At 42.7% G+C, this 144,179-nt stretch overlaps 1 protein-coding gene and 1 long non-coding RNA gene across 4 annotated transcripts; one reads left to right on the forward strand and one right to left on the reverse strand.

Moving 5' to 3' along the window:
- The first annotated feature begins 3,006 nt into the window (after window positions 1-3,006).
- Window positions 3,007-110,429, forward strand: LOC148026679 (uncharacterized). Of its 3 annotated transcripts, XM_087691147.1 has the most exons (17): window positions 3,007-3,951; window positions 4,288-4,378; window positions 4,507-4,640; window positions 4,770-4,974; window positions 38,411-38,554; window positions 38,701-38,814; window positions 38,899-39,102; window positions 39,252-39,722; window positions 89,235-89,453; window positions 89,596-89,770; window positions 90,073-90,275; window positions 90,400-90,527; window positions 90,624-90,729; window positions 100,712-100,792; window positions 109,239-109,349; window positions 109,440-109,580; window positions 110,185-110,429. In XM_087691147.1, exons 1-17 carry the CDS (start codon window positions 3,683-3,685, stop codon window positions 110,272-110,274), a joined length of 2,886 nt encoding a protein of 961 aa, XP_087547273.1. In that variant the 5' UTR covers window positions 3,007-3,682; the 3' UTR covers window positions 110,275-110,429. The 3 variants fall into 3 exon arrangements, 2 of the variants coding, with proteins under 2 accessions (XP_087547273.1, XP_087547274.1); XM_087691148.1 differs by lacking the exon at window positions 3,007-3,951 and having other exon boundaries at window positions 4,311-4,378; window positions 4,479-4,640; XR_015692866.1 differs by lacking the exons at window positions 90,624-90,729; window positions 109,440-109,580; window positions 110,185-110,429 and having other exon boundaries at window positions 109,239-109,265.
- LOC148026680 (uncharacterized) lies at window positions 108,802-110,505 on the reverse strand. Its single transcript, XR_015692867.1, has 3 exons — window positions 110,396-110,505; window positions 110,128-110,280; window positions 108,802-109,792 (listed from the first exon to the last, which is right to left on the reverse strand). It is a non-coding gene; the product is annotated as an uncharacterized LOC148026680 (long non-coding RNA).
- Between the last annotated feature and the right edge of the window lie 33,674 nt (window positions 110,506-144,179).

Consider the following 144,179-nt stretch of genomic DNA (forward strand, 5'->3'; position numbering starts at 1 on the left):
CATGAGTATGGTAGTTTCCCTTTTGAAAATGAAGAGGAGAATCTTTCTTAAGAGTTCTTGGGCTTGCAGAGGCTAGAATTTGGAAGAAAAGAGAAGATCTCTACTAGTTTCGCTATGGAAGCTGTGTAAAAGTTTGAAAGAAGGAAAATAAAAACCTTGACTTTCAAAAGTAGTAACAACTTATAGCTCTATTAACCCCAATTAGCAATCTTTTCACCAAAAAGCTTGTAAAAATGGTTGAAAATTAGTTCATGGCTTGTTATTTTGGCCATGATGATGTCAAACTTTCCAAGACTCATGTGAGGGCCTTCAATGATAGTCATTGCTACATCTAGAAGGCCTACAAGTCTTTGCCATGTGTATGATGTACCTCGTGCCTTCGATTTTTTGAGATGAAATATGAAAAGTAGATATGGAGAAATGAAGAAAATTAAAAGCCTAAGCTCTAATACCACTTGTAATGAAGGGAATACAGAAGATAGAAAAGTTTAAAGAAGAAGAGAGAAATACTAGAAATATAAAGAGAAAAGCAAGAAGAAGAGAAAGAAAGAGGAAGAAGCCAGGGAAGTGGAAGATGAAGGTAGGATATGAAAAAAATTATTAGTACTCAATGAATGATAGAAAAAAAATAATCCTCTTACATCTTATATACTCATGCTAGTGTGGCTAGAGTATTTCTTGCTTATTCTCTTTAAAATATTAGTGTCTTTTCCACTTCATTATAGAAAAAGAGCATCATTTAGTTTAAATTAGCAATTTCTTCTTTTGCATTTGTGTTTATTTTTTTCTTTTTTATTGAAAAATAATAGTAGTAAGTATCCATTTATTAATTTTAGACTAAGCTTAATTGATTTATGTATTCTGTAAATTATTCTCAATCGTACTCTCTTCATAATACAATTTTAAAAATTGTGGCTTCAAGTACTTTTACTATTTCATTTAATAAAAGGTAATTAATTAGCATATATTTTACGTTTGCTTTTATAGATCACTTATCTATTTATTTTAATATTTTTAAAAGAGTATAATTAATCAAAATATCTCAAAAATAAAATTTATAATTATAATTTAAATGATTTTACCTTATTATATACAAAGTTAAGTATTTGTTATAGTCATCATATGGTATTCAAATGTGGATATTAACAATGTATTTTGTAGCCATGAAAGACTATATATATTTAAACGTTTCTATATGCATGAGTTGTAGATTCTATTGTCTTTCATGTGTGCATTTTGCAATATTTTGGCCTCTCATAATTGTTATATTTGCACATTTGTGAAGATATTTCATAGAAAATTTGAAAAAAACTTATAATAATTTGAACCCTCATTTTATAATGTTCTTAGATTCCTTTCTTGCTATTTTGACATATTTTTTTCAAATTATTTACAGTTAGTTACTCTTCAAAGTTTCCTTACAATATGCTTTTGTTTTCTTTTCTCTATGAATACTAGACTTTGAATTTATCAACTCATGCAAGAGCTTTATTCTACATTTTTGTTCACACATACAACATAGTAATTGTGAACAATTGCTATTGTTGAGGAACTACACCTTAGACTAATAGGCAAATAGGCAAATGCACAAATTGAAATTGACATTAAAGAAATAAAGAAACAAATGTAAGAAGAGAAAGCACTACAGTACTAATTGGGTACAATCTTCCCCTGTACATTGAGAGGGCTCTTCTCAATGTATGTATCTATTGATTTTATTGTTCTTGTGCCCAAGAATATGAGATTAAATCCACACATTTTCCTCCATTTTTGGGCTAATTTAAATGAATATGCTCAATGTTAAAACTATGAAATAGAGATATACATAATCTAAATGTCTTGCACGTTAAGCATACAATTAATACATGTCAAAACATAAAAAATGTGATTTGCGTTCCACATAGTGCTTCCTTGGTGAACTATAAAATTTATAATCTCACCAGATTCTCCAATCTAATAATTTCCTTGCGAAAAATAGAAAACACATTAATTCCTTTTATCAATTTGGTACTATGTGACCAGTGCTACATGTTCAAACATGTCACAAGCCACGATTATATAACGAATAACCAGAAAGTAAAAAAAATCCAAATAATTCAAACAACTAAATCTATAATCATAACAACTATGCTTAATAGTGAATGTGAAACTTTTGAAGATATGGATGTCATGTATTAAACAACATAAGGAATAAACTTGAATGCTTGTGGTGACTTATTGAGCTTCATATCTAAGAATTGCGAGGATATTTGAGAATTGTGTTCTTGGTGCTATTTTGATTTATGGTGGCAAGGTCAAGTAAGTGGAGCAGTTAAGAGGAGGTGGATAACAAGATAAGGTGAAAGGCAACTCGCAAGCGCCTTTTGAGGTGAATCCATGAAAGTGCAAGGGGAAAAAAAGTACTAATTTAGTGACAATTTTACACAAAAGATGTATCTTTTTTAGCCACATGAAGCTGTGACACGAATTCCTATGTAGTACATGTAAGTTTACTGTGAGCCAAAGCATTTAGCGATATAAACTTTTCTTCAATATTAGATTGTGCAAGGCTAATAACTGTGATCCAAGTTGTGACTAGCACCTACTAGGTGGGTCATAAAAGGCTTGATAAGAGACTTGTCATATGTGAGAGCTTGAGATCTAACTAGCACTAAACCGGTGTGTTGTAAATATTTACTCATGTTAAAAAAATCCCTTTGATTATTGTTATTTTTTAAATTTAAAAATAGTAACATTGAGTGCTTGTTTTTTTGAAAGCGAATATATATTATGTTATTGGGGATGCGGAGCACAGGATTTAAATTGACACATCCCTCAAACTCAACCTAGAATCAAATCCCTCGGCCGCGGTGCCATAATCCATTGGCACATTGAGTGCATTTTCTTGTAAATTAGGAAAGCCAAATGTTTCACATTGTTACAAGAAGGTGACAGAGAATTGCAAGGCTATACCAACCTACATATGTAATAGGAAGTTGGCGAACTTCTCACGTTGCCAATCAATACTCGTGATGAAACACGTTATTGTGCGACACGGCCATGGTGCAACATCTTCCCGCACACACAAACCAAAGAAACTAGAAACACAAGACATATATGGCTCTGATCTGATCTGACACCGCGCGTGGCCAGCAGGCAAGGGAAATCTCGGCCGCGCAGGGCACTCTCATCTCGGATGTCGAAAAATCAATTGTCCGTATCATCCAAGGCTTGATTCCATCCATCCATGGCTGGCATCAACCTGAAGATAACAGTTCCGTTCATTTGATCATCAAAGGCTAGAAACAGCCAGAAGACGTCCGTTTGTTTAGGTTGCATCCCTTGATTCATTCCATCCAAGGCTCGTATCAACTCGAAGATGGCAGGTTATTTAGGTTTAATCCAGGAAGCAACGATGGAATCGACCAGATGATTGGCAGTTTATTCAGATTTGATTCCTTGCTATCATTGAAAACTGGAATTAATCAAAGAATCTAGGCTGGAATCAACCAGAAGAGGCAGTTCATTTAGGTTTAATTAGGGAATCAAAGCTGGACTCAACCAGATGATTGGCAGTTTGTTCAGGTTGGATCCCTCGATTTCATCGGAAACTGGAATCAGCCAGAAAGGTTTCATCCCCTTGATTCCATCCAAGGCTGTGATCGACCGGGAAATGACAATCTAAACTGACCAGCGAATCATCATGATGAGAATGGAGAACGAAGGTGACATGAAGATGCCTCCTGCTTCCTGGATGAGGGAGGGCTCCAGGATGTCTATGATGAAGCAACCCTCTGTGCGTCCTTCCATGATGGGCCTCCCTCTTCCCCTGGGCTCTGCAAACCCTTTCAACTTGGCCAAGGCAAGGGCTGATGCTGTAGCCGCTTCTGCCATGGGCAGCAGGGCTTCCTCTTATCGATCTCGAAGGCACTCAGTCGGCTCACAAATGTCTCACATGTCCTATTCTTCCAAGTTAGAACTCAGAACCGCCGCTTTCATTAATGTAACATAGTTTTTTCCTTTTGGCCTCACTAAGTCTTTAGGTTACATCGATAGCCTGATCTGAATGTAATCATAATGAGCATTCTGGCTAATAAAGCACAGCATGTTTTGATTCGACCCTTTCAGTCAGTGTTGTGTAGCATTTGCATCTAGCATGAAAATCACATAGCACTGTTTTCTGGCTTGAAGATGTCTTTGAATGAATGGCATTATGTGAAGACAGATGAATTTATGCATATAAGTTTTGGGCTACGTCAAGCAGAACATGTGAACCATGTCCTAGAGAAGTTTCTGATGATTGTGCAGGCGGAGCATGAGGAGTGGGAAATCTGGACGCTACGGTCGAGTTGGAAAAAGTTTCAAAGCAGTGGAGATTGTGGAACCCGATATGATACAGGTTTTTCAAGCTATGCCAATAAAGTCTTTGAAAGGGAGTACGATATACCTGCTTTCAGCTTGGGATCCTTAAACAGAAACAGTATTGATGGTTGGTACAGGTGCTGGAATAACATGTGTGTCCAACAGGTGTTTGATGAACATGGGAAGGATGTTACACCAAAGCCTCTGGTTTCTTTAAGGCCAACTGCATTGCATGAAAGACTTTTGCAAGTTCCAACAGACAGATTAACCCCGGAGTCAGAACGGCCCTCTGTTTATAGGTAATCGATGAATTTATCCTAAACACAGATATGACCTTTCAAGCTTTTTCCTTTTATTTTGAAGGCTTTTGATTTACTTCTTCAAACCCCCAATGTCCTTTCCCTTTTTTTGTTTGTGCTTTCATGCAGTCGATATTCAATGGCCAGCAGTATTGGCAGCTTTACCCCAGATACTATCGATGAAGAAGGGCTTGAGAGAGATGAAGGTGATGTAAGTGCAATCAAGAGAAGTGGAGGTGCTGGATTGTCTAAAGATTTAATCACCCACCATTCTGAGAATCAGAGGCGAGTTCATCTCATACACTCAAGGAGCTCAGTGCCCACATCAGAACAGGTTATCCAGTTTCTGATTCTAAATTTGAATGTGCCAAGGTTATCCCTGCACTTAAGATACTTTTTGCTCCACGTTGTGCACTGAGGCCTTGGTGGATGAATTATTCCAACACATTCTCTCTAACAGTTATGATACTTGTTCTTGCGAATCATGAACATGATTCATTGCCACATGATGCATAGTGGTCCAGAGTCTTTGTACTATTGAGTTTGATCAGTTATTCCATACTTGCCAAGCAACAGCATTTATGAACGGATTTAGCAGACAAATTGGATGTTTTATAAACCTGTTCCTTCTCATGAAGGCTTCTCAACAATCGTTGAGACTCTTGTATGTACAGTCCAGATCATCAATTGATCTTAGCACATGGTGTGTCAGCCTCTTGCTCTTTAGTCTCTTACTCTTCTCTCTAAGTCTTTTGCCACAGTGTGCTCATTTTAGCACGTGCTCCATCGAGTCTTTTTGCAGATTAACATGACCCCTACCATGTGCAGCAAGATAGTTTGACCAGAACAAAATTTCTGCATCACAATAGTAACACAAAAGATTTGGGAGAGCTCAGATATCTCTTGGGGATTAAAGTTATTGACAATCTAGATGGTATTTGACCTCTACAAAGATATCATGCATTGAAGATAGTGGAGAAAGATGGCGTAACTGGACACAACCAGTGGATACACCTTTGGATCAAAATGCCAAGCTCCATGATTATGGGTATTCCACTGAGGATTGACTATGCATGGGAAGATGGTTGGAAGCTTGACGTACTTGATAATCACGAGACTGGACATGAGGTATACAGTTGGGATGATAAGCAGATTCAGTAGAAGCCGTGCAAAAGTCATTTGTATGAAATTAGTCTTCATGATTTGGAGATTGAGGTTGATGGAAGATTGATGTATTTGTGACGACGTAAGTAGCATTATGTTTACCAAGAACCCAATTTTGTGAGTGCGCAGTATGGAAGCAGAAAAACACAGTGAGAGAGAAAACAGCACAGATGATGATGCAGGGACAAAACTCTGATCTGATCTGAATGCAAAGAAGGTTTAATACAAGCCCCTGCTTGTGTGGTTGTTGCCAGCTTGGTGAGGGCGCCAGATTGCAAAGCAAGAGAGAGAAGAGCTGACTGCAGAGAGAGGAAAGAGAAGATGAGAAGATTGCTTGCAGCAGACTGACCATGACCACCAACACCAGCAAAAGGAGAAGAGGGCTGATGAAAATGTGAGGATGAAGCAGGAAGGGGAGCCTATACATAGGGAATGTCAGTCTGACATGTCTGATCAGCATTAAATTCTGGTAAATGCTGGAAAACAGTCAATCTGTGAGTCAATGGTAACTTTTGTGTGGGAAAATGTGCTGCCTGCATGAAATGCTGCGAACCTGGCCTGAAAATGATGTCTGCCCTGGTCTATAAATGTACCATCTCCCACCTGCATGAAATTCTGTTGACGTGGCCTGAAAATGATGTCTGCCAGCAAGATATACAAGTGAACGTCCATGTTATACGCTGCATAGGGAGTGGGCAGGTCTGGACAGACGTGTAAGATCTAGAAAGTCATTTGATGTGCTTGGGAGGGATGCTATTATAGCACACAAATGATTGATGGAAAAAGATGATGCGAGAGCTCCAAACGTCCTTGCTAGACTCTGCAAGAGGCTCACAACTAGGAGATGGACACAAATGTAAAGATGTCTACTTACATTCCCTCTTAGGTCCTGGGTGTGGCTGAAGGCCAAAGAAGCAGAGAATGTGGAACACCAGAGGGGATAGCTCATTGAAGAGGAAACTCCAGCATGCAAGAAACCTTCAAAGAAAGCTCCAAGGGTCTGCAATGGGTCCAAAAGTAGCAAAAGATCCGATGGAAGATCAAGAAGTGTCGATGTAAATATTGTTCATCGAAGGAGAAATCCATCTAAGTAGCTCAGAGAAGAGGAAAAATAGCCACCGTATGATGAAAAGGCCCTACGAAAACAGAAAACCCTAAAATAGGTTCTCATGATCCTTGGAATCCCTTGTGAAACTGAAGGGAGTGTTGGCAGTTCTGTGTTGTGTTTGGTCATCTCCTGCCTATGAGCCTTATTTTGAGTTAAACAAGGATATTTGGAGCTTTGACACTATGTGTGTTTGTCATTTTGCCAATCCTAGACATTTTAGGTGGAGGTCACCTTGGTGCATTTCACTTTTTGCACAATGGAAAATTTATTGGTGGGCGGGTTGATCTAGGCACCATATTTTGGACCCCGATAGTTAGTGTGCCAATTGTGGCATCAGTTTGGTTATTTATAGCTTGCCCCCCCTCACTATACTCATTTATCTCTCATTTAGCCAGCCCTTTTTCTCATCCTCTTGCCTCTGTTCAGCACCCACACTGGCGCTCAAAGCTGCATGTTGGGATTGACTGTTGCAGCCTTGTATCATTCAATCTTTTTTTAGGTTGTCCCTTCTTACTCCTATGTTTCTCTCAGTCTCCTTTATTCACTCCATGTTCACTTTCCTTTTTGCTATGTACTCTCACATGTTATCATTCACCTTGGTGGGAGCTGGAGCTGACTGAAGAAGAGCATCTATCAGAGAAAAAGCAAGATGGGTGCCATCTTTTAGTGTTGTAGATCTGTGTTTGTGTTTCGTTGTGTAGGGCAGCCTGTTTCTCTGCTAGAATAGCTTCGTTTCCAATCTGGACACCCTTTCTTGCTGTGTTTTCAGCAGACACTGCACTTCTAGTGCTGGGCAGCATTTTTTTGTTGCTAGTAGGTGACCTTATTTTGCAGCTCCAGAGGCCCTCAACATCTGCATTTTCAGCAAGGTGGCCCTGTTTCAGAACAGTTGATTAGCTTTAGGTTGTATGCAGCCTGCATTTTCTGCCCTAGTCACACCTGCATTTTGCAGATTAGCATCCTTACTGTGTCTTGATCTTCCCACCTTGGATACTCCTTGTTCTTCACTGCTGATATCATCAGACCCACTGTAAGCAGACATATGGGCTCCAAATGGGCTGAAGTCATCATCATCTTTCAAGTTGCTTTCTCCATCAGCAGTACTATTTTTGTGTTATTTGCAGGATTCTTAAGGATATAGATGGCAGAGTAGTATGATTGGGAGGATCGAGGGGATTGGGACCGTGAGGACTGTTGAAGTGATGACTAAGACTGAGAAGACTAGTGTTCACATAGTCGTGACTGTGAAGATTGTTGTGATGGCAACTGAGATCGAAACAATGATTGTGACATGGATCGAAGGACAGACCAGGCTCCTTGGTGACCACCATCATATCATTGTATCCCTGTTCCATCTTCTATGGCCACCTGTCCACGATTGACCATTTGCCATCCCCTGTGCAAGTGCCCGTCTTATCCTCTCTTCTCGCCTTTGAAAGGATGGATGGGATGAACTACTTTTTATGGTCATGCATAGTTGAGTGCATTCTTGACACCTTTGATATATGGGATTTTGTTAAAGTCCCTGCCCTGGCCTACCGTGGATTCCCATGTTAGAGCAATTGTGCACTTGGCAGCTATCGAGCGATACATATTCTTTGCTTGTGCATGCAGCAGATGTTTGGACTAGATTGACATCTCTTTACCAAGTCCAAACATCCACACTGCAGTAGATGTTTGGACTAGATTGACATCTCTTTACCAAGTCTAGATATTCAAGCAGTGCATGACTCTCAAGTTCAAGCTTTGACATCTCTCTGTCGCATAGAGGACCATATCAATAAGATAGAGGAAGATTCGGGATGAGCTTGTGGGAGATGTAGTTGTGGGTTCCCTAGCCCTTTGTGTTTTAGAGGGGGGTTTAAGATCATGAGGAACTTCTTTACTGATTGCACTACTCTATGGGCCTTTCCTTCATGCGGTGGCCTCTTGTTAATCATGTATGGCAATTATGTATTGCTAAGGTTTGTCACGAGGATATGGAATTTTAAGCTGCTTTAATATTGCCGATAACATTTGATTCAATTATTAATCAAAAGTGAAACGCTGTTTAGTACATGTGATGCACATGGCAATTATTTCATAGTAACAGGCCAAGGATCCCAAGGATGTAGTGGGTGTCAAAGGTAAAAGTTGTGACAAGTTATGCCAGCTTGGTTTTGGTGGACAGTTGGTGTCAATTTTGACCCTAGGATAGTTGTTTGGCCAATAAGTGTCAGTGGTGACACTAGGGACTAGCATTAATTAATTAATTAATGCTAGTCTAAGGGTCAACACACGTTGGGGACCACTCCAGGTTGCAAATGGCTTAGCCAATTTAATTATGGATAGGCACATTTAATTTTGGGAAGGGTTAGAAGGGATGAATTAATTTTCAGAATTATTTAATTTGAAAATTAATTTAATGACTGAATAATACTGAAAAATGAGTTTAGAAGGCTGCCACTTGGCAAAAATGCACATACAAATTGAAAAAATGTTTTTTTAGGTTGGATCTCAGCCATTCAGTTAGTTTGGAGGTTGTGGGAGAGAGAGAGGAAGCTGCTGGTCTGATTTTTTTGCTCTAGAGACATTTAGGAGGCTGCCAACTGCTGCAGGAGACCTTGGAGATGTAGGTGATAGCATTTATGATCCCTATAAATGTAGGTGACAGCAGTTGGGCAGTTCCCCAGGTAGTAGGTGACAGTAGTTTGGGCTGATCAGAGCAGGCAATAGTCAATTTCAGCCATTTCCTGCATGGAAATCAAGAATTTCTTTCTTCTTTGGCATTCTCTCACCTTCATCAATCAATTGTCAAAAGCTCTCAGCATTTCTTAGCTATTTGGAGCAAATTGCAGCTATGTTTGGTGGATAGTAGAGGGAATTTTGCTGTAAACCCTAAATTTTTGCAAAAATTAGGGTTTAGCCACCTCGGGACCTGTGCCATCAGAAGAAGGCATCGTACACTGAAATCAGCTTTTGCAATTTGTTGTATTATCAGGGATTTCAAATGCCTAGCCATCCATTGTAAATTTGGGGCAGCATTCGGTCAGTTGGGGTCCAATTAGAGCAAGTCCTAGGTGAAAATCAAGAGAAAAATTACCTAATTTGTTTGCTGATTGTTGGACCAGCAAGAAGCTTTTGGATTAGCTAGGGAAGTTGTGGAATATTGGCTTGTAATCAATCCATTGGTAATTGAAGTTAAAGAAGTACTAATAGGGGCGCCAGTTTTGGGGCCAACAGGGTGTCCAATGTCTAAGATTACTAAGGTAAATTGTGCATTTCAATTTATGTTTATTTGCTGATTACTGTAATTAAGTGCTTGATCAAGGAATCACCACCCGCTCAAAGAGGAAAGGTTGATTTTGTGAAGAAAACTGCTAGGGTTTGCACTAAGGAAACACAGAGTGTACGACCACGACAGAAACACAAAGAGATAGACATAGACACAAACAGAAAAACTCAAACCCTAAATGCAAAACTCATAACTCAAACACAAACAAAAGAAGGGGGAGAGAGAACACAACTCTAAAGTGAATGAATGCTGTAAATGAATGTAAGAGTGTACAGTGTGCTCAAGGGCAGAGCAATGTCGGAGTGTGACGTCCACCGGAGACGGATCCCAAGTCTGTGATCACCAGTTGGAATGTGAAGAGAGAGGAAAATGCAAAACACTGACACCAGGGGCTACCAGAGACAGAGGCGATAGCTGCAGAAGGGAGAGATGATGCCATGTGGCTCTAGAAGGATGCAAAGGCAAGTTGTAGGATATTGCCTGATGTTGGAGATATTGGCGATGGCAGCCGGAGGCCAAACGCAGCCTGGGAGATGGCGCCAGATAGTGGGTGACAGTTGGAAGAAGGCGCTAGGGCATTTCGAGGTTAGAGGGAAAGGTGGTAGCAGTTGCGAAGGCTGGACAGCCATGTGTCAGAAGTGGTGCAGCAATGGAAGCGTAAACATAAGTTGTAATAAACTGCTGAAACACAAGACAAAAGAGAAAGGGAAAGAAAGAACACAATACAAATGAGAACTTAGATGTATGCTCGGGAAATGGAATCCATATACTAAGATATGAGACTGTACAGAAGCAATGTGAGTCATCGGTTGTGGAGGCACCGACACATGCTCCCTCTTTCCAAGTATGAATGTGGAGGAGGGAGCTTGACAATATATAGGCCAAATAAATGCCAAAAATATGACTAGTCGGACAACATTAAATGTTGACCGACTGGCTGCAAATAATTCCAAAACACAATAAATGCTAGCAAATAAAGCCCCAAAAATTAGGGTTTTTGAGAGACCACTGAAAATCTCTCGGACCGCTCCCCTTTTTAAGGTTTTTCATTAATTAAGTGTGTTTTGGGGCTCTTTAAGAATGCTAATTAGTTAAAAAGCATATTTTAGCTCAACATCCCCTCTTAGGCCCAAAATTGAGCCGAAAGGTTAGGCCAGCCATGGTGATGTTTATTTACCCCAAGGCATCCCACCCCAAAGCAGCCAGGGCATTGGACAAAGGGTGCACATCGGTTGCCCAGTGGCCTACCAAGACTACAGAGGCGATGATTATCTTACCAAGGGAATCCAATTAGTCACCCCAAAGAGGACAGGGCATCAGACTAAGGGTGCATGTTGGCTGCCCAGTGGCCTACCAAGCCCTACAAAGGCCCGATGGAACCACATTGAACTTTTTTAAAAAATTAAAATAAGTGAGGTGAATTTTATGGGATGCGGCCGATTGAGTAATAGTGACCGAGAAAACAGGAGTAGGGAGGGTACACCCAACACATCACAAAACGGTACAAGCTTACCCATCCACTCAAGGGTGTCGATGACGAGGAAAAACAGTTGATGAGGTATCCATGTGATGAAGGAGGATGGTGGTGTGATAACAATAGCCGCCGGTGGAAACAACTTAGGATTTGCTTAAGTGGTGCTCTGGACAATGAGATGCAAAGTATGCTACATGCTGAAGAATGCTCATACAGCACGTGCCACTTGGACAGTGTCCCTCATGGAAAATTGTTCACTTGCCCAAGCGCCCTAGTACAAGGATGATGAAATCATGCAATGCAAAGGGTAAGGTACAACAGAGGGAAGAAACCGATGTCAAAGATAAAGTGCGGAAGCTTGTAGAATACCAAGAAGGGTAGGAACCCCCTCTCAACCTGGATGTAGATGCCGAAGAAGAAAGAGGACTTGATGTCGGTCTTCATATGGTGCCGAGAACCATAAGAAATGAAAGAAGATGGAGTGGATGAATTGGATGAAGCACCTCGTTGGAAGAGCAAGATAGAAGTCACTGCCATGATAGCATTGAGAGAGATGCTACACGATCTGCCTTGGGAGGAAAAACTGCCATGCTAGAAGAAGAGCAAGCACTCCTAGGATGATGAAACCATGAAAGGGATGGTGCGCACTCCCATGTCTCTAGCCTAGGTACGACCAAAGCAATCTGCAAGTTTGCCCTACACTGAAAGACAAAACCCTGCAAAAGAGATGAGAATTTGCAAACATAGAGGTCAGTGGTGAGATGCTCCAAAGCAAAGCATAACAGAAAGAAAAGCTAACTGAAAATAAATGCAATGAATATATGCACCGGAAGACAAAAGAATGGAAAAGCTAAGGATAATGAATCCTATGGGCCCGACTCTAAAAGTGCAATGAATGCTAGAATGACCTAGGTTATCCGAAAGGACCTACAGATATGCTAGTCTAAGAAGGTGGCTACCATTGTGTACGTCCAGTAGCAGGGCTCTATCAAGGGAACGCCTCACGAGGTGGAGAGGAAGGTGAGATGGATGCATGAAGTGCAATGGGATCAGAATCTGCAGATCAATCAACTAGTCCCTCAGGGGTAGTGAAAGAGATGGGCTGCTGAGGCTGTACTCGAGCCATATGTCCAGCAGCAACAATGGGTGTTGAAGGAGCAGATGAAGCAGGAGCAGAAGGCGTAGCCCCACTGTGACTGTGCAATCGCAGCGGTCTGCTAAGGCTTTTTAGGCAGAAGACTTTGGGCCTTGGAGCAATACTCCTCGTCCACATGGCCCGCTCTCTGGCAGTGTGTGCAAAACCAGTTTTTCTTAGGGAGTTGCTACCAAATAGGTCTAGATTCTTTGGTTCCATCTGAGGAAGAGGTGTCACCCTTTGATTGGCTTGCCTTTGCATCTTGTGAGTTCTTGCCACTGGTGGTTTTCCCTCCCGAAGAAGAGGCAAACAACCCCTCTGCTCTGAATAAGGTTGGGATGAGGATTTCTTGTGGACTTGATCATGTAGCCTTGTGTAACGCAAGAACTGACACTCAAACTCGTAGAAGTTTGGCAATCGGGTTTGGGAGATGACGTGTTGAATGAAATTGAAGTACTTTTCAGGCAACTTATTCAATAAGAATGTAACTTGATCATCATTTGACTTTGGAGAGCCAGTACTGGCAAACTCGGCAAGTAACCGTTTGTATTCAGCCAGCTTGACTTTCAAATCATCCCCTTTCTTAATAGAAAACTCTTGAAGCTCAAAGTCGAGATTGATGCGCGGAGTACAATCTCGAGCTGCATAGCGGTCGAGAAGGTGACTCCAACGCTCTGACGTGAGCGGAAAGTGCTGCAATTGAGAGTGAAACTCAGGAAGCAATCCCTGCATCAGCTCAACATTGGTTGTGGCAATGCGGGCTCTCCATTGAGGGATGTAGTCAGGGTGAGCTAGTTGAGGGTCTGGCATAGGCTCTAGACCAATGATGAGGTCCCAAAGACCTTGAGACCAATGATGAGGTCCCAAAGACCTTGAGACTCAAACACTTGTTGCATGAAATTCAACCAAGTGGTGAAATTTGAGCCATTAAAACGTGTCTTACCCGGGAAGGCATTCTTGGCCATTGCAACAAGAGTGGTAGTGCTCGGAGATGGATAGTGTAAAAAAGTGTAGTGTGGGTAGGATGGCAGAGTGGAGTACACTTGGGAATGGGCCCCAGAGTGCCCACCAGGCATGCAGGTAGTGTGCAAGGTGGATCCATAGGTAGGGATGGGCTGACTAGGCATGGGCATGGTAACCACATGAGTTACCCAAGGAGGTGGGATGGGAATACGAGGAGCAGAAGATGGGGATCCCTGCGTAGCTGTAACCCAAGGAGAGTGTGAAGAAGCACCATAAGCTGAGGATGGAAACCCCTGCGTTAGAGTGGTCATGTGAGATGGGAAGCTGGGGATAGTGAGGGGGATGCCCATCATAGTGGTGTCAAGTGCTATGGGTGTGCTCATTTGTTGAAAGGTTAGAGGCACTGTGTTAAAGGGTGGCATTCCCCCTAATGAAGTACCATGGTGCAAAGAGGTAGAGAATGAGATAGAGAAGGAGAAGGTGCTAGGAGCGACGGAAGATCCAACCCCTAGGGTGTGTGATACAGATGTGGAGTGTAATCCAAGGTTTTGGAAAGATGATGAGAGGTGATCAAGGTGTGATATAGAAGAGGGTGGGATGGGAGGCAAGTGAGAAGTGTGTGACATGCTCAAATGAAACAGAAGCTGTAGATGTACTTGAATTCTGTTTGCTTCATGAGCCCCCTCTATTAAAGTTCACATACACAAAGTCATTTGGATCTTGTATCTCAAAAGAAGAAACAGGCGAGGGTTTTGATTCATGCAACTCAAAAGGATTGTACCAACCTGACATTGGACCTGGCTAAGATGATGAAGATGGATCACCAGACGTTCCGGATGCCGTATGTCCTCCATGATTGGAGAGATGGCCAGCCTCACCAACCGGTCTAAATGTGATAGCAAAGCTTGTAGCAGAGGTGTAAACATCACCGTACTTGTTGCGATAGTACTTCTCAATGTCCTCCTCTGTCATGTTAGTGAAATCTGGAATAGGAGTAGAAAAAGAAGGTGAGGGTAAAAGTGGAGTGTTGTCCTCCTCACTGATTCCATTATGTCGTCTCAGGGCCTCCAATGATGGAGAAGCCTGATAGGACATCATAGGAGCTAGAGAAGAAGGTGGCTGGGACATTGTGATTCGGTTATGACTCGTATTGTGTGCCTCTCACAAATACTAGCTCTCCACAATATCCACAGGATACTCTTTACAAGAGTATCGGCTCTGATACCATGTGAAGAAAACTGTTAGGGTTTGCATTGAGGAAACACAGAGTGTACCACCACGACAGAAACACAAAGAGACAGACACAGATACAGAGAGCAAAACTCAAACCCTAAACGCAAAGCTCAAAACTCAAACACAAACAAAAGAAGGGAGAGAGAGAACAAAAATCTGAAGTGAATGAATGCTACAAGTGAATGTAAGAGTGTATAGTGTGCTCAAGGGCAGAGCAATATCGGAGTGTGATGTCCACCGGAGACAGATCCTAAGTCTGTGGCCACCAGTCGGAATGTGAAGAGAGAGGAAACTGCAAAATGCTGACACCAGGGGCTACCAAAGACAGAGGCGATAGTTGCAGAAGGGAGAGATGATGCCAGGCGGCTCCAGAAGGATGCAAACATAGGCTCTAGGATGTCACTTGATGTTGGAGATGGCAGCTGGAGGCCAAACGCAGCCTGGGAGATGGTGCCAGCAGACAGTGGGCGACAGCTGGAAGAAGGCGCCAGGGCACTGCGAGGCTGGAGGGAAAGGTGGCAGTAGTTGCAAAGGCTGGACAACCACGTGGAGGTAGAGTGATGGCTGCAATCTGCACTGGAGAAATGTGAAACCTGCATAGATGGAATAAGGCTGAGCGTCCCAAAAATTAGGGTTTTTGGGAGACCACTGAAACTCTCTCGGACCGCTTCCCTTTTTAGGGTTTTTCATTAATTAAGTGTGTTTTGGGGCTGTTTGAGAATGCTAATAAGTTGAAAAGCATGTTTTAGCTCAACAGGTTTCACCAAAACCGTCTCAAGATACTCCCAATATTCTCAATGAGCTAAAACAAGTAGTGCCCGTGGGGCAAGACACTCAAATGCAAGGCCATCTTGGGAGTGCCATTCCAATGGATGTTGGACATTTAACAAGGCATGCATGCAAACATGGGGTAGTTGGGGTACTTTACCTTTGTTGAGCACCACTTATGCATAGGTGTGGCTACTCTAGAAATTGCCCTGATAAGCACCACCCTGCAGCAGCTCCTTCACCATTGAGCTATCACAAGAAATGCCATTAATCAGCTGTCTCAATGCCACCCTACAAAATCTTCAACCTAGGGTTCTATCACCACAACCCTACTGAAGAATGGTACGTAGGCAATATTGCCTCTCCCGCTCATGCTGCCTGCCCTGTTTTACATGGCCCTTCAATTAAGTTGCCACTCAGCTGTCCCACCCTGTTAAACTGTTGGTGCTTTGCTCTTTGAAACTAGTCTCGCCGCAATGTCAATTTGCTGCTGCCCTAGTGTCCATCACCCTCAAAACCTCTCCTTGCCCTGCCAGTTGACAACCAATTCTGCTGCCCACTCATTGCGCATATAAGGCTGAAATTTGAAGAATTTCTACTCTATAAACATTGGGGTTTTTCACAGAGCTCAAGTGGACAACAAGCTATTAGCGTGGGTATTACTTGCTGATTGTCTGCCATGGCTAGCAGCAATAATGAATCAGGGCATGAAATCAGTGGATGTCGTGAGTACATTGCCTTAGAAAAGAAGAATGAGTCTGTGTGGTCTTGCTATCACCAATGAGATTGATAACTTTACAAGATTATGGATATACTTTCTTCATTCCATGTTAGTATAATCTTACTATTCATGATAAGTGTTTTTTGCCTCAGATGTTGCTTCTACTTGGTACTTTGATAGTGGTGCTTCTGAACACATCACATCTTGCAAAGAATTATTCAACTTCATCTCTTATGTACCTAAGGAGGGGCACAATTATGTGTGCCAAAAATGCTTCATACGCTGTCAAAGGCATTGGACATGAATAGTTTACGACAGTTTTTGGCATTCCTAGAATGTTGTAGGATGTTTTCTATGTGCCAAGAATCTATAAGAATCTTGTATCTATATTAGCCATTGCTACTTCCAACTTTTAAGTTGTCTTCAATGACCTTGTGTGTGGTATATGATATTAATATTTCTTCTTCCATCGTATTGAGGCCTTCAATTTGCCATCATTCATTGGTTCTTCATTGATGCTCTTTGTCCCTCGGTTTGGACCTCCTAGCTAGCCTAAACTGTCACTTAGGACAATAAGGACACTCAAGATACCTAGTACGTTTAGGGATAGGATTGCTTAGTATGGTTAAGAGATTTAGTACTAGGATCTTATATATAAACTCGTTTTGTGCATTTTAGCACATAAGTGTGGCCATTTGATCATTCTACTTTAATTCACTAATACATTCATTTCCATTGGCGATTGAGTATCATTGTGCTATAATTCTTTCTTTTACCCCTGTGAAGTCCTGAATTTTGTTGAGATGATCCTGCATAGAATCACCCTCATTCATCTTTAGAGTCTCTAGCTCTTTCTTCAAGAAAGAGATGCGAGTCTCATTCTTTCCTGCAAACATCTGCTCCAATGTCAACCAAGCTTCTTGTGAAGAAGCTGCTGAACGAATATGAGGAATGATAGAACGCTGAACTGCCAATGCAATCAGCGACATAGCCTGTGCATCCCGTGTATCCCAAGCTTTCTGAGCTGCAGTTCTTGGGGGAAGTGGCTGAGCGGGCTGAGGTGGAGGGGGCTGAGGTTGCCCTCTTGCACGTCCTCCTGGAGGAGGAGTAGCGGGAGCCACAACTCCCGGTCGTGCTTCCTCTCCACTGACATAATCCCACAAATTTTTGGCCACTAATACATTCTTCATCATGAAAGACCAAAGGGAATAATTGTTCCCATCCAATCGGTCTTCCTTGGACACATAGGTGAATACATCTCCTCCCTGATTTGCCATTATTTCCCAAAAGGCAATAGAGCAATGTCAATGCAGTACGGGCTGGAAATCTGCAAATTTCCAGAAATTGCAGCAAACACAAGTCTGCAATTAATGTGCAAAGGGCACTCTGTCAAAAAAAAAACTGTCACTGATGCACGCTTCCCAAGGTGCAATTAGTGCTCAGCAGCACTAAAACATCAAAAGCCCCAAAATTTTCTGCCCAAAATTTCTGTCACAAATGTCTGTTACAAAAGCCCCAAAATGTGCATTCAATGTGTCACAGACTGACACAGCACGTTTCCCAATGCTGAAAACTGAACCTGCTGTTCAGCACGTTTCCCAATGCTGAACCTGAACCTGTTGCACGAACTCCTGTGTAAAAGAAAAGTGCAGAATGTTACCTCTGCGTGTTGACAACGGGCACGATTCCCGAGGTAATGACTGCTGGGTACAGTTGGACTGACGCACAGGTACAGGGTACAGGATGGCGCGTCAGGACACAGGCGGCACGTCAGGGCACTGGTGGCGTGTCAGGAGACAGGTGGCGGGACAGGGTACCAGTGGCGGGACAGGGCGTCAGATGGCGGGACAGGGCGTCAGCTGGCAAGGACGTGACAGGGCGGCGTCAGGAGGCGGCGTCAGGTGGCGCGTTAGGTGGCGACGGCGTCTGCAAGTACAGGAGGCGCGTCAGGTGGAGCTTCTCGCAGACAGGGCGGCGCTGGTCACGAACTGGCACACGCAGGAGCAGGGCTCGTGACAGACAAGGCGGCTTCAGCTCCAGGTCCAGGCGGCGCAGGCAGCTGGTGGCGCTGTCTGACGAGCTGGCGCTAGGGCACAGAGGCGCCAATCTGGCGGGGCTCCTGGCGGCGCTGCTACAGGAAGGAGATGGGCTGACTGACGAGTCTACACAGGGCAGACAGATGCAGGCCCAAACCTGAGCTGACTAGCGACGGCGGCTGAGTCCTCGGGAGCTGTGCAGAATCCTCGGGAGTTGTGCAGAGCTGCTGACCAGCTCTGATACCAAATGTCAGATGGGAGAGGATCGAGGTGCAGCTGAAGTGCAGTAGACAGTGTGAGAGTGAGAGACAGAGTTGAGCACGATACCCAATGCAATAGTACTGAATAGAGTGTTAGCTGAAAGTACAAATGATAACCCTTATACCTTAGGGTTATAAGGGGCTGTTCACACCCGAACACAGTAAGTGCCCGTAAGTGTGCACCACAAGCACATACAAAATAGTACACATAATCTGGGGGAAAAAACCTCTCCTACCGAGAGTAAAAAGTGCCCCAGTGTCCTAGTGATCACCCGCACACTCCCATATGAGCGTAGGCGTAAGTAAGGCGTGTGAGATACCCAACAGATACCTAGGACATCTCAGATATAGTCAATAGCACCATTGGGGTGAAACAAGGCTGCCCACTTTCACTGACACTATTTGGGCTGTACATAGATGAAATTTCAGAATATGTGGATAGAACTGGTGGGGCCAGAGCTAGCCTAGCTAGAGTGCTGATACCATACTGCTTCATGCAGATGATATTGTACTTGTATCTGACTCACCTGAGGGACTAAATAGACACTTGGATGCATTATCAGCTTTTTGCAAGGATAGAGACCTTAACCACCTTGGGAAAACTAAAGTTATGGTATTTAACACTTTAGCTAGCTTGAGTGACAAGAGCTGAGCACCAATTTACTTTTGATGGAGAGCTAGTGGAGATGGTTAGGTAGTATGTTTATTTGGGGATCACATTGGTGGGACCATAGCTCTCTTGGAGAGAGACATCAGAGTCTGGTTTGGGAAAAGCATATGCAACCTTAGGTACACTGGAGAGGCAATGTGCTCACATATAGTTTCATGAACCGTGCACCAAACTATGGCTTTTTGACACCCTAGTTACACCCACACTCCTATATCGGGCAGCTATTTGGGATTCGAGTCTCTTCCACATGAGGAGATAGCCTTTGGTAGACCAGGATGGACTAGAGAGGGAATACTGTGACGGGTGGGAGCATATGGAAAAACCACTCATCATGAAAATCTCATATATGGTACGAGCGAAGAGCTTGACCCCACATGAGATCATCAGAGTTGAGTTGGGAGCATAACCCATGATGGTTGAGGCCTTGGTCCAAGCAGTGACTTTCATACATAGACTATGGGAGCTCCCCCAAGATAGATACCCATGGCTAGCCCTAGCCTCTTCTAGACAGCTAGTAGTAGATGGTGATAGACATTGTTTGTATGCTCAAATGAGTACATGGATGAATTTAGGGCTGTAGATTGACAGACTACCCCCCTTTGACTATAGCTGGGACTACACTATAGCATGGACCACACTTGACCTAAGCCATTTAGAGTAAGCTGAACTATGTGATCAGAGCATACATATTGAGGTTAGATATGGAGAAGACTTGGATCCGACCCCCCTCCCCTCATGGCACAAGGATGGCACACTACTAGATCGACTTCCTTCCAGTATTCGAGGATGGTTTCATCAGTTGACCTAGTTACATGGATACATAGTTGCCTCATGGATCGTGCACAGTTATTGGTCAGATCCGCACCTCATCCCACCACCTAAGGATTAAGACAAGTAGATGGGAGGGCATACACACGGAGGAATGCATATGCCCACTATGCGACAGAGAGCCAGAGATAGAGGAACATTACATTTGCTGATGCACAGTATATTATGATATATGAGGCAAATACCACTACTTGTTTCGAGAGGGTTTTGGACCCTTGAGACGAATCTTGCAGTTTGAAGATTAAAGGTGCTTGGGTTTCTTTCTCTTGAAGCTAGAGAGGCATAGAGTAGCTATTCTACAGAATAGGAGGCCCCCCACAGCTCGGCTCACATAGATAGAGAGCAATCACTGACTTTTTCATTGCTATAGGACAGAGTATGGTACATACCACTACTATTGTCACACAGCCTGTAGGAGTACATCATTGGACCTCATCTTCTGTAGGTGTCTCTTTAGATAGAGCAGTGGCACTCAACTAGTCTAGGCGCCCACGTCCACCCAGACGAAGGCCTAGACATTGACACCATAGACAAATTAGAGTCATTATTGAGCGCCACAGGAGATAGCTGCTGAGATGCCTCAGCCATGTAGAGATACACCTCCCTAGAGAACAGACATCTCATTGATGGAGAGTTTCCTTTTTCTACTTTTACTTTTAGATCATTGACATGTTTTCTTTTTATAGGATACTATTTCACTTTTCAGTCTTATAGGCATGTTTTTCATATTTTCTCGCTCTAGATGAGAAACACACCATCATTATATGTATTGCTTTGGTCTCATAGGCCACATTGGCCTTTTAGAGACGTTAATATACCCTTTCTTTCTTTCTCTTGTGAAGGTAATTGTATTAATTACCAAAACACAAAATTCAAAAGTACAACATGACTACAAGTCTCTCACATGCGCGCATGTGCGCTCGCGCACACACACACACACACTCTCTCTCTCTCTCTCTTTCTCATAATGAGTAATTTATATTATATCAAATGAGGACAAGAGTACCAAATAACTAAAGTACAGAAAATTAGATGACTAAAAGAGTACAAAAGTCACGGTAAAGAAGCATCAAAGATGGTGTTGTATGCCAAGGGACCAAGTCCTTCCTGGAAAGAAGCTGAATAAAGTCCAGCTGCCAATGTAGGAGACTTTTGAACTTAGCAAGTCGTCCCTACACCCCAAATGTGGAATAAAAAACAAAAGCATTCCGAGATGTTCAATTATGCCAACCACCCTAAAAATGGAGGAAAGGAAATGAATCTTCATATGTGGTGGTGCTAGAGAAGGGTAAGGGCCGGAGCAAAGACCCAATCAAAGGGGCAAAATGACGTGCTAACTAGAACCCTCAAAATAGCAAATAATAGGGCCTAGATTTTCTGTGTTAAAGGGCACAAAAGAAAATGATGGAAGATTCTGCATCGGTGAGACAAAAAAAATAGTAGCCATTGGAAATGCTGTGTTTTGCAATCGCCGTGGCAAGAGGTAGACCACCAACCATGACATGCCAAAGAAAGACTTTATATTTGTACCTAGTCTTATTCAACCCACCCTCCATAAAAATCATTTTTCCCCTATCGCGAGTTCTATGCAAGCCCCAAACAATATTGGCCTTAGTGACTAGCCAGTGGCGGCCATTAAACATAAGGTGATATACTTGATTAGTTGATGCCTTTTCTAGATGGAGTTGACCTGCAAGGTCCCAATCTTGCCAGGGATGATCAGAATCGAGTGCTGGGAAGGGCTCTTTAGGCTGCAATGACTTCAAAAGCTGGTCCCACAAGTCCATATAACCTTGAGGGATCTAAAAAAGCCTCCTTTTTTTAAAAGAGAAAAGTGAAAATTCTATTAACACACCTCAGAACAAAGTGTCCCAAGGCAAAAAGCCCCGATTATGAAGCAGTCTTGTAACCAAGTCGCGTAAGAGGTTTCACAATCATCAACATGATGAATGTAGCTGTCATCAAGTTCGAGCTTGATAATAGCTTGAGCCTTATTATCATTTTTATCCCATAAAACTAAAAGTGCAGCTTCCCTTGGTTTCTTCTCTTGACCACTTGTGATTGACCACAAGCCTTTCTTCATTAGGATCAGTTTGATTCCAATTTGCCATGTATGGAATCTAATTCCATTGAATCGGGATGTCCGTGAATCCTTGCCCATTTTGAGATTGCAAGATCAACAGCAAATCAGCTCCAAACAATTCAAATTTCAGTTGAGCACAAGTGCTAAGAAGCACTAGGTGATTAGTACCAAGTGATGCTAGATGATTTGGTGACTATAATGCCCTTGAAGTTGGAATCTTCAAGATCTCGTAAATCTGAGTCTTCACCTACTTGATTTGATGCTAGAGTTGCAAAAAAAATCAGTTTTGATCAAAGGCAAAGCTGATTATGTTAAATGGCATAAGTGCTAAAAGCACTAGATGGGTGTCAATGGACACTGTTGCTTGAAATGCTTGAGAATCTTATCAAGATATCCCCTCCTTGCTGGTAAATAACTTGAATGCTTGTTGCTGAAGACTGAGTATTGGAGCAGATTAGAGAGTCAGTGACATGATTTGAGCCAGAGAAGTGAGAGAAGGAAATGAAGCAAGAGCTTGAAGCTTGATAGCTATGGTTGCCCTCTTTAGGGTTTTGACAGGCGACTGTTTTTTTTCTTATTGCAGCACATAGACTTAGTCACTTTGCAAACCCTCTGAGCTGGAGATAGAGTGGTTGTGTGGCTTCAATTGTTCTATGGTCGTGGGTAGCATTGATGCGTGTGCAGGTAGAATCGAACGTACGAACAACAGATGGAGCAAAAATAGCAGTGACTGAGTGATGGTGCAATGCTGGAGCGTGGAGCCAGCAATGTTGAGGTTTGATGTGATGAGCAGGAGCGTCCCGAGTCAGGGAGTATTTCCCTAGAAAAAACCACGAGCTGAAATTGCTTGGATTGGGAGCTTCAAGTCCTCCATTGAAGGTGGGTAGCATTAGTGCTCTACTTTGACTATGTGAGTCAATAATCCCCAAACTTGTCAGAAGTGGATGTGGTGATGGAAGCGTGTGGAAAATTGTTGTAATAAACTGTTGAACACAAGAGACAAAGAAAAGAGAAAGAGAAATATTGCAAAAGAAAAGAACATTGCACAAGGAACTTAGAAGCAAAGAGATACTCGGGAAATGGAATCCATATACCAAGATATGAGACAATATAGAACCAATGTGAATCACCAGCTGTGAAGGCACTGTCACTTGCTCCTCTCCCTCCTCCAGAACCAGTCAGGTGATGAATGATCAATGAATGTGAAGGAGAAGCCTGAATAAATAGGCAAAAATAATGCCATAATTCATGTCAAGTCGGCCAGCAATAAATGCTAAAATGACCATCATAAAATGCCAAGAAAAATGCCTAAATAATCAGGACAGTATCTTGGTGCCCTAGTCCATTGACATGCACAAACTCAACTATAAACTGACATATCTGCTAACACCCTCTCTCAGATTATGGGTGATATGATACAATATATAATGATAATGTCCCATCATAGTAAATATAATAAGGAACACTAGAGTAGAATAATGGATACCTAAGCAGTGGGTGCGCAAGCCACCACCAAGGTGCCTCGGAGAGAACCTAATGTCGAGGTCGATCGTACAAGCTCCTGAAAATAGAGAAGAATCATAGCAATTGAAACCGGCCTTCCTTCCGTGGATGGGTGGTAATTCCCTAAGTACAAGTTAGTTACAATAGTAACCTTTATTGCAAAACTGAGAAATGTAAACTAACTTACAATCTTGGACAATGGACACCTTGTTGGCCCCAAAATTGGTGCCTCTTTTGATATTTATTTAACTTAATTGAGGAAGAAGTTGAGGTACAATGAGATTCTCCCAATCCCTTTCGGTATTCCAACTCCCCTCGCTGTCCAAAATGACCAGCAAGTCTTCAATCTGATTTGTCCCTTGATTCAAGCAGTTAATTGGCCTTCACTCGCTTTGATGGAGATGGAAAATGCCCTAAATTCATTGATTTGCTGGTCTCCCCACTTGAATTTGACTAAAAAAAGCTTCAGTTTTGTTAAATCTAAGTCTTGCAGCTCCCAATTTTTGGCACGCTTCTTGAGGCTGTTGCTAAACCCTAATTTCTGTTGCTGCAAATTAGGGTTTACAGTAGAGAAATCTGAAATTTCTTAGCTTTTGGTGATTTGAATGTTATAATCTTTGGAGCAAGGCTATAGAAAGGTTGGGAGATGAGAGAGAATGCCGAGGAGAGAGAAAATTCAAACTTTCTTCTCGCGAAGAACTGAAGGAAATCTGTCATTTATTGTTATTGCCCTGTCTTAGTAGCTTGTAAATGCAAATAACTGAAGAACATTAGTCATTTACTACTGTTACCCTGTCTGAGCAGCCTGTAGATGCTATCACCTACTGTTGATTGGTCTTCTTCTACCCTTGGCTGCTTTAGAAGGTTCTCCAATGGCTGCAAATCAAACTAGCAGCATCTCCTTTCTCTCTCTCTTGTAGGTTGAATATACTAAAATACCTCTCTAGCCTCTAAAGATTTTTTCCAATCTTGCATGGGCATTTTTGATAGGTGGCAGCCTTCCCAAATGTTTTTCTAGTATTATCCATAATTAATATTAAATTTCAGTCTTTAAATACTGAAAATTAATCTAATAATTAATTTGGTACCTTGAAAAATAATTTGACCAGCCAATAATTAGATTGGCTAGGCAACTTCCATTCTACACTATCTCTGCACCATCTTTGACCATCAAATTGGCATTAGGTACCATTAAATGCTACTTTTGTAGTGTCACCAATTGACACTTATCGCCAAATGAATGACCTAGGCCAACAACTAGCACTAGATACCACCAAGTACCTGTGCGGCATAACTTATAACAACTTTTTCCTTTGACATCTGGTGATTTACTCAGGTCCCGGGCTCGTAAATTTACTCTATCCCTAGTTACATCTCACATGTGCAAGATTTACTTAACCATGTGATTAAAAATTAATCCACATATTAAGTGAGGTTTTAAAAGTACATGTCCTCATGACAGCCCTCCCCCTTAAAATCTTTACAAATTTTCTCGATTGCACTGCAAGATGCATCGAAAGCAAAATAGTGGATTGGAATCTCCACAAGGTATCATAGTTAACACAACATTGCACACTATTGCTCAACCATTCCATATGTCCAACACATGTTGAAAATTACCAGCCAATCATAACATAAGATAAGACTCGCAAAGAATCTTTAAAACATTACCGGATTATCATGTCACATGTCTATTTCTCATGAGCTCAACTCATCTAGCAAAACCAAACCATAGCATAGCATAACCAAGCATAAACCATGGCGAAAATATCAATGACATCATAACATATGTTGTTGTCCATGGAATGAGATGTAAACCATTGAAAACTGAGCATAATCTGATCATAAACTGATCACTTGCTGATCTAAGAACTGATCACAAATTGCTACAAATGTGACCATAAACTCATTGCAAAAACTGATGCAAAACTGATCCCAAAAGTGACCATGAACGGTTTCAAGTTGATTAAAAACTGAGCTGAAATTGATCAGAATTTTTATCTCAAAATTGAGGCAAAATTCATGCCAAATTGATCATAAGCTGATGCAGAAGTATAGTTCTAGTGCTCGGGTGAAACTCATACTCATCTGCATACATCTCACAGTGACCAATACACTAAGTAGTGACCTCACTGCAAACATATTGTTAGTGTAGTACCTTGGATGCATGCTGAATACATCCGAGATCCACTACATACGAGAGCTCTCCATGAGTGGAGGAGTGGAAGTGCTACCTCCCCCTTGAGCATCAGGCAATACTTTGGACCCTTGCTCTGTTGAACGTGATGGAGCCGGAACTAAATTCAGCTCTAACTAAAAGGCATCTAGATAAAGCTGCAACAACTGAGGATGGTCTGCCACGTCCTTCTCTTCTATCCATTTGGCATCCATTGGTGAATAATTGTGAAATTTCACCAATTATCTCAGGCAATACTGCAGACCCTTGCTCTGTTGAACTTGATGGAGCCCGAATTAAAGTCAGCTCTAACTAAAAGGCATCTAGGTAAAGTTGCAACAACTGAGAATGGTCTGCCAAGTCCTCCTCTTCTATCCATTTGGCATCCATTGGTAAATAATTGTGAAATTTCACCAATTATCTCTTGAAAACTTTACCTTTGATCTTTCTTTCCTTGTGTGCCAAAATTTGCTTGGGTACCAAAATCTCATCCAGCTCCTCAACCTCAAGCTGAATTTCAACAAACATATCCTCTGGCACATCACCATGAAAAGACCTTAACAAACTGATATGGAAGGCATTGTGTATCTGCCAATGTGGAGGTAATTTCAGTCGATATGCCACATCACTGATCTTCTTGAACACCTAGAAGGGCCCATAGTATCTCCTACTCAACTTTGGATACAATCTTTCTCTTCCTTTCATATTTTTCAGTGTTGCCTTTTCAAAATGCAACAATACATAATCACCTTTTACAAACTGTAGAGCACTTTTGTGGCGATCAGCTACCCTCTTTACTTTTCTTGCGATCTTTGAAGTGCATATTTTATCTTTGCATAGGTTACATCTAAGTTTTCCACATAACAATTAGCCTCAAAGATCTTATACTTGTAAAATGCATGGTATCTTCTTGTCACCCTCAACTACCTTAAATGAAGCTTTGCCCGTAGCACCTCAAAAGATCTAACACTGTGGAATTTGCTTCCTCAGATTGACCATTTGTCTGTGGATGGAAAGATGATAAGAATTTCAGCGTGGTAGCCATATTCTCAATTAACCCCTTCCAAAATAAATCGATCATCGAGGTCTTAATCACTAATTATCGACTCTGGCGTACCATGATACTTAAAAGATGTGCTATAAAAACAATTGTGCTACATGATCAGCCTTTATTTTCTTCCTCACCGAAATGAAATGGGCTTGTTTACTAAACCTGCAAAAAATGATAGTCCATATCCCATCATTTCTCGTAGGTGTCTTAGAAAGCTAAAAAATAAAGTTCATTGCAATGCTCTGCCAAGGCCTATCTAGAATAGGCAAGGGCTACAACAAACCCAGAATCTTTTGTCTACCATGCTTTACCTCCTGGCATATGATGCATGTCTTAACAAATTGTTCTACATCATCTCTCAAAGCTGGCCAATAAAAGAAATGTTCCACTACCTTGACCATGGCATCAATACCTTTGTGTCCTGCATATGGAGGAGCATGACTTTCAGTGATAACTCTAGGTCTTAACTGCTTTGTGACACAGTCATCCATGCATAATTAGAAATCCATCTCTTAGCACAAAGTGTTTATGCCTTTGGCCATTGCAAAGCTAATCATAAACATTAGCAAAGTTCGAATCAACAAAATATTGCTCTTTCATGGCATTCAATTCAATGTGATAAACCATGCTAATGGCTGAAATTTGTGGCTTACGTGATAGTGTATTATCCACAACATTCTTTTTACTATCAATATGTATAATCTGAAAACGAAACATAGAGAGAAAATTTGCCCATCTCATATCCTTCTCTGACTACTTTGTCTTTGTCAGAAAGTACCTCAAAGTTTGATGGTCTGTTTGCACTGTAAAATCAGCCCTCAACAAATAATGTTTCCACGTAAACAGTGCATGGATTATAGCCAAGAGCTCTTTCTCATAGACCTACAAATTCTTTTCTGCACTGAGGAAAATTTGTCTGTCATAAGCCACAACTTGGCCATCCTACATAAGAACAGCCCTAATGCTATTACCACATGCATCAATTGAACTATGAATGACTTCCTTAGATCAGACAACACAAGCACAGGATCTAAAGTCATCTTTTCCGTCAACTTTTCAAATGCTAAAATGGTAAAGGAGGTAAGAGTGCAGAGACAGCCAGGACTACTGATGTCCATCTAAATGGCACATCCTTCTTCTACAAGGCATGCAATGGAGATGCAATTTCAGCAAACCCATGTACATACTTCCGATAGTAAGAACATAAACCCAAGAAGTTGTGGATCTCATGTACATTCCTCAAAGGTGGCCATGATCATGTTGCCTCAACCTTTGCAGGGTCCATGCGAATACCATTAGCCGATACAATATGCCCCAAAAAGTGGATTTCATGCAAGAAGAATTTATTTTTCTTGTCATTGATAACCAGCCTATGCTCACGTAGTTCATTGAACATAATGTCCAGTGTTTTCTATGCTTTGCCTCGTTCTTTGAATAGACAATCATGTCATTAAAGAAAGTGCCCACAAATCCTCTATGTGGCATGAAGATATGATCCATCATCCGATTAAAAGTGGCAGGTGCATTTGTAAGTCCAAAAGGCATAACAAGAAACTTATACAATCCAAAAGATATCCTAAAAGCTGTCTTAGGCATATCTTCCAGTCTAATGCGTATCTGATGATACCCACTTTTCAAATCTATACGGCTAAATATGGTTGTCCCTTGTAATCTATCCATAACATCATCAATCCGAGGAATCGGAAAGCGATTCTTTATTGTAATCTTATTCAAAGCACGATAATCAATGCACATATGCCATGAACCATCTTTTTTCTACACCAAAAGCCTTGGAGAATAAAAAGGAGATGAGCTGGATGAATTAGCCCTTTTTCTAATAGCTCATTTACCTAACTCATAAATCTTCTTCTATTGGGCTGCATTGACATCTATAGGGTGGCTTATTAGGTGGCCTACTTCTAGGGATAAGATCTATGCCATAATCTTCTAGCCTTTTAGGTAGTAGCTGCCTTGGAAGTGGCTGAGAGAAGTAATCAACATACATATTCAGAAATGACATGTGATCCTTCTCTAACTTAGACATGTTTCAACATTCTCACTATCATCTTTATTGATTTTCGAGTTATTGGAGGCTAGCACTAAGCCACTAACATATACCAGTGCTTCTTTCTCTTGTGTCTTGTGGTTGTGTGAGAGGATTTTCCTTGATCACCGCTCGTGTGACACCGTGATAGCTGTGCCATCTCTAAGTGTGGAATAATCCTTGTGCTCGATCCATCTATCAAAGAAGGCAGCTGCAATTCGAATGTCTAATGGGTTGGTAGCAAGCACCGCTATAGACTGCTCTCGTGTGCTAAAGCTGACCCTGAAACACCCTTTTCCCAATGGTGTTACTATTGTAACTCTTGGTGGAGTGCTTGCGAGTTGCTTGTATCGTGTCTTTGAATGCGTACATTGGTGGTTAGAAGTCAATACGCCAGAGGTGACACCTCCAAGGCTGCCAGTCTATCTCTAATGTTGAGCTCTATGTCAGGATCAAACCTAATCTGTGTCATGGGAACGTGAAATTTTGAGATGCTTTAATCTTTCTGATAACATTAAGTAAGATATCAATCAAATGTGCAAGGTTGTTTAGCACATGTGATACACATGGCAGTTATTTCATGGTAATAAGCCAAGGATCCCTAGGATGCATGGGTGTTACTCGGTGTCAGATTTGGGCTTAGACCAATTTATTAGCCACTAATGTCAGTGGTGACATTAAAGACTAGGTATTAATTAATTAATTAATTAATGCCAATCTAAGGGTCAATAACCGCTTAGGGATACTTGGAAGACAAATTGGCCTAGCAATACTTATTGGCAGGTGGAATTAATTTTATGAGTGCTAGAATAATTTTAAATAATTATCAAAATTAATATTAAGAAAGTTAAATTAATAAGCTAGATAATCTTGGAAAATGGGATTAGAAGGCTGCCACTTAGCAAAACTTGCCCATGCAAGTGGGACAAGAGGTGGGTCCTTCTAGGTCTCTTGAAGTTGATGACCAGCAAGAGAAAAAGGAATTTAATGACCAGTGTAAAGATAAGCTAAGAACAACAGCTGAAATGTTAATGTGTGATTGGCAAATGATCCTTACTTCATATGCTTTTTGAACCCCTTAGAGGAGGGAGCTTCCAGACAGTAAGATGCACCGAAGGAAGAGCCAATACAGGAGCATGATGTTCTAAATGTGGGTAGTGAGCATAAGAAAATGATGCCAATGGGGCAATTGATGCATATGCAAGGCCAACTTGGAAGTGCCGATCCAATGCTTTTTGGCCACGCAATGATGGGCAGTGAAGGTACTTTCATGGTGGCACTAGTTTCCATGCTATGGTGGGTTAGGGACTGCGTACGGGGATGTATGGCACAACTCCTTATTATATGTAGCAACCAATGCATGGTGTGCAAGGCCCAATGTATCCGGGTATGGCTGTTAATATGCATAACCCCATGTATAACAATATTGGCATGATATCGGGGGCACAAAGTGGCAAGTTTGCAATGCATTGTGTTTGGGACTCATGGTATTAATGTTGGTCATGCAAATGCTCCGTATAGTATTGGTCATGAGGAAAATGTTGCTAGTAATGCATACAATGTATGGGAAAATGTGTCTTGGTATGACTGGTGGTATGCAAATTTCCATGCACAGTCACATTGCAATGGTCCAAAGTAAGCAAACAAGAATGTTTGCTAATGCATCTGGTGCTCCTAGCATGTCAAGTACACATGAGGGGCTAGTCAATTGGATGCAATGTTGCATATTAGTTAAGTTAGAATTGCAACAATGTGAAAGTATAATACATCGCAATGCTTAAGGGAAAGAAAGGCCTACAACCTAGTGGAGGTTTCGAGGCAAGTACAGTTAGAGGTAAAGTTTCTATATGCTTTTTGGTGTAGCTTCAACATTGTTTCACCAATAGATACAAAGTGGATGGAAGAGGATGACTTGGCACACCATCTTCAGTTGTTGCAACTTTACCGAGAGGCCTTTCAGTTAGAGCCAACTTTAGTTTGAGGTCAATTAGGTTCAACAAGGCAGGGTTCGGGAATATTGCCTGATGCTCAAGGGGGAGGTAGCACTTCCACTCCACTAGTTGTGGAAAGCTCTCGTATGTAGTGGATCTCGGATGTATGCAACATGCATCCAAGGTACTGTGCTGACAGTATGTTTGCCATGAGGTCACTTCTCAGTGTACTAGTCACTGTGAGATGTATGCATATGAGTACGAGTTTCACCTAGGTACTAAAACTATACTTTTGCATCAGTTTATGATTAGTTTAGCATGAGCTTTTACCTCGGTTTTGGGACAAAATTTCTGATTGGTTTCGGCTTAGTTTTTGATCAAATTGAGTACTGTTTATGGTCACTTTTGGGATTAGTTTTTGCATTAGTTACTGATCAGTTTTTTGCAATTAGATTGTGATTCGTTCTTAGATCAAAATGTGAGAGAGGATATGGCAGCTCTCAACTGGAAGCATACAATAGACACTAGAGAGAGTGAGAGTGAAGACACAACACCATTCCCAATATATTCCCAAGTGTAAGTGAAAGTACAAAGTACAACCCTTAGACCTTAGGGTTGTTAAGGTGCATTTACACCCAAAAGGTGTAAAACACGGTAAGTAACTGAACTGTGTAACATAAACACATAAAATAGAAATATAATATAACTTTGGAGAAAAACCTGTCATAAGGAGAGTAAAAAGTGCCCCAGTGTCCTACTACGGATCGGCGACACTCTTTTGTGAGCATAGGTGTGAGTCAAACCCAACAAACCCCTTTGGAGTGAAAAGTGATCAAATACAAGGATCGTCCACCAAAGGAAATCAAATTTAAAGCATTGCGTAATGCTTCAAATTTGTCGCAAGGAAGAGCTTTGGTGAAGATGTCTGCCACATTGCTGGTGGTAGAACAATAGACAAGGTTGACATCTCTTGCATGTAGCCTCTCTCTGACAAAGAGATAATGGATCTCTATGTGCTTTGTTCATGTATGAAACACTGTGTTCTGTGCCACTGCAATGGCACTCTGATTGTCAGAAAACGAAGGAGTAGGCTTCGTAATAGATACATAAAGATCAGTCAACAAGCGTCTCAACCATACACATTCAACTGTGGTAGTGAAAGCTGCTTTGTATTTAGGTTCACAAGACAATGTGGCAACAATGGATTGTTTCTTGCTAAGCCAAGAGATGCAAGATGAGCCAAGAAAGAAACAGTTTCCACTCGTAGAGTTACATGAATCAAAATCACCAGCCCAATCTGAATCACTATAAGCATGTAATTGCAGCGGTCCCCCCTTGGCATAAAGCAATCTAGGAGTCCTAGTACCTTGCAAGTAACGAAAGACACTTCACAGCTTGCCAATATGACATGCACGGGCTGTGCATATATCTGCTCAGGCTTGAAACTGCAAACTGAATATCTGGGCTTGTGTTGCATAAATAGATGAGACATCCAACTGTTGGAGCATATGTTATCAAATAGATCACTGTCATGATGCAAAGGCAGCTTGAGTCCAGTCCCCATCGGTGTGCTAATTGGCTTGCAATCCTGGAAGCCAAATCTCTTAAGGAGTTTACCAATATATTTGGACTGTGACAATCCAATGCCTCTAGTATCATGAATAAACTGAATGCCCAAATAGTAATGCAAATTCCCCAAATTTGACATTTCAAAAGTTTGATGCAAATTTTTCTTGAATGCTGAAATCTAATCAACATGTGTCCCTGTGAGCAAAAGATAATCTACATAAACACAAATGACCAGTAAGGATCCCCCCTCTTTGCATATGCAAAGAGTCTCTGATGGGATGTTAATGAACCCTTGGCTGAGTAAAAAGGCATCAATTTTTGCATACCAAGCTTGTGGAGCTTGCTTTAAACCATATAAATCCTTTTTCATCTTGCATACCAAGTGTTCAGATCCCTCAATTGCAAAACCCATGGGCTGCTAAACATACACTTCTTTTTGAAGTTCCCCACGTAAAAATGCAGTTTTAATATCAAGCTAGTGCACAATCCAACCATAATGGGTAGCCAAAGCAACCATACAGTGAATGGTAGTCATACCGGATGTAGGAGCATGTTTCCTCATAATCAATGCTCTTCTTTTGCACATAGCCTTTTGCCACAAGCCTGGCTTTGTACTTATCAACGGATCCATCCGCTTTTCTTCAAGCTTATAAACCCATTTTGTGCGAATGGCTTTCTTTCCAACAGGTAATACCACTAAATCCCATGTTTGATTCTTTATGATAGAATCAAATTCAGCTTGCATTGCTACCTTCCAATGCACACTCTGTTGTGCATCCTCAAAGCAATCAGGCTCCTCATCATCAAGTGTGTGTGTGCTGCTATAACAAATTGCATTGTGTTAGCATGATCATGCAGACGTGCTTGTTTTCCAGTACACCAACAATAGGAGCATCCAAATGATAATCTTTCATAGTTTCCAAGTACCATCTAGGCATTTTCCTAGGTTCCCGATTATGTACAAGCTCTTGTTAAATCTCAAATTCAGCATCTTGCTGAATATTCAGATCAGCCATAGCCTGAATTTCTTCATTGCTTAATTTACAGCTAGCTGAACATTTTGTTCATGTATTGAAACTCCAATTGTATCACTAAAAGAAATGGGCAGCAGCCCTTTAAACACATCATTTGCAGCTTGATATGTGTCAAAACCAGCAAATTATCTGATTTCTCATAAAAAATAACATCCCTATTGACAAAGACTTTCTTGGAAACAGGGTCATACAGTTTGTATCCTTTGCTCTCACTACTGTATCCTATAAAAATGCATTTGACAACCTTGTTGTCTAACTTCTTTCTTAGTACTTTGGGAATATGAGCATATGCAAGACACCCAAAAGTACGAAAGTGGCCATTTGAGTTGTTCCAAGTCTCAAAAGACATGACATTTTTCAGTGCCTTGGTAGGACACTTGTTCAAAACATGACAAGCATACATAATTTCTTCCATCCAAAAGCCTTTTGGTAGATTCTTAGCTTTCAGCATGCATTTGGTCATCTCCATGAGTGACCGATTCTTCCTTTTTGCAACCCCATTCTACTGTGGAGTATATGCAGTAGTATATTGATGGGCAATGCCTTTTGCTTTAAAAAATTATTTAGCAAAGAAGACATGTATTCCCCCTCTCGATCCAAACGGAGAGTCTTAATCTTGTAGCCAGATTGATTTTCAACAAGTGCAACAAAAGCTAAAAATGCATCATATACCTTTGACTTTTTCACCAATGAGTAGACCCAACAAAAACAAGTAAAGTCATCAATGAAGGTGACGAAATAATAACATCCACCAAATGACTTTGTCTGTATGGGTCCACATACATCCGAATGCACAATCTATAATCTGACTGTAGTCTTAAAAGTAACATCATGAGGAAAAGGGAATCGATGCATTTTTTCCAAAATGCATACCTTACAAATATATTCAAGAGGTCTCTCCAAGAGAGGTAAGCCATCTAGCATCTAACTATATTGCATAAGCATCAAACTGCATGCATGCTATGACTTTGCTTGTGACATAGTAGGAGTAGGAGTAGATGCTAAATAGACTGACAGATCAATTGAATATGCATCTAACTCATAGAGTCCATGATCTAATGTGCTAGTCAATACCAAAGTCAAGAATTTTTTATCCGTGACCATGCATTTGTCATCATCAAATGTGACTTGCATACCACACTTTGCTAAAGAAGAAACGGACAACAAATTCTTCTTTATCCTCCCTGGCACATATAATGCATCCTGTAAATGGAGAGTAGAGCGATCAATGGCTTTCAAGACAATCTCTCCAACATCTCTAACAGGGTAAGATGCATTGTTGGCACCTTGCACAGATTTGCCAACATGAGCTGCAATAATAGAGGAAAATAAATCCTTACAGGATGTAATGTGCTTAGAAACACCACTGTCAAAGAACCAAGTGCTAGCATCCTTAGTAGAGCTAAATGCTCTATCAGCCCAAGAAGAATCATAATTGCAAGTGTAAAAACAATAGTCATGGTCTACAACAAAAGATGTGGACTCTATAGTAGTAGAAGGTGAATTAGAAATAGACATCCCTAACTTCTTCTCCTTGGCAATGTGCTTCTTACATTCCATGATGTAGTGATCTGGTTTCTTACAATAATGGCACTTGCCCTTCTTGGTTTGTGTGCCCCCTACTTTTTGTTGATTTGTGAAGTATTTGAACTTCCATAACTCAGTGGAGCATTTTTAGACTGGCCGTCTTTGCCCTTTAGTCTCGCCATAAAAACCTCTACACCCTATTGTTCTTTCTTGTTTGCTCTTCGTCTAGGAGCAAACTAACCAACTGAAGAAAGGTAAGTGGCTACGGAGAAAGTCTCATGATGGTGAGATTTAAGGCTATGTGAAAGGCTAGATAAGAGGGTGGCAAGGAATTCAGAGTATTAGAGATCATCTGTGCATTAGAATAATACTCATCTACATTCATTAACTTCTCACGCAAGTCCCGAATTTTGTTAAGATGATTGTGCATGGCCTCACCTTCATCCATCTTTACATTCTCAAGATCCTTTTTCAAAAAAGAGATGCGTCTCAGTTTTTCCAGCAAACATCTGCTCAAGTATGAGCCATGCTTCTCATGAAGAAGCATCAGACCTTATATATGGGATTATGGACCGCTGGACTGCTAATGCAATTAGTGACAATGCTTGAGCATCCCGTATGTCCCAAGCCTTTTGTGCTACTGATCTTTGGGGAAGTAGCTGAGCTCGAGTGGGCCTTTGACCACGTCCGCTTGGGGGAGGTGTTGTAAGAGCCACAACTCCGGGACAGACTTCTTCACCACTAACATAATCCCAAAGATTTTTTGCAATCAACAAGTTCTTCATCATGAAGGACCATAGAGAGTAGTTATTGCTGCCCAATCTATCCTCGTTGGATACATATGTGAATACATCATTCTGTCCTTGATTGGCCATGGTAAATGTCATTGTTTCAAAGAATACAAAAGCGAGAACCAAAGCTGGAACAACCTGGAAATCTGCAAATTTTCAGAAATTACAGCATATACCAAGCTGTAATTAGCAAAAGTATGTCACACTTGATCACAACTGTCCAACGCACAAACAGTGCTCAGCAACACAACCAATACAAAAGCCCCAAAATTTTGCCGTCCAGAATGTACAATTTCAGTCTATTTCAGACTGAACCTTCAGTACATGTGCCAATGGCCTCTAAACACCTAAGAGGCCCAAAAATTTCTGACCCGAATCTCAAGAATCTGCACTTTGTGTGTCCAAAAGCACGTGCATCTGTAGAAAAGTACTCCTCGGGCAAAAGTCCCTCTCTGTAATTCAAACTTTTGAATTAAAATGAATAAATGTCTCTTTTACCTCTAATGCTGGCTGCCTGGTACTAACGAGAGTTGACAGGTCTGGTGGAACAGGAGAAGCTTGGTGGAGCAGCTGTCAGGTGGTGGAGCAAAATGCAGATGGTGCCACAAGATGCAAGTGGCGCTGCACGCGACCTTGGAGGTAGCGATACCACTGAAGACTGGTGGCGGGGGGTTGCAGACTGCGGGAGTTGGGGCAGGCGACACTCAGGCGGTGCTGGGCGCAGGACACAGGGTGCTGGTGCTGGGCACATAAGGCTGTTGGTGCTGCAGGGATGCTGGTGGCATAGGTGGAATTGGGGGCACTGTGACCAGACCAGGTGGGTGGAGCTGGTGCTGGTGGCATCAGTTGATGGCAGGACTGGGAGCTGCATATGGGCGAGCCTGCAGTGTGGTTGGCCTGGAGAGCTGAAGACTGAGGCTAGCGAGCCTAGAGAGCTGGAGTGTACCAGGATTGAGCTTTGATACCAAATGTGAGAAAGGATATGATAGCTCTCCGTTGGAAGCACACAGTAGATAGTAGAGAGAGAGTGAGTGAAGACAAAGCTTTGACCTGTGACGAAAGACTTGTGACAATAGACCTTAGCGCTGATGAGTAGCCTGAGATTTTCAAGGAGAGAGGTGACATTATTGGACTGATTGGCAAGGCCGAGTGACAAGTGACCCACGAATTGGAGGGCAAGAGATGTCTTAGAAAGACAGGTGGATGCCTATGCGGCTGGTGGCAGAGTTGACGAGGAAAATCTTTTGCTCAATGGTACATCTTAGCAGAGCATGCATCTTCAGCAACTCCTTCCCAAATTCCTCTATTTGTCACCTTCATTTCTGAAAAATCCTCTTGACGGTGTAGAAAGACATCAACCCTTGGCAGCTTACTAGAGTGGAATTAGAAATAGAAGATAGCCTGGTCGTGCCATATGATTCAGTTTTGGAGCCTCTTGCTTTCCATCACACAAAATCAGCTTGGAACTGCTAGCATTCTCTTTAAAAAATAAATAAATATGTAATTGCATTAATTACGAAAAAATTACAAGATTACGGAATTGGAAGATGCAAGATGACTCTAGGCCATCATGCATAAACTCAACTCTCTTTTACAAGTCACATGAGAAAGGAACACCAAGGAGTACAAAAATTAGGGTAGGTTCACTGAAGAGACTGCCCAATGTGAAGGTACAAAATTCTCTGCAAACAAAGTATCAGCATGCTGAATAAGATCAAGCTGCCACTGAAGAAGTCCTTTAAGCTTGGCAACATAATTCTGGATGCCTTAGGCAGCATAAAAAAGGAATGCATTGCGTGCGACCCAAATATGCTAGCAGACCTAGAATCAAAGAAAGTGAAATAGAATCTTCATGTGGAGTTGTACGGACCATGATGCTTGGGGCTCTGCCAGCACACACGCACGCGCACGTGCGTGCACACACACACACACACACACTCTCTCTCTCTCTCTTTCTCTTTCTCTCTCTCTCTCTCAGGCAATTTGGGCAAACATATGCACTTAAGGTTGCAATACTAGGGAGTCCATTGTTCTCATATAAGCTCTTAAAATTTGGAGGTGCACATCCTATGCACATAAACTTTGAGAATATGAGACGATGCATGTACTATTGTCCCCCAATTTGCATGGTTGCACATATACAGAGTTAGGACTGAGTTTTAGCTGATTTTCTCTTAAAAGAAAATTTCAGCATGAATTCTAGAAAACATTCTGCTTCATGAAAGTTTTCAAATTGGGCAGAAAATGAAAAGAGATATTCTAGATGACAAAAAAGCAACTGCAGTACACTTCAATTGCCAATATATTTTGTTTTTTTCTTTTTTTAAAATAGTGTCAGGCTTGCAACTAGTAAAAATGGAAGCTCCCTTGAAGACCTAATGACTATAGTATTCAGCTGTGCTTTTTGTGCTTCTTGAATTGGTACAGGACTTGGAGAAAACTATCACTGTAGCTCTGACGGAAAGTGATACTTTTGAGTTGATCAGTCTTCGAGGGCATACTCTCAATAACACCTATGAAAACGTTAAGGACGTGTTGGAGAGAAACTCAAGATACAAGAAACTGCTGCAGGTATCTTTGCTAAGGCATGTGAGGATGCCCATAAGCTTGTTGGATGATGGCACCTTATCTGATAATGTTTACGTTTTCAGTAAATTTTCAAAATCTCCTTCTTGTTAAATCTTTACTTGAGTCTAATAATCTGATCAATCGAGCAGCTGAAAGTTGGAAGTGATAACTACTCCGATTCAAGTTCACAAACTTTGTTTACTTTTCAAAAGAGCAAAGAGGTTCAGGTTTCCGCAAAACCCACAGAAGCCGAGGCTTGTCAGGTTTGACTTAGCAGACCATAGCTTCTCTGCTTTGTCAAATTTTTTTTGAATAATAAGTCATTTGCATTGCTCTCCATGTTCCAGGCAAATTCATGGGATATATCAGACTCATTTTTTAAGACCGTGCAAGCTCCAAAAGTTGATTCAGCAGACTCAGAGAACAAGGTGAGTGTGTCACAAAGAAGCAGTGCTGCAGAATCAGCGGAGGATGCCAGAATTGCCAATCTTTTGGTTTCTGCTGGGTATTTGGAATCTGTAGCTTCTGCTGCAAGTGTTCCAAGTGCTTTGGTGTGTTTTCGCCCCCTGCAGATATTTTATCTACTGGATCTTTTTTCTATCTAGGTCACTTCCCTTGGGTGTATGTATGCAAACAATTCACAATATAAACTCACATTTTATTTGTAGGCTTAGATGCCAAAGGGGAATGTTTTGTACAGGGTCAGAGACTTGCGGCAGCAGCAGCTGGTTCCCGGAGAGGAACTTTGCTCTCAAATATAGCAGGGTCAAGAAGAGGCTCAACCTTTGGAAACTTTACAGCCTCACGAAGAGGCTCAGTGATGGGAAGTGTACTTCAGTCCAGAAGGGAATCTGTTAGTGGAAGTGTAGCTGGTTCTCGCAGAGGCTCAGCAACTGGCAGCTTAGCTCCATCTCGCAGAGGATCAACAATGGGAGCTAGTCCACCTCGAAGATCGTCAAAAGCAGGAACAATCACTGACGAACTTTTCCCTACCAGAGGATCATTTGCTGAGCGGCAAGGTGGTGCAGATGATGGCACAAATGCCCTCCTATTAGCTGAAGATGTCTCAGTTTCTCAGAATAAGGAGATTGATATAGACAGCATTGCTGGTCTTGTTAAGTCACTTGAAATTGCTGAAAGAGCTTTAGCTCAAAATACATTCCATGACAAGGTTTGAAACTTTGAGTTTAATGCAATGAGAATAGGGTATCTAAGGCATTTTGAAAGAGGTTAATGTAACGAGAAGAGATCATCTTAATTGTCTTTGATCGGTTGGTTTTCTTCGAAAATTTAGAATGTTAGAGATTCTTTAAAATCTTATTCAGTGGTTTGCAATGTCATTACACAAAGTTGCCACATGTGGGAAGTTTACTAGCTTTTTGCAATGACAATGGAATGACCCCTCCCCCCCCCAGCCCCCCACCCCAAAAAAAAAAAGAAAACTCCGAAGGCACTGCAAATTAGAGAGTGGCTATGCATGGGAACATGATATACTTAAAGAAACGGAGTCAAGAATGAACTTGACCAGTAGATCACCAAGGCAATACATACAATGATGGTGTACTTCTCAGCTGGAATGAGAAAAGAAGAAAAACATGTATATAAGATTGAAAGGTAAAATAGTGTCCTATAAAAAGAGAGCGCGTCGATCTAAAAAAAAAAGTAGAAAAAGGAAACTCTCCATCAATGAGATGTTTGTCTTTTAAGGAGATGTATCTCTGTATGGCTGAGGCGTCTCGTCGTAGCGGCCACTGGTGATGGCGCGACAACGTGAACAGATGTGACCGGGGGGGGGGGGGGGGGGGGCAGCTCGTGACGTGATGGGCGTTGAGCTTACTCGGGCATGCATTCGTCCAAGCCTCATCCATATGCAGGTGTGGTGGACCTTAAGCATGGGTTTGTACAGGCACTAAATCTAGCACATTCAAATCTTGGAGTTGGTTTTCCTTTCAATTCATAATGGGATGACATAGAGCAGTCTTTACACCAAATCTATTCCCACATGGGAAGACACTTTGGTGGTTTGGCCAAAGGTGGGAAATCCTTGATAGTGCTTTTCGTGGAGCTAGTTTGTGAAAGGCATTGAGACACAAATATTTCCACTCGCTGTTGTGGAGGATTGGTACGATCAACATCAATGTCTCTCTGAGGCATCTTGGTGGTGGCTTGATCACCCATTGCGTGGGTATCCATGATCCTATTTGATTGTCCTTGTTGTATGTACCATGGTGTGTCTTTCATCATTTTATAGTTTATTATACTTTGGTGCATTTAATGTTGGCCGACCTGCTACTTATTTTGTATTTGCATAGCCTACTTATTGGCTTCCTCTCCTCCACTTCATTATCATCTAATATGAATACACAACATCCTATTGGAGAGAGGAAGATTGGGAGCACTCTGCTGGCTGCTCACAGCCTATGCCTTTGTGCACACTCTTGAGCCTTGGTATATGGATTCTATTTTCTGAGTTCATTTTCTACGTGTTCATGTATTCTTATTCTTTTGTTGAGTTCTTTGTGTTTATAGTAGTTCTATCAGCTCTATCTCTTTGCTTCCATTGCTCCACGCTATTCTAACACTGTGCATGCTAGAATGAAGCCAATCATGTAGTTGTGCTCCAAGAGAGAAGTGGCTTATGACTTGTCCAAGGATTCCGGTCTTCGCCAATTCCTCCTTCGTGGCAAACACTTGAAGCCATTCCTCGAACAAGTCTACATGTAAGGCGTATGACTAGGGTGTGTGCTTGGGTTATGCTGGTGTCAGACTAGAGGTTGCCATTGCATGTGTTTCTCCTCGAACTACTATGCAAGCTATTGGCTAGCAGAGATGCTATTAGGATGGATCTAGCTAAAGTGGAGGCCATTCGTACTTGGTTAGATTTGTCGAATCTACATGATGCTGCTAACTTTCTTGGATTATATTCTTAGTACAAGATTTTAATTTTCCACTTTGCAAAAAATGCTTCTCCTCTTCATGCTTTATAGAAGAAGAGAGTGCCTTTCAGATGGGCTGAAAAAGAGATTTCAGCCTTTAATTGATTGAAGGAAAACCTTACTTTGGATCCGGTTCTGGTCTTTCTTGATCTCCAAAAAGCTCTTATGGTATAGTGTGATGAATATGGGAATGGCATTGGTGTAGTTCTTATGCATGATGGCTGTTTGGTGGCTTGTGAGAGTAGATTTTTGCGAGGTGCTGAACAGACAGTTTCTTAAAATTTTCTCTTTCTCACCTATAGAGGGGCCCCTTGTTTCCACTTCTCAAAAGGGGAAGAAAGAGAAGGGCAAGAATGGTCAAACTCAAAATTAGATACCTAGTGAGTCACAAGGAAACTCTCAGTCACAACTCAGACTAGGATGGTAGAATGTACCAAGAAAAACTGTTGTTGCCAACATTGCCAAAAAGCTGGCCATTTTGGTGACAATGTCGATCAAAGGCTAAAGATACATAACTCAAGGTCACATCCATAGTGGAGGCACGATGGTGGAAACCAACAAAATCAAGGGTAGTGGAAATCTCAAAATCACACTACCACTTGTTAGCTATCAAAGTTTACATTGTTCTCAACTCCACAAGGCATGTTAGATTGGTTTGCAAGACCTTCAATGGATTTTTTCCTCATGCCCACCTCGTCTCCATAGAGATATCGGAGAATGAGAGCTTGGTCCACATTTGTGAATTGCCCATTGATAAGGTGGCTGCAAAGGCCCACCCTACATGATCTTGTGGCTCTATAGCCGCTTGGATTGTGGACATTGGAGGAATTCATCACATGAACCCACTTGATGGCCTATTCATCTCTCAAGCTCCTATATCCATGAATGTCAGATACAGGAATAGATCCAAGGTCTTGGTTGCCTCAAGTTTGATATTAACACATGCCCTAATCTTGCTTCGTTGGATGATGTTTACTGTGTCCCCCCAGGATGAATCTTTTATGCATCCAATAGATTTTCTGTTTGGGGTGAGCCGTCTTTTTTATGATGACCACATATGAGGTACTCCATGCTAAGAATGGTGTATTGATTGCTCGCAGTGAGGTACAAGCTAATGGCCTCTATATGATGACATACAATCTCTCCCACTTGACCTTTGAGGGCTCTAGTACCCTAGCTATTGCTAGAGTGATCCCCAATGGCGTGAGGCCATGGAACAAGAGCTTGAGAGCATTGACTAGAATGGAACTTGAATTTTGGTGGAATATCCAAGACATAATAACATCATTGGGAAAAAGCACAATTTTAATACTCATTAAGTTTATGGAAGCTTGGATAACTACAAGGCTCGCATTATAGTACAAGGACTTTGATAGAAGCAAGGAATTGACTATGAAGAAACCTTTGTGCATTTTACTTTTTTCTATTTTTTGGCAAAGTGGCCACCCATCATGATTGGTGTATCCATTAGGTGGATGTCAAAAGTGCCCTCCATAGCCAAGAATAGGGAGGTGGCACAAGGAGCGCCTCACGATATATGCGTAGAGTCTAGTGGTATAGGGAGAAAAGGCCAGTGATGATAGGCTTTGGTGGAGTGTCTTGGCTTGTTGTAGTATGTGGACCTAGTGGTCTGTGCTCTCTTTATTAGAGGAGAAGCCATAGCACTAGTGTGTCAAACTTGTAACTAGATGGCAGAGGGTGGGAGAAGAAGATAATGGTATCTCTTGAATGCCACAACAAAATAAATAAGAATTTGGATTTTTGAGAGAATGTTGTTGCTTCTCACAACCTTTATTTGCCTTCATAGAGGATGAGGATCTTTAGCTCTTGCTTTGATATGATGTGAAATAGAATTTTCATCCATTTTAATTAACATTTAAAATTAATTTTGAAAATCAAATTAGGTCTTCGTCCATGCCTAGAAAATTAGAAATGCCCATCCATGATTAAATTGGCTAGGCTATTTTAACTCTCGAGTGATCATTAGTCTCAGAATTGGCATTAATTAATTAATTCATGCCTAGATCCTAGTGTTGCTTTATCATTTATTGGACAATTAAATGCCCTAGGCCAAAACTCACACTAGGCACCACCTAGTACCTAACTTGTATACCTTATTACAACTTTTTCCTTTGAGACTCACTGACATCTCGGGGTCCTGGGCCTGTCATTGTGACTTGACTAACATGCACAACATGTGCACCTCACATTTGCACATTTGATTTATAGCTAAATCAAATGCTAAGCAAAGCATAAAAAATTCATGTCTCTGTGAAACCATCCATGGTTTTGCAGCTTTGGTACATTTGGCCTACAAGTTGCCCGCCATCATGGATTACAAAGAGCTCCAATCAGACTAGCTTGTGTTGCCCATAGATGACCAAATTGCAGTGTCAGAGGAGCTTGGGTGCTATGCGAATTAGAGAGGGCATGTGGTATTTTCTTCTCCCACTTGTTGGAGGAGAGAATCACTTGTGAAGCCTCTCTTTTGGTGGGAGAATTTTGGCTACACATTGGAGACTCTTCAGCCCTTAGCCATGTGAGTCCTCACCTAAGATTGCTCTTCGGGTACATGTAAGAGAAATTGGAGTACTTATTCTCTGACATACATGAAGATTTGCAATTGAATTAGCAGTGGCTAGTCTTATTGTTGCACTAACTTGCACATAATGTAAGAAATGCTTAGTATGGGTAGTCCCAAGTAGGTAAACAATAAACCATAAGTCTTAAGAGTATATACTTAAAATTTAGTTTGTTTTTTTCAACTTAATGCTTTACAACTTACAATTTTTATCTTTATGTGTAGTCAAATGTTGATATCTTCAAATTGATGGGCTACACTCTTGCAAGTGTGCATTATGAGGTTGGTGAGGAGGAGGTGACATTCACCTTACCTGTTTACATGTTTGATTTCACCTTACCCCAGAATCCTTCCTAGCATTAAAGTTTGAGAGGTCAAGGGCATTCAGCACTAGCTTGCGGTTGTTTACTTTCGCACGAGCCAATCATAGAAGTTCGGATTATATTCTAGATTGGCATAGGAGTCCATATCAAAAGGACGGATGTGGACTTAAGTGATGTAGGTGAGAACATTCGTGAGGAAGTCACTGGAGTCAATCTTGCTAGCAATGTGTAACTCTTTCTCAGTTAGAATTCGGTCTAAATGTCGGTGGGTCATGATGTGCTCTTCTAGGAGTCGGTTACGGATGGTGGTTCAACACCCTATAGGAGGTTGGAGCTACATAAGTGGGATCATACTCGGAGGTCTTAATGGCATGTCGCTACTCAGTATTGGTTATGATTTGGAAACCTTCTTGTTCCCACTGGAGTCGGAGAGCATACCACTTCCTCAAGAAAGATGAGTCATTATCGGCTAGTCTGTGGAGCTCATCCAGATTTCGGCTTGTGGTAGTAAATCTGCTCTTGCTATAGGAGGTGATAAGCTGTCGTTTGAGGGCTTGGTCTCGAGATATCTCAGCATTGGCGATCAATCCTTCCGCGACTGTGGGGGTTTTTACCGTCACAAATTCGTATTTCTCCCAGGTGTATGTCATGGAGCGGACCTCCAACGCTAAGGATGGATCAAGTAGGCCTAGGTCCAAACACTCATAGCTCTTAGCGAGTAGGGTGAACGTGGCACCCAAGCACTTGATGCAGGTGATTAGGTCGTCTCTTGTGTTACTAGCTAGCTCTTTAGCCCCCGATCGTCCTTCGTAGGATGGCTTAAGACCTTCTGGTGGGTAAGGTTTGATTGAACAAGATAATTTGGCAGCTAATGGTCGCATCTTTGGTTACTCCTGAGAGAGTGGTTGGGCTTCTTGTGTGATGGGCTTGGTTAGAGTTGGGGGTGCCGTGCTACTAGATGCTATTGGGGTTGTAGGGGCACTAGTAGGACCAGGGTGAGGCAGTGTGTGAGCAGCACGGTGTGGCTTTGGTCGATACACTTGTTTAGTCTCTACCAGCTTTTGCGTTTGAGGCAGTATGTCTTTCACAGTTTGAGTCGTTTGTGGCATTGGTGCCTTTTCTGTCACATTTTTTTCTCCAAGTAAAATGTGGCTGATTATATTACTCAAAAAAACTGATTACAACGGAGTGCTTATGCTCAACAGACTAGCTGGAGTTGATGCAAAGTCACAAATACATCATGTATACAAGCCTCTCATGGTGGTCTGGGGGGGATGGGGGCAAGAAGCCGTGTGGGGGGGGGGGGGGGGGGGGGAGAGGGGTGTATTGCCAACTGGGGCTACCTGCTTGTATCACAAAAAACAGGTCTTGGCCTCCCCAAGGGCGCATGAAGTGACAACGGAGCTCTTGACGAGCCCTGGACTTGCCCTGCACCTGGTCCTATCGGCCATGGAGGGAGTGGATGATGGAGGTCTAGAGCTCTGCTAAGGTCGCCTGTACTGAAAGTCTCTCTTCGTCGAAAGCCTCTTGACACCGCGCCTTCCAAATATGCCATCCAGTAAGACTCGTTATGATCTCCCATACCTTCGAACTATCTACTATGGGCTCCAGTACCTGGCGGATGGGTAGAGCCTCCAAACCGACCACTGCACACGACCTTGCCTCGATAATGAATATCGTGTTCTACATCCTGGCCTCATACAAAAGGTGACGGCCTTGGTTGATTGCCTGCCAATAGAAAGCTCCCCATGAGATACATCCAAGGCTGGGTGCTATATGGCGAAGGATACGGCATGCTCCTCTCCACACGAGTTGCGCCTCCTCACACAATGCTTTGGGTTTTCCAGAGGCTGCTATGTGTAGCGCTTACAACCTCCCTCCTTCTGCATCTGGGCAAGCCAACTTCCCACCGTCAAGGCTCCATGTGCCACCAGCCATAAGAAATACGACACCCTCCTCGGCCTCCAGCTATCCCATAGGCGGTGCCAGAAGGTCCATCGGAAAGACTCCCTGATGTTGTGCTCCGCCCAGTGCCTACTATGTGACGGCGCCCAATCCATATCCTCCTGCATCAGTACGTGTTCGCCAATCCTGGCAGTGTAGTCCAGGAACCTGGGTGGCTTCTTGGCAACCACACTTGCTGGCCATAGCCAGTCTCCTAGATCCCACTCCAGCTCATCAAGCGGTCTGCCCTCCCAGATCCAAAGGTGCTACTCCCTGAACTCCTTCCAGAAAACATAGGGGTCCAGTTGCCATGTCTTCCCCTAAAGGCCCACCACTCGAATCCTCCTCCATGAAAGGACAGCTATCCCGTCATCCTGCTGCCCTCTATCAAGGGCCAGACGTCCCCCTCCTGAATGGCGAAGAAAGTCCCTTGCGGGGCGCCGTCCACTCTACCTGCTACTTGTAGGGAGATGCGTGTTGGTGAAAACCTAGTTGCCCATACCTCCCCGGGCTCTATCAGCTCTCGTATCAGGAGAGAGAGCCACTCCAGAGGTATTGCTGTGTCAATCTCCCTTCTCCTCAACTCCACTCCTCTCTGGCGACCTGATACTCGCTGCAGCACCTCCTCGTCCGCCAACTGTACACCTCTTGCCATGTCCTAATGGTATGAGCCGGGCCGGCCTCCCAACCAGCCCATTGGATGTGGGGGCACTTGCCGATCTGTGCCTCTACCCGATCTTTGACCTAGGGGTTCTAGATTATCGGTTGATGGTCTATCTCCTCCTGGCAGCCTGGGGGGCTCTGGATTAGGGCCTTACGGAGGCCCTGCCACACGCGGAGTAAGCTACGTAGGAAAGGTGATCTGGGGGGGGTGATCTAGGCTGACGTGAAGATCCATCTCAGAAACGGCCTCCACTCACCGCCAAGCCTCGGTCTACAGTCCTGAAGGCCCTCCTGCCATAAGATCTTCCAAGTCTGCCTGCCTGGTGTGAGGCCGCGGACAATTAGCTTGCCCAAGAGGGCCATACTCTGATACTCTGGTTCAATGATCCCAAGCCCTCCCTCTAACCGATGCCGTATGATGCTCACCCATGCCACCTTGGCCTTGGAATCCCTGATCGACCCTGACCAAAGGAAGTTCTGCACTAGACCGCGACCCTGCACTATGCATGATGAGAAGGACCAACACGAGGTGATGTACCAGGCCGTTGCTAGGAGGACCTGGTTAACCACCAAGGCTCGGCCGGCTAGTGAGAGGCGAGCCGTGCTCCAATAGGTTAGTTTCCTCTGAATAGAATCAAGGACACGAAGAAAGTGCTGGGCAGGATTGATGCGGAGTCCCACCTGGAACCCTAGGTATCGGACCGTCTGCCCTCTGCTCACCCATCTAAATTCCAGGTGGACGCTCCACTCCGTGTTAGAGTCCGAGTCTGTGAGGAAACCAACCGACCTTCGCTAGTTGATTTTCGCTCCTGCTGCAGAATAGAACACCTCAAGAGCCAGCCTCACTCTCTCCAACATCAACTCATCGTTCTCTATGTAGAGTGCTGTATCATTTGCGTACTCTGAATCTAACAACTCAGTCTCCTCTCTCAGTGGAAGTTGGAGGCTGCGTAATCCGCTCACACGTGACTTGAGGAAGTGAGACATTGCTTTTGCAAAGAGTAGAAACACGAATGGGGCTAGGGGTAGCCCTATCGAACCGATCTCTCCAGCTGAAACTCCTCCCCTCGCCTTCCGCCAATGAGAACCCTACTAGTGGCCGATCTTTAAAGGGCGGAGACCCCGCGAATCCAAACCTAGGGAAATCCCAACCTCAACATGGTGCCCTCTAGGAAATCCCAGTCCACCCTGTCATAAGCTTCCTCGAAATCCAAGAGTAGTACGGCCAGTCTCTGCCCACTGTGCTGAGCCCACTCTGTCGCCTCAAAGAAGGTAAATACATTGTCTAGGATGCTTCTATCCTGAACAAAGCTTGTCTGTGTGTCATGGATGATGTCTGGAAGCATGGGGCATAGTTGCCTACCAATCATCTTTGCCATTGACTTATAGGCCATTGACAATAAGGTGATCGTTCTCCACTGGAAAAGCTCCAACCGGTCTCCCCTTTTGGGGAGAAGACTGATAAGGCCTGCCGAAAGACTCCCTGGCATCTCTCCTGAAATGAAAATCTCCTCGAAGGCCATTAGTAGGGGGTCCTTCACCACTTCCCAATAGGTAGTGAAGAAGGCCTTAGAGAGGCCATCCTCTCTCGGGCATTTCTGCCCTTCCTATGTATGGAAAGCCTCCTCTAGTATCTTCTCTGTGAAGGGAGCTAGGAGGAAGTGTCTCATCTCCTTTGTGATGAGAGACAGGATGTGATCCCAGACGTGCTGTGTCTACATCTCTATCCTCTAGCTGAAGTTGTCTCCTGCTGGAAAAGGCGCGTGTAATAGTCAGTGGCAATCTCCATCACCTCGTCTAGGCTAGAATGAGTCTTCCCATATTGATCTTGAAGGTTGCGTATCTGCTCTTCTGCGGTGTGAGGCTGGTGCACCTGGAAGAACTCCCTGTACATTGTGTCCCCCTTCCGCACCTAGAAGGCTGCTGAGGTTTGGAAGGAGAACTCCGAGTGCTTGTCCTCTAGGCCAGCAATGGCTGCTCGTACGCATACCTCCTGTGTGTGGAGGGTGGGATCCCCTGGTGCCTCCTGTAGTAATCTTTGCATGACTGCAAAGTCCCGCCGGAGTGCTCTCTCCTCCTCCCAGCTCTGTTACCTGGCCTGTATGGCTGCCTCTTGGTAGATTCTGCTCGACTTGGCTAGGACCTCTGCAACCTCCTCTGCTATCCGGTCCCTCCTGTCCCACTCTCTGGTCCAAATCTGCTCTATCTATCTCATCACCTCCTCCCTCTTATAGATCGAGTCAGGGATCCGATAGAATCGTGTGTCTAGGGTGGATGCTAGGGGATCAAGTGATAGGAGAATCGGACAATGATCGGACAATGTGGTGCCTGCCAACTGCTCAATTTAGCCTCCACCAGAGCCTCCCCACTCTCCCACATAAAATCTGTCCAACCGCTCTAGCAGGGCTCCACCTAGCCGCCTCTATCCCCAAGAGAAGTCCGACGACCTCTCCCTCCTGTGGAAGGTAGGGTCTCTCGAGGCATTGCGTGCTCCTACTGCCAAAAGAAAGACCGCCCATGTCTCCTGCTCCTCCCTAGCCATGCCTTGGTAGTTTGTGCCTCTGCCCTGCTCGTCCTCCAAAGCCTCCAAGTTGTTGAAGTCTCCTCCAACAATCCAGGAGTCCACCTCTGGGAGTCCATCCGTGATCTCCACCTAGAACCTGCTACGTGCCCTAACCTCTGTAGGGGCATTGACATTGAGGACTCCAAGGCATGAGTCCCCAATATCCAATCTGATCCATAGAATTCTTCTTGCCACTATCTGCCCCCATGGTCTCGTACACAGGCGGTGCGACTCAGGCAAATAGAGGTGCATACGCCTCCATTCTTGCTGTGGGCACCTATGGCGTACTCTCGATAAGTGTGCGAGCTGCCCAGAAGTGCCTTTCCTTCCCACTGGGCTTGGGTGGGAGTGAGCTTGTGCTCCTGTAGAAGTAAGATGTCGATCTGTCTGGCAAGGGCAGACGCCTTTTCTGTCACATGGCTTGGTGTGGATAAGTTTGGGGTCGTTGTTGGAGTAGTGTCCTTGGCCATCTTCGCTTTAGGTACCTAAATCTAGGTGTTATCCTCGTAGTAGCGTTGTGCTTGCAATAAGGCCTTGGGAACCCATCACGGCTTGACCATTCGTCGATGCTTGTAGTTTCTTCTAGGCCTCCTAGGTTTCGAGGGGGATTTCCTAGCCTTGCAAGATCGTGTTTGGGTGCTTCTAGGCGGCGGTTGTGAATGTTTTGGCACCAATTTGAGCTGGTATTCAAGGGTTTTAGCTTTGTGGTCGGCTTTTTTCTGGTGCTGAGGTTTGGCGGGTAGTGATGAATCACAATCCCCCTCCTTAGGCTCGATGGTGGTTTTCTCTACTAGTGGCTTTGCGGACTGTGGAGTTACGTAGCCCTTGCTGAAAGTCGTGACTATCCGAACATTGCCAATGGCAAGGTGAATGCGCTACGAGTAATAGTTGACATCGCATTGTGCTTGTTTCTTGAATGTACGTCCTAGCAACGATTCCTTACCAATGGTCTTAGTGTTAGGCATCACATAGAAGATCATAGGTATTCTTTCAGTCTCAATAGAGACTATTATTCTACACTTCCCGAGCAATGAGTAGGACCCCTCTCCAAATGGATTGAGTTTGGTGCTGGTGGGCTGTAGTTTTGGTTGACCAATGAGGGTCCAATGATCGTGTGTAAGGATGTTATACTAAGCTCCCTCGTCAATGAGTTCGTCGAAGACGTGTGTTACCCCAGTCCCGGAGTGACATTGGACCTAGCATTCTCAACAGGCGGGTTACCCCAGTCCTGGAGTACTGCGTGGCTCAGCATACTAACTCTTGCTCCCGTATCCACAATTCCCTTTCTCGTGGTGTCTCCTAGAGCTAGGACCAGTAAGACTGCATGCATTTCGGTGCCTTCCCAAAAAACATTGATGTGCAAGGACTTGGGCACCAAGTGCAGCGTCAGACGAGGTATCTGAGTTACTGCGTCATGATTGTGTAGATCAGCTGCCCCTTGCTCCATTGGTGCTTCAACCCACTGCTTCAGTTCTTGCCATAATGTCGGATACTGCTTAAGTAGATCTCCCTGGCTTAGAGTCACCAGGATGGTCACTGGCGTGATGAGGTCGTTAGCTACTTGCCTCTCGCCTAACTTTGCGTTTCTTGGCCAATGGCCCCGACTGGTTTGCTGGCCCGTAGAATGTAGGCTCTATTTAAGCGGCACTGCTTGTGGTACGGCTGCGTCTCTCGATTTTGGTAGTGAAGGCGAGGCTGGTGTGCTTACTCTTGAGAGATCATCGATCTCATCTTCCAATATGGGCTTAGCATCCTTTAGGTGCTCTTGGGCTTCTTTTACCCATTGCTTGACCTTTTCAATGACCTCGAGTTGGCACTTCGGGTTGGGGTACTCCCTGACCTTTGCACTCCCCTTCGCGGCCGTCTTTGGAGCTGACGTTTCTGCTTTTGCGTCCGTCACTTTTTTTTCCGCAGGTAGCATTGTGGCACTCTCGGTTTTTAGCGTGACCTTAGCGTCAGCTTTCTTTCTCCTTCACCTGTGGCTCTTCTTTCCGATTGAGGCTGCATCTAAGTTGCTAGGTCTAGGTAGTGATATGTCGGCTTGCTTTGTTTGTGCGTGGGTCATGACATGCAACGTGACGAGTGTGTCCTCTCCATTAAATGTCTCAACTCTGAACAGCCCCAATGATATAGATGGCTTGTTTGTTGCACTAGAGGGTGGCCTTCATCTAGGGCATTCAACAAACATGTGAGCGGTTCCACACTCTGGGCATCTAACATCGGCCGTTTCCCGATCAGCTTGCTTCAGTTCGGGGCAGCGTGAGGAGATGTGTCTAGGGGGACCACAATTCCAACAAGAAATCGGTTCTTGGGTCTGTCCTCCTAGGCCTCTGTCTCTCCCCCTTCCTAATGCCATTATCGGTACAGGTCAGTAATCCATAAGGATTGCATTTCCCTCTTCGTTATGTAACACGTAGGGGTGCACATAAGGCTCTTTGTCGTTCGGCTCCTCCACGTAGTGGACTGGAGCGTCACTTGGTGGATGGGTTACGTAGGGTCCGGTCCAGGTGGTCTAGGTATGCCAGTGGGGTTTATCTCCATCCTAGGAATGGATGGTTTGGCGTTATTAGGTGCCGGGAGAGCCAATAGGGCTCCCCTTCTGAAAAAGTTTTGCGGCCTATTCGCTAGATAAGGCTGTTCGTATGGTTGTAAGTACGAGAGTCTCCTCGGTAGCCTACAATGCAGAGTATTATGGCCGAACCTACCGCATTTGGCACAAGGTCGGGACCTTGAGTCCTGACACTCGGTTGGCAAGTGGTTTCCACCAAAATACACGCTTTGGACGTGAGGGTATGCTGGCTGTCTCATAATTTCTTGTAATTTGGGTAGCTGCGTCTTCATCTCCGCTAGCTCTTGACTTGCGTCCATGCCCTTTACTTTATCTTGAGTACTTGGGCCTGTTTTTTTGCTTGACGTTGAAGCTCTCTTAGAGTTTCTAGCATTGGTCTCCTCCCGTGTTGAGCTCTTGGAGCTTTTCTCTTTGAGTTGGTCGTCCACTCTAATTGCCTTGTCAAAGACCCTAGCTAGTGTGTCTCACTGCAAGCTTGAATTGCCTGCCAAGGCCTTGTAGAGTTCCTCACTTCGTATCCCATTGATGAAGACTTTGGAGACTGCTCTTTCGGTGGATCGCTCACCAGTTGGGATTCTTTTGAAGAGATTCCGCAGGTGGGTGACGTAGTCTTTGATGCTCTCCTTGTCTTTCTGCTTGACATTCATCAGTTGCACTAGATTATTAGAGTACCTAGGCTCAGAGAATCTCTTGATGAAGAGACTCTTGAGGTTGATGAAGTCAGTTCGCTCAGTAGTGTCCAGACTCGTGTACCAGGTCCTACCCTTATCTCCTAAGCATAGACCGAAAGCTTGTGAGTGCACAGTAATGTTGGTGAGGCCGTTGGCCTCGTAAACTTGCTCAAACTGCTCTATGAAGTTATATGGGTCATCGTTTGGATGGTACTTGTCTAGTTGCTTAGCCACGATAGGGATTCTTGATTAGCTTTTAGAGCCTTGGTTAACTCCTAAACCTGCAAGCGACAAGGTTGCCATTGCAGTGGTGCTCTGCTCTGCTGATGAGTTGTCTAGTAATCGCTTCGTAAGAAGCTTGATCAACATGAGATCTCCTTCCAGTACTCTTTCCCTCTCTGCGTCAAGGCAGGTCCTATTTTTACTTGCTAAGGCTAGCACTCGTTGAATCTCGCGCATCTTTATGTTCTATCACAAGCTTCTAGCTTGTTGCTCTTGATTGTAGGCCACTATGTCCTGCAAAGCTTCCCACGCTAGTCTCCTCTCCTCTTCGAGGTGCGCTATGATATCCTTGGACATCCTACCGTGGTGGTGTGTTCAGGTCTGTAGATCGTAATTGGCGACTAGTTGCTGGATTTCTGTCGGGAAACTACCTAGGTCAAAATCTTCATCACGTCCGTTGTTAGTGCTTGACTCTGCTATGTTCGCGGTCTCGTGCTCCAGTAGGTTGTCAATGAGATTGATCAAGTCAGGCAAATCCACTCCTCCAATGGTGTCGGTCCTTGCTTGGTCCTACGCTTGGGGTTCTCGATCACCTGACTACGTTTCAGAGTCTTCTCCTACTAATGGGTTCGTTCTGATGGTTAGGCCTGAGTGAGCTCCTTATTATTTAGAGACAGTCCTCAACTTAAACTCGTGTGTGTGCGTACTCTCTTTTGGGCACTGTGCGAAATCAGGCTTTCAGCTTTTTTTAAGTGCACTTCAAGTATTCGAAAACAATATGAGTGCGAATACAAAGTGAAAATTGTATCTTTTGCACTCTCGTCTACGTACTCGGCCTAATGGGGCTCTAGGCTCAATTGCTAGCCGTTTCCGTTGGTTTCTAGGGTCTGTGCTATGTTGTTCAGCTTGCTCAGGGTCAAATGGGGTCTGCTGGGTAGCCTATGGCTCTAAGTGTGTCGAATATGCTGACGTGAGTGTTAGCACTGTGCCTGGCCGTTCGGCTGTAGTTTCTAGTGTTTGCAGTGAATTCTCTTGTTGCGGATTGTGCTCTTTGTCATTCTGGATGCGCTACATTTGTCAATTTTGATGTGTCAAAATCTGGTCCGATTCTATAGAGTCTGATTCTGCAATGTCCAATTTCAGGAATTGGATGTCCCATTTGACAGGTGTCCAATTCTTAGATGTTCGATTTTAAATGGTTTGATTATGGGGTGTTCGATTTTGGGAATGAGACAAGGTGTGTCTGATTGGACAGGTCAGGTTGGTTGGATTTGAGTGTGTCCGATTTCCAAAATCGGATAGGGTGGTCCGATAGTCCGATTTTCAAAATAGGTCCGAGTGTCCGATCCTCAAGATCGGACATGTGGTATGGTCCAATTATTGGGTTGTTCGAATCTGGTGTGTCAGAGTGTCAGAGTCCGATTTGGTAGGTCCGATCGCATTGGTTAAGTCGGTCCGAATGTTGGCTGTCCGATTCTCGGAATCAGACGTGTGATTCTGGGATTCACACGCCTACGGATCATGTCCAATTCCGTCGGCATGTAACCAGCCGCAATGAAAATTGCTTCGTGCCAACAATTTTTGACCGCGCACGCTAGCAAGACTCACTAGAATCCAAGGTTAGATACATAGAAAGGTTTCTACACACCTGATTCAAGCAAAAAACTGGTGTGGCCTTCGATCGATTTGCTGGAAGCACCAAGTCTTGCACAAGCTCTCTCTCTCTCTCTCTCTCTCTCTCTCTCTCTCTCTCTCTCTCTCTAAGTTTGCCCCTAAAGAGGCATCCCCGTACACACCACTATATGAGGACATAATGGGATACATGAGAATTGGGGATGTTCTACTAGCAGGAGACTTTAATGCACGCACAGGAAACAACCAATCTGCTTTCTTTGACACTAGTGATGAGATGTTCAGAGATATTGCATTAGATGAAGTGGGATTAGTTAGATCAGCCCAAGATAGAGAGATAACAGAATATGGAACACACCTACTGGCACTGGGAAGTGCACATGGTTTGGCCATCCTTAACGGGCTACCACAGTGGCCAAGATCTAATGGCTTCACATGTTGGAATAACAAGAAGGGGTCAAGCACAGTGGACTATTTGATTGGATCACCCAACTTGCTACCTGACATAAAAAGTTTTGAAATCTCAGACAGACCAATTGGATTAGTAGCAGACCATGCTATTCTAGCTTTCACAATGCAATATGGGCATATACATGAAGCACAGTCACATATACCAAAATTACCACGCTATGATTTTGTGGAAGCGACCTCACACATATACAGCATTACTGTGCGAGATGCATTGAGGGAGCTAGACACACAGGCCTCTCTGGATGAGTTTACAGGACAGTTGGCCGAGATAATACACACTTCAGCAGCATACGCTTTCCCACACACTACACCGTCAGATAAACCTCCACGAGGTAATGCTCCACAGAATGGCTGGTATGATGATGAGTGCAGAGAGACACGAGCACGTTTTCAGCGAGAGCTGGCACTTGGTATATGCACCCATAAGCATGCTCGAACACTCTTCAGACGGTTGGTACGCAAAAAGAAGTAGGAATACCTGAGCAGACTAGAAACAGAAATGTATTCCATGTTCTTGGGGCAGGACAGCAAGAGAGCATGGAAAAAGATGCATGAGAGCCAGCCACCCCTACAAATTACTAGACCGGATGATTGGCATGGATATGCTTGCACACTCTATGATATCCCTGGCCAAGAGCCTATGCCACTCCCCTCAACCTCAAGACCAGCAAATTGCAGATTTTTCACAGAAAAAAAAGTGAGGAATGCCATATGGAAGCTGAAAAATGGAAGAGCCCAAGACCATGAGGGTTTAGTGGCTGAACACTTCACGCATGCCTGTGATATTCTGGCACCAACGCTGGCTCACATCTTTAATAGGGCAGTTTGTGAGGGATTTCCAACCTGTTGGTCAGACCATATTATTGTGCCGCTCTTTAAGAGTGGAGACCCCGTGCTACCTAGTAACTACCGAACTATCATGATTGGACACATGCTGGCCAAGATATATGGCTCTATCGTGGAACAAGCGTTGAGTGAATGGGCCGAGATGCATGGCCTGAGGTCAAAAGGCCAGGCTGGCTTCAGGAGGGGATATACAACTCTAGACCATATCTTTACGTTGAGGGCAATCATTGAAGAAGGCAAGGCATTCAAGAAAAAGATCTATTGCTGTTTTGTGGACTTTCGCAAGGCCTTTGACACAGTGCCACGTGCTAGACTCATGAAAAGAATGCAAAACATTGATGTGCCCGTAGAGATACAGTGGAGTATCTATGCCCTATATGAGACAGTGACAGGCAGAGTACGAACACCTGAGGGCATCTCAGATACAGTCAATAGCACCATTGGGGTGAAACAAGGCTGTCCACTTTCACCGACACTTTTTGGGCTGTATATAGATGAAATTTCAGAATATGTGGATAGGACGGGTGGGGCCGGAGCCAGCCTAGCTGGAGTGCTGATACCATTACTGCTTTATGCCGATGATATTGTACTTATATCTGACTCACCTGAGGGACTAAATAGACACTTGGATGCATTATCAGCTTTTTGCAGAGATAGAGATCTTAAGGTGAACCTTGGGAAAACTAAAGTTATGGTATTTAACACTTCAGCTGCTTGGGTGACAAGAGCTGAGCACCAGTTTACTTTTGATGGAGAGCCAGTGGAGATGGTTAGGCAGTATGTTTATTTGGGGGTCACATTGAAGGGACCACAGTTCTCTTGGAGAGAGACATCAGAGGCTCATTTGGCAAAAGCATATGCAGCCTTAGGGGCATTGGAGAGGCAATGTGCTCACATACAATTTCATGAGCCGCGCACCAAACTGTGGCTTTTTGACACCTTGGTTACACCCACACTCCTATATGGGGCAGCTATTTGGGGTCCGAGTCTGTTTCACACGAGGAGACAGCCTTTGGGAGACCAGGATGGACCAGAGAAGGAATACTATGATGGATGGGAGCATATGGAAAGACCACTGGTCATGATGATCTCACGCATGATACGAGCGAAGAGCTCGACCCCACGTGAGATTATCAGAGCTGAGTTGGGGGCATCACCCATGGTGGCTGAGGCCTTGGTTCAGGCAGTGACTTTCATACATAGACTATGGGAGCTCCCCCAAGATAGATACCCACGGCTAGCCCTGGCCTCTTCTAGACAACTAGCAGTAGACGGTGACAGACACTGTTGGTATGCTCAGATGAGTACATGGATGCGTCTACATGGTCTGCAGATTGACAGACTACCCCCCTTTGACTATAGCCTGGATTGCCCTACACTTGACCTAAGCCGATCAGAGCTAAACCATGTGATCAGAGCAGACATACTGAAGTTAGATACGGAGAAGACCTGGATCCGACCCCCCTCGCCCCATGGCACGAGGATGGCACACTACCAGACCCACTTCCTCCAAGTATCTGAGGATGGTTTCATCACCCGACCCAATTACATGAACACACAGCTGCCTCATGGACTACGCACAGTTATTGGTCATATCCGCACCTCATCCCACCACCTGAGGATTGAGACAGGCAGATGGGAGGGTATACAGACAGAAGAACGCATATGCCCACTATGCGACAGAGAGCCAGAGACAGAGGAACACTACATCTGCCGATGCACTGTATATTACGACATACGAGGTAGATACCACTGTCTGTTTCGAGAGGGTTTTGGACCCTTGAGACGGATCATGCAGTATGAGGATCAGAGATGCTTGGGATTTTTCCTCTTGGAGCTCCAGAGGCGCAGAGCAACAATTCTACGGAGTAGGAGGCCCCCACAGCTCGGCTCACATAGACAGAGAGCAGTCACTGACTTTTTCATGGATACACGACAAAGTATGGCAGATACCACTACTACTGCCACACAGCCTACAGGAGTACATCATCATTGGACCTCATCTTCTGTAGGTGTCCCTTTGGATAGAGCAGTGGCACTTAGCCAGTCTAGGCGCCCACGTCCACCCGGACGAAGGCCTAGACATCCACACCACAGACAAATTAAAGCCATCATTGAGCGCCACAGGAGACAGATGCCAAGACGCCTCAGCTATGCAGAGATACACCTCCCTAGAGAACAGACATATCATTGATGGAGAGTTTTCCTTTCTCTACTCTCACTTTCAGATCACTGACGTGTTTCCCTTTTATGGGATACTATTTCATTTCCTTTTCAGTCTTATAGGCATGTTTTTCATCTTTTTTCTCATTCTAGATAAGAAACACACCATCATTGTATGCACTGCTTTGGTCTCATAGGCCACATTGGCCTTTTAGAGACGTTAATATACTCTCTCTCTCTCTCTCTCTCTCTCTCTCTCTACTGTAGAACCTGAAAATGAGATCTCCCTTTGTAATCGGTCTATGACTCACATAAAGCGGTAGTCCCTTCAATTAATACCTGGTCTTTTCACATACACACACAAAGAGAGACCTCACTCCCTCGCTCAACACCAGATTGGCCCCGAAGACTGGTGCCCTTTTCGGTATTTCTTTATCAATTAAAAGATGGAAAGTTACCCAAAAATAAAAGAAATGTTCCAAAAAAACCTGTGAACAGTTGGCTTTCATATTTTTTGAGTAAATTTCAGCTGCATAAGGACAATACAACATATCTAGAACAACATCCCAAGTAGGAAAACACTTTCTGTGACCATAACTCAATAATTCAAGTGTAGAATTGCAATCTGCAAAACTCTATATTTACTTTTTTTCACCTTTTTCTTGACCTGTTCTCAGCCTTATTCCATTCCAGATCTGTTCCATACTAGTTGAACTACAAACCCTTTAATCCTGGCATCATTCCAGCAATAAAACAGTCCCACAAACAGCACTAAATCAGAGCTGAAAAACCATGTTCCTGTGTGGCATGGTCATCACTTTCTTTAGTTCTTGCATGGGAGAAGTAATAAGTTGCTCCTGAACCTGGATAGCGAGGCTCTTGCCTCAGTAGAAGAGCAAAGAAAACACATAACTATACATTCGATGGAATCAGTCCATCATGCAGAGCATTTCCTCTGAGAATAGAGAGAGAGTTGTCCAGAGGGAGCAAGCTCTACCTCCGTACATGAGTCAGAGATGAAGAAGTACTCTCCATAGCTGATGTACTTGCAGCAATTTGCCCTCAGCCCTTGAAAACTTCACGTTCAGATCTGCCCCTCCTGCGTATTACGTTTTTTTAAAAAAAATGCTCTCTCTCTCTTTTGGGAATTTGTGCCCAAATTGTGACACATGGCATACATGTAACAATTTTCCCATTTAAACCTTCCAATCTAAAATTCTCCATGATTGCTGCAAAAGCTGACCTCAGCACATACCAGAGAATTAATCCTTGTGCAAAAACAAAGATAATGACGTGAACAGATTTCGGTCCAAAAATAGTAACTCCCTAAATTTTAGGGATGGTGACCCCTGCATTCCTCAAGTTGTTTTGAGCAACTTTTATCATTGCTACCACATCAAAAAGTGTAATGTGGCTTAGTTAATGTGGCTTAGTTACGGTGACTTTTATTCCGTGGGCATTCTCACATGTGCATCTTTTGTCATGGCTAGGCTCATTGTCTTGCACCATCTCCAATGGCTAAGCACGCAGTCCCAAACCACTGGCATTCTATTCTTTAGTGCCCATCCAATCTGGTCCCAAGGCTCAAACAAACCATTAGTCCAATTTGTTCCAATGGCTGCCTCTTTTGGCCATGCAAAGATCCCGGCTTAATCCAAGAGAATTCTGGGGGTAAAAAGCAACAGCAGCTAAAGAAAAGAAAAATAAAATATTTATATAAGTAAATAAGGAAAGCAACTGCAAAAATTATCACCACCTAGTGACATGCCCTCTTCTTGAAAGAAGCAAGCAACCTCGATTGCATGCCACACATGCTAACAGATGACACAGGACGATAACAAGATTCTCCATGTTATTAGTGTCATCGCATGTATCACTTGCTAACAGATGCAACGGGGCGATGGTAGGAGTTTCCCCACTACCATTTGTGCCATTGCAAGTTCAAGTCTCATATATGTGGAGGATTAGATTTTGTATCCAACTATGGTTACTAGGAGCCTTTCTAATATACATGTTTCCAGATGCAACACAAGGCGATAGGACGTATCCTTGAACTATTAGTGTCACAACATGTATAATCATTCAACTGAAGTGTAACAAATACATCTTCAAAGCACTGAGATTTCATTCAATGATACACATGTTAGTGATAAGTGTAAACCATACATTGTTCATTTTTCAATGAGATGCAGTATTCAGCTGTACAATAGAAATGTAGATTGCTTCAAAAAGCATTCTAAGTCACTGTACGTTCCAGCAAGAAAGCTTCTCGGTAAGGTTGCGATAATTGAGGCGAATCTACCAATTCACCCTCTTCCATCCATTTGGTATCCATTGGTGAATAGTTCTTGAACCTCACCAAAAATCTTCTTATAACTCTATCTTTCACTTTCCTATCCTTATGTGCCAGGATCTGCTCAGGAACTAGAATCTCATCTAATTCCTCTACTTCAGGCTATTCCTCTTGAACCATATCTTCTAGAATTTCACCAATAAAAGGCCTCAATAGGCTCACATGGAATGCATTATGAAATTTTCAATTTTCTAGTAATTTCAGCCTATATGCCACATCATTGATCTTCTCTGAGACTTGAAAAGGGCCATAGTAACGCATACTCAGCTTTGGAAACAAACGTTCCTTGCCCTTCTATTTTCTTAAACGTGCCTTTTCAAAACGCAATAAGACCCAATCATCCTTTTTTAACAAGAGTTCCCGACGATGACTATCAGTAGCTCTTTTCTGTTTAGCTTGTGACTTTTCTAAGGGATACTTGACCTTTTTATATGCTTCTTCCCAATCTTTTACATAACGATCTGCTTCAAAAATGTTATCTTTTGTCTGCAAAATGGGAGGTAGTTTCTTTCCACCTTCCATAATCTCAAAAGGTGCTTTGCCAGTAGATGAGTGCACTGTATTATTGTATGAATACTCAACCAATGGCAAGTAGTGTTCCCAAGAAGTCTTATGGTCTGAAACATAATACTTCAGTAGATATAAAACAGTCGAATTTGCTTCTTCAGACTGTCCATCAGTTTGTGGATGGAAATAAGATGAAAATTTCAGCGTAGTGCCCATATTTTCAAACGTAGTGCCCATATTTTCAAACAATGCTTTCCAAAACAAGCTAGTCATTCCCCATATTTTCAAACAATGCTTTCCAAAACAAGCTAGTCATTCTTGGTTCTCTATCACTGACAATTGACCGTGGCATTCCATGGTACTTGAAGATATTATGCATAAACATCTTTACCATGTGTTCTGACTTAACCTTTTTCCTTACAAGAATGAAATGTGCTTGTTTGCTGAATCTGCAAATGATAGCCCAGATTCCATCATTCCCTGAAGAAGTTCTTGGAAGATCAAAAATGAAATCCATGGCAATACTTTCCCATGGCCTTTCTGGAATAGGCAGTGATTGCAATAACCTTGATGTCTTTTGTCTATCAAATTTGACCTTTTGGCATACAAGGCAAGATTTGACTTATGCATCAACATTAGATCTCAAGGCTGGCCAATAGAAGAAAGTCTCTACCGCTCTGACTGAAGCATCTATACCACGCTTTTGTGCATACGGTGGAGCATTACTTTCTAATAAAAATTTTGGCCTTAGTTGTTTTGTAACGCATAGTCTTCCATGCATCATGATAAAGCCTTCTTTGAACACATAATGATCATGATGTTGGCCATTGATCAACTGTTCATAGATTTCAGAGAAATCTTCATCATCAGCATACTGCTCTTTCATATCATCCAATTCATGGTGATAAAAAATTGAAACAACTGACACCTGTGGTTTGCGAGATAAAGCGTCTGCAACTACATTCTTCTTGCCTTCCACATGCACTATCTGAAAATGAAACATAGATAGGAATTTTGCCCAACGCATGTGTTTCTCTGACAATTTAGCCTGTGTGAAAAAGTATCTAAGTGTTTGATGATCCGTTTGCACTACAAAATCAGCACCAAGCAAATAGTGCTTTCAATTAGAAAGTGCATGGATCACAACCAATAACTCTTTCTCATAAATTTGGTAAGTCCTTTCAACGACAGAGAGTACTCTACTCTCATATGCCACAACTCGGCCATTCTGTGTTAATACAGCACCAATGTTGTTTCCACATGCATCACACTGCACTACGAATGTCTTAGACAGATCAGGCAAAATAAGTACTGGATTTGTAGTCATTTTTCCCTTCAAACATCTAAATGCTGATTTCTCTTTGTCAGTCCATTGCCATTTGACATCCTTCTTTTCAAGCGCATGTAAAGGAGAAGCAATCTCTGCAAAGTGTCTTACAAATCTTCTGTAGTAAGAGCATAGGCCAAGGAAACTGCGGACATCATGAATGGTTTTCAATTCTGGCCAAGAGACAGTTGCTTCTATCTTTGCAGGATCCATCTTCACACCATCTTTAGAAACTATGTGCCCAAGGAAATGAATCTCTTGCAAAAATAATTCACTCTTCTTGCCATTAATGAGCAATCTATTACGCTTAAGCTCATTAAAGAGTGTAACTAAATGTTTTCTATGCTCCTCTTCGTTCTTTGAGAAGATAATCATATCATCAAAGAATGTGCCAATGAAACTTCGATAAGGGCGGAAAATTCTATTCATCATCTTGTTAAACGTGGCAAGAGCATTGGTCAATCCAAACAGCATGACTAAAAATTCATAGAGACCAAATGTTGTTCTAAAAGCAGTCTTATGGATATCCTCTAGCAGCCTGATTCTGATCTGATGGTATCCACTTTTCAAATCTATCCTACTAAACATTCTTGCTCCCTGTAATTGATTAAGAATGTCATCTATCCTCGGAATCGGAAACCTATTCTTGATCGTGTTCTTATTCAAGGCTCTATAGTTGATACACATTTGCCAAGAGACGTCCTTTTTTTGAACTAGCAACACTAGGTAAACAAAATGGGGAACTACTGGGCTGAATTAGTCTCTTTTCTAAAAGCTCATTAACCTGTGTCATATTCTCTTTCTGCTACGCTACACTGACCCTATACGGTGGCCTATTGGGCGGACTAGTCCCTGGAATAAGATCTATGGTATGATCTTCAAGCCTCTCAGGGGGTAACTCTCCTGGTAATGAATCTGAGAAATAGTCACTGAATTTATCCAAGAAAGCCCTTCTACCTTCATCTAGTACAAACACATGATTGTCAACTTCATTAACTTGCTTTGCAAAAACCAAGTATGCAGAAATATGATTTTTCATTATAGAAGTAATTGCAGAAGCAGAAACAACTAGGACAGACTCTCCTTTAAGCTTCACATCTAACACATGAGTCTTGCCCGTATGTACAAGAGTAATTGTTTTGTTGTAAGTATCCAAGATAGTATGCTTCCTATGGCACCGTGGAATACCCAACAGAACATCACAGCCCTCTAAAGGCATTATATGGAACTCCTCTGTATCCACATAGCTCTGAATGTGCATACGGAGTTTGCCGGGAATGGGGGTGACAGGTTCAGTATGTCCTGGGCATGCCAAATCAGCCTGTCCAACTGGTCCCATTTCATCGGGACGTATACCTAGCTTAGTTGCCAATGCCAGTGAGATAAAGTTTGCACGAACTCTAGGATCAAAGAAAATAAGCACTGTGGAATCTTTGATCTTTCCCCAAGATTTGTACAATTCTATAGCATCATCAGTTGATTGATCTCCCACCATATCAGGCACTAAGCCAATACTGGGCTTCTTTTTACTTGGTGCATCTTTATCCTCCGCATCTTTAGAAGATTGATGTGGGCACTTAGAAGCAATATGGCCTTTTTTTTCACATATAAAGCATTTCCTAGCCATCATTAAAGCTTTTCTTTCTTCAAATGATTTGCCAAAAAGTGGTCTCTTTTGTCCTTTGCCCTGTTTAAAAGAAGTCTGAGGCTGCTACTAAAAAAAAAATCTTTCAAAAAGACTTCTTTGTAAAGCTGGTATTTTCTGAAAATTGCTTCTTCTTCTTGCTAGGATCCTACTTAAACTGAGAATCCTTCTTTTCAATGCCTTTAAAGCTGTCAGCTTTTCCTTTCAACAATGCATTTGCCACACCAGCATTTTCAATTAGTTGTACCATATTTGTAACCCTGGTCTTGGTACAATAGTCCCTGATGGCTTCGGGCAAACCGCAACAGTAATTTTCAATTTGTTCTGACAGGGGTACTGTCCTGTAAGAACTCACATGGCAAGAGCGGGAATGGCCGCTGTGGTAGAGACTCACAAAATTCTCATTTTAAGCCCCTTGGATAGTCTTGTAGCAAGTCTCGTGGATGTAAGTCCGATTTGACATGACATTATTGTGGGAAAACAAGACATATTAGGCCATAGTGCCATAAAATGTACGATGACAAGCACAAGAAAAAGGGAAAAGGGAAAGAGCAAGACAAGTCTGGTGATCGCAACATTGTCCCTGCTAAGTCCAGTGTTAAGATTGAAGAGATCAATGTAGTGCAGCAACCTGACTCTGATGATGACTACATACTTATAGCTTCTTCTTTGGATGAGTCGTAGTTGATTGATGCCTCGTCTAGTTTTACTTGGTGTTGGTTGATGGATTCAAGGGCTTTGTTTCATGTGACCCCTCATAGAGAGTGGTTCTAATCCTAATGCAGTATGATTGGATTTTTCCATTTGGGGAATGACTTGGCATTGTAGATAGTTGGTATTGGTGATATCCGGTTGCAGTTTGGTTCAGGTAGTATGTTCAATTTGCATAATGTTCGGCATGTAGTACTTGCTTTCACGAAGAGTCTTCTCTATCGGCACACTGGATGATGAGGGTTGCTTTGTTTCCTTTGGGGATTCTTCTAGGAAGATCACATGTGGGAACCTTGTTTTGGTACCTGGTGCCAAGTCTAGCACTTTATATCCCTTGGTTGTATGTGGATATGTAGATCATGTTTTGTCTATGTCTTTCCACATATATCTCTTTGGCATTGTTGCTTTGGGCACATGTCCTTAAAGGGAATGAAAATGCTTACTCATTTGTGGCAGTATCTTCCGCCCTTTGACTATAAGTGTTTTGAGTCATGTAATAATTGTTTGTATGGCAAGCATACATGTAAGTCCGATTTTCAAAATCAGATGGGTATGTCCGATCGGACTAGCTAGGCTTGTTCGAGTCCGATTCTGGGAATCGGGCCTGTCATTAGGTCCGATTTTGGGAATCGGACATTGTGGAAAACGTCCGATTCTGCCGGTCGAAACGCGTGTCAATCACGTTTTGCCCAAAAATCTCGCCTTTGATGTTGCCACTGCCTACAAAAACTTCCAAGAATCAAGCAGAGGTGTAGGCCAAGGGCATCCTATACCTGAATCTCGTAGAAAGCCCCGATACGCTCCGATCGATCCGATGTAGACTCGTGACCTACGCTCTCTCTCTCTCTCTCTCTTTCTCACACACACACACACACACACATACATACACAAAGCCACGACTGCAAATGAGGTTTTCCCTAGTCACCCAGGACCTTAAACCCTTGTTGGCTAGCACCTTGGCCTTCCCGATCACTCCACGTGCGACTCTGAGACATCTGAGCACTCTTCCTATTTTTTTCTATTATTGCCCTATTCAGGACTATTTTATAGAAGTGAGCCTTAAGCTTCCCACTCCGATTTCAGGGACATCCTGAGAGTGCAGATGAAGTTACAAATGTCCATAATACAATACAAAAGAATAAATGAATGTAATGTCTAAAAACTGTAAGCATCATCACTGTCACGATCAAGAGTAGAAGCCGCCCCCTGTCAAACTGGAAAGGAAAGCAAGAGGGAAGCACCCTCTCCCCATCAAGTTGAAGAAGTAGGGGAGGGTGTACCCAAGCCGATGATCCTGAGTAGCAGGTACTGAAGAACTGGTCGGTTGACCACTTTGGTCAAAATGTCTGCAAAATTATCTGATGAAGGCACAAACTCTAGGCAAATAGTACCTAGCTCAACCTGCTCACGGGAAAAGTGAAAGTGGATTCCCACATGCTCTGTTCGTGGTATGATGATCGGATTGCCCACAAGGGCAATGGCACTTTGGTTGTCACAGTAGACAACTGTGGGAGAGACACAAGGAAAATGAAGTGCCGCCAGTAAACTCCTTAGATAGATGGCCTCGATGGTGCCATCAAAGAGAGCCCGGTACTCAGCCTCGGCCGTGGAAGCCGCCACCGTCTCTTGCTTACGGCTGGACCAAGAAATGAGAGCCGTGCCCAAGGTAAAGAGGTAGCCGCCATGGGAACGCCGGGTGTCAGGATCTCCTGCCCAATCAAAATCAATGTACCCTTGCAAACATAAACCAGAACCATATGTTAGACCATAAGAATAAGTACACCGCAAATAATGCAACACATGAAGACATGCAATCCAATGTGACATCCTGGGTGTTGTGAAATACTGAATGAATATGCTAACTGAGTAAGCTAAATCTAGCTTAGTGTGAGTTAGCCAAAGAAGTTTTCCTACAACAGAGCAATAGGTATGTGCATGTGCCATTTCCATGACTGTCTGATTCCTACGCTCTTTGACTCCATTCTGAGAGGGGGAGTTGGTAGAGGTGAGTTGGCGGGAGATGACATGCTTCTGTAGAAACTCAGAAAACTCGTGGGAGATGAACTCACCACCGATATCACTCCTCATGCAACCGACATGACGACCAGTCTGGTTATGAACTAGCAGCACCCAAGCAGAAAAATATGTGAAAGCATCTGACTTATGCTTGAGAAAGTACACCCACATGTATCTGGAATGAACATCCACTATCAGAAAGAAGTATAGCGCGCCGTTCAAGGTGGCAGTGAATGTCAGCCCACAAAGATTAACATAAATCAATCTAAGAGGCGATTCAGCACGATGTGAGGTTTGCTGAGGTAATGGGGTACGGTGCTGCTTCCCGAGCTGACATGCTTTACAGACATCTCGAGCTAGCTTCAGGTGTGGAAGGCCCTTAACCAGCTTACGGCGGGACAACTCATAAAGAGAGTCATAACCAAGAGGCCCTAAGCGAAAATGCCAAAGGCGGTCATTGTTCGTAGGCTCCTGAGATGTGGCTAAGGCCTGGAAGCTATGGAACACGGAACCCTCAGCTGTCGGCTCGCGGTCAAAAAATGAGTCATGTGATATAGGCCATTAGGCTGTGCCTCACTGCGAGCAATCACTAAACTAGTCTGAGAGTGATATAGGCCATTAGGCTGTGCCTCACTGCGAGCAATCTTTAAACTAGTCTGAGAGTGAAGCATTTGGACTGTGGTCACTGTAAAGAAAACCGCTCGTCCCAACTGGCAAAGCTGCTGAACAGATAACAAGTTCACCCCAAGCTGAGGGACATGATATACATTGTCCAGTGTAGCTAGATCCGGACCCAAAACTGACCCAACCTTGTGCCTGAATCTTGACTGAGGAGTTGTTTCCTACGGGGACCCGCCTGGCTGTAGGGGCTCGGGTACAGAAGATATCCTCTATAGGAGTCATGTGATGTGTAGCTCCATTGTCCACAATCCAAACAGGAGCTGAAGTGCTTGGTTGTGTCGAGTGGGCCTCTATGGTAACCTCGTCGAGAGACAACTCACAGATATGGACGAGACTTGCATCTGATGTCTCTATGGAGATGATGTGGGCCTTTGCAAACCAGTCAGGCAAGCCCTCTAATGTTGAGAACGTTGTCGAGTGAGATGGCTATGCGGTGGTAGTGTGAGTCTAACCTTTAAACTGCCTCTTGCCATCACCCTACCTCCCCTGCTGCTGGGGGTTGCCCGATTGAGGGGCGGTGGTCTGAGACTTAGGTTTTGGTGCTGTGCCTCTTGCCTTTGATCGACACTCGTCGTCAAAATGGCCAGCCTTTTGACAATGTTGACAATACCTATCCTTTTAGGCACATTATGCCACCCAGGTTTGAGGGATTGGAATGTTCCTTGTGAGTCCCCGGATTGATTTTTCTTTTGAGTTTGATTTTGATTTTGAGTGGAGTTTTTGTTGCCCTTTCTGAGATTGAGCAACCAGAGTCCCCTCTAAAGAGAAATTCGAATGAAACTGATCAAACAACCGTGCATAACGCAATAGCTGACACTCAAATTCATAGAATGTAGGCATGGTAGGTTTGAAACTATGCCTTCCAAAAAATTGAAGTATTTCCTAGGGAGTTTGTTTAGGAACAATGTGACTTGATTGTGAGAGGACTTAGAAGTCCCCGTAGTGGAGAATTCAGCGACGAGGAGACGTCGATACTCAACTAACTTGACTTTCAAGTCATCACGGTCATTTTGAAAAGTTGAAGCTCATCGTCAAGATTAATATGACGGGTCCTATCCCGAGCCGCATAGCGGTCAGTCAAGTGTGCCCATCGCTCTGACGCTAAGTCAAAATGCTGAAGTTGAGAATGAAACTTAGGCATTAAGCCTTACATTAGCTTGACAATAGCGTAGGATTTCCTAGCCTTCCATGAGTGGACAACCTCGTATGGAGCAAGTGCGGGATCGGATTGGGGTTCCAACCCCTGCACAAGATGCCATAGGTTCTGGGAGTCAAGGACATGTCTTATCAAGTTCGACCAAGTAGTAAAGTTTGACCCGTTAAAACGAGTCTTGTCATTAAATGCATGCTTGGTAGAAGATGAGCTAGAACCATGAGGTGTTGGGTAGATAGGGTAAGATGGATGTGGGGGATAAGATTGTGGAGGGTAAGATGGTGGAGGTGGATGTGTCTGATAAGGAGGGGGAAAAGATGGGTAGGCAGAAGTAGGCTGTAAGTGTGCAATGAGTGCTGATTGAGGTGGAGGCATTGGAACACGAATGTTTCCATAAGGTGCCGGTGTAGGTGGAGGCACTGGGACATGGAAGCCTTGTCCAAAGTGAGGCTGGGGCATAGTAGTATGACCAAAAGGTCCACTAGGTAAAGCCATGGAGGCAAACTGTGGAGTCAACTGATCCACACTCGGGAGAGACTTGGGGGGATACCTAGGCTGCAATGATCCCGAAAGTGTGTGTGAAGTAAGTGGAACACCACTCAGCAGAGGTAAGGATGAGGTCCTAAAGGATGTGTCTATGTTTCCATAACCCCCTGGTGTGATGTGCGGTGCGACATAAGGTGTCTGAAATGGAAAAGTGAATGGTGTGAATGGAGGTGGAGAAGCAGCGGATGAATGTGGTAGAATGGGTGGGTTTTGAAAATGAGGTGTATGAGATGCAGATGCATTTTGTTTACTTTTATCATTTAATGATTGGAAATGAAAGTGTGAAGATTATGATGCACCATGCAATGAAGAAAAAGGAACACCAAATTCATTCTAGTTTTGTGAAGTAGATGGAAAAGAAGGAAGGGTAGAAAAAGAGGTACTTGGCTTTTTCTTATAATCCCTACGATGTGTGTTAACATACATGAATTGGTCCTCAAGAGGACCTTTTATGTAGTCAACAGACTGGACTCTTTCTTCCACATGATCTCTACCATAATATTGCAAAGCACAAGAGGTAAAAGAAGAAGAAACAAAAGACGAATCTAAAGTACCTTGTACCGGAGTGGACAGAAGAAGATGAAAGAAAGGAACATACTCCGGGTCTTGCTCTCTAAGAGGGGGCCCCATCCTTGATGGATGTCTCGACGGCCCTGCAACATCATCAGATTTACGCGCAACATCTGAAGAGAGAAATTCATGCTTTTTTTTTTTGCAAGTAAAATGTGGCTAATTATATTACTCAAAAAAATTGGTTACAACGGAGTATTCATGCTCTATAGACAAGCTAGAGCTGATGAGGTCACAAATACATCATGTATACAAGTCTTCAAGGCGGTCTAGGGGGGATGGAGGCAAAAAGCCATGGAGGGGGGGTGTATCACCATCTGGGGCTGCCTACCTGCATCACGAAAAACAGGTTTTGGCTGCCCCAAGTGTGCATGAAATGTCGTCGGAGCTCTTGACAAGACCTGGACTTGCCCTGTATTTGATCCCATCGGCCGCAGAGGGAGTGGATGATGGAGGTCCAGAGCTCTGCTAAGGTTGCCTGTACTAAGAGTCTCTCTCCGTCGAAGGCCTCTTGACACTGCGCCTTCCAGATATGCCAACCAGTAAGACTCCCTATGATTTCCCATACCTCAAAGTGGTCTGTTGTAGGCTCCAATACTTGGCGGATGGGTAAAGCCTCCAAACCAACCACTGCACACGACCCTACCTCGATCATGAATATCGTGTCCTAAATCCCGGCCTCATACAGAAGGTGACGGCCCTGGCTGACCGCCTGCCAGCAAAAAGCTCCCCATGAGATACATGCAAGGCTGGGTGCTATACGGCAAAGGATGCAGCATGCTCCTCTCCACATGAGCTGCGCCGCCTTACACGACCGAAGGCAGTGCTTTAGGGTTTCTAGAGGCTGCTGTGTGCAACGCATACAACCTCCCTCCTTTTGCATCTGGGCAAGCCAACTTTCCACCGCCAAGTCTCCATGTGCCATCAGCCATAAAAAGTACGATACCCTCCTCGGCCTCTAACTATCCCATAGGCGGTGCCAGAAGGTCCGTCATAAAGGCTCTGTGATGCTCTAATTCGCCCACTGCCTGCTACGTGGCGGCGCCCACTCCATATCCTCCTGCATCAGTATGTGTCTGCCAATCCTGCCAATGTACTCCAGGAACCTTAGTGGCTTCTTGGCGACCACAGTGGTTGACCATAGCTACTCTCCCGGATCCCACTCTAGCTCATCAAGTGGCCTGCCCCCCAGATCCAGAGGTGCTACTCCCTGAGCTCCTGCCAAAAGACAAAAGGGTCCAGCCGCCATGTCTTCCCCTGAAGACCAATCACGTGGATCCTCTTCCATGAAAGGACAGCTATCCCCTCATCCTGTTGCCCTCTATTAAGAGCCAAATGCCCCCCCTCCTGTACGGTGAAGAAAGTCCTAGGTGGAGTGTTGCCCACTCTACCTGCCACCTGTAGGGGGATGCTTGCTGGTGAAGACCTAGCGGCCCATACCTCTCTGAGCTCTATCGACTCTCGTATCGAGGGAGCAAGCCATTCCTGAGGTACTGTTGCGTCTATCTCCCTTCTCCTCAACTCCACTCCTCTCCGGCATCTTGATCAAAATCAATGTTTATGGTTCTGGTTTGGCGGTGAGTGGAGGATTTCCTGCCCAATCAAAATCAATGTACTCCTCTCCTCCATTCACCGCCAAGCCTCGGCCTACAATCCTGAAAACCCTCCTGCAATAGGACCTTCCAGGTCTGCCCTCCTGGTGTGAGACCGCAGACAACTAGCTTGCCCAAAAGGTCCATACTTTGATACTTTGGGTCTATGATCCCCAACCCTCCCTCTGACCAATGTTGTATGATGGTCGCCCACACCACCTTGGCCGTGGAATCCCTGGAGCCGTCTGACCCGGACCAAAGGAAATTCTGCACTAGGCGCCGAACCTGCACTACGCAGGATGAGGAGAAGCACCAACATGAGGCGATGTACCAAGCCGTTGCTAGGAGGACCTGGTTAACCACTAGGGCTCGGCCAGCTAGTGAGAGGCAAGCCGTGCTCCAGTAGGTCAGCTTCCTCCAAATAGAGTCGAGAACTGGAAGAAACAGCTGGGTGGAAGTGATGTCAAGTCCCACCTGGAACCCTAGGTACCGGACAGTCTGTCCTCTGCTCACTCATCTAAATCCCAGGTGGACCCCCCATTCCGTGCTAGAGTCCGGGTCTGTGAGGAAACCAACCAACTTCCGCCAGTTGATTTTTGCTCCCGCTGCCGAACAGAACACCTCAAGAGCCAGCCTTACTCTCTCCAGCATCAACTCGTCGTCCTCTATGTAGAGCGTTGTATCATCTGCATACTCTGAGTCTAACAACTCGGTCTCCTCTCTTACTGGAAGTCGGAGGCTGCGCAATCCCCTCATACATGACCTGAGGAAGTGAGACATTGCCTTTGCAAAGAGAAGGAACAGGTACGGGGCCAGGGGGCAGCCCTGTTGGACCGATCTCTCCAGCCGAAACTCCTCCCCTCGCCTACCACCTATGAGAACCCATGTTGGTGGCCGATCTATAAAGTGCGGAGACCTCACGAATCCAAGCCTGGGGGAAACCCAACCTCACCATGGTGGCCTCTAGGAAATCCCAGTCCACCCTATCATAAGCTTTCTCAAAATCCAAGAATAGTACAACCAGTCTCTGCCCACTATGCTGAGCCCACTCTGTCGCCTAAAAAAAGGTAAATACATTGTCTAGGATGCTCCTATCCTAGACAAAGCTTGTCTGTGTGTCATGGATGATGTCTGGAAGCACGGGGCGTAGTCGCCTACCAATCATCTTTGCCAGTGCCTTATAGGCCACTGACAATAAGCTGATCAGTCTCCATTGGGAAAGCTCCAACCGATCTCCCTGGCGAAAGATTCCTTGGCATCTTTCCTGAAGTAAAGATCTCCCGGGAAGCCATCAGTAGGGGGTCCTTCACCACTTCCTAGTAGGTAGTGAAGAAGAACTTAGAAATGCCATCCTCTCCCAGGCATTTTTGCCCGTGTTATGTATGGAAAGCCTCCTCTAGTTCCTTCTCTGTGAAGGGGGCTAGGAGGGAGCATCCCATCTCCTCTGTGACGAGGAACAGGATGTAATTCCAGACTTGTTGTCTACATCCCTGTCCTCTAGCTGAGGCTGTCTCCTGCTAGAAGAGGCGACTGTAGTAGTCGATGGCAATCTCCATCACCTCGTCTGGGCTAGAACGGGTCCTCCCATACTGATCTCGGAGGCTGCATATCTCCTCTCCTGAGGTGCGAGGCTGGTGCACCTGGAAAAACTCCCTGCACATCGTGTCCCCCTTCCGCGCCCACAAAGCTACTTAGGTGCAGAAAGAGAACTCTGACTGCCTGTCCTCTAGGCAAGCAATGGCTTCTCGCGCGCGCACCTCCTGTGCGTGGAGAATGGGATCCCCTGGTGTCTCATGTAATAATCTCTGCGTGGCTGCCAAGTCCTGCTGGAGTGCTCTGTCCTTCTCCTAGCTCTGTTGCTTGGCCTGTATGGCTGCCTCTTGGCAGATTCTGCTCGACTCAGCTAGGACCCATGCAACCTTCTCTGCGATCTGGTCCCTCTTGCCTCACTCTCTGGTCCAAATCTACTCTATCTGTCTCGTCACCTCCTCCCTCCTATAGATCGAGTCAGGGATCCGACAAGATCGTGTATCTAGGGGAGATGCTGGGGGATCTAGTGTCACGAGAACCGGGCAATGATCGGACAATGTGGTGCCTGCCAACTGCTCAATTTGGCCTCCACCAGAGCCTCCCCACTCTCCCACATAAAACCTGTCCAACCGCTCTAGCAAGACTCCACCTAGCCGCCTGTATATCCACGAGAAGTCCAACGACCTCTCCCTCCTGTGGAAGGCAGGGTCTTTCCAAGCATCGTGTGCTCCTACTGCCAGCACAAACACCTCCCATGCCTCCTCCCCTCCCCAGCCATGCCCTGGTAGTTTCTGCCTCTGCCCTGCTGGTCCTCCAAAGCCTCTAGGTTGTTGAAGTCTCCTCCAACGATCAGGAGTCCACCTCTAGGAGTCTATCCGCGATCTCCACCCAGAACTTGTTGCGTGCCCTAACCTCCGTAGGGGCATAGACATTGAGGACTCTAATGCACGAGTCCCCAATATCCAATCTGATGCATAGAACCCTCCCTGCCACTATCATCCTGTGGTCTCGTACACAGGCGGTAAGACTCGCACCAATAGAGGTGCATACGCCTCCGCTCCTGTCGTGGGCACCTATGGCATGCTCCCAGTAGGTGTGCGAGCTGCCCGAAAGTACCTTCCCTACCAGTTGGGCGTAGGTGGGGGTGAGCTTGTGCTCTTGTAGCAATAAGATGTCGATCCGTCCGGCAAGGGCAGGCTGTAGCTCCTGCCCAACAATCAACTTCCTAGAACCAGGTGCCCCACTGTAGTGAAGACTATTCACATTCTCGGATGCAAGCAGTAGGCTCATGGGGAAACCTGTGCTGACCGAATATGCATCTGTTCGATGAAGAGGAGAAACTACGAGGCATGCAAGTACACTTTGCCGCTGGTCTGGACGGCGAGCTCCAGTCCCCCACAGTGGCCCTCGGCCACCGGAGGACCATAGGGGTGATGGATGCTCCAGGTGGTACTATCAATGCATCTATGAGCCATGCTGAGAGTTGTGACTTTGTACACTGGTAGAATCGGGCCGCCTGTGCCAGGGGCCACTCGATTACATTGCTCGGAGCTCTCCACTATGGAGGGGCTTGAAAGATGATACTCAAGTGTGGGAGCTCGGCACCAGCCCACCAGTTAATGTCCATCATGCAGTCCACTGTTGTGCAAACAGTGTTAGTCCTTCTTCTCCTATCCACTGGGAGATGTGGTCCGCCACCTGACTCTTCAACTCCTCCTCTATCTATGTAGTCACCCACTCCCCTGAGTGAGAGGACTGAAGAAAAAAGGCATAGTTTGGTCCATCCGGTGGTGCTAGTAGATAGACCTTGCTCCTCCTTGACTTACGAACCATGAAGATCCCCACCTCTAGCAGTAGTGGGAACTCTCCGCGCTCCGCAACTCTCAGGTAGGACCATGGGCCACTGCAGAAGAACTCCTGTGGCAACAGCTGTGCCTGTCTTGGGAAAGCATGACAGGCGGCAGGAGCGGATGAGCTGGTGGCTGTGTGGGAGGGGGGGGGGACTGTTGGTGTGAAGAGGATATAGGCGTGTGTGACTCATTATCTCCTGTGGGAGGAGGGGAGGTGGGTCTAGGGGGGATCACCTGAACCGGGTGCAGATCAGGGGGGGTGCTCGGTAGGGGAGGTGGTGAGGGGGAAGAGGATCGAGGGATGGACGGAGGTGCATGACGGGTGTGGGTGGGGGGGAGGGGGGGTTATGGGATGTGGGGGGGGATGGGTGTGGGGGCTGTGGGATCTCAGGTGAGGTAGTCCGTGGCGCGGGTGGTGGATGTGGGGGGTTGTAGTCCTACCGGGTGGGACGGGCAGGGGGGGGCTGTGGAGTGCTCTGCCGAGGGGGTGTCGCTCACCTCCTTGCTCCTTGTTGACGAGGTTGGGTCTGAGGGGTTGGCTGCGCCCCCCCTGCCATCTCCCTCTCTGTTTTCTTTGGACTCGTGTGAAGCCATTAGCGTCCACCTGCGGGCTTGTCGGCGAAGCCTCCTTAGCTCCGAAACGCGTGCGCATTGCTCTTTGATGCCCAAAGTCGTGGCAATGTAGGCACTGCCCTGGTTGCCCAATCACAATGACCTGCTGTCTAAAGGAGTGCCCGTCCGCCTTAATCTCTAGAAGCTATGGGATATTCTTGACCTCTTTCACTGCCAACCGTACCTTTGGGACTCGTGGTGCTACCACTGTATCCGCGAAAGATGCGGGAAGGACAGTGCCGAAGAGCCGACCATAGTCTTTCACCAACTGGCAATACTCTATCACCAAGCCGGGGAAAAAAAGGGTGACCAGGTGTCGCAGAAACCTGTTGTGGAGTGCAAATGCCTCCACAGTAAAGCCACTGTACCAAGGGACCATGTATATGACCCCCTTCGTGGACGCATATGGTGAACTGGCAAGTAACTCGCGAGCTGCGTCTACCGAACTGAGCTGGACCATGAAGATCCCTTGGCCCATTAGGGCCACCTCCACGATCTGTGGTGTGCCAATGCGCAGCGTGGAGTGAAGCCAGTCCCGAAGCTGGGCCTTGGCTGGGGAATGTCGTAATGCCTAACCATAAATCGCTGTTTCTTTTAGCTCCAACTCCTTAGCTCAGACGGCTAAGAGCTGCTTCTTAAAGAGGACGATGCGCAAGGTGTTTGACTGGGGGGCACTCGCTGAGTGTGCTGGCGTCTGAACAGAGGTCTCCATTGCGCGTTGTCGGAGGGGTTTTTGTCGAAAGGTTGAATCCACCGGGGATCAGAAGTAGAAGGAAGTAGAGATAGGAGATGGAAGAGAAGATAGAGAATATCCAAGTGGTAAACACTACAAAGACAAATCACAATGAATTGAATCAATATGTATTGAAAGAACCTGGAATCTTCGCACTACTCAGAAGCAATCTCCAGGCATTAGATCTCCTGGAGCTATTCGTAGAACAAAACGTGCATAAAAATTACAGCTCCTTCTCTGTTGCTCGGAACCCAAATCTGATGGCATCATTGGCTCCGAAAGGGGGGTAAAACGTTAGGACACCTAGGCACGGATCTCCCAAATCACTCCTTTTTCTTTCAGTTCAATCTGCAGTTTTCAGCCTGTTTACAGCGATCGCGACGCGTGCGATTTCGTCAATCTGTCCTTCTTGTGAAAATCCCCTAATTGGTTGAAAAAGCAACTAGATTTTTGCATGCCATCCTAATCTAGAAGCTTTCTTCCTCTTTTTTCGGATTTTTACAATTAATAATATCAAAAATAGGGTAAAATTATCTAAAAATGTAGTATTTTTGGATAATCCATGCAACTCACACTAGTACTAATGGCTCAAATCACATTGACTCTAGATCAATAAAGAAGTCGGATGATGATGCATTCCATACTTTTTCACACTGTGTCCTCATAACATCACGACATCCACTCTCTTTGAACCTGCACATCCTCCGGTATGTGCCAAAATCCTAGTTGTCACCGGATTCTGAGTCCTCCTCATCCTCTGCAACGTTTATCTTCCATATCTTCCTGGCTGGCCCCTGTATCAGGACCACTATTTTCTTCCAATTCTGGCAACTCATAGGTAGTAGATTCCCACCTTTTGAATAATTTGATTCTTTTCCCTGCTACTGGAAGTTTGATGAATGTCCCATCCAGCACATTTAATGCATAAGTAGCATTATCAAACACTTGTCTTACCACATAGGGTCCAAACTATCTTTTGGAAACTTTACGTATGGCACTATGCTGGTTATCTAAACTGCTATCATAAACCAATACCCAATCCCCATTTTGTTTGGTTCTTGGTCTCAGTCTATGTTTTTTGTCAAACCGTTTCTTGTTCTGTATCCTAGTTGCCCTTAACTTTGCAGTTGCTGCCTCTATGTCTTCTGTCTTTCTTTCCAACTGTCTAATGCGTAAGGCCAACAACTCCTCTCGATTCAACTCCTCCCAAGGTAACACACTCCATGTGACTGTCATCTCTTCTATCGGCATGATAGGTTTTTGACCATACATAAATTCTGCAGGCATATATCCTGTAACAGCACTATGAGTTGTTCTGTCGGCCCACAAAGCATAAGGGAGCAATTGTGGCCACTCTTTTACCTCCTCTTCACATGCTTTTGCCAATGCCTTCAATAGGTGGGTGACCTCTTTCACTTTTTCCATTTCCTTCAAGGTTATAGGCTGAAGTTAAAGCAAGCTCTATCCCCAACCGTGCAAAGAAATCATGAGCTTTATCTGCATCCAACTCACCCCTATCTGCTGTAATTTTTCCCACACAGCCATACAGACAAAAGATCTCTTCTAAGAGAAAAGTACACACAGCATTTGTTATCTTAGTACGTAAAGCTTTCCCTTCCACTTGATTAGTCAAGTCTTCACAAGCAAGCACAAGATACCTCATTTGCTAAAGACTTGTAGGCATTGTGACCAAATCCACCATCCACTTAAAATGAAGAGACAATGGATATGTGGGTTGCAATCCATCCCGATGTCTCACAGATGAATACATTTGACATGTCGTACATGTTTCCACAAAGTGAGTAACATCCTTATACATACCCTGCTACCAATATCTTTCTTTGATCTTTGTAAAAGTACCCCAAACACCTCTATGACCAGTCCACAAGCTTTCATGAAATTCTTGCATTACTTTTACTTGTGAAGCTCTGCCACCCAAAACTCGCAATGGCATACCTTGTTTCTTTTTAGCATGTTTCCATAAGTATCAATCTTTTAAAATAAACCCATACGCTTTCCTCTTGATTTTCTTAAACTCCTCATCTGATCATTCATCTCTCTTTGTTAATGTACTGAGGTATTGACCAATTCTCAGCCACTCTCCTGTATATTTGTCTTCCAGAAACACTTCTACACAAGATACAAAACATCTAAAGTGTCTTCTCTTTGTTGTCCAAGCTTCTGTTAATGTTGTAGCAACACCTTGCATTGCTAAATTCACTCTTGCAATATCATTTTCAGCCATAAGAAAGTCATCTTCTTCTTCCTCATCCATCATCCCATCTTCATTCTCATAATGCGCTCGAGATAACATGTCTGCCACTGGGTTATCTCTTCCTGCAATATGCTGAAGTTCAGGGTTCAAAGATTTGAGGTATGCAATCCACTGGAGCATAGCAATGTCTGGAGTAGCACAACTAGTAATCATACCCAATACCGGCAAACAATCAGTCTCAATGACTACATGAGCACCTATAAAATACTCCTTATCACATTTAAGGGCTGTCACAATTCCCCATAATTCTCTTTTAACCTGTGGATATCTTCTTTGTCGTTCAGTCAATACTTTAGCACCAAAGCGAATTGCATATCTTTGTCCTTCCTCATCATCTTGCCCAATTGCCCATCCAATCCCGATTGGGCTTGTATCAACAGTAATAATGATAGGCTTTCCATGTGTATAGTCAGCCTCTCTGAATGTAGGAGCAGATTTTAAGAGTTGCTTCAATTTCTTCATTGCTTTCTGATGCTTCCTTTCCCAATGAAATTTTTGACATTTCCTTAGAAGCTGATAAAGAGCATCGGCTACATGTGCAAAGTGAGGGATCCATATCAGATAAAACACACATGCACCCAAGAATCTACGCACCTCTGATACATTTGTGCATACATCTTGCATTCTATCAATCCCATCTATTTTTGCTGGTGATGGCCTTCGTTCATAAGGCCCACACATATGCCCAACAATCAAAACCTCTTCAACTCCAAAGACAGACTTTTGTCCAGAAAGAGTTAAATGCACCTCTTCTAGATGTGTCCAAATCCTCTCACAATCCACAATATGGTCTGCAACAAACTGTCTGCATCCATGAGCATCCATCTCTTCATTCTTTTTATCGACTGCACACCCTTTGATCGGAACATCATCCAAGAAGGTCATAGTCAATTGTGGTATAAAATCCCTGAGTACCCTATTTATAGCATTTGTCATGTGTGCCACTGAGTTTGTTGCACCTTGTGGGAGAGTACACATCCGTACTAACCCCAAAGGAGTCTTCATGGTTGTGATATCCCTGCTTTCAATTGCAAGCTTAAATTGATCATAACCCGAGTAAGATCACCCAAAGAATAGATCGCTCTGCCTGCAAAAGCCTCTGCAAATTCATCAACCACAGGACCTGCACCCACATTTCTTATGGTCACTTTATTGACCGGTTGCATGTCTTGAATAAATCTCAAAGCCCCATTTTTTTTGGGCACAGTAAACCAACGATTTGAGTACGGGGCTGAAGAAGGCTCCAAGATCTTCATGCGAATCTTTTCATTTAGCAAATCCATCAGCTTTGGTAAGTAAGCTTTAGGCACTGGAATAGGCCTCAAGTTCCATGGTACATGTGGCACAGTAAATATGACCGTAGGAGAGTCAACATTTGGATTCACACAACCTATTTCACTTGGCTGAAACGCAAATGCCTTCCCATGTCTAGCCAACATCCACATAAAACAGTCTCTCTCAGTAGGCAAAAGAAACCCTTTTGCACTAACTTTCAATTCCTGTAATGTTTCAGATGTAAACTGATGACCTATATCTTTAGGATCCCGTAAGCTTGGCTGCCTTGACACTTTTTCATACATACCCTCACTCTCTGGTGGAAGTGGCAAAGCAATTGGTTTCACCTTTTTGTCAACTGTCTTATACTTTGTCTCACAAGTGCTTCAGCCCATTGTAATCCATCCTGCTGAGCAAACAATGCTATAACATCATACATATCCAAAGAGCATACTGACAACACTCTGTTTTCAGCCTCATTTTCTGTATGTATAGTTGCTGAAATTTCAGCCAGTGTCAGTAATATTCAGCCCCGCATTATAGTAGTGCTTAATGAAAATAGGTCTTTGAATTCCCTTGCATTTGGAACCAAAGGAGACTCTCGAAGCGTATCTCGATTTTTAGGATGATTAACAGAAACAGTAAGAAATTGAACTGCTTTTCTCCCATCCTTGCTTCTAACTCTTGCATAAGTAGAACCATCATCAAGCACCTTTGTTTCCATACGCACACCTGTAATATAGGGCTGTCCCAAAATCACTGCATATGAGAAATTATCTTGCACAAAGAAGTGTTGCTCTTCCTGTACATCACCAATCGTCACTTTTACATTAGGACATGCAGCATAGAGCTCCCCTGAAGAATTATTTGCAGCCCTCATTCGCCAACCATGATCAGTGTCTATAGGCCATGCACCATTTTCATACAATCCCCGCTCAATGACATTTATCTTAGACCCATGGTCAAGTAAAGCAACACAAGGAGTTTCACGTTCCCCTATTTTCACTACCATTTCAGTGGTAGCTCTACCCCAATGATTTCTTGTGTAGTGACTTCAAGCAATAAATCCTAGAGTCTCTTCTCCATATTGTTGCATTTGCCTTACTCCACCATGCATATTTCTACAAGACAATGCATTTTCAGCCACTTTCTTCTCTTTTCCACATGCTGTCCATTGATTAGTAGCATCCTGCATAGACAATCCTGTACTTACTTCATGCTCATATTCAGCCCGAATGCCCAACAAATCAGTTTCCTCTTCAAATTGCACCAATGCACTAGTGGTATCACCAAGAAACTGACGCTTCCTTTTAATTATGTCAATGATCTTATCATGAAATTCTTGCTTGGCAATGCCAAGCACATCTCCCAAGGTAAATTCTGCCCGACTGTTTAAGATCCGTTCTTCAAGAACCTTCTTAAGATCTGTGGCTGTCTCAATGTCAGATTACAACTTATGTCCTGGCTGCTTTCCCTTCTTTTTGCCCTCTTGTTTGTTATCCTGTTTTTGCTCTTGACTGACCTCTTCCATAACATGCTCGGGAGGTGGCTGATTTGCAGCTTTAGGCCGATCCACACTTCTTCTTGTCATTCTTTTAGATGTCCCTGCAATATCTTCATCTCTTTTTTGTTTTTCTTCCACAAGTATATCCGTATTTTGTACCTTTGCTAAATATGTATACACTGAATATGCATCTACCGGTGATTCCCAACCAGTTATGCCACGAAGGTCTTGCCCTGCACAAGACATTTCACTATCAGTGACATTTTTTCTTTTTAGCTGCATGTAAAGCATGTGTCCATATTTCAGCCTTTGGACCAACCATCACTTGGCCATGCATTCTATCCAACTGTAAACCAAAAGTAGAAGCATGTACCGCAACATAAGCATTTCGGACAGCCAAGTCTTCCAACAACTTCTGCATACCTCCCTTTCCAAAATTCAAAGCAAGAGGCAATCCCGTTTCTTGTGTATGGATCTTGCCATCTTTTTAAAAGATAAGCTGTCGTGCCAAGGTCTCTTGATAGGCAGCACAATCCTTTCTCTCGTGCTGCAAATTGTCACACCACATACGTCTTTTTCCAGGCTTAGGGGCTGCTGCCCGTCCCCTTTCCTCTTGTCCTTTTTTGTCCAATTTTGCAACCTTCAATTGAAGATCCCGCATACCTTTGACCAATTCATCTAAGACATCTTCCCTAATAGAGGGAACAATAGCAGGTACAGCCATAGGGTTAGCCACAAAAGTAGGTGGCTTACTGGATACATCAACTGTCTTGCCAGTAACAGTGGGCAAGCTAGAGACATGCAATCTTTCTCTTCTTCTATGCTTCCTCACAAGTGAAGTAACAGCTTCCTTGACATGTCTCCACTCTGTTTTCAAACCTGTCTCTGTAGTCTGATTCTCCAGCAAATCATCAAGCTTCTCTTGAAGCTCAGGATCAGTTGCCTGTAGAAACAATTCAATTTTCTAACTTGCAAGAGCTTGATGTTCTGCGAGATCCAACCACTCAAATCGACTTTCAAATTCTCTTAACAATTCTGTAGCCACGAGACCCTTATTGGGTTGTATAACCCACTCCTGAAAAGTCTTGTGCGCAATCAAATTGATATCCTCAATATAAAAATTTTCCCTGAGTGTCTTCTTGAAGGCTACCCAGTCTCCATCTTGCAAGTATAATTTAGTAATCCGTGCTTTCAGTTCATGAACAGTGACATGTACAAAATACCGGCTCCATGCAGATTGAGCCACCCCAAAGAATTCCATCTTCTGAGTATAGGTATATACATATGCAGATACATTCCTGCCATTGAATAGCTTCACCTCACGCTCAACTGCTTGCAAAGCATTCATTACAACACTTTCTGTTTGAGCTGAAGCTTGCATCACCTGTTGTTGTTGTTGTACCTGCATAAGCATATTCATATTTTACACCAACTGTTGCAAAACATCATTGGAGAATGTATTCGAAGATTCTCCCATCTTGTCTTTCCTTCTTTTGACGACCTTTCACGTCGGGTTCACCAATGTCGGAGGGGTTTTTGTCGAAAGGTCGAATCCACCGGGGATTAGAAGTAGATGGAAGTAGAGATAGGAGATGGAAGAGAAGATAGAGAATACCCAAGTGGTAAACACTACAAAGACCAATCACAATGAATTGAATCAATATGTATTGAAAGAACCTAGAATCTTTACACTACTCAGAAGCAATCTCTAGGCATTAGATCTCTTGGAGCTTCTTCGTAGAACAAAACGTGCATAAAAATTACAGCTCCTTCTCTACTGCTCGGAACCCAAATCTGATGGCTCCGTTGGCTCCGAAAGGGGGGTAAAACGCTAAGACATCTAGTCACGGATCTCCCAGATCACTCCTCTTTCTTTCAGTTCAATCTGTTCGCGATGCATGTGATTTTGTCAATCTGTCCTTCTTGTGAAAATTCCCTAATTGGCTAAAAAAGCAACTAGCTTTTTGCATGCCATCTTAATCTAGAAGCTTTTTTCTAACTTTTTCGGATTTTTACAATAAATAATATAAAAAATAGGCTAAAATTATCCAAAAATCTAGTATTTTCGAATAATCCATTCAACTCACACTAGTACTAATGGCTCAGATCACATTGACTCTCTAGATCAATAAAGAAGTCGGATGATGATGCATTTCATACTTTTTCACATTGTGTTCTCATAACATCATGACAGCGTCCCTTCTAAGAGAATTGCCAATTACATTGCGGTGCTACCTGAGGGGGGAAAGTTGCTACAGATAGAGGGAACAACTGGAGGGTGGTGGGAACAATGGCAGGGGGGGAGAGCTACTCGTTTGGCAGTGCGGGGGGGGAGGGGGATGTTGTATAACGTGAACGGATCCGAGATTACGAACAGAGGCAGCGCATTGGGGAGGGAATTTGTAGCAGAGGGTGGCCTAGCAGGGAGGGAGACAGCAGGGTGGGCGGGGGGACAGGGCGGCCGAATCTGTTGGAGCGAGGGAGAGATAGGACCAAATCCTTTGGATTGGGACTGGGCAAGATGTTGGGGCGGGACAAGGCGAAATGGCGGAGCGGGATCAATAACCCCCAAACCGCCCCTAGATCTAGGTTGGATGATAACATCCCAAGTGACCTTACCCCTCGTAGCACCACCGTATCCGCCTAACCAAATGAAGTTCTTGATGAGTCACTTCACTTGGCCAATGCATGACCTTGCTGCTTTGAAGAAATATCAATGCCTGCATGGTAGCCCAGGTATCTCACAAAAGTGCCATGGGTGACCCAAGTGAAATTTCTCATGTGGTTTCCAATCTACAGAGTATCACAAACCCAAAATCCATAGGATTTATGCCAGTGAATAAGAGCTCTTGAATCTATGCAAAAGACCTCCATTTGCAGCTACAAAGCCCTAAAATTCTCCTCATCCCCATTGAGGTAACAGATGTGTCATTTTCAAACTCTACATCTAGCAACTCCTCAAACTCTGGAATGGGAAATCTGATGCCTCGAATACTTGTATTCCTATCCCTCAGGAAGGAGCTCATAGCCTCTACAATAAATAAGAAAAGAAGAGGTGCTAAACAAGAAAAAAAGAGGTGCAAGCAGGCATCCCTATCTCATGACCTCTCAATACTGAATCTGGCACCTTTGGTCCCACCAATGAGGACTTGGTTGTGAGGTGATGAAAATAGAGCCGAAACACCTCTAATCCACTACTTTGGAAAACCCATCCTCATGATGGTACCCTATATAAAATCCCAATCAAATCTATCATAGGCATTCTTGAAATCGAGAAGCAAAACAATAAGATTTTGTATCGTAGATCATGCAAGAGCTCTAGATTCCCAAAAGGTGAAAATATTTTAAGGATGCTATGCTCCCGAGAAAAACAAATTTGGGTAGGATGAATGAGGTCTAGCATCAAGAGAGATAGTCTAAGGCTGATCATTTTGGTTAGGATTTTATGCATTTTTCCTAGAAAAGTGATTGGTCTCCACTAGGTGATCTCCAGTTTGTCTTCACTACCCTTTGAGATGAGGTGAATCAATCCCTTTGACATTCTTTCTGTTGAGATGTTTGCAATCACACCTACTTCAATCTCTTTGGAAGGATCAGTGAGGGCTCAGGACCAGAATCCCATAAGCATAGTAAGAGAAGTGCTACCATCCAATTTCCTATAAAGTATTGTACTTACTCTCTTTTATTTTTTTAAAAAAAATGTCATAGTACTTTTGTCTTTCAGTAAAGTCTCTGTGTCATTGTCAGTCTATACACAAGATTGTGTTTATGAGTCCAAGCTTCCATCTTGGAACCTAATTCACTTGTGTAACAATCAATCATGTTAGTGTCTTCATGAACTCGCTCTTTCTTTTCCAACTTCCATATCTTCCGCCTCAAGCCGTGTTCTAGATCCATGTTTTTACATGGTATCAGAGCCATGATGAGCATGGCATACATCGGTTCAGATCAATAAACTCCCCTTTCAGCATCTCTCCAACTCTGCTCAGCTCAAGTCCAACCAATGAGTTCATTTCCTTACTCTATCTTCACCAACCTTCCATGGCAGCCATAGCCAGGCAGTACCAACCTTGCTTGGAGCCCTTATATCTCCACATCTAGCCCATATCAGCTCATGGTTCCTTCCGGGGACTTGTTTCTCTACTCAAGGCGCTGGTTCTTAGCACCTCGGAGTGTAACATTGGCCATCAAATGCTTCAGCATTGCTGAAATTTTGTCACGTTGTCCAGAATTTCACCTGTGCTGATCGTATGCCTTGATCTCTCTCCACGCAACGTGATGTTGACCGCCATCATAGGGCATTGATAGCCCATGAAGTAAGCTTAATTTCTATTTAAAAAAAATTGGAAATGATGCACTACAACTCCTGCAATCTATGAAAAACCAGGCTGCCTTGCAAACCCTAATTGTGACTGCCATAGCCAAGAACTCAAAGCTTTATCTTTCCATTATTTTCTCTCTCCTGATACTCAAACCAAGCTTTTGCCACTTTGATCCATTGAATTTGAAGTTGTCTAGCACTTTGTTTAGCATCAAATCAAGGAGGGGAGATTTTGAAGGTCTCAAGCTTCGAGCCACAAGCATTAGTATCTCTTGATACTATTTATCTACTATCTTTTGGCACTTGTGCTTATCAAGTACACTTAAGATCAAGTCTTCTACTACTGAAATTTGAGAATTTTGAAGACTGATTTGGTGTTGATGCTCCAACTCCAATATGGGCAAGGACTCTCCGACAGTTCGCTTCAAAGAGGTTGGGTTTCACACCTTGCAGACCCGCATCAAGCTCATCCTAATGAAGAAGGGTCTTTGGGCCATCACCAGTGGCAAAGAGAAGAAGCCTCGTGATGCGGACCTTGTAGTCACTTGGCAAAAGAATGATGATAAGACTCAGGCCATTATCAAACTAGAGCTAGATGACAGTTATATCCACCATGTGGATAACTGTGATACTTCATAGGATACATGGAAGAGACTTGACACTTTGTTTGGTGCATAGTCTAAGTCATCAAAGTATGGTCTCTTGATTGAAATTTTTAGGCTTGAAGTCCAGCACATCACTTGCTACACATCTAAATTACAAGGAAGAACTTCTAACCCAGCTTGCAAGAATCAACATTAAAATAGAAGAAGATGTTTGCATTGGTGTTCTGCTCAAAATTTTGCCTCCTGAATATAATAATGTGTCAACAAATCTAATCAATATGCCAAACCCTGAGCTTGTTGATATCTAGGCATCACTGTTAGAGGAGGAAAAGAAGCTAAAAACTAAGGAAGAACCAATCACCTCTAGAGATGAACAAGCATTATATGTTAGCAACAGGTACAAAGGCAAGAAGGGCAGGCTTTTTTGTGACTTTTGCAAAAGAACCGGACACACCGAGAAGTTCTACTACGCCAGAAAGAGGTCCCAAAAGGCCTATCTAGTTGCTGTTAAAGAAGAAGAAGAAGACCACCAGGAGAAGGACAATCTCATCAGTCCTTCTATTCAGATAGACTTTTTAGCCTTGTATTGTCTAGCCCTAATGCTTCGGACAAGCTTAGAAATTTCTTATGTAGCCTTATACTACAACCTCTGTACACTTTGTGAGGCCCGGCCCCTGTTATAGCCTATGGATGTCCACTAAGTTTGTGGTACCCACACTTAGCCTTTTTTGCGACAGCTTCTCGTGTTTTGCCATGTCTATGGTGTGTCCACACTTTGTAGGTGTTGCTTTCACTAAAGCCTCTACACACTTTGTATTTCTGGTTGTGATTGAGGAGGGGTGTTGAGATGTTTGCAATCACATCTACTTCAGTCTCTTTGGAAGTAGCAATGAGGGCTCGGACTAGAATCCCATAAGCACAGTAAGAGAAGTGCTACCATCCAGTTTCCTATAAAGTATTGTACTTGCTCTCTTTTCTTATTTTTGAAAAAAAGAAAAAAGAAAAAAAAGTCATTGTACTTTTGTCTTTCAGTAAAGTCTCTGTGTCATTGTGAGTCTATGCACAAGATTGTGTTTATGAGTCCAAGCTTCCATCTTGGAACCTAATTCACTTATGTAACAGTCAGTCATGTCAGTGTCTTCATGAACGTACTCTTTCTCTTCAAATCTCCATAGCTTCCGCCTCAAGCCATATTTTAGATCCAAGGTTTTACACTTTCTAGCATATCTCCAAATGCCATGATCCCATGAAATGCTGCTAAAAGTCTATTTCTAATCATGTCCCAATAGCTCAAGAAGAAAGCATTGTTCAATCCATCATCCCCTAGTAGGCACTTCCCTCATGGTAGTGCTAGCAAGGCCTCCGCAATCTCCTCGTTTCAAAATGAGGCCATCAAATGTGTCCTCATGCTCTGTGACCACTCTCCTTGTACTTTGCCACACAATCTCTCTATCCCTCTCCAATCCTGGAGATCTTGTTGTCATGCCCAACAAAGCAGTGTAATCATCTATGGCCACTTGACCAACCTCTTGTGGCCCTTGGGGCAAGGGATCCATCTGCTCTTCTAAGTCGCCTAACACCCTGTCTAGAGTGTCTAGGACCTGTGGTGTGAAGAAAGAACTCTTTGTTCACCCCATCTCCTGCCTGTGTCCAACAAGAGGCTCTCAATGTTACTCACACTCTGATCTGGCCTCCTTCATGGCATCTATTTCCACTTTTGTTGCATACATCCTCTTTGCCACCCACCTACATCTTGGTTGTCTTTTCTCCTCCTTCGAGAAGTGCTGCCAATGAGTCTCTAGCAGCCCTCTCTTTCTCTAAGAGACCTTCCCTTCTGCTCCTAGCCTTCTCCTTAAGAAAGGAGCTCACCTCTTGCAAACTCTCATACAAGTCTCTAGCTTCCTTGCCCAATGAAAATGACTTGGCACTTCAAATCTTGGTAATATCCTCCCTCCATTCCTTGTTATAATACAAGTGTAGAGGAAATTTGATGCTGGTAGCTGTTCTTGTGGCTCCCTCCATAAGAACTAATTGCACCGATGTGTGATTTGATAAAGTGGTTCTTGGAAAAATATCGACTAGACCCCCCTTGTCACAAGCCTAGTCATCTATATAAAATTTGTCCAATTAGGAGAAGCTCTTGGCACACCAGCTGTCCTATGTCTTTTGGAGAACTGCAAAGAACTTGTAAGTCGTCGGAACTCTGCCATGAACCAAGGGTCTTGTCCTCTGATATGGAAGATAAAATCCTCCCAAGCTGCCCGTTCTCCTCCTCTGATAGTGTCTATGCATATACCCCTTCTATCCTCCAAGGCTTCGAGCATATTAAAATCCCCACCTACAATCTAGTGGTCAACATGAGGTGGAGACTAAGTAAGCATAGTCCAAAAAACTCTCCTCTCCCTCTCACTATTAGAGGCGTATAAGATCAGAAAGCCTATTAACACCTCCTCCACTCTCATAGATACCCAGCGTACTCTCCTTGCTATAAGGAAGACCCAATCCTGTATTGCTTGAAGCCTGTGCTTACCAACACAAAGGCATACTCTTGCTCGTATTTCGGAGGCTCCTACAGCAGGCGCCCAATATGTGAAACTTTGTCTAGGCAACAACTTCCGACTTCATGGGGAAATCCTCTCCTCCAAGAGGTGATGCTCTTGTAGCATAAGAAAATCCACTAATCCACCAACCAGTGCTCGATGGAGATCCTGTTTCATGAGGCTCCGTCCTTCGCAGAAAAGTCTTCCACCAAAGTCTTAAAAGTTCTTTTGTTAGAGAACTGTGAAGATTGAAGCCTTTATCCATTTTGGTAAATGTAGAAGTATGAATCTATTTGGTAACTTACATGTACTTAAGTTGTAAAATTTTCTGAGTAATATAACTAGCCACATTTTTCTTGGAAAAAGAAATCTATAACTTGGAACTCAAGAACTTTGGAGCAGGAGATTGTGCACAGACATGCCGTTAGGAATAGGAGCTGCTTCGGCTGAGAGGTAAGGGTATACCTGATGCGGTATGCTGATAACAGTTGGGATTAGTTACACACGCTTCATGATTTCTAGATGAGGCAATTTATTGATGTCTAGACCAACATGAAGTAATTAATCGGTAGTTCATACCTCTTGGTAGTGATGTATACTATTGAGACAAGGTAGTGTAACTTGATGAAGCTGGTATTTTAACTTTACTGAAAATTTTCATTTTTACTGACAGTTTTCTAAAATAGATGTCATGCCAAATAATGAGGAGAATTTCCGATTTATGCATACTCATGGTGTTTCTTCTTGTTTCAGCTTTTGTTTTATCGGGATTTCAGGCCTCGAGAGCCGCATGAATTAGAAGCTCATGAAACTTCATCAGACCATAAAACTGCTGATCGACCACAACTAGATTTGTCAAAAACTTCTATTCAGAAAAAAACACTAGACCCAAAGAAGTCTTTGGAGTGGTTGTGGGACTTTTGTTGTGATCTAACTGAAAGCCGGAATATCAGCTGCTTAGCTTGGAATAAAGTAAGCTATCTTCTTCCTTATTGTTCTACTACTTGGCATGGTGTTAAAGGAAAATTTGTAGCAAAATGGAACTTTACTGTATGGAATGGGAAAATACCTCCCTGGATTCAATATATGTAAAGAGTTGGAAATCAATTTGCAGGTAAGCAAAGACCTGTTGACTATAGGTTATGGTCAATTTGAATTTGGTTCTCAAAAAGATGGTCTTATAGGGTTCTGGTCACTAAAAAACCCTTGTCACCCCCATGCAACCATAGCTACAGCTTCTGGTGTCACAGCTCTAGATTTCTCCTCCACAAGTGCTAACTTACTTGCAGGTATGCTGCAGTTGACTTTCCTGTTCATTGTATGCTGTTTGAAAACAGACTCAGATTTTTGCAGTTCATTACTGGGCACCTTTGACTAATTGTTTATCAGTCACTTTTATCAATTTTATGATTTAGTAAAAGTAATACACGTGTTTAAAAAATGATGTATGTCAAAATGTTTTAGTAGTTGATTTGGCTTACAAATTAGTCCTTGCTGTTCATGTGTGGCTTAGCTCTTCTGCCAATGAAATCATTATTCAATCATCTAATCTGTTGTTTGAATCCATGTGTTTTCCTCCTTACCTTTCCAGTTGGTTTCTACAATGGAAACATTGCAATTTATGATGTCAGAAATCCAAAAGATCCAGAACCCATGGTTCAAAGTAGCCTCTCCACAGGGAATCACAAGGATCCTGTTTGGAAAGTGCAGTGGATAGATTCCAATTCAGAGCATGGGGAATCCCTTGTTTCTATATCAACTGATGGGAAGGTTATGCAGTGGTTTCTGAAAAAGGTCAAACCATTCATTTTCTATGATTCTACTACCACTTATGGTTATCTTGGTGTATGATGTGTAAGGGCAAATGCCCTGTGCATTCTTGAATGTCTTTTAATGGTTGAACATCAATGTTGTGTAGGAACTGGAATATGTAAATTTGATGACATTGAAACGAATTCCAAGCAATAGCAAAGGTGCCCAACCACAACCATTTATTTCACGTCGTGCAGCGGGGATGTGTTTTGACTTTTCTCCTCGTGATTCAAGGTAAACTAAAATGATGACCTGGATTTGTGTAAGATAAAAGAAAGCACAATTATTTCTTTTGTTGATTAAGTGTACTGCCATTGGCTGCAATGGCAGTATATATCTTGTAGGAACAGAAGAAGGTCGTATCCATAAATGCAGTAGATCATATAATGAGCAGTATCTTCAAACCTATGTAGGACATATTGGACCCGTCTTTCAGGTTGGCTGCATGAACTCCATTAATAAATATACATCAAGAACACAATAATTGATAGACATAACTGCCACATTGTAAAGGTGGTTGCCATAGGAGGGGATGTTAATTATATTCTGTTGGTCAAACGCACAATATATATTTCAACTCCCTTTAGGGGAACAGGTCAATCTGTGACTTCAGTCTTGCTATAGAGTGTTCATATTGTCTTTTGCTTTGTCAAGCAACTGGAATTAATAGACAAGTATTTGTCACTGTAGAAGTAACTTTAATATACTTAAAACTAACAATGAGCGCACAAATAAAAATCAAAACCATACATGAACCACAGGCTGATGCACAAGAGTGTTTGATATTATGGTCCAAAATGAACTTGAAAACATTTTAAATTGTCAATAAATGGAAGGTTGAATGCATCAAGAGGTAAGTTTGTATTTACATTGATCCCAAGTTATGATTGTAAAATAGATTCCAACTTACTAAGTGGTTGATATTCATTGATTTTTAATTCTCTCACAGGCAAAGTTACATCCTTTTAGCACAGAGAAAGAATCACACAACACATGAAATAACTGATTCTGTGGAGGGCTCTATACTTTTTTTTCTTTTCCCAATAGAATGTGGCTGATTATATTACTCAAAAAAACTGATTACAACAGAGTGTTCATGCTCAATAGAATAAACTGGAGCTGATGCAAAGTCACCACTACATCATGTATACAAGCCTCTCAAGGCAGTCTAGGGGGGATGGGGGCAAGAAGCCATGGGAGAGGGGTATATCGCCAAACAGAACTACTTGCCTGCATCACGAAGAATAGGCCTTGGCCACCCCAGGTACGCATGAAGTGACCACCGAGCTCTTGATGAGCCCTGGACTCGCCCTGCACCTGACCCCATTGGCCGCGGAGGGAGTGAATGATGGAGGTCCATAGCTCTGCTAAGGTCACAGGTGCTGAGAGTCTCTCACCGCCGAAGGCCACCTGGCAACACGCCTTCCAGATATGCCGTCCAGTAAGACTCCCTATGATCTCCCATCTCTCTGAGCGGTCTGCTGTGGACTCCAGTACCTGTTGGATAGGTAAAGCTTCCAGACCAACCATTGCGCATGACCCTTCCTCGATCATGAAGATTGTGTCTTGCATCCCGGCCTCATATAGAAGGTGATGGCCCTAGCTAAGTGCTTGCCAACAGAAAGCTCCCCATGAAATATACCTGAGGCTGGGGGCGATATGTTGAAGGATACGGCATGCTCCTCTCCACACCAGCTGCGCCTCCTCACAAGACCAAAGACAGTGCTTTGGGGTTTCTAGAAGCTGCTGTATGCAGCACTTGCAACCTCCCTCCTTCTGTATCTGGGCAAGCCAGCTTCCCACAGCCAATCCTCCATGTGCCACCAGCCATAAAAAATACGACACCCTCCTCGGCCTCAAGCTATCCCATAGGCGGCGCCAGAAGGTCCGTCCGAAGGGCTCCATGATGCTGTGCTCCGCCCAGTGCTTGTTGCGTGACGGCGCCCAGTCCATATCCTCCTGCATCAATACATGTCTGCCAATCCTGGCAGTGTATTCTAGGAATCTGGGTGGCTTTTTTGCAACCGCAGAGGCCTGCCATAGCCACTCTCCTGGATCCCACTCCAACTCATCAAGTGGTCTACCCTCCCAGATCCAAAGGCGCCACTCCTTGAGCTCCATCCAGAAAACATAGGGGTCTAGTCGCTAAGTCTTCCCCTGAAGACCCACCATCCGAATCCTCCTCCATGAAAGGGTGGCGATCCCCTCATCCTGTTGCCCTCTATCAAGGGTGAGACGTCCCCCCTCCTGAACAGCAAAGAAGGTCCCCTGGGGGGCGCCACCCACTCTACCTACCACCTGAAGAGGGATACCTGCTGGAGAGAACCTGGCTGGCCATACCTCCCTGGCCTCTATCGGTTCTCGTATCGAGGGGGCAAGTCCAGAGGTATTGCTGCGTCTATCTCTCCTCTCCTCAACTCCACTCCTCTCCTGCACCCTGATACTCGCTGTAGCACCTCCTTGTCTGCCATCCTGTACACCTCCCGCCATGTCCTGATGGAACGAGCTGGGCCGGCCTCCCACCTAGCCCACTGGATGTGGGGGTGCTCACCTATCTGTGCCCCTTCCCTATCTTTGACCTGGAGGTTCCAGATCATCGGCTGACGGTCTATTTCCTCCTGGCAACCCGGGGGGCTCTGGATTAGGGCCTTACGGAGGCCTTGCCACACGCGGAGTAGGCTCTGCCAGAAAGGTGATCTGGGCGGGGTAATCTGGGCTGAAGTGAAGATCCATCTCAGGGACGGCCTCCACTCCCCACCAAGCCTCGGTTTGCAGTCCTGAAGGCCCTCCTGCAGTAAGACCTTCCAGGTTTGCTCGCCTGGTATGAGACTGCGGACAACTAGCTTGCCCAAGAGGGCCATACTTTGATATTCTGGGTCTATGATCCCAAGCCCTCCCTCTGACCGATGTCGTATGATTGTTACCCACGCCACCTTGGCCCTGGAGTCTCTGGAGCCATCAGACCCTGACCAAAGGAAATTCCGCACCAGGCGGCGAAGCTGCCCTACGCACAATGAGGAGAAACACCAACACAAGGCGATGTACCAGGCCGTCGCTAGGAGGACCTGGTTAACCACCAGGGCTCGACTGGCTAGTGAGAGGCGAGCCGTGCTCCAGTAGGTCAGTTTTCTCCTAGTAGAGTCTAGAACAGGAAGAAACTGCTGGGCAGGAGTGATATTAAGTCCCACCTGGAACCCTAGGTATCGGATGGTCTGCCCTCTGCTCACCCATCTAAAACCCAAGTGGACTTCCCACTCCGTGCTGGAGTTCGGGTTTGTGAGGAAACCAACCGACTTTCGCCAGTTGATTTTTGCACCCACTACAACACAAAACACCTCAAGAGCCAACCTCATTCTTTCTAGCATCACCACGTCGTCCTCTATGTAGAGTCCTGTGTCGTCTGCGTACTCTGAGTCTAACAACTAAGTCTCCTCTCTCACTGGAAGTCGGAGGCCGCGTAGTCCACTCACACGTGACCTAAGGAAGTGGGGCATCGCCTCTACGAAGAGTAGGAACAAGTATCGGGCCAAGGGGCAGCCCTGTCGGACCGATCTCTCCAGTCGGACCTCCTCCCCTCGCCTTCCGTCTATGAGAACCTTGCTAGTGGCTGATTTGTACAAGCCGAAGACCCCACGAATCCAAGCGTGGGGAAATCCTAACTTCACCATGGTACCCTCTAGGAAATCCCAGTCCACCCTGTCGTATGCTTTCTCGAAGTCCAATAGTAGTACTGCCATTCTTTGCCCACTGTGCTGAGCCCACTCTGTCGCCTCAAAGAATGTAAATACATTGTCTAGGATGCTCCTAACCTAGACAAAGCCTGTCTGTGTGTCATGAATGATGTCTGGAAGCACATGGCTTAATCGTCTACCAATCATCTTTGCCAGAGCCTTATGGGCCACTGACAATAAGGTGATCGGTCTCCACTGGGATAGCTCCAACCGGTCTCCCCCTTTGGGGAGAAGACTGATAAGGCCTGCCAAGATCCTCCCTGGCATCTATCCTGAAGTGAATATCTCCTAGAAAGCCCTCAGTAGGGGATCCTTCACCACCTCCGAGTAGGTAGTGAAGAAGGCCTTAGAGAGGCCATCCTCCCCCGGGTATTTTTGCCCATTCTATGTATGGAAAGCCTCCTCTAGTTCCTTCTCTGTGAAGGGGACTAGGAGGGCGTGTCCTGTCTCCTCTGTGACGAGGGACGGAATGTGATCCCATACCTGCTGTCTGCATCTCTGTCCTCTAATTGACGTTGTCTCCTGCTGGAAGAGGCGTGTGTAATAGTCGGTGGCAATCTCCATCACCTCATTAGGGCTAGAACGGGTCCTCCCATACTGGTCCCTAAGGCTGCGTATCTGTTCTCCCGTGGTGCGGGGTTGGTGCACCTGGAAGAACTCCCTGCACATCGTGTCTCCCTTCTGCGCCCAAAAGGCGATTGAAGTGCGGAAAGAGAACTCTGAGCGCCTATCCTCTAGGCCAGCAATGGCTGTACGCACGCGCACCTCCTGTGCGTGGAGGATGGGGTCCCGTGGTGCCTCTTGCAACAATCTCTGCGTAGCTGCCAGGTCCCGCCAGAGTGCTCTCTCCTCCTCCCAGCACTACTGCTTGGCCTGTAGGGTTGCCTCTTGGCAAATTCTGCTTTACTCGGCTAGGACCTCTGCAACCTCCTCTGCTATCCTATCCCTCCTAACCCACTCTCTGGTCCAGATCTGCTCTATCTGTCTCGACACCTCCTCCCTCCTATAGATCGAGTCAGGGATCCGACAGGATCGTGTATCTAGGGCGGATGCTGGGGGATCAAATGCCAGGAGAACCGGGCAGTGATCGGATAGTGTGGTGCATGCCAATTGCTCAATCTGGCCTCTGCGAGAACCTCCCCACTCTCCCACATAAAACCTGTCCAACCGCTCCAGCAAGGCTCCGCCTAGCCGCCTGTAACCCCAAGAAAAGTCCAACCACCTCTCCCTCCTGTGGAAGGCAGGGTCTTTCTAGGCATCCCGTGCTCCGACTGCAAGCAAAAAAACCTCCCATGCCTCCTGCTCCTCCCCAGCCATGCCCTGGTAGTTTCTTCGTCTGCCCTGCTAGTCCTCCAAAGCCTCCAGATTGTTGAAATCTCCTCCAACAATCCAGGAATCCACCTCTGGGAGTCTACAATCTCCACCCAGAACCTGTTGCGTGCCCTAACCTTCGTAGGGGCATAGACATTGAGGACTCCAATACACGAGTCCCCAATATCCAGTCTGATCCATAGAGCCCTTCCTGCCACTATCGTCCCGTGGTCTCGTACACAGGTGGTGAGACTCGGGCCAATAGAGGTGCATACGTCTCCGCTCCTGCCGTGGGCACCTATGGCTTGCTCCCAATAAGTATGCGAGCTGCCCGGCAGTACCTTCCCAACCCGCTGAGCTTGGGCGAAGGTGAGCTTGTGCTCCTGCAGTAGCAAGATGTCTATCCGTCCGGCGAGGGCAGGCTGTAGCTCTTGCCGGACAATCAGCTTCCTCAAGCCACGCGCCCCACTGTAGTGGAGACTGTTCACATTCCAAGATGCAAGATGTAGGCTCATGGGTAAACCTGTGATTGACCGAATAGGCATCTGTTCCGTGTGGAAGCTGCAGATGAGGAAGAAAGACTGTGAAGTATGCTGGTACGTTTTGCCGCTGGTCTGGATGGTGAGCTCCAGTCCCCCATGGTGGCCCTCGGCCGGACCATAGGGGTGATAGATGCTCCAGGTGGTACTATCAATGCATCTATCAGCCATGCTGAAAACCGCGACTCTGTACACTGGTAGAAGCGGGCCGCTTGTGCCGGGGGCCGCTTGATCACGTCCCTCGGCGCTCCCCACTGTGGGGGGGCTCAAAAGATAATGCTCAAATGTGGGACGTCGGCGCCAACCCACCAGTTAATGTCCATCATGCAACTTGGCCACTCTTGTGCGAACAGTGCTAGTCCTTCATCTCCCATCCACTGGGAGATGTGATCTGCCACCTGACCTTTCAATTCCTCCTCAATCTGTATAGTCGTCCACTCTTCTGAGAAGGATGATTGAAAAAAAGAAAGCGTAGTTTGGTCCATCCGGTGGTGCAAGTAGGTGGACCTTACCCCTCCTTGACTTACGAACCACGAAGATCCCCACCTCTAGAGGTAGTGGAAACACTCCGCGCTCTGCAACTCGCAGGTAAAACCATGGTCCACTGCGAAAAAACTCTTGTGGCAGCAGCTGTGCCTGTCTCAGGAAAGTATGGCGGGTGGCAGGGGCAGATGAGCTAGTGGCTGTGTGGACGGGAGGGGACTGCTGGTGTGCAGAGGAGGTAGGTGTGTGTGGCTCATCACCTCCTGTGGGAGGAGGGGGAGTGGGTCTGGGGGGCTCACTTGACCTGGGTGCAGATCAGGGGGGGTGCTCGGTAGGGGGGGTGATGGGGGTGGAGTGGATCGAGCTATGGTGGGATGGCTAGAGATGCATGGTGGGTGTGGGGAGGGGGTGGTAGCCCTGGCAAGGGGGGGCTGTGGGCCAAGGTCAGTGGAGGGAGGGGGGGGTGGGGTGGGGGGGGCGTGGTGTGGGTGAGGGGCATGTGGGGGCTCTAGCGAGGTAGTCTGTGGCTCATGTGGAGAAAATGGGGGGGATCGATCCTGTCAGGTGGGGCGGATAGGGGGGGGCTGTGGAGTGCTCTGCCGAAAGGGGGGCGCTCGTTCGCCATCACCCTGCTGACGAGGCTAGGCCTGAGGGGTTGGCTGCGCCCCCCCTTGTCGTCTCCCTCTCTGTCGCCTCTGGACCCTTGTGAAACCGTCAGCGTCCACTTGCGGACCTATGGGCGGAGCCGCCTTGGCTCCAAACCTTGTACAGACTATTGCCTAATGCCCAAAGTCGTGGCAGCGCAAGCGTTGCCCTGGTTGCCCAGTCACAATGACCTGCTGCCTAAAGGAATGCCTGCCTGCCTCAATCTCTAGGAACTGTGGGATATTCTTGACCTTCTTCATTGCCACCCGTACCTTTGGGACCCCTACTGCTGTCACTGCATCCGCGAAGGACGCGGGAAGGACAATGCTGAAGAGCCTCCCAAAGTCTTCCACCAACTGGCGGTACTCAATTGCCAGGCCGGGGAAGAGGAGGGTGACTGGGTGCCGAAGAAACCTGTTGTGGAGTGCAAACGCCTCCACAGTGAAGCCACTGTACCAAGGGACCATGTATATGACCCCCTTCGTGGATGCATATGGTGAACTGGCGAGTAGTTCGCGAGCTGCGTCTGCCGAACTGAGGCGGACCATGAAGTACCCTTGGCCTAATAGGACCGCCTCCATGATCTCCGCCGTGCCGATGCTCAGCGTGGAGTGGAGCCAGTCCCGAAGCTGGGCCCTAGCTGGGGAATGCCCTACTACCTGACCATAAATTGTTGTTTCCATTAGCTCTAGCTCCTTAGCTCGGACGGCTAAGAGCTGCTCCTCAGAGAGGACTACGCGCAAGGTGTTCGACTAGGGGGCACTCGGTGAGTATGCCGGCGTCTGACCAAAGGTTTCCATTGCCCGTCCCTTCTGGGAGAACCTACCTATTGCGATGCTGTGCTGCTGAATGGGGAGTTGCTGCAGGGGGAGGGAGCAACTGGAGGGGAGGAGGAAAGGGGGGGGGGCACTCTGTTTTCAATGGCGGTGGTGTTGCAGCCTGATCGCGGGCCAAGCCTCCCGTCAAAGCGGCACTCGGGGGTTGGGGGGGAACGGCCAACCAGGGGGACAGCCAGGCAGGAGGGGGAAACGGCAGACAGGCGGCCGTTACACAACGTTGGGCGAGGGCGCGCGAATAGCACTGGGAGGCGTGAACAGTGATGGGACGGCCACGATCAGTCGGGGCGGGAGGCCAAACAGTCGGGCAGGGCGAGCGATCGGACAGCGGGCGGGCGATCGGACGGGCGATCAGTCGGATGGCGCGTAATCGGGGCGGGGGGACAGCAGCGCGACGTGACGGTTGAGCGTAAATGTGTGTTTCCGAGGGCTCTATAAATTAGCCCAAGTGATTACCTATAGTGAGGCATAATAGTCCCTGACATTTGGAGGACTTGTAACAGTATTTTCTGACTATCGCTGGAGTAAGCTATAAGGGTTTAATTGGATTTAAAAATCAAATGTAGTTGATACATACCATCCTACAACATTCGACCATAGAAGTCCCAATTGTAATTGTATGCCCTCAATGATTGTAGTGGTAACGAAATATGCCTGGAGGAAGAGATTGCAGCCCTCTTTGAAGGGACACTCACCCTCGCTGAAGGCAAGAGGGGGATACCTCTGAGTACCTTTGCAAAGGTCATGTCTCTCTCCAACATCTGGTCAAATAGGTGTCCAATCTCTGAAAGGAAAGGATCTAGGTATCATCGTAGCTAGGAAAGGTGGCAGTGCTGGCTTTCTCATCACCCACAGAGGAGTAATCTCTCCCCTGAACCCACCTATCAAAGAACGTCACTGAAATTCAAAGGCCTATCAGGCTATGCATGTCTCACTTGGGCTTGACAATGGGGCATTGATGGATTCTTATTCTTTCAAGAGTTTGAAGCCTTCTTATGGCTTAAGCTATCCCTCACATAGCCAGCATGTACTCTAGTTCCAAACTGTCTATACCTCCCCTCTCATTCCTATGAAAGCAAGAAGCAAAGAAGTGTTGATTTTATTAAAGAGCCTACAAGCTGTAGGCTATCATCTATGGCCAAAGTACATTTATGCAAGGCCTACGGCTTGTATGCTAATGAAAGGCACGAAGCTTCTAGTTGAATAGGTGGTACATTGTTTGTATGTGAACTAACTTATGACAGTATGTGATCTCCCTAACACGAGCAGAAGCAGGGTGGGTGGCAGGGAGATGATAGTGTCCAGTGGTGAAAAGGAGTGGAAGTGGCTGTAATGGGCAAAAAAGCTTGCAGACAGGTAGCAAGGTGACAGACATCCTTTGCATGCGGTGACACTGGTGGCAGGAAGAAGTGTAGGCAAAGGATAGGGTGGTGATGGATGGACAATGATACAATCCAAGGGATGGTTAACCTAGTTTTATGAGCCTGGGCATGATATTTTAGAGTGTTGCTAGTGTAAGGCTTCTGAACACAAAAAGAAGCAGGCTGGTTTGGCAGTTGCGAATGCTCGTAGTCGTGGAGGATGAGCTAGCATGCCTTGTAGAGGCTTTTGAGGATTATGTAAGAATGCAGATGTGAGAGAGGTAGATATGCAGAAGGCTGTGAATAAGAGGCGGGAGGGGCAGAGACTATACACATGGGGGAGGGCTGGTGAAAGCAGCACCGGTGAGGGGTGCCGAGATAATTGCCAGGGACGTGGTGGCAGCAGTGGTGGTTGGTGAATGTTTGTAGCATGGTGAGCAACTTCTAGCCACAAGGTTTTCACCAAAAACACTATCTAAACTCCCATTAATGTCTGACTTAATTATTGTTATCTGACTTGATATTGTGATACTGATAATATTTAGCTTGTATACCTATTTTATAGCACAAGTATGACTAGAACGTATTTAGTTTTTGGAATATGTCAAGTCAAATATGCATGAGACTGATTGTACCTATATCTTATGTACCTGGCACTTGTAGAAAGACGGTTGTGAAACACATGAAGTTTCTGGTCACAGTTACCATGTTTTTCAACCATGACTAATCTACCGCACCTACTTTACTTTACTTGGCAATCCAAAAACATAGCTGCCAATTTTCTAGTGGAATCCATAAACTTAGCTTTCCCAAAATTTCTAGTGGAATAGGCCAATTTTAGTTGAATCACATATGATGCACCTGCCAATATGTTGTATAAAGTTACTAGCAATAAAACATGAACCGTTGCAAGATTTCCCTAGTTATCAATCTTTCTTCTCACAATCCGCAAGGCTATCTTTAATCTGTGACTGAAAAATTCTCTACCATTTGTACTTGTCTCATCTTTTTCAATTTCCTTTGACTTTGATGTGTTGCAATTTAGTTCTATCATTTCTTCACAATTCATGCACTAAAGACCGTACAAAAGATAAAGACTTGTTGATACTGAAATTTTCCTTTGGCCACATTCATACCACCTGCACTGTTGCAAGTCTGCTATAACTTTGCAGTACCCTACTTGAGGGTAAAACACAGGTCTACCTTGAAAGCTCATTAATACACACTCATATGTTGTTTACACTTGTTTGTCAAAACATAGAGGTGATCATCTTGAAATTCTTTCCAACACTAGTAAATAGATATATGGTCTGTGTATATATGTTCGTGATAATGAGGTCCATTTACAATGTTTTCAGAGATCTGATTATTTATATCCTTTGCTCTTTGAGAAAGATTACGTTTCAAATTATAACTCCTTGGTAAAAGCCCCCAGAGGTAAAATTATAAAATAAGCCTTGTGAAGGATTCCTAAGTATGTAGACTGATCTTTCATATTGTGTTATTTTCTAGGTGAGGTGGTCACCATTTTTACCTTCTCTATTTCTGAGTTGTAGTAGTGACTGGACTGTCCGACTTTGGCAAGAAGAACAGGTGAAGTTTAAGGAAAACTTATTAGGTTGTATGCCTGATATTTGTAGGTGGATTTTCAATGTGTTCTATGAGGGTGGATAAGTTTGCAGATCTTTTTCATTCACAGTGCTTTTGATGAATAATTGTAAAGACATCCTTATGCTTTGTAAATTAGTGTCTTTAGCTTTGGGCATGAAAACAGGAGGCTCCAGGAGTCCCCAATACTGAGAGAGATGGTGCACAGTCTTCATATTCAGTGTAACAGTCAGTGCCAAACAGTAGGATTGGCAGAAGTCTCCATATTCATGATGGAATAAATGCAAGGTGTGTGGCAGCAGCATGTGGTATGGGGACCGGGTAAATATAAGATGCATTACTTGTGCCTTAAAGGGGATAGTTTGGGAACTGGGTTGAAAACTCTTCTTGTCAAGGGTTCCTTTGTTAAACTGGATAGTGAGGTCTCAGTTAAGAGGAAAAAATCTGGCCAAGGTTGTTGAAGGTTGCTAGGGCCGAATAGGGCATGGTAGCAGTCATGGTGGGCTGAGCAGTCATGGTTGTTCAAAGAGGAGAGAGAGAGAGAGGGAAAACACCATATCCATGAGCCTTCAGGCTCTCAAGCTCATTCCTTCATTTCCACACACTAAACTGAAAAGCACACACACTACAAGATAAAGTGACCTAGTGTAAATGTAGACTAGACAGACTAACTCTAGTCAGGTCACTGACTGACTACTAACCCGACTTATTTAATGTAGTCACATGTAGACAGCTGTACACACTAGCTGTCATAGATGTCGGTCATAGATGAAGACACACTGACGGTGAGCTTGATTTCTAACACTCCCTCTCAAGCTCAAAAACAAAACTCAAATCATCTGCATCACTCCAAGTAGCTGTCTAAAGTGAATGAACTTATCTTTACCAAGTGATTTGGTAAAGATGTCTGCTACCTGGTCTTCAGTCTTCACATGCTCCAAGTCAATCTGATCCTGCTAAAACCATTTCCCTGATGAAATGGTAGTGAACCTCAATGTGTTTTGATCTTGCATGATAAACAAGATTGCTTGCTAACATAACACTGCTCAAATTCTCACAGTACAGCTTGACTTTGTTGTCCAAGTGTACTCCCAAGTCATTCAGCAACTTCTGTAACCACTTAGCTTCACAGGCCGCTAAGGCCGCACCACGATACTCTGCTTCCGTACTAGACAATGCAACTGTAGGCTGTTTCTTACTCTGCCAACTTATCATGCTACTATCCAATCCAAATGCATAGCCACTGGTTGACCTCCTGTCATATGTGCAACCAGCCCAGTCAGCATCAGTGTACCCCATCAAGTCAAGGGGTTTCCCATATGCATAAAACAGCCCATGATCTGTGGTACTCTTTACATATCTCAGAATTCTTCTGACTGCATCTAAGTGTGGTTTGCGAGGCTTCTGCATGAACTGTTTGATCAGCCCCACAGCATAACTCAAGTCAGGTCTAGTGATCGTGAGATAGATCAAGCTGCCTACCATCTGTCTGTACATAGTAACATTCTCAATCTCTGTCCCAACATCAATCTACAGCTTGACATTCTGCTCCAAAGGCGTATCCATAGGCTTGCAATCAGCCATACCATATTTCTGTAACATGTCATGAGCATACTGTTTCTGTATCAGCCATATGCCTTGAGGTGTAGAGACAACCTCAATCCCAAAAAAATATTTCAGCTCTCCAAGATCCTTGACCTTAAACTTAACCTATAAACATGTCTTTATTTCTGCAATCCCATTTTCATCATCTCCTGTAATGATTAAGTCATCAACATAGACAACTAGGAAAACATAGCCACTATCTGTCTTCTTCACAAACAGACTATGATCAGCATCTCCCAATCGGAAACCATGTTGCTGTAAATAACTGCTGATGCGAGCATTCCATGCTCTGGATGCCTTTTTCAGCCCATATAATGCCTTTTTCAGCCGACATACATGTGCTGGAAATTCTGGATGTACATAGCCTTCAGGCTGTTCCATGTAAACCTCTTCCTGTAATTCTCCATTGAGAAATGCATTCTTTACATCCATCTGCCATAGTTTCTAGCCTCTAGCTGTTGCCAAAGCAATCATAGTTCTAACTGTAGCCATCTTTGCTACAGGGCTAAAAGTCTCCTCATAGTCAAGACCATACTGCTGCGCATACCCTTTTGCAACCAGCCTGGCCTTATATCTTTCCAATGATCCATCTGATTTACATTTTACTTTATACACCCACTTGCATCCAATAGGTGTTTTGCCCTCAGGCAGCTGTACCAAATCCCATGTACCATTTTCAGCCAAAGCTGAATATTCGTCATCCATAGCAGCACGCCAATTCTCATCTGCAACTGCCTCATCAAACTTACTTGGTTCTCTAAAACCTGTTACTTTCGTCATATAAGCATAATGATGGGCTGAATATCCAGTGTAAGTATACCTGTCAACAGGTCGTCTGACCCTCTCTGATCTCCTGAGTTGTGGCTCACTGTGAGCTTGCCTCTCATGAGGCGGCACATAACGGCTCTGCCTAGCACCTGGCGTCATAACAGACGGAATCCCCAATTCACTGTCTAAGCTGTCACTGCTAGATGAATCATAACCTGTAGTGAGTGGACCTGTTACATCTTCAAAAACCTTTTCTTTTCCCTTATCTGCTCTCCCCCTCACTGACATATCCGTGTCAGTGGATGCAGTAGTGCGACTCCGTAATCGTCCTGTCCAAGGACTCACTGTAGATGATACATCACTTGTCTGACCACTCATGGAAGTACTCTCTACAGGAGTATTTTCAGCATGACTTATACTGGGTGAGCCATCAGTAGGCACTGCAACAGGATTCCCATACCAAGATGCTAACTCATCAAATACCACATCTCTGCTTATGAGTGTCTCATGCGTAGAAGGTACATAACACTTATAAGCTTTCCGTTCCTGTGCATATCCAATAAACACACTTTTCACTGCCTTAGGATCCAATTTCTTCCTCTTCTCATCCGGTATATGCACATATGCAATGCTGTCAAATACCTTCAAGTGTCAAATGTCAGGTTTATGACCATACAACCGTTCATACGGAGTGACATCATGAATCCCTGCTGTAGGGGTTCGATTCAGCACATAGACAGCAGTCACCACTGCTTCAGCCCAATAACCATTTGGCAGACATTTTTCATTCAGCATAGCTCTAGCTGACTCCATCAAAACCCTGTTTTTCCTCTCTGCAACACCGTTTTGCTGTGGTGTGTAACTGCATGTGAGCTGTCTTCTGATCCCATGTTTAGCTAGATACCTGTCAAAGTAGTTTGAGACATATTCACCTCCTCCATCTGATCTCAAGCATGATATGTAACAGCCCAATTCATTTTCAGCATGTTTCTTGAAGTCTTTGAATGCATCAAACATATCATCCTTATGCTTCAAAATATAAAGCCAAGTGTACCTGCTGAAATCATCAATAAATGAGACATAATACCGTGCACCGCCAAAAGAAGCATTATGTGAAGGACCCCAGACATCAGAGTGCACCAACTGTAAAGGCCTAGTGCTGTTTTTTACATGTCTCATGAAAGGAAACCGTGCTTGCTTCCCAAACTGACATGCATGGCATACATGACCAAAATCATTATACTTGAATTTAGGTAATCCAAGTACTACTTCTTTCTGCTGCATAGATTTCAGCTTTTGTACATTGACATGTCCAATCCGCTTGTGCCAAATCTCTACATCCCGAATGGCACTCTCATCATGTGCAAACATGGCTGCCTTGAGTCCCGGAATGGTCGCATCCAATGTAAACATCCTGCCATCCCGTCTGCCCTTGGCAATTAACTTGCAGCCATTTCCATACTCCTCAATGAAACACCCATCTTTGTTGAACCTCACTTGCAAATTTTGTTCTGCCATTTGATCCACAGACAACAGATTCTTTGTTATGGTTGGTACATGTAATACATCATGCAGGCCTTTCTTCTTGCCATCAGGCATCATAAGAGAAACAATCCCTTTATGCTTTATGTCATGTTGGGTGTCATCCCCAGTACATACATGACCATGTGTACCTGCAACCATCTCATCAAACCACTCTCCATGCGGTGTCATGTGGTTTGACGCTCCAGAGTCAATGTACCATCTGTCATCTCTATCATGTCTCGATGCATTTTTAGATACATGCTGCATGGCAAAGAGTCTATCAATTGGCTCATCATGAGCACCACTGGAAGATGCATAGTGTCCATGCTGTCTGCCCTTTGCCTTCATATCTCCTTGCTTTTTGTAACTATCATTTGCAATATGCCCATACTGGCCACAATAATGGCAGTCCTTGTCCCTGTTGGACTGATCAGACGACTGCCATGAACCAGATCCACCACCTCTATCTCGGGGTGATCTCCCCCTGCCTCTAAACCCACCAGATCCACGCTGGCCTTGTGTATTTGCACCATGCCAATTACTCTGCTGCTGCTGCTGTCCATAAGCATTACGAGTGTCACCACGACCTCGAAATGAACCACGACCTCTAGATCCTCTGCCACGCTGGCTAGAGTATAACACAGTGTCTCTACTCTGAGATGCACTGGAACCTGTATTCAAACCAAGTTTGACTTCCTCATGCAGCAACAAGGCAACTAGCTCTTCCCAGCTAAGGGGCTCTTCTCTGACAGAAATGGAAGTGTCAAAAGCTTTGTACTCTTTGCCTAAGCCATTCAAAGCAACAGCAATCATATCATCTTCTGATACACTTGAGCCAATAGTAGCAAGTTGATCAGCTATGGACTTAATCTCCGTGGTATACGCCTGGATGCTCTTGCCATTCCTAGACATGTTGTTGAACTGCTGTTTCAACTGGATCTTCCTTGCATGTGTCATGGTTCCATAATTTTTCATCAGTATGTTCCAAGCATCCTTCGGAGTCTCACATCCAGTGATTTGAATTACCATAGCATCAGATATACATAAAGAAAACCAATGCAGCACCTTGCATGCTCTTTCATTCCATAGCCTGTAGGCTCTTTTCTGTTTATTTGTTGGATTGTGTGCAGGCAACTCATGAGCAACTTCATCTCCTGTACATAGATCCCAATAACCTCTGCCAACCAGAAAGTTTTTCATTCTGAATTTCCATAATGCAAAGTTCTTATTATCCAACTTCTCTCCAACTATCTGAGTGATATTGTCAGTCCCATGTGCATTAGCCATGATGCAATAGACTGTCTATTAAGTGCCTGACTTCCTGCAGACCAATAAGTATGATTGACTAAGTTCAGTCTGTAACAGTTTATGACAGTTTTCTGCACTAAATTGCAGAAAAAAACCAGGGTATTTCAGCCCACTGACACCCCAAAAAAACCCACAAACAAGTGGTCTCAACTGTAGATATAACTGTCAATACATAAGCTATGTGTTTGCTTCAGCTTAAGCTTCTGTAACCTCACTGCCAGGGTACATACATGCAGTCTGAAAACTGTAAACTGTGAGTAACCAGCAGCAATTTCAAATTCAAAACTGAGTGGTAATCATGTCATACATGTTCCAAAATCTCCCAGGTAGCTGCTAGTACATTTGGCAGTCAAGACATGAGCATAGAGGTACAGAACAGTGCATAACCAGCACATACAAGTGTCAACAAATCTAGTTGCAGGTTGCAGTCAACCAAAATTCAGCATACCAAGCTCCAAGCAGCTCCAAAATGCCTTCCGACCATGTCATACATTTACTTTGTAGTGGCAAGTTCAATACATGAGCATCTGAGTAGGCATAGATAACCTGTCTTCATTGACCAATGGCATAAACTTCATGAGCTGTTTGTAATTAACCAGGACAGTGTAACTGCATTTACTTCAGCTTCAGAATTCAGTTTTCAATGATGCTCATTGCTTGCTTCAATTCTCCATACATTCAGCATGTATAGGCCAGTTCATATAGATGATGGAACCCCCAAGATGACCTGTATTGCTTCAGTAATGCACAATACTTGTCATTGACTGTGTATGACAGTTTTCAGCCTGTCAATGATTTTCAGATCTAAGTATTCTGAGCAAGAGATCTCAGCTCCAAGACATTTGATCCAATGTATACATGCTTTGACACATTCTTGTACTCCAAAGATGCCTTCTGAGTGTAGTACAAGGCTCCTGTGTGTCAGTAATGACTGAATGCATGCTGTTCATTCATGTTTACAGCAGTTCAGAACTAATTACAGGTTTGTGTCTGTTACTCCAGCTCATAACAGAGCTCCCACACAAGCATTTACTTCTTGTACACTTCAGATACCTTCAATAGTGAGCATACATGCTCTATGAATCTTGTCCAGGTGCCCCACTGAAGATTGACAGGTTGCTGTCCACCCAGATCAGTAGGCGCAGATCACGCAGAATTCCAGGCCTTGTTGTCAGCTGGTCCTCCTCATCATGAGGCTCAATGACCACTTGCAGATGCTAAAAAATGCCCACCAAGGCTCCCAGAAAGGCCTCAACCACTGTGATAAAGCATGGAGTCCAAGATGAGCAAATGCATACCTTGACAGAGTAATGGCAGCCTGCTCTTATTTTCAAAAAACCTTGTTCTTCAGCTTCTTCAAGTCTTCTTGGCTCCCTCCTGCTCCAGAGAGCTCAACCTGGCAATGCTCTGATACCATGTTCAAAGAGGAGAGAGAGAGATAGGGAAAACACCATATCCATGAGCCTTCAGGCTCTCAAGCTCATTCCTTCATTTCCACACACTAAACTGAAAAGCACACACACTACAAGATAAAGTGACCTAGTGTAAATGTAGACTAGACAGACTAACTCTAGTCAGGTCACTGACTGACTACTAACCTGACTTATTTAATGTAGTCACATGTAGACAGCTGTACACACTAGCTGTCATAGATGTCGGTCATAGATGAAGACACACTGACGGTGAGCTTGATTTCTAGCAATGGTGGGCTGGGCAGCCACTGGATGGAGAGCTGATGGCTGAAATCTGCAAACAGGAATGGAGAGAAATGGCTGTGCAGCCTCCTATTTATAGATGTGGATCCGCCCAAAGTTTGGGTGTTTGTTCATGGGACACAGAAACATTGGTAGTCTTCAAGTTTTGGGGCTGTTTTAATGAGCAAATGAAGATTTAATGTGTAATGCATCCTTTTAGCTTAACATGGGAGTGGGCTGAGGAAGAGTATCAAAGAGAGTCATCCTCCATGTACTGATCCGGAATGTAGAAAACCACCAATGTCACAGTAGAAGACTGATCTAGATGGCTGAAGACAGCAAAGCAGCAAGGTGGACGTGGAAATGTAGCAACCTTTGGGGATGGAACAACTGAATACAGCATGTATAACCTGCCAATAGTAGTCAGGAGGAAGCATGATGTCGACCGCTCTTCAGAGCAGCAGAATGCTGAAAACTCAGGCAACAGATGATCAGAGGATGTCTGGCAGTTGATGGTGGCACCAAGACATGAAAATGCAGCTGGGGAAGTGCCGTGTGCCAGGCGGGAAGCTGACGGTAGTAGGTGGATCAGAAAAAGCAGATGGTAGAAGGCCTCTAGGGGCTGGGTGGCAGCAGTGAAGACACATCAGTAGGCTGGTCAGGCAGCAGGGGCAGATCCTTTGGGTGAATAGGGGCTATAGTAGGGCAGCCGCAGCGGAGGCACAAGGAGAGGTAGAGTGATGATGATGATGATGATGGGACAGGGTGTGCAATGAGGGATGAATGTGTTTTGCATGTGGGTCCCTTTTAGAGAACATGTCGGAGCCAAAAAAATCGTGGTGTTGTATAGAAATAATAAATCCTTTTTTGGAACTTTTTAATGAGCTAGAAAATTGCCACAAAACTATGATAATTTAGGAGGCAAAGTCAGGTAGCTCAACAAGAACATGGGAAGGAAGAGTGATGATACAAACCGGGGTAGATGTAGGGTGAAGGAAATAGCCTCTGAGCTCTGCAGGTCAACCCTTTCAGAAAAGGTTCAAAATTCAAGGGTTTTGAGGTAAATCTCTTTAAGAAAGACTATTGCATTTCGAGTGTTCGTTACCACTAGGGACCATACCTAGGAAGGAAGAGGGATGATATGAAGCATGGGCAGACATAGGGTTAAGAAGGTTAAGCCTCTCAGCTCTGCAGGTCAACCCTTATCAAGAAAAGGTTCAGAATTCAAGGGTTTTGAGACAAATCTCTTTAAGAAAGACTATAGCAATTCAAGTGTTCATTACTGCCAGGGACCAATTTTTCCCTCAAATGAGGAGTGGAAAACTTAATTTATGGTTGTCCACTACTGTTAAATGTTTCTAGCATATACTAAATGTGAGATAATAGATTGTGAGTCACATGGAATAAGTAGGATAAATGACCTCATTTCTGTTTTTAATGTCACCGGCAAATCATTGTTCAGAATCAAGATTTTCTTTGTTTGCAGTTGAAAGAGTTTCAATGACTGATCCGCAAAATTTGTATTCTTGTAGGATACCTGCCTTTTGGTTTTCCAATCTGCAACTCAGTGTTTGCAAGATTTGCGCTGGTCTTTAACCAATTCTTGTGTATTTGGGACAGTGTCTGATGATGGACGCTTGGAGGTGAGATTGCATATTTACTAAGTAACTCTATGCTAGAGAATCCAGTAAGATTGCATTGATAGGGCAATATCATCTTTACTGCATCTGCAGATATGGGACCTGTCCGTTTCAGCAGTAAAGCCGACAATTGTATACAAAGAAGACAGGAAATTGTCATGTCTACTGTTTTGTCAAACATCCCCAATTGTTGTTTCATCTGGGAGTAATGGTGCTGCAAGCATCTTCAGACTGGTGAGTGTTTTTGGTCCCTTTCTTCAAATTTTCATGAAAAGAGCAATTGCAATGTGTGAGAACATGATTCTGTATAGGATGTGCACAAAAGTGTGGCTAAAGATTAGCAAATAGTAAAGTTGAGAGATGGATGATGCAGAACCTGTTGAGCTAAAACACGCTTTTCAGCTGAACACGACCAGAAGGCAACCCAGCACATGTTCAATAGAGCCCTGCACACTTGCTATTAGCACATCTACAGTCACTTCCAGCACTCTTGCACTCACAGGACACCTTATCGAACTGCCTATTAATCACGCATCTAGGCTTGATTGTGGGACTGCTTATTTGTAGGTTCACAACCTGCACTTGCCTCGCTGTATGCACTTGACACTCCTGTGCCAATTCTCCACTTGACTACCTTTATCTTCGGTATTACGTCGATTAAAAATTTTATAAACCTGATGGCATCATTACACTCTCGTACTCCTACTGTCCTGAAGAAAGGGGCTTGAAATTATGCAGTTAAAAATCGATAACAACAACTGTTTTACTGTGTGGTGTTTACCTTAAGAGGCGGGAACTTGGTGCAAGCGTGTTTTGATAACTGTGCATAACTATGCAGGTTGGCTTTGATGGTGAGGAGAATGAAGCGGACGAGATTCAGAAATTGAGGAAAGCCTTGTCTTCCAACGTCAATGCTTTACTAGACTAGCTGCAGCTGCACGACATGAGTGCTTGTCTCAATACAGTGGTTCTCTTTAGGAGCTCGGGTGTTACTAGGCTGGCAGTAGCGCATGATGCGGTGTCTTGAATCGACGCTATGGTAGACTTACTCCAAAAGATTTCTTGTATCATCGTTTTGTAGACGAGCTACTGCATGATTTGTTGTATCTGTGGGACGGTCTCTTCCACAGGTCGTGTTGTGGAGAGCTTGCGACATCAGTACGCAAGGCTTACACGATAATCCCATAGAACGAGAATCTGATCCACCATCTCCATAATACCAGGCTGCAGGGAACACCAGTCACTAAGAGGGCGTTCCCAAATGAAATTTTTATCTTGATACTCCTAAACATCTTTGGCCACCTCATTTTGTTTCCCTTTCCCTTTTTCCTTTCTAAAAGGAAACTGTATATTGATTTTGGAACTACCAAGAATCATGGTGCGTTTATTTATGCATCACATCATAGCTTTTCTCTTTTTGGTGGTGCTCTAGTTGAACTATTAACAATTGCCCTTGGTTTTAATTCTTGAAAAACTTCATTAAATGCTTCTTGGCCATGTGATGGAACTTTATCAAAGGCTTTGCTTTTCTAGCTCCCTCCATATTTTGATATCACCTTTCTTTCTTTTGCCTAATTGAAAAAATTGCATATTAAAGGAATTGCCCACACATTAAAATCAAGAACGACTTAGATTCTACCAAATATTTTGATTGATAATGGTTGGAACACATCTATAACACCATGAATATGGATATAGAAGTCTTGTATTATAGTAATTGACTACACATTGAAATCAAGAGCAACTCAGATTCTACCAAATATTTTGTTTGTTTATGGGTGGAACACATCTACAACACTTCACATGAATATGGACATAGAAGTCTTGTGTATATCCCATCCATATTTAACAAGGGGACAATATTATAATTGATCCTTATGACATGCTTTCAAAATGAAGCGTGAGAGCTAAGTTGACACCTTGAATTTGCAAACTTCTATGCATCTATGGATTAGTTTACTTGAGAATTGATCATTATACGTAGTTACTCTTGTTAATATCTTATAAACAATCAAGATTCATTACGTAAGTTAAATCAAGGTATGTTTAGCAAAAGATATCATAATTATACCATTGTTTTTGAAGCCATGTCTCTGTGCTTGATTCAAACTATCATGTAGCTCTATTTTCCTTTGGATCGTGGTGCTTCACCCACCATACCTTCCATGTGAAAAACAATAAAGAAAATGACTATAGGGGAAAGATAGTTGAGTGTCAAGTCATCCCCCTTGTCTCCCACACATTAGTCTTTATTGAATTGCTTTGAAATTTTATAAGGATATTGAAATCTATCTTTTAAAATGAATGGTTAATGAAATAAATAAACATCGATGTTAGAAGCTAGCTTGTTTATGAGAATATAGTTATCGTTGAACTTTCCAAGATGAATTAGGAATGATTACATGTGTAGCATTTGTCCTTTGATTCGAAGGCATCGTCAATGTTAGATGTGAATGGACATGACTTGAGGGAGTATGTTGGTGGAAGTGGCAATAGGCCCAAGTTGAATATGACATTGCTAGAAATAGGTTGAAGATATATATTTATTGATATAATGATTGATTCTACTCAAACATGGAAACCAATAAAATAGTTGACAATATTTTCTAGGATCAATAGGTTTCATGTGGATGACTAGGCTTGTGATAGAGAAGGCCTAGTGGTATCATTCTTGGCACTACTTTCTTATACTAGATATTAATCACGTTGGTTCTCCTCGAAAGGATTAAGAGGACTCCACTTTAGTGCGGAGATACCATACCATTTGTATTATGGTGGTGATATTGGAGAGTTAATTGCACGGATTTGGGGGGTTAGATCTTTTTCAGTTATTGGTATAGCTAGCCACTTGGATGAGGGCCTTTAGGAGATCAACATCTTGTTCAGAGAGGAGAGAATTGTTAGATTAACTTGGGTTACATTCAGAGTAAGGACACATGCCCAAGCTATAGGTGGGTGGCTAAGAGGATGCATGTTGCTTGACTTAGATAGACATGATAAAGGAAGCTAGATTAGAGTATAGGTTTCATTCTAGACTGACATTGGAGATATCTAGTGGAAATTCTTTTGCATTGTGGAGCCAATACATTTGAAACATGGAGTAGGGAGACTTAAGAGAGTTATTGGATCCATAGCATAGGGCCCTTGAGAAGTGGGGTAGTTAGCTACAAAGTATCACAAGGCCTTGTTGGGATCCACAAGCAAACCCCTAAGATATCAGGGATGGAGGTGGTAAGACAGAGCACTAAGATGGCGATCATGGACAAGATGAGTAGGCATTATGTGCCTACTTCCATAGTAGTCAAGGAGCTTGAGAGGCCTTTTTGCTTTTAGACATGTGCCATGGGGAGGATGCCTTAGACATGACCTTTTTCTTGAGTTACTGGGATACTATCTATAGAAGCATTATCACACTTTTTTAGGAGATACATGGCATTAGGAGACATGCTAGAGAGTATTTGAGGGATTGATTCACCTCATTCCAAAGGTAAGACAAACAAATTGTAGATCACTCAATGGAGACCGATTGCTTGGTTCTACTTAAAGATCAAAAGTAATGGCTCTACCAAATTAGGGTATCCAACCAATCTACTCATGGCTATGACACAGCTAAATGTAGAAATCATGTCTCATTTAATGTTTAGTCTTTCATTTTTCGAATAACTCAACTTTAATTAGCATGTGAATTAGCACTTTGCATGCTATAACAATTTAGTTTCACTTAGACTAATAAAATTTTTGGAGACTCCAAAATCTTCTACTATTAGATATTTGGGAAGTTCAACTCTTGTAAATGTAGTTAGATTCCTTGATCATCCAAATATTAGAGCTACATATCAAAAGTTATGTCTCCACCAAATCAAGGTGTCCTATCACTTTAATTAGGATAGCTAGATAGCTAAAGTTTAGGAGTGATCATAACCCACTTGAGCACACCTTAATTAACTATACGATCATGTAATCCAACTCATGTCTTACACTAGGAAAGCAAATGAAAGAGCATTGAGAGTATTATAATAGATTTTCAACTCATTACCTTATGAAAGATCTAATTAGTGTGTAGCTATAGGGAGTTCTTTGTTTGGCTTTGTAGACAATTGTTGCATTTTCTTTTAGTTCTTCATTACCCTAGTCCATTTGTACATTTGAGTGTTTCCTCATCTCAATTCTCATTTGTAAGTACTATCACTTACTAGTGTACTCTTGTCTATCTTGAACAATATAATCTAGACTTTGCTTGCTTGTCTAAAGGAACTTCAAGCAGGTTCTTTTGGTTGAAAAGATTTCCTTTGTGCATTGATGAGCACAAGCCAAAATCTTCACAAAGATCAAAGGGTTTCTTATAGATGTATGAAACTTGGATGTCATCGAGTTGAATGCCTTGTTTTTAATGATTGATTGATTATTCCAAACATGCCTATTCATAAAATCCCATTAAAAAACACATAGATTCTTCCTTCACCAGACTTGCCTTGTCCCCTATTACCACAAGCACACAACAAGGCTGCCATCACCTATGAACCCCAATACAATATCTTATTTTTGTAGGATGGTAGAATAAGAAAATAAGACACATGTACCTTTTTCCCAACCAAGGATAGATGGCATTACATTTTTGATAGGATGGTAGAATAATAAAATAAGGAAGGCACATGTACCTTTTTCCCAACCAAGGATAGATGGCATTACAATTGAAGATCTATAACTACTTAAGAGTCCATTCCATGCTTACATTAAACATCAAAGTGAACTAATTGATCATTTCATCATCCAAATATTAGTGACCTATCAAGATAAGAACTTTGATTTTCTTAGGGATATAAGAAATGCTCTCGGTGATACAGGAAATGCTCATTTACTAATTCATGCAATACTGTTGACCTATATGAGTGCTAAACAATGGGACATGGGATGGAGCTCTTATTCCTTCAAGAGTTCAACTAGCCTTGATTCACTATCTATCACCTAATTCGCTTGCATTCCAAGCTCTAGCCAATCTCTCTCTCTCTCTCTCTCTCTCTCTCTCTCTCTCTCTCTCTCTCTCTCTCTCTCTCTCTCTCTCTCTCTCTCTCTCTCTCTCTCTCTCTCTCTCTCTCTCTCTCTCTCTCTCTCTCTCTCTCTCTCTCTCTCTCTCTCTCTCTCTCTCTCTCTCCATGTGAGAAGAAAAAATGAAGACTCAAAGTTGTAGTAGGCTCACCTATTACTCATCTTCTTTTTTTAGTCCACATTGAAAGGGAGAAGTAGATGGTTGCATGATCCTTACAAATGCTTTTTCCGCAAACCAAGCCTTTAATTTGATACAATTGCTTCCCTCAAATTGCCAAGAGAATGTAGACAAACAAAAGAGGAGTACAGGCTTCTTCTTTGTGGTCCCTCACTCTCTCCCTCTATCTCTCAAAAAAGCTGAAACAAATATGGATGCCTTGAGATGCGCACAATGCATGAAGGAAAAGAACAAGAGAAAGAAAAGAATGGATACAAGAGAGAGAACTTCACTATCCAAGCCCTTCATACTCTCACTCTCTCACTCTCTCTCTCACTCTCTCACTCTCTCTCTTTCTTATTAGCAATGGTGGAGATAAGAAATAAAGAAGAAAGCTTGAACTCAAAAAGTTGAATATACAAGAATGAGTTCTCTCGTCAGTTTTCAAGTTTCATTTATTAGAGTCAGGGTTCTAGGTTCCATTAATGCAGATACAAGATTCATATAATACAAAAGATACAATACTATTATGCAATGGTCCGAAAAATATGGGATATGATATGGGGACATGTCAAGAAATATGTTGATTATTGTATTGGATTAAGAAAATGATTAGTGAGACAAAATTCTTTCATACGAAAAATCTTTCATACTAATATTGTGTATGAAAGGAGACATTTCTTGTATGAAAGAATATTCCCCTAACAAAATAGGGGTTGTATTATGCTTGTCATGTTTGACTTGTCTTTAAGCTAAGAAACTATGAAGATAATGGTTTTTAAAAAATTACTATTTTATAATAAACTACTTAATCACATAATATAGCTTAATGATCTCTTAAGGGATTAATAAGCTTTAAAAATAAGAATAATTAGTAAAAATTTTATCATATAACATCAATAAATAATTATTTTTTGAATTTGTATTTTACTTATAAAATAAATATGTTAAAAATTAATAATAATTAAAATACCAATTTAATTAAAATTATTTAAATGTATAATTAATTTTCTTTTGAAATGAATATTGTAACTATTTAGAAAAGAAAAAATAGAGATTCGAAACAACTTTAATTGATGAACTTATTCTTCAATAAGACTTGTTTAGGAGTAGGGGCACTTAGATGATAGCAACAACTTTACTTGATGAATTTATTTTCCAAGTAGACCTGTTTCAAAGTAAGGAGGAACTTAGAAGATAGAAACAACTTCACTTGATAATTTTAATTTTGAGTAGGCTTGCATAGGAGTAGGGAGAAACTTGGAGGATAGTTAGAACCTTATTTGATGAATTTATTCTTCAAGTAGGTCTGTTTAAGTGTAGGGGAAAACTTACATGATAGTAACATATTTTTTATAAACAAAAATGTTGACTTCATTGTAGTTTTTTAATTTGATAGTAGACTTATGAAAAATTTATTTGATTATTTGATTTAGATTTTGCTAAACTTAACATATGAAGCAAACATTAAATTCTTGTGCAATGCATAGGTAATATTATGTACATTAGTAAACAACAAGCTTGCACGTGTTAACAAATAGTAAGGTTTCATGTTAGCCACAAATAGCAAAGTTCCAAAATGATAAGACGTGGACTTGAGTGAAAATATGTAAAGGAGCTCTACATTGAGATCCATTAACTTGCATATAGTGTTATTATGTGAGTATGAATTTAAAGGTGGAGCTTTGTGTATCAAGGAAGATCTCTTAATGGTACCAAGAAATATAACTACTTGTACAAGTCCACCAACTGTAAATATAAATGTCTTGTTTTGGAAGTTTTGTGAAAATAACAAACATAGAACAAAAGAGGCTAAAAGATTGCACACTGACAACATTGAAGAAGTAGGATCAACAATTGTATTTAGAGCTTATGAGTTTGATGAGGGGATAGGTGTTCCACATATTCAAGTTGGCAATGGAACAAGCTCATGTCATGAAACAAATATCTCAACACAAATTTTCTCAAGGAGGACTAGTGCTAGATCTTATTATATAGGGCAAAGTTCGTGTCAAGAAGGATTGAGGGCAAGATTTGAAGAGCATAATGACTTAATATTACATCTAAAGTGGACACAAGCTTTTATATCATGTGGCATTCCTTTGAATATAATCCAAAATTCAATATTTCAGGATGCTTGAATATCCATGGCTAAAGATGGATTCACTTTATCACATATGGTAAAATGTATACATAATACTTGGATAGAAGTAAAACAGAGTTGAAGACATATCTAAAACACGGAGTATTTGATTTTCTCCCTTCATAGGGATATATAATTGTATTATACATTTGGGCAAACAATCAATGCAATCCATTGCTTAATGCAATTAGACAAATAATCAATGCAAGCCAATTGTATTATCTAGTTCAATGCAAGCCATTGCTTAATGTTGTCACTATATGTCCAAGAGTTTTAAGTTTTTGCAAGAAATTGATACATCTTAGCAAAAAAAAACTTGTTTTATAGAAAATATACAGGATAGTGAATTTGGGAGGCTGAAAGAATATCACTAGTATTGTATACAAAATATATTTTACAGTAATGAATGCACATATTATATCTTGAAAGTTCCTCACAAGTTGAAAATCCTTGAGAATTATAGAAATGCAATTTGCATGTATTACGTCCTCAGAGCATGTAGGGTTGAACACCTAACTAGAGATGTTTAAGATAGAAGGGATACAAAGAGTAGGGAGAGAAAGAATAAAACTTGTTGAAGCTAAATTCTCCTTTTGATTGATATCTTGTACAATAGGTCAAGAGCAATGCATGCATTGCAAGTAATAGTACAAACCCTTATGATGGGATGATTCCCCAAACCCTCTGAGTCAATAGCTCAGAAGACACCCTAGCATAGGTTAAATCCCTACTATATATAAACTTCAAGAATTCACAAAGGCTTCAAAAATCATGCATTATCTATGTATCTATGTGGCATGAGGTAGCTCCTACCATCTAGGCACTATACCAAGCAGTATGAAGCATTGAACCCTATCAGATCCATGTATGGCTACCAAAATACCACTTTAGCCCTGAATTTACTACTTATTATAGTACCAAATAATGACTCATATGCTACTCCAAATCCTTCTAAAACTTGGCATCAGACAAGGACAAAGCATTCCCTAATGATAGGGAGTGATACGTACCTAAGAGACGACCTTGGAATCACTATTAGAGCTCAAAAACTATGTAGTCTAAGATAGTAAGTTTCCCTATTCTTTTCACTATTGCACTTCATAATTGACAACCTGAAGAAGCTTCAAATCCCTCCTTTGGCTAAAACTCATCCCTAAAGGATAGGGAACATTTAGTCATGTTCTTGAGTGATAAAGCAAGGAATTCCCTATGAAAATTGAAGAAGAATACTATAGCACTCATGCCCTATTCTTGGCTTCCTAGAAACCCTTCATAATACTTCTAAAACTCCTCTCTGCATCCCACATACCATGCATGAACGTGTGAAGGAGGTTCAATTGTGAGATATCATCAAGAAGCTTGAGTATTCAAAGAGCCATAATTCCATCCTTCTCTTGATCATGCAACCCCTATCCTTGTATTTTTTTGTGCTAGATTTCCCACAAAAACATCCTCCCCTAGAGCAGATGATCCCCTTTAACCCTTCCAAAGGATCCTAGAGATAGTATTAAAGTTCATCTTTCACACATAACTCCAACCACATACAAACCTCCACTCCACTAAAGAGATCATCTTAAAATTTTAGTCGCAACATGTTGTGTATGCATTCTATTGAACTCATCAAGATATGCCTTTCCTTCAACTTTCATACAATGTACTTAGATTCTTGTGACATTTTCCCCTTCCACACTTGCACATTATCTGACATGTGCACCTTCACTCTTCTTCACTTGCAGGTTCATTTGTAAGTTCAAGTTTCTCATCATCTTTAACAAGATTTGTATCTTCTTCATCAATATCGTGCTCTAAAAACTACCAATCAAGACCACCTTGTAGAAATCTGTTTATAATTTTTGATCCATAACTCATATAGCTAGAATTTCTTTTGCAAAATTGTAGCCCCTTCCCATCTACAACTTCTGGTGAGGACATGAGGATGAAATTCTGAAACATTATATCCCAAGAGAATTATGTGCATCGTGCAACTCTCTTTTCTTGCTTGCAATTGACCTTCCGAAGCTTGTAACTCTTGATTACTAACTTGGATGAAACCAAACTTGGTATACCTCTTTTCTAGGTATAAAATCCTAGGCTGGACGTGTTGGCTACCATGAAACCTCTTTGATTTAGAAAAACTAAATCCAGCCTAAACTACTAACTACAGTAATAGGCATTAATAACCTCCACCTAGGTCAAATGGCCATATTATGACACCTAGTAAAGCATGCATATGACCAAGATACTCCATCTTGCATCTCTTAAGCTCAATTTCTTTGACATTATTTCAAATATATTATCATTGCTAGGGGGCAAAGGCATACCAACTGGCTTAACCTTTTTGTCAATTGCCTTATACTTCATTTCCACAAGTGCTTTAGGCCAATCTTGCTGCCATTTATAATCCTTTTGAGAAAATTTTTCTATGGCTTCATTTGTATCCAAGGTGCATACTTGTAAGACATAGTTTTGAACTATATTTTTTGCATTAATGATTGCTATAATTTTAGCCTAGTATCAAACAAAATTAGCCCATCAAATTGCCCTAAAATATACTCATATGCAGTCATGAAAACCCCATATTTTCTAAGCTCTTTTTTAGCTTTATGTATATACAACCTTTCAGGCTTACACATGATCTCAACCCTCTTGAATATTCCCGAAATGTTTGTTGCCCATACATGAAAACCCTTAAATTCCTTAATATTTGATAGCATTGGGTTATCCCTAAGAGTATCACTACTTCGTGGATGATTGGCATACTTAAAAATAGTATTTCTCTTCTACCATCTTTGCTCCTAACATGAACATATATGTTGATCTATCATCAAGCACTTTAGTTTCCATTCTCATAGCAATAATGCATGGCTGTCTCAATATAATCGCATACTTGCATGTATCATGTACAAAGAAGTACATTTGTTCATCCTATAGATCCCCAATAGCTAGCCGAATATTTGGGTATACGGCATAAAGATCCCAAGATGAGTTTTTAGCAGCCTGCATTCTCCAACCGGAATCTACATCAACTAGCCAACCACCATTCTTATATAGACAATTATTTTACACCCATGATCAAGCAATGCAATACATGGAGTCTCTTTGGAGCCCCAAAAGGAACACCAAGGAAATAGGGTTTCCACTACAATAAAATCTATCTTGTATCATCAACAACCATCTCTTTCATCTTTTATATAATCTCAACAAAGAAAACAGCACTGGGAACAATAAATCTTCACGCAGCTTCATAGAAACAATTCCCCCATGACTTTAACTTTAACACAATCCATAATTCTCTTCATATTCTTCATAGAATTATTTGATAAACATTGAAAATGCAAAATAATACTCCACTTTGAATGGAAAGATATCACATATGATTCATCTTTAAAGTTTCCATGGCTTTCTCTCACAATCTCTTATATGTAGATACATTGTTGTCAAGAATCGTGTGGTGGGGGGAATTTGCTTGAGCTGCTGCACCAAACACACAATGTATACACAAGAGGAATCTCACTCAAGAACACAAGAAGAGAGATGGAGGCCAAAATGTTTTCTTGCTGGTTTTTTTCTTCTTCTTTCACACACTATACAATGTACACGAAGTAAAGATAAGATACAACATAAAGAAAAGTGGCCTACGAAGTCAAATAGTACATAACCGACTACACTAATCGACTGGCGCTATGTCTTTGCCAGCTGTAGGTAGGTGTAACAAACTAAATATAATAAGTGATAAGTCAATGGCCATGTGAGTATCATAATGACCACCAACGTGCTAAGTATAGACATGCGGACTCATCTAGCCAGGCGGTCCATCATCAATGTCCGCACGTGTTGAGCTTGCCATCTCAACACTCCCCCTCAAGCTCAACTCTATCTCTGCAACTCCAAGTAAGCTTCGGAACTTTCGAAGCTTCTCTCCACCCAATACCTTTGTGAAAATGTCAGCTATCTGATCATGTGTGCTGACATATACCAAGTCAATCTCTCGTGCAAGTACCTTCTCTCTCGCAAAGTGGTAGTGCACCTCAATGTATTTTGTCCTAGCATGGAACACTGGATTCCTAGCTAGATGTATGTTGTTCATGTTGTCACAATGAATGACAATTGGACCATCTCCCTGCACATCCAAATCACCTAATAACTTTTGCAACCATACCACCTCACATGCTACCATAGCAGCACCTCTGTACTTAGCCTCTGTACTCGATAAAGCAATTGTAGGTTGCTTTTTGCTGCTCCATGTAACTGCTGCACTACCAAGGGAAAACATGAATCCACTTGTAGATCTTCTATCTGACATGCTACCAGTCCAATCTGCATTTGTGTATCCAAAGACCTATACATCCTTACCTGTCTCATAAAAAAGTCCATAATGTAAAGTGGACTTTACATACCTCAATATACATCTAACTGCATCCAAATGAGGCTTTCTAGGCATCTGCATAAATTGACTGACAAGGCCAACAACATAGCTCAAGTATGGCCTTGTGATAGTCATGTAAATCAAACTCCCTATTATCCTCCTGAACATAGTAGGGTCTTCTATCTCATCCCCAACATCAACACTCAGCTTCACATTTTGCTCCAATGGTATTGAAAGAGGCTTACATGCTGTCATACCATACTTGGATAACATATCCAAGCCATACTGCCTTTGGGATAGCCATATATCATCATCACATCTGATCACCTCAATACCAAGAAAGTATCTCAGCTCACCCAAATCATTAATCTCAAACTTCTTCTTCAAGAAGTCCTTAACTTTAGCAATCCCAGTGTCATTGTCACCTGTAATAATCAAGTCATCCACATAGATGACTATGATGACCAAACTTGCATCTCCCTTTCTCACATATAAAGTGAGTGATCAGCATTAGAAATACAAAATCCAATATTGACAAGATACTCTCCAATCTTGTCAGACCATGCTCTAGGTGCTTGCTTCAACCCATAGAGCACCTTCTTTAACCAGCACACATGTGTGGGATGCTCTAAATCCTCATAACCTGCTGGCTGCTCCATATACACTTCTTCTTGCAATTCACCATGCAAGAAGGCATTCTTAACATCCATTTGCTGCAAAATCCAACCTTTGGTTGCTGCCAAGGCAATCACACACCTAACAGTTGCCATCCTAGCAACTGGACTTAATGTCTCGTCATAATCTATGCCATATGTTTGAGCATAGCCTTTTGCAACCAGTGTAGTCTTATATCTGCTAACTGAACCGTCTGCATTATACTTGACTTTGTAAACCCACTTACATCCAATTGCTTTCTTACCCTTAGGTAAGGCTACCAAATCCCAAGTCTTATTGGCTTCTAATGCACCCATCTCCTCATCCATTGCTGCATCCCAATAAGCATGACCAATAGCATCCTCAAAACAAGTGGGCTCAACATCCTCAACTAGTTTCACTATATAAGCATAATGGTGAGTTGCATAACCTTCAAAACCAAATCTTTTAATAGGGTATCTGACCCTGCTAGATCTACGTACCACCGGATCACTCAATGGAGCCTTTACATTACTATGAGCTCTCTGTACACCTGGTGTCCTGACTGAAGGAATACCAAGCTCATCATCCAAGCTCTCCGAACCACTAGAGTCTCCATCCAATCCCAAATGATTGGTAGATGTATCATTACCATCCAGTACTTTCTTCTTTCCTTTGTCCTTCCCTGGAACACTTATAGATCCACCTGAAGATGTGGGGCTACTCCTTAGTCTCCCAGACCAAGGGCTCACTATAGGTGTAGTACCAGATGATGTTTCTGGTCCACTAAGACTCCATGATTCTTGTTTATCTTTTTGCACATAGCTGTCCTGATCATTATCATCATCCAAAACATCACCAGCAGGTGTATACCAACTTCCCATCTCATTAAAGATAACATCTCTGCTCACTCTGAACTCACCTGGTGACAGGGTTATAACAGTGATACCCTTTCTGCTCTAAAGAGTATCCAATAAAAACATATTTTTCTACCTTTGGATCAAGCTTCTTCCGTAGCTCATCTGGCACATGAACGTATGCAACACAGCCAAATATCTTCAAGTGCGATACATCAGGCTTCTTGCTAGTAAAGCATTCTTTAGGAGTCATCCCATAAACTGCAGCTATGGGAGTTCTGTTCATAATGTAAACAACAGTTTGGACAGCCTCAGACCAAAAATGTTTGAGCATATTCTTTTCAGCCATTAATGCTCGTGCAACTTCTGCAATATGCCTGTTTTTTCTTTCTACAACACCATTTTGCTGTGGGGTATACCTGCAAGTAAATTGCCTCTTTATCCCACGAGTCCTCAAGAAGCCACTAAACTCATTGGAGAGGTACTCTCCCCCTCCATTTGATCTTAAGCACTTTACTTTTAAGCATGTTTCTGTTTCAACAGTTGCCTTAAAAGATTTGAAGTGCTCAAACACATCACTTTTTTCCTTCATGAAGTATACCCATAAACTTCCTTGAACAGTCATCAATAAATGTGACAAAGTATTTGTTGCCACCAAGAGATACATTCTGTGTAGGCCCCCAAACATCTGTATATACTACATCAAGTATATTTCTGCTCCTCTATCATATGAGAAGGGTTGTCTCGCCCGCTTACCAAACTGGCATGCTTCACAAACTTTATGCAATTCTGCAACTCTAAAAGAAGGCAACCCTGTAACCAATCCTCTGGACTGCATTAATTTCAGCCTTTGCACATTTGCATGTCCAATACGTTTATGCCATATTTCAATATCTGCAACTACTCCTTTTCCTTTAGCATACATAGCAGCATCCATTGCAGAAATTCCAGCATCTAAAGTGAACATTCGACCACCTCTACTTCCTTTTGTGACCAACCTGCACTAATCATTAAAGTCTTCTACAAAACAACCTTTTGCATTGAATCGAACGACCTGCAATCCCTGCTCTACCATTTGTCCAACAGATACTAGATTCTTTATAATTGATGGCACCTGTGTAATACATCTGTCAGACTCTTTGTCTAGCCATCATACAAGGACAAGGGAACCTTTCCAATGTGTGAAATTGGGTGGCATGAATCATCACCTGTCTGCACATAACCTGGGTTTTGTAAGTTCTGCATCTCTCCAAACTATTCAACATGACTGGTCATATGATTAGATGCACCTGAATCGACACATCATACATCATCATGTGTCCCCTTTCCTGTAACTGCATTCATCATATGCTGCATAACAAACAGACACTCATTTTTGTCTTCATTCTGTCGTGAAGACGATGCATAGTTTCCTTGCTGCAATTTAACACTGGGAATATCATCCTTCTTTGCATAGCAATGGGCTGCAATATGGCCTGTTTTTCCACAATAATGGCAAACAATAGCAGAATTTCCAGAACCTCTATTCTGACATTCACTTCTTCCTCTAGAGCTCCCCCTACCTCTAAAGTTTCCTCTGTCTCCAAAAACCTCCATTTCACCAAACTGTTGATTGAACCTGTTTTGCTAGTTATCGCCAACACGTCCCATACCACGGCCTCTCGAAGAGGATCTTCCATGTCTCCTTCCTAAACTCGAGTAAAATGCTTGGGCATGTTCACCATTTCTTTCAAACAAATCACCCTGCATATTGATCTCTTTAGTAATCATAAGAGAGATCAGCTCATCAAAATCTGGAAATGGCTTCCGTACATATACTGAAGTAACAAATGATTTCCATGCCTTCTCATTGTTAAGGCCACTTAGAATGGATGAAACCAAATCATCATCATCCAGCATTGTATCAATCGCTGCTAAGGCATCTGCAATGCTTCTCACCTTCAACACATATTGACAGACATTTTTCCTTTCTTCAAGGCATTCAACTCTTGCTTGAGTTGAATCTTTCATTCCTTTGTATTTACTGAAAACATGCTCTAAAAAATTATCCAAGCTGCATGTGAAGTTTCTGCATTCCTGATATGTCCCAGCATAGTATTATCAATAACAGCAGCAGATAGCCAATACATCACCTTTTTGTCTTTCGCATTCCACTCTTTCCATGCTTTTAACTCATCTGCAGTCCCAGCTCTGGCTGCTTTTCTTCACCTAAGACAAACTCATAAAGGCCCTTTCCAATAAGGAAGTTCGTCACACAAAACTTCCATGAAGGATAGTTGTTCTTGTCCAGCTTCTCAATAATGGGATTTCCACTGTTCTCTGCCATTATCACAAACATGGATACAACACAGCAAGCTAGTCTTCTGCAATATTTCACAACACATACACAGCAATACAGCAAGAAACCTTTTTCACTGATTGCTCAATAGTACATGTAATCTACAACCTGTTTGCAGATAAACCTTATGTTTGCTTCCTGCAAACACCTCAAAAATTACAGATTCGCAATCTATAACCTGCACACCCACTTTCGGTCAATACAGCTGAAATCACAGTGTACCCTCTTGAAACTATTGTCTGCAACCTTGCGGCTCTAAAACGGGGCCTGAAACGGCCTCAAACACCTGTAGGTTACACATCGACTGAGGTTTAGACACCATATCACACTGGTCGGGGTATTTAAGGCGTAAGAGCCCCAGATTAGGGCAACTAGTTATTATGAATATCACACTCTTCACCTTCATCTCCAGCTTCCATGGCTTCCTTCTCCCTTCTCTTCTCTTTTCTCTCTTTCTCTCTCGGGGCTCACTCATGCATGTCCTACCAGACTTCTTATGTGTATTCCTAGTCTATCTACCATAAAGACAATGCTCACATGAATCAAAACATGCATAGTCAAGGGGCGGTAAGTACTGCTAAACCAGAAAGCATTTTCATTCCCTTCAAGGACATATGGCCCAAATGGGCATGCCAAAGAGATACATGTGGGATGGAACACACTGACAAAACATGGTCAACAGAGGACCCATCAACTACAAGAGGATAGAGGCTACCAATTTTGGCACTTCTAGCAAGCACAAGTCTACCCATGGGTGATCTTCCAGGAAGAATCCCCAAATGAAACATGAAACCCAACGTCATCAAGCTACCATGCAGACATAAGACTGTGTGTAAGCGGAGGTACATGACGTATATCCTGTAACAGAAAAGTACTGCTAGTAGAGAATTACAGCTGTACATCCCCAATGCCAACAATAGCAAGTGACTTGTCATCACCCAAGCGAACCGAACCAGAGACAGTGCGGTAGGAGTGGAACTACTCATGGCATGGTGTAAGATGAAATGAAGCACCAGAATCCAAAAGCCAACACTGCTTATACATAGAGTGAATATCGGTCAATGATGTAACATCACAAGAACTAGCTGCAAGTATGTACTCCTCATTGGAGTCATCAGTTTGCATGACATTTATCTCCTCAATTTTCACACTGGATTTCGCAGGCATAATGTTGCGATCACAGGACTTTTCCTGTACTTTTTCTTTCCCCTTCTCTTTGCGCTTCTCATTGCGCAACTCATGACACTGTGGGCGTATATTACCCTTTTTGCCGCAATGATGACATGTGACATTAGCATTTCTCCCATGAGACTTGTTGCGTGACTTACCATGCGACTTAGACCTAGACTTCTACGAGTCTCTGCAACGGCCATTCCCACGGTCATTCTTGCCATTACCATCTCTGTCTCTAACTGTCAAAGTATGCGACATACGAGAGGCATCCAAGTTCTTACGGTTAATCTCTTCCTGTAGAAGAGCACTCTCTATATCAGGCAAGTTCAAAATAGTAGCAGGAGTACATAAGGCAGTGCGGAATACATCCCATGACTCACTTAGAGTCTCAAGAAAAAACAATGGAGTAGCCTCATCATTAAAGGTAATACCCTGCAAAGTCAAGCTCTTGAGAATAGCATGGAACCGACTTAGATGAGTAGACATTGTCATATTCTCCTTCATGTGCAGGTCCATAAGCTGCTTCAGCCAATACATCTGACTTGATGGACTTTTCTTGTCATAGAGGTTTTTAATTTTATCCCAAAGCTACCAAGCACTCTGTGCTTCCTCAACCACATTGTAATGCACCTATTTAGTGAGAGACAAGATGAGGGTGGACTTGCATAACTCATCAAGCTCATCCCATTCTTCATCAGTCATAGTTTCAGGCTGCTCGCCATGCATCCTTAGTGACTTTATCTATGATTTTTGCACCAATACTTGCCAAACTTGGCTCTTCCAATAGGCATAATTCGTACCATCAAGCTTAGTGATGTTGAAGATAGCACTGTTAGTGGAAGAAGAACCCATAATGCAGTCCAAAACAGTACAGATAGTTCAAAACTGCTTGCTGTTTTCTGCTATAAACAGCTGAAAATACCACCAAAACCAAGGCAAAATGACCACGAACTGATAGGTAATGATGCTACCTACCAAGTACCATCAAAAGTACATAAAATTAGGATGATTTAGCATGAAAATTCCACACCAGTCCATACATGACTGCTTGCTGTAATAAATTACAGCCAGGTACAATGAGAGCAAACTGTAGGCAAAATCAATGCACCAAGTCAACCACTGATTGTCAAAGCATAACCAGCATCAAGCGGGCATAAATCAACATATGACAATCATACGGACATCGAGAAAACACCCAAGCATGTCAAATGAATCTGTCAGTAAGCCGGCACACCCCCTGTGTAATAGGGCAAAGTGTACACAACATTGGCAAGACCTGACACAAAGAGGTGTATGCTCAGGGAGAAGCCCAAATCAGCCCAAGTACATGTATGTGGACCATGACATATCAACCATGCAACATCCAAGTGAAGAAGATCCCAGTCTCAGAAGACTCAAAGCTCAATAGCATAAACCACCATCTCAATGTCTGTCAAATATCCAACAATGCTCCCACTGGCACAAAAGCCATATGGATCAAGCCAAGAAGCTCAAGAAAGGCATATGAGAGCACGAGTGATGAAAGATCCAAGACCAGACATCAATAAGACATTATGAGTATATACGCTCTGTAGCCTCCAATTAGAGCATCCATAGATATCAACTGTATTCCAAATACAACTCTGGCAAGCCAAGAAATATCCTAAGTAAGTTCCCGGAAGCCAGATGCAAGCCAAGATAAGGCACTAGTAGCAATCGGCTCCAAACAATGTAAGTAGCATGTACATCCAAGATGGAGCATCAAATGCATTCCAAAGCTGAGCTCAAGCTAAAATGAAGACCCGGAACCAAAGAGAAGCTCAATGTCATACCCTGAAGGTCAATACTTCATTGCATATCCCAAAGACATAGCCCGAAACCAATAGGCACAACTAAACTAGAGGTAAAATAACCTGTCAACCAAGGTAGCATAAATCCCAACCAATAAAAAAGTGTTCGCATCTAAATCAAGGCTCAATAGCTCTCAAATAGCATATCCGGGCATAAACCATGATGACCAAGCATCAATACATCCAACAGGACACCCGAATGTCAACAAAGAGCATTATGCATAAGCCATCCCTGATAAAACCCTTATGCTGCCCAAACAATGTACATTAGTAAATCCCTGCATAAATCAAACTATGGAAGCTCAAACCAAGTCCCAAAGCATCTCAAAACATTGAGAAAATATCCCCAAAGTATTTGGGCATCAAATATCAAGCCTTGGGAGCATCACATAAGCTAAGAGCATGACATTTTCTTGTTGTAAATCAACTCAGATCTATTGTCGAAAATTCAATGATCAAAATTTGACAGATCTAACATCGCCATCGTGTCTGAAGCATGGCAAAAGTCCAAGTTAGACTCTTACCTTGCCTAAATCGAGTTCTGGATGCTCGAGATATGAGAAAAAATAGGATTTTTGAGCAAGATTTTGAAACAGGCGGAAAAGAAACGTGAGCTGACTGTGGGGCCTGCTGGTTATGCTGAGGATAAGGGGGCAAATGGGGGCATACAAGGTGCCCAATGAAGCCAAGAAACACCTGCAAAGAGCCTATGAGGGCCGTGGAGAGGCGAGAGATGAAATCTTACCTCGGGGGAGAGAAGCCATGGCTGGCATTGAAGCTCCAAGCTCTAGGTCTTCAATTCGGGCTGAAGTAATGCCAGGCCAAGCTCTATGATCAAGCTCTAATCCAAAGCTTTGATACCAGTTGAAAGGTGAGAAGGATCAAAGCTTGCTTGGAAGTGAGATATGGCAGAGAGCAAGAGCAAGAAGAGAAAGAGACACAAATGGGAACTCCAACAGTCACAATGTGTGACCGGGCCTTCCTTTATTCAAACTGTCACTAAAATAATAAAGAATAAAGTGATGGTGATGGGCATGTGCCACCTGCAATGTGCAGTGGCGGGTACTGTCAGTGTAGTAATACATAAGCGGCTAGGCATAGGCGCCTTTACTCCCAACACATATAGCCAGTGAATGTTTCCACTGTAAAAGAGCACACCATATGCAGAATGGTAACCACCAGAATCAATTCATGAATGAAAGAGAAGAAGATGCTTTCACCATCAACAACTCTGTCATATTGTTTTAAAGAAATTATCTCTCCCATACTAGATTTTTTGTTTCCCTTAGTGGATTTGCTTTGTAAAACAAAACCCTTACCAAAGATGTAAAGTTTCAAGCTTTAACTTGACTAGGTTGCCTATGAGCTAGTCTCCCGGGTCATGCTATTATGTAGGGGGAAAAAGCCAACAAGTGTAGGAACTTATCATTTGGGGGGGTGTTGAGAAATGAAAAATGATGTATGCTCCATGAAGAGATGTCCTGAATCCCATATGCATAGTGAGGAGAGTGGAATAACCCAACTTCTATAAAGCATTGTAATTGACTAGCACTTTCACATGGAATGAATACAATATCATGATGCTTTGTACTTTCAGTTAGTGTCTTGTCAGTATCAGTTCATTACACAAGATAATATTTATTATGAGTACAAGCTAATCTATCCTGGAACCAAATTCACTTGTGTAACAATTGGTCTCTCTTTGCTTGTGTCAACATGAGTCTTGTCTTCATCTTCCATCCTCGATAGCTCCCACCATGCTCTAGATCTGCTCTTTCTAACAAAGAAGTGCTAATGATCATGGACATTACCAATAGTTATCAAAACATTCGGGCATGTATCAAAGAGATCCCTTGATGAGTTGTTTGTAGCCCGCATATACCAGCTAGGATCCATATCCACTTGCCAACCACCATTCTCATAGAAACTGCACGCCATAACATTAAATTCAAACCCATGGTCCAATAGAGTAATACATAGCTTCTCTGGCTCACCTATCATCACAACAATTTCAATCATAGCTCTTGTTGCTAGGAATAAAATTACTTCTTCCTCATGATGAGGGCGATGCTACAAAACATCTTTTGCATAGTGCTACTCACCATCATTACATTTTCTACCAAGATATCAATATTTCCATTCTTAATTATGCCATTTTCAGCTTCAGCCTACTTTATGACAACAACAAAATCATTAATAGATTCTAACCAAATCCCTTGTGGATCCATGTTTTCTTCAACTTGCAATAGTGCTCGACTATGATTTCCCATAAATTGTCATTTAATCTTGAAAATATCAATTATTTTATCATGAAATTCACACTTAGCAATCCTAAGAATCTCACCAAGCATAAACTCAACCCTGCTTCCAAGAGTATTTCTCAAGCACTTTCTTGATGTCTGTAGTAGTCTCAATATCATACTACAATTTATAGCGTGACTATTTGCCTCTCTTCTTCCCTTCTTGCTTCTTCTCACGGATGCCTCTTCCATGACATGTTTCAAAATGGCTTTTTCACAAGTCTTATGTTGCTTTGCTTTGCTTTGCTCTATGCCATGCACTTCCTGAAGGACCTACAATCTCATCATCTCTTCTTCTCTTTTCCTCTACAATCGCATCCATACTATGCACCTTAGCCAAATGTAATGCACATAGGATGTAAATGAATTGGTTGTAGCATCCCATCTACTCATGGTCCACACTCTCTACTAGCATCCGTCAAATCAGCCTTTGTTGTCTTTCCCTTCTCTATATAGTCTAAACCATGCAACCATACTTCAAATTTAGCATGAACATTACATGAATTAAGAGAACCATAAGATTTTTCAATCTGCAACCTGTATGTGGTGGCATCTATGGCTGCAAATGCATTTCTTGTTGCCAATTCTTCGAATTGCTTCTGCATATCCCCTTTGCCAAAGTTTAGCTCAAGAGGTAGTCTTGTTTCTATTGCATGAATTTTTCCATATTTCAAAACACCAATTTCTTCACCTTTGCATCATGATAAGCAATACATTTATGCTTTCATGCTGCAAACTATCACACCATATACAAGTCTCTTAAACCCAACAAGTCTTTGGGCTGCCCGTCCCTTCTCTTTCATTTTTTCTTGTAATTTTACAATCTTTGAGTGAAGATCTACAAAATTCAAGTGAAGATCATGCAAGCCCTTTACTATCTTATTCAAAGCATCCCATTTTTGAGTTGGGACTAGCAGTCATAATTGGCTAATCAACCATAGAAACTGATGGCTTTGCTACTATTTCAGATGCCTTCATAGAATTATAGGCATAGATGCTATTTCCAACCTCCATTTCATCCTTTCCCGCTTCACAATCATATTTATAGCATCTATGACATATGCACAAATAGTTTTCAACCCTGTTTCTAAGGCCTCATCTTTCAAATGGGGAAGGGATCTCTTATGTCAATCAAAGAGATTTGCAACAATAGATCTTCAATTTCATGCTCACAAACACCTCTTCTTAGTAGATTGTCTTGCCTTAAGCCATATAAGTGACTTGCAATCAATTGATAAGGTCAAGTCTTAATCAAGAGACGAATGAGGTGAGCTTTCTAAATTGAATGTTTTGGTAGGCCTTTCTCTAGGACATGAAAAATGTCATCAACCTAGTGAGATGTGAGATTGGCTTTGAAGGGTTGAGCTTCTTGTTTAATGTGGAATAGATGAGTATTGGGGAGTTGGTCATCAACCCCTATGGCCTTTTTGCCCACTGGTCACTTTAGACAATTGATAAACAACAAAGTTCTATTTTCCCTTGCACACTGCAATCGAGAAGTCAAATTCAAGCAATAATAGAAGCTATCAAGCGATGCATCCTATGGCACAAGGCTTATTCATAAGGTATAAGAGTGCATGATGGTCTACAAAGAATGTGAAGGGAGTGCCAAGGACATAGTATCTAAACTTTATAACAACACAAACCATTGATAGTTCTTCTCTTTCTATAGTTGAATAATTCATCTCAACTTCAATGAGTTGTTGACTAGTGAATCTTATTGAAAAATCCATAATATGTCACCAGGTTGGCACAATATAGCTCCAATTGTAATCTTAGAAGTGTTAATGTGTACATGGAATGTGATTGTCTAGTCCGAGGCTCTTAAGATAAGTGCAATAATTAGAGCCTTTTTCAAAGCTTTGTAGGAGACTTGGTATTCCTTGGTCCACACCCAAGTGATTAATAGCTTGTAAAGAAATAGTTGCATAATGAACTACAAAGGGATGACAGTACTCATTATGGCCAAGGAAGCACTGCATGCCCTTAGGATTGGTGGGTGGAGAGAGATTCATTATAGCCTTGATCTTAGTCATCTTAGTTAGAATTCCATTTTTGGATATAGCATTACCTAAGATGATGCCATGATCTATCCACAATTGGCATTTTAGAGGATTTAGGAACAAGTTACACTATTGACATCTCTCAAAGACAAGTCAAAGTTTCTTAAGGCGCTCTTCCCAACTTGAATGGACACAAAGGTCATCAATGAAAACCTCGAGCCACTTCCATAGCATGTCCTTAAAGATGGTGCACATGAGTCTTTGGAAGATTGCAGGAGCATTAGTCAGTTCAAATGACATGACAATGTATATGAAGACTCCCCATTCAGCGGCAAAGGCAATTTTTGGTCTACCATCCGGATAGACTTGTACCTAATCATACCATGAGAATCCATCCAAGAATCTTCCTTCCCTACCACTATTTCAATCATATGATCAATTTAAAGCAAAGGATAATACTCTCTCTTAGTAGTAGCATTTAGTTTCTTGTAGGTGATGTGAACTCAGATTTTGTCAATCTTCTTAAGCACCACAACAATAGACTATACCAATTGGTGTGCTCAATTTTGTATATGAATCCTACTTTTTATAGATTTTTGATCTCTTCCTTGACATGGTGAACATAGTACAAATTCATGGGATAGGGTATTCGCTTCACAAGATTAGCATCAAGATTGAGTGGAATTGTGTGTGTAAGGACTTGCGAGGGTACCCCTTTAAGGTCTGAGTAGTTCCAAGCAAAGATGTCTCAATATTCCTTTAGCAAGCCAACAAGCTGTGCTTCATCCTCTCCACTGAGATCTTCAGCAATGTATATAGGCTTAGGGAATTCCCCATGCTCCACAATATTCACTTCTTTGACATTTGCAAACCCCTCAATGGATTCATTGGATGTACCTTTGTGTTTTCCCCCAAGAAATACAGCTATTTGATTGCTCTTCTTGAACTTTTTGAAGCATGGGGTTAAGTCATGTGTTTTTTTTTAAAAAATTTGACATTTAGACTCAGTATTGTATGCGTCACTTTTCAAGTGTTTTCTCTGCAAATGGATAAGGAGTTTGGTTTTTAGCTTTTATGAATTGGGATGAGTAAGGAATTTCTAGGTTAGAATTGCTATCTCCATCTATATCAAAGGTAGAACTTGTCTTGATATCCTTCTAAACTTTGTCTCTTTCATTATCAACTAGAAGTATCTTAGGATCTAGGTACAAATCATTGGTTTGATGCCTCGTTTGTTTCATAGTCAAGAGCTTGAGATAATCAAGCCATTCCAATTCTGAGATCACTTTGAAAATCTCAACATCAATGAGCGATCTCTCAAGTGGAGAGGATTTTGGCTGTAGGTAGATTTGCTCAATGGTGCAGCAATGTCATAGTCTACAAAGTATGACTTGGAGTCCTCATTGTTTTGAATTGACAAATAGTCCTCAAAATCACTCATTTAGTTAGTGTCTATGCCTTGCTCATGCATTAGTGAGGCAAAAAGGTCATTTTGAAAATCAAATAGGACTTTGTGTATGCTTTGTCCATTGCCATGTGGAATTGTTCAAGAGTTCTTCAAGGATAAATAGACTAATATCTAAGCAGTTATGGGAACATGCTCTCCATTGGCTAAGGATCTTATGCCATAGCTCAAGCTTATCTTTCGATGTTGGATAGACTTGGAATTTAATGGTGGTTGAGTCAGGGGCCATCATGAAGATAGGAACTGAAATGGATTCAATAAGAGGTTTGAGGATGAGAGATGTAGTGTTCAATGCATTTAACTTACTCACATGTTCGTGGAATGACTCCTCTATAAATGGTAATTCTAAGGTTGTAAGAATGTGCATCTAGTCTTGCTCATCCTTAGGGGAGGGAATATATCTAGCCAAAGTTTGAGCGGTCAGAGGGTTGTTAGTGTCGCCTTTTAATAATATTTATATAGCGTGCAAGTCAATGAGGGATGTCTTCCATGACTCCATATCAATGTGGATTGCCTCCTTCCAATAACCAAGACAAACTAGACCATTTTCCTAGTCTTCAATGGGATGTAGATTGTGCATCCAAGGTTGACCAAGAAATAGGTCATAATCAACTCCTTTAATGATGACAAAGTTTACCTTGAACTAATCTTATGTAATCTTTATTGGCCAATCCCTCAAGAATCCTAGATGTCTAACTTCGAATTTGTCAACTATACTTAGATTAAAGTGTATTGCTTCAATTGTTTGGTGGATTTTCCTAGGCTTGAAGTAATTTTTGAATAACTATACTCGCACAAGCTCCAGTATCCATGATTTCTTGCCATGTAATGTCTCTAAGGGTTTCCATAGGCATGATCACATATCACTCAACTCCTTTCCAAAATGTATTGATCTCAAAGACACTTAGGGTCAGAGGTGTACTTTATATGTGAAGTGGGGTGGGATTCTTCAAGTTTTGTGTCTTCTATCCCTGCTTTCAATCCTTACCAAACCACTAGACTATCTTTGAGTATAGTTCTAAGTGGGATGGTAACTTTACTTGATGTAAGTACTACAATTACAAAAGGTTCAAGATTTTTGTAGACATATCGTGAGTGACTTGCATCATGAACCATAGATACCTCCTGGTATATGTGGCATGTTCTACTTGGTGGCTCAGTTGTGATCTCATTTACTAGTCATGGCCTTGCTTGGAGAGATGCATCAAGTATATGAGATAGGCTAGGGATACTAAGCATCTCATCGTCAGTCTACTCTTTCTAGAGATCTTTCTACATTGGCTTTACCCATTCTTTAGCTTTGTCAATAGTAGATAGTTATTGGATTGGTTCAGAATATTAGTTATCTTTGGCAGTATTTTCCTTCATGGTTTGAGGTGCTATTGTAGTACTCTCTACACTAGAGATGGGAGCAGTTTGTGGGATTGAGGAGAAGCCATTAATCTTAAGTTTGAGTTTGGTTTTCTTCCTCCATTTCTTGGCATCCTTCTTACCAATTATTAAGCCATTCATTGTCATTGGGCCTTATGTTCATGAGTCATATGATGAGATTATCCCCATAGTTAGCTTCAAAAAATTGTTTGATGAACAAATATTTCAATAGTAGGAAAGAGGCCTTCTCAATGGCATCCAATCCTGTAAACTAGGTTCATCCTTTTTCACCCTCAGCAAATCATGATATTGATGATGAATATGGTTAATCACAAGTATAGCACAATAGGCGATTATGGCAAGCAGTAGATGATGATGATGATGATGATGATGATTTGATGATGATGCTAAAGTTAAAGATGATGAACATGTTATCCACATTGCTACACATGATCATGATGATGGCACCTTCAGTAGTAGAGACAGCAAAATAGCCTACTCTTGTGTGGGAGATTTTGCTCGACCGCCAAGACCCACGGATTGCTTATTGCATTTCAAGCCAAGTGCAATGGCTACCTCTCACATAGCCATATGGGCTCTCACACCTACAAATGTAGTGAGCTTACCTCCATGCTCAATTGAATTACCTCCTCCTTCAAGCACTCCAGTAGCTCAATGATCCAAATACAAGCTTCAAATGAGCTCGATCTTCAAGCTCCAAGCTCCATGCTTCATTGGCGCACGTGCGAGACACAAGAAGAGAGGAGAAAATGGAGAGCTTTTTCAACATGGTTCCTCACCCTCATACACTCACTCTCCCACACTCTCACACTCCCTCTCTCAACAAGCACAAGCACCACAAGCAAGAGCAGGAAGAAGAAGAAGAAGAAAGCTACTTTTGACCAAACACAAGAATGATATTCTCCATTCCCTTTTTGTCTTTTTATACATGCCCTCCTCCTCTTTTGGGTGCCCATCTCTTTTTACATGATCGACCATTTTGGCCAAGGTTTTCTTTTCTTATTTCTTTCCTCTTTTCACGACTCTTTTTCCCATGCCCATCTTCATTTACAAATTGCACAGGAGGGAGCCTGGTGCTCTTTTACAATATGAATTACAATGCACCCAATGCTTTCTTTGCTAGAATATTAAGTGCGCTCATTATTGTACACTCCATGTTGTATTAAGGCTTTTTCTACATTTTTCTGAGCTTGTCTTTATTTTTTGTTTTTCTCACCTTAGGTTGTCTTCCATTTTCCACTTTTTGGGACTTTTGTGTATTGGGCTTCCTTGGGCTTTCATTTGGCCTGTAACATTACCCTGTCCTAGCAGAGTGCCAGTCCCAAGACACTTGTTGATAAGGGCCCAGGTGGTTGAAGGTTTTCCAAGTGGGTTGATGATGGGTTTTTGGGAGGTTGACTATGGAGAAGAGACACATCAAAATGGATGGAGAGTTGTGGATGTCGAGGATGGATTGAGTGGATGATGGGGACATCCAATGCTAATGGTTGATCGCGGGCTGCCAAATGTATCTCTAAAAAGAAAAGGAAGTTCATGAAAGGTGAGAAGGATTGAAGCTTGCACTCAAGAGATATGGCGGGAGAGCAAGAGCAAGAAAGAGAGAGACCAGAAATGGGAACTCCAACAGTCATGATGTGTGACCGGGCCTTACTTTATTCAAACTTTCACTAAAAGAATAAAGAATAAAGTGACGGTGACGGGCACCCGCCACCTGTAGTGTGTAGTGGTGGTGACTGTCAGTGTAGTAATACACGGGCGGCTAGGCTGAGGCGCCTTAACCCCCAACAGTGCACTACCTGGGGGTGTGCCTATCTCACAGTGCAATGCATGGTATCTATTGTTGAGATATTAGCAATCACACCTAGCTTAGCCTCTTTGTATGGAGCAGTGTGGGCTCAGGATGCAGAATCCCATATGCACAGTGGAGGAAAGTGCAGCCTAGTCTATTCCTATAAAGCATTGTGCTTGCTCTAATTTTAAATGGAATGTCATTTTTGAGTGGAATGTTATTGTTAGTCTACTACACAAGATTGTGTTTATGAGTCTAAGCTTCCATCTTGGAACCTAATTCACTTGTGTGACATTTGGTCTTGATATCTATTACCTCATGAGCTCACTCTTCCTCTTTCAACCTCCATAGCCATGCTCTAGATCATCCGACATTTTTTACATGGTATCTAGTCGGGCATGGCCTAAGCTCAAATCAACTCCTCTCTTTACTCTCTCAACCTTAGTTCAACTCAGTGGCAGTTCAAACCTTCATCTTCAACTTCATGTTCAACTTCCACCTTGTGGCAGCCATAGCCAGCCTATACCTACCTTGCTTGGAGCTTTCATATCTCACTCTACAGGCCATATCTCACTAAGCTTCCTTATGGAGAATTTTTCCTATGCTTCCAAAGATTCTCTATGGTACTTCAATTTTGCTAACATTGGTGGAGTATATGCCCGACATTACTGAAAAATGTGATTGCTATCTAGATTGCGCCCTTCATATTCGTACTGATGATTCCACCTGCGCATGCAACAATGCTGACTATTTTCATAGGGCAATGAAAGTCCATAACCTCTAAGGCACTCCCATCTCAAATCTTGTCCAAAATGGTTCATTGTGTTAGCCACACAGAGAGAAAAACTAGGCCCTTGTCCTGCAAACCCTAAAACTCCATAGCCACCTTTCTTGAAACTTCATCTTTCCTTTATTTTCTCTCTCTTGGCACTCAAACCAAACCCTTTCCACTCTGATCCACTGAAAATTAAAGCTTCTAGAAAGCATTTTCCATCAAATCAGTAAGGAGGTGAGAAATCCAAACATCAAAGCATCAAACTCAAGTGCTTGAAAGCATAGTATCTATTGATACTTATCAAGTGTTATTTGACACTACATTCCTTGTATCTCTTGACACAATTAAATATTGTGCTGCTCAAATATGAAAGTCTTGGTGCTGATTTGCTACTCCAACATGGGTAAAGACTCTCCAAGTATTCGTTTTAAAGGGGTCAAGTTCCACTGGCAAGCTTGTATCAAGCTCATCCTGATGAAGAAGGGTCTTTAGGCCATTACGAATGGCAAGGAGAAGAAGCATTGGGATGCAGACCTTGCAGTTACTTGGCAAAATAATGATGACAAAGCATGGGCCATCTTTAAGGTGGAATTGGATGGCAGCTACATCCACCATGTGGATACCTATGAAACCTCTAATGATACATGGAAGAGATTAGATACTTTGTTTGGTGCACAATCAAAGTCATCTAAGTATGGATTACTGATTGAATTTTTCAGGCTAGATATGAAATCAAACATATCTCTTGCAACTCACTTAAACTACATATAGAAAGTCGATTAACTCAACTTGCAGGAATCGATCTCTAGATGGATGAAGATATTTATATTGGTGTGTCGTTAAAAAGCCTATCTCCTGACTATGATAATGTGTCAACTACATTAATCAACATGCCTAGTCCTAAACTGATTGACATTAAGGCCTGCCTGCTAGAAGAAGAAAAGAAGGTAAAATTCAAAGAAGAACCAAGCACCTCTAAAGATGAACAAATGTTATATGTCGGTACCAGGTACAAGGGCAAGAAAGATTGTAATATTTCCACGCAATAAAAGTTAATTGGTTAGTTTGAAAGTTAGTTAGTCAATTAATAAGTTAGTAAGATTACTAACTAAATACTAACTAAGGTAAAAACTGACTAGCATTAATAGCTAATAATTTTCATTCAATTAAAAATATATTTAAAAAAATCGAATTTGACATTTTTATCGGATTGATAAGGACCGTAGCCACCCTTCACAAAAAGTAGGACTTATGAGCCATATTAATTACTAGTATTAAGGTGTTTAGTTTGAATGGTCCAAAAATATTAGATTCTTGGGGAAAAAAAATATATTATATTTTAGATATTATCCTAAAAAGATAGAACTAAAAGTCATTTAAAAGAAAAGACAAGCGATGTTTTAGTTAGTTTTGGAGAATTTATTTAAAAAAAAAACAAAGAAAGTGATTTGCAAAATCGCGCGCGCCGCAATCACAGTCTACAGGCAGTAGACAACACTTCGAACAGAGAAAAGAAGAAGGAGTGAACTAAGAGCTTTCTAATCAAGTGTCTTGGGGTTTTACCCCCCTTTTGGAGCCAATGCAACCATCAGATTTATGATATGAGCATCAGATCACTGAGTCTTCTAAGAGCCCCTCCACTCTTGTTCTCAAACTTATCCCCTCCTCTCTAATTCATTATAAATATGAGGCATGGGGAGGCACAAGGGAGCATAAGGAGACCCTGAAAGACTGCAAGAGAGAGAGAGAGAGAGAGAGAGAGAGAGAGAGAGAGAGAGAGAGAGAGAGAGAGAGAGAGAGAGAGAGAGAGAGAGAGAGAGAGAAGAGTTACCCCGAGAGGCTACACAATTTTCCTCTATCTTGATCCTCAATTTAATTGATAGATGCTTGTTTTAATGCTCACAAGAGATACATTAGTGGTGTACAGATCAGTCACCGTATGCGCACGTAGTGAGCGTCAGAAGGTCCCCAAGAACAAAATAACTCTACTTTTTACACAAAAACCAATGAAGAAAGCTTGCACGACATGAATAAGAGACCAATTAGGTGCAATCTCCCCCCATGCCTTGTGTGAGTGCTCCACAAAGCATGTATTTTATATATTATTCATCTTCAAGCTCAAGAAGTAGCCCAATTTACAAAATATCATGCTTTAGCTTTTGTGTTTGCTTTTGTGCCACTAAAGAATTAAAGCTATTGGGCGCCCAAGAAGTCAAGCGGTACCCAAATACAATGTCCAATACAAATATTTAAATCGTGCACCCATGTGCATACAAAAATAATAAATAAATATCAAGCGATTTAATAAATAAGCGCTACAAAATATGGGTGCCATGCCTAAGATACGCACCCATAAAAAATTGATGATAATTTGAATATATGCTATCCTCCAATGCTTCCCAATGCCACCGCTGCTTGCTCTACACATCAACTGAAGCATTCATAATTATTAGAAAAATAATACAATTAAACTAACAAAAGTGAATACCTAGCAGTCTTCAACTACAAAAATAAATTGGTTAGAAATCAATCCTAACCTTAATTTATTACGAGTGCGCACTCTAAACTCATAAACGTTTATTAATTTAAATATGTATTTTGCGGAATCACCCGCTATGGAATCACCCACTTACCCATTAAATTAACAAAACGCCCGAAAAGGATAGGCGTCCCCATCGACTTCTCGCACAAAGAATCCACTTTGTGTATGAGCCCCGGTAATAAAATTTTACAGAATGCACCGCAAAACCTCACGGAATCCACCGTGGAATATGCCTCCTGGCATCATACCCCCGGGTGGGATAGCAATTGTCCTCAATTGCTATTAGCTCAATGTGGAGCTAACAGTGTGGGAAAAGCACTTAGATCTCTAGCATGCATCCATTGGGCCTCTTCAACATGATGATTTTTAAACTTGACCAAATATCTAGAATATCTACAGCTAGTTCTAGTGGTCATAAAATCAGTATCTATAATAGTTTCAAGCTCAAGGATTTCAGTTTCATCATCTAAGTAAATGAGGATTTTCATAGACAGGATGTACATGTAGTTGGCCTCTAAAAGGTCATAATAAACTGATATGAAAGGTGTTGTGGATTTTTCAATGTTATGGTAGTTCTAGTTTAAATGCATTGTCATTGATTTTGTGTATGATCTTGAATGGTCCATAAAATCTAGGTGCTAATTTGACAACGGGGTATTTATCTACACTTTGTAATCTTCATTTTCCAATTCGTAAACCAAACATAATCAGTAACTTTAAAATTCATAGCCTGTCTTTTCTTGTTTGCTTGTTTTGTGTATGATTCTGGGCTTTGGCAATCATATCTTTAACTTCATAAAAAATAGTAGCATGCATGTTAGCAAAATCATCAGCAGTTTGTATTTTGTTTGATAATGATGTAACAGGTGTATGCAATCGATATCCATAAATAACTTCAAATGGTGCTTTCTTTGTAGCTGTATGTGGTGTGTTATTATATGCAAACTGAAGTAAATGTAGATATGTATCCCATGTATGTGGTTTTGAAATGGTGTAAGCATGCAAAAGATCTAAAATAGTACTGTTAGTAGCTTTTGTTTTACCATTTGTTTCAGAATGAAATGTAGATGAAAAATCAACCTTTGTTTCTAAGTTAGCAAACAAAGTAATCCAAAAATTATTACAGAATCTAGAATCACGATCAGAAATAATGACTTTTGGTAAACCATGGTTAGTGAAAACAGTTTTCAAAAACAATTGAGCAGCTTGAGTTGCAATTAAAGTTTTCTTGCATGGAATAAAATATGCTTGTTTACTAAACCTGTCTACAACAGTCCAAATCATATCATGATTAGCTTTAGTGTTAGGTAGACCAGTGATAAAATCCATTGAAATCTGTTCCCATGGTCGTGATAGAATGGATAATGGCATTAATAAACCATATTGTTTACCATGGTGTCTTTTAACTTGTTGACAATTAAACATTCAGATACAAAGTTAGATAAATCAGTGTCCATATGTGGCCAATAAAAATCTTCAATCAATGTACGCAAAGTAGATATAATTCCTCTATGATCTTGATATGGAGGACAATGAATTTCATGCAAAACAAATGATCGAAATGGAACAATCACACATAATCGTTTTTCATGAAACATAAATCCATTAGTGTAAGACAATGAATCAATAGGAATCCAATTATTTGAAACTAGTTTATTCCAATCAGCTTGAAAAGTAGGATCCGGATGATAAGTATCGTTCATAGGAATAAGGGAATCAAATGATATCACAGAAATATTTTGAATTGTCGGTCTTCTACTCAAAGCATCAGCAACAACATTCTCTTTTCCAGGTTGATATTGTATAAGGGGATGAAAACTTCGAATAAAAGCGGCCCATTTAATGTGTCGGTCAGATATTTGTGGTTGACTAAGGAGATGTCTAACGCTTTGTTAGTCAATTTTGATCATAAATTCAGATCCCATTAAATAATGTTTCCATTGACGTAAGGCTTGTACTACGGCTAACAATTCCTTATCATAGGTAGAATATTTAAGTTCAGATGGTTTGAGTTTGCAACTAGAGTAGGCTATGGGATGAGAATCTTGCATAAGACTGCTCATATTCCAGATCCACTAGCGTCAGTAACTACTAAGAAGAATGGTCTAGTGAAGTCAGGTAATTGTAATACAGGAGCATGAGTTAAAGCATGTTTCAATAAATCAAAGGACTTTTGTTGATTGTCAGACCAGTTATACACAATACACTTCTTTAAGAGTTTTGTCAAAGGTAATGCAAGTAATGAGAAATTCCTCACAAATTTTCTGTAAAAGCTAGCAAGACCTAGAAAAGAACGTAATTCATGCATATTTTTGGGTATGGGCCAATTTAAAATTGCTTCTATCTTTTTAGGGTCGACTTTAATACCTTCTGATGAAATAATATGTCCTAGATATTCAATTTCTGTTTGGAAGAATTCACTCTTTTCTGGATTAGCATATAATTGATTGTCTTTTAATAACTTAAAAACTAAAGACAAATGTTCATAATGCTCATTTTCATTTTTATTGAAAACCAATATGTCATCAAAGAAAACAATGACACAATGCTGATGTTTCAGAAATATGCGATTCATCATACGACTGAATGTGGTTGGTGCATTAGTTAAACCGAAAGGCATAACCAGAAATTCATAGTGCCCAAATTGTGTTCTAAATGCAGTTTTGAATATATCAAATTTGTCCAATCTTACTTGATGATATCTAGATTTAAGATCTATCTTACTGAATATGGCATATCCTTGTAGTTTGTCCATAAGATCATCTTCCCTAGGAATCAGATATCTATTCTTAACATTACTTTTATTTAGGGCACGATAATCAATGCACATGCGATAGGTATTATTTTTCTTTTTGACCAATAAAACAGGTGCACCAAACGGAGAACTACTAGGTCTAATTAATCCTCTGTTAAACAATTCTTCTACTTGGTTTTGAATTTCTTTTTGTTCAATTTGGTTATGTCTATATGGTGCTTTACATGGTGGTTGTGTTCCAGGAATTAAATCTATCTTATGATCTTCAGGACGTGAAGGTGGTAATCTAGGTGGTAAATTAGCAGCAAAACAATCTTGGAATTGGGCAAGAAATTGTGCATGCCTAGGATGCATATGTTTTTCTTTAGCTTGAATTTCATTCACCCATATTAAATAGGATTTGCTACTTTTACGTAATGCACATTTAGCCTGAGTATGTGTAAGTAGTGGAAAATTATTGGAAGCGTGCATACCATGCAGTGTGATTTGTTTTCCTTGAAAATAAATTTTAATTGAATGCATAGAATAATCTATATCAGGATTGTATTGATGAGGCCAGGGCATTCTTAAGATAATGTCACTAGACTGCAAAGGTACAACTAAGAAATTTCTTCATTCAGTATAATCACCAATTTTAATTTCTAAATTATGCACCTCTTGTGTTCCATTATATCTCGTACCTAAGAATGCAGCCTTGATGCGATAATGTGTAGAAACAGTGTATAAATTCAATTCTTTGACTAATTTTGCAGAAATAAAGTCATGTGTGCTCCCATCATCATGTAAAATAGTATTTTCTTTACCATGCACAAAACATTTCATTGTTAATAAAGAATGGGGAGTTGGCATAAGTGGCAAAGTATCAGAAGTAGCACCAATGTCGTCATCGTCTTCCGTAAAGTCCTGCATTTCCTCACGTTCTTCATCTTCTATTACTCCTAGATAATTGATATGGATTGATGCCTTTTTGGATTGACAATTGGCTACTAGATGTCCAAGTTGATGGCATTTGTAACAAACTATGGGTTTTGCTTTAGATATATTATTGGTAATGACAGGAAGTTTATGAATGTTGGGATTTGACTGAAGAGATGGCTTAGGATTTGGATTTGTGTTTGATGATAAGGTAGGTGGTCGTGTCCAAGATTTACAGAATGAAGATGGAAGAAAATGACTTTGATTGAATCGTCGAAAATTTGAATTGAATTGTTTGGAATCATAGTTACCATTAGTTGGGAATTGTTGTGGTCGCTTGTCTCGTCCGCGAATT

This window comes from Lygodium microphyllum, chromosome 13, assembly GCF_053477565.2.
Source record: "Lygodium microphyllum isolate KBCC chromosome 13, Lygodium_microphyllum_v1.1.10, whole genome shotgun sequence".
In the NCBI taxonomy this organism is placed as follows: domain Eukaryota; kingdom Viridiplantae; phylum Streptophyta; class Polypodiopsida; order Schizaeales; family Lygodiaceae; genus Lygodium; species Lygodium microphyllum.

Excerpts from the sequence above, each read along its gene's own strand:
- LOC148026679 (XM_087691147.1), top strand. The coding sequence starts at position 3,683 with ATGATGAGAATGGAGAACGAAGGTGACATGAAGATGCCTCCTGCTTCC. Across the intron at positions 39,103-39,251 it reads CAAGTGTTCCAAGTGCTTTG|GGTCAGAGACTTGCGGCAGC; the intron begins GTGTGTTTTCGC and ends TGTTTTGTACAG. Across the intron at positions 100,793-109,238 it reads GACTTTGGCAAGAAGAACAG|GATACCTGCCTTTTGGTTTT; the intron begins GTGAAGTTTAAG and ends GTATTCTTGTAG.